Below are 144,179 nucleotides of genomic sequence, written 5' to 3' on the forward strand. Positions count from 1 at the left end.
CCCTAGATACATGCTCTCCTATTCATCCAATTAAACCTAGGTCAAGGAAGGTGAACATTCAACACACTTGTGACAAACTTGTCATTTCAATATTTTGCCAATTTTGTGAAAATGTAATCACACATTGTCCACATGTACTATCTAGACCTATTGGGAAAATCATGCATTATGGCGGAGGCATACCAGTCGCCAAAGCGACATTTCTAGTTCTAGTTTACGAAGTGTACCATTCATAACTTCTTCTTTTTTCATCTACAGTAACAGTGAACAATCAAATATGTGAGAAATTGATATTTTTGAATACATGTACTGTACTTTCAGAAAGGAGCAAAGTCTATTCTTAGTGATCAATAATGAAATTGCAACAGCTACTTTAAAAGGTCGTGCACAGCTAAGGTTTGTTTTGTTGCAGTGCTTTTCTATTTCTGATGACGATGAACACATGAAATGCACTACACACTATATTGCTAAGCTATGAAGGATAACAAAAAATGACAGCACACAAGAAGCTGTGCACATTGTTGGTCATCAATTGTGAATAGTGGGATGTGATTGCTTCCAATGTAACAGGATTTTTTTTTTTCAGTTAATTTTCATAAGTCCAATTAGATCACTTTTGCTTTTATAGTGACATGTTGCTAAATCATCACTGCAAATTGAAATGGACAGACTGGAGAAAACCAAGATATGAACATGCTTTGATATTCATGCTAGTGATGTAATGACATACACACAAAAAAAAAAAAACGAAAAAAGAAAAGAACAATATGACACTCTTTTTGTAATCTTTAATTTGTTTGGGTCTCTCATAATTTTCCCTTTGAATGGACTGTTATGTATTATCCTAGAACATGGTTATTTTCATTTTAATTCTTTTTTTTTCTACTTTTATAAGCATGCTGATTCATTAAAGCAAAATCGTGATTGAAACCTCATTCAAGGATTTGTGTCCCCTCATGTCAGTCATTTCCTTTTCACAAGGAATTAAAACAAACACAATACTGTATGATATTAATTTCTCAACCCTCTCAACAGTGTTGTGACTCCCAACAGACCGATCCAATTTCAAGTGCTGCTGTCAGCAGTCACTTTTAATATGCACATTGTGCATCTTATATGACATCTTATATGACATCATCTGACAAGATATACAGCTGTACAATTTACTGGTAGAAGCCCATGTGTGGAGAATGTTTAGCAGGAATCTCTCAACCAAAACATTGTTTGTACCTGGCTCATCGGAAACTGGCATATACCATAATCTTAATATCAAGTGGAGATTTCATTGTAGACTTATTCACGACAGGAATAAGTACAAAATCTACATTGAATAATGTCATAGCAATGCAGGAGTCCTGATGTTTTTAGTGTGTGTGTGTGTGTGTGTGTGTCGGGGAGGAGGGGGCTGTTGAGAGTTAATGGTTACTGTAGTCCTGCGACCCCCCCCCCCTTTCCCTCAATGCTATAATGCCCCCATGTTCTAAAGCAAGGGAAATTTGTGCTTCAGAAAAATGTATAAAGGTAACTTTCCTCTGGCTCATGCCGGCTAATCTCTGCACTTCACCAGTGATTATAATAACACATTATAAACAGATTAAACAATCCAAAATATTGCATAGAGCCTACAATCTACCATTAAAAGTTCTTGTGAAGGACTGAGGCACTTCTACACATTGATAATCACTTAAATTTCTACTTACAAAACACGTATAAAGAGATAACATCTTAAAGAAAAAAAAAGAACAGTAATCACTTCAATATACATCTATCTAATCATATCACAACCGATACATATACTATCACATAGCTTGAAAGACAACGGTGTACACAAATCTATTCATGGTCTTTGGAAGAGTATAGGGTAACAAAATGATTACTGTAAAAGTGGTTTCTTTTGCATACAGATACTTTCACAGTTTCCATTGGTGCCGACTTTTTCGTGTGTGTTTAAATTCGCGGTCAGCAAAATCTGTGTGTGTGTTGACCATCAATACCATCAATACCTGCGATGGGCGGAATTTTCGTGTGTGCGCAACAGCGTTGTAACAAGCGGCGAGTTCAAAACATTTCCTTGCGTGGTTAATTTAGCGCGACTTTTCAAAACATTTTCGCGTGATATTAAATTCACGGTTCAACCTCAAAATGCGAAAAGCACGAAAATAAAACCATCGCGAAAGAAACCACTTTTACAGTACCAGAACAACACCATATCTTTTAATGGAGAATTTTGATGGAACTTGATTTCTAATGGGTCACCATAAGAGTAGGTAGAAGTGAAAATCTTTCCCATCAAAAATCCATTTGGTCACACATTCGGATCATGTCACAGAGATCCCAATATGAACGTAACAGTTACTTGACTGTCCCCACAGTAAGTGTTTAATGTCACCCTGTCACTCACCATAAACTGTGAAGTTTTCTGAGATTTCCACTGTAGCATAAACATGATACTACCATTTTTTCATACTACATAATATGTCATATCTTATCTTACTGAAGAGCCTCTCATAATAATCTCACTATGAAGAAAGTCATAGATAATATATTTGAACCACTATCACATTAATAATACTCAATCCATCATACACAAATGTTACTATCATATTGCCATACTTGATAAACAGCTCTATAATTTACATGACCGTATGTTTAATAGACACAACATGTGAAACTACATTTACAATATGAAAATAATCCTTTAAACTCTATGCATAATATCTCTCTTGCCAAGAACCTTTTTTTTCCTTTTTCATTAAGATATACTGCATGGGCTGCATCAGCATGTGATGTAACTCCATGAAAATATGAAAATACTTAATATAAAAATAATTGCAGTTTTTGCCATCACTCGTTAGCCTGTTCCTTTAATGCCCACAAATGATATTCTTTTTGCCTGCTTACAAAGAACATACAAGGTCGCTAATGTGCTCGGAAGAACGCAGTAAAGCAGTGCATGTACCTTTTTTCACAGTCAACTGCATGTGACATCAAACCACAAATATCGATCGAAAATGATATTTGAATAGACTGTGACTGATGGGCTCGCAAACTCTTTTTGTTGTACACTATAAGGGCAATCAAACGGGGTCTGCGAAAGTCAAAATCTTGTGAGCTATAAGCCTTGATTGCTTCGTATGTCTTCACACGAGTTCTATAGCAAAAACAAGCACACTACTACATAGCAAAGAGGTAAATTATACAAAAACACATGCAAATTTTATAGAAAAAGAAAATTTGATAGAAAAAAACAAAGACATTGATAGAAGAAACTCTGATCTTTCAACCACTCATTTTTCTGGTAAGCGTAATTACACAAATAAACATGAACCTAGGCCACAAATACAGGCACTCTTGTCTACATTTTGGGAACCTGGTATACAAGGTTCTCGTAAGGAATGGGTTTTATTTCTGTCTGAAAAAATCTATCTTGGGAAGGTGCTGGTAATTAGGTGATCCATGTTATCTCAGATCACCTTTTCATATTGTCAGGATTTGTCCTTCTTTCTTTCTTTCTTTCTTTCGGTCTTTCTCTCCTTTTTATTTTCTCTCTGCCATTTTTGTTTTGCGTACAGCATATTTCGATTTTCATCTTTGAAGTTGAAGCTTCAATAATTTATTGCTTATGACTTCCAGATGATCTAGTTACAATTTTACACTGCTTATGGGTGACATCCATGATGTCACTTCACAAAATCATTTTATTATAATCTTCATTATTTAACATCATTTTTAAAATGAAACTTGGTACATGTAGATATATATTTCATAAGATAATCTATGAGTACAAGACATATATAATTGCCCTGAAGCACACTTACAGGCACATATGTGCATGTAATTTTTTTCATTTCTATTTTAATTTCTTCTTCAGTGAACATCTTAAGAATTACACGACCAATTGCCTCCAATCACGGATTGGATGGATCAACTACTTTGTCAGTCTTGGCAAATTTTCTAAATTCTAGTTTCATTTGAATTAACACTTTAACAATCCTCCTTCATCTGATCTAGAATTCACAAAGCATATGAATAATTTCCATTCCTATAGTATTAGTAATGTTTAACAATAGTCACATGGAAATATTCTCCATCAAATGCGTGTATATCTAATAGATGGTAGCGTTAAGAATCCCCTCCTCACAAAACATCTATTATTAGACGTCACTTGAAAGGAATATGGTCTGCTAAATACAAAATATAAGGGCAGCTGACAGATTAGAAGTCACTTGAAAGGAATATGGTCTGCTAAATACAAAATATAAGGGCAGCTGACAGATTAGAAGTCACTTGAAAGGAATATGGTCTGCTAAATACAAAATATAAGGGCAGCTGACATCAGGCAGTTGTTTGTTGTTGTTTGGGGGATTTTTTACATGACAATCCCCAGATAATCCCCAGCACAGTAGGCTTCAGGTAATATGTGGTCTGCTAATGTTGCAGGCTTCCAAATGATTCACTGCCCAACTGCAATCGATATGGAATCCGCATCTTCTGCAATATGTAATTTGATAATGACACAAGCTGCTACAGCAAAAGATTGTGGCAGTTCTGGCTGTACACTTAACTGCCAGACATTTGCCAGGCATATCAAGGACATGGGTTGTAAATGCAGGATTTAAGTATACCACCGGCTGTGTGTTAACTCGATTGTGACATGGCTTGGGGCAGACTTAACCCCTAACAGCACTGAGAACTCTGAACTATCTTGACTAGGGAAAGTGTGAAAAATTGCACTATTACAGGCATTTGATTGATAGCCTCTCAACAACGCTTTAAAGGGATTGTACAGTTTTGGTTGAGACCTAATTTCAGGTTTCTAACATTTTTTGGTGAGATAATAAGAAACCTCTTATGAAATATGAAAGAGCATGTAACTTTATGACGAATTCAATGTTTATTTGATGAAAATTGGTTTTGAAATGGCTGAGATATCCAAAAAAGAGCGATTCTAATAAAGTGTGGGACCCACACTTTATTACGATTGCTTTGTTTTACTTTGTTTTTGGATGTTTCAGTTATTCAAAACCTGATTTTCATCAAATAAACTTTGAATTCCTCTTAAAATGATATGCTCTGAACTATTTCATAAGTGTTTTCTTGGTATCTCTCAAAAAGTGAAAAGCCCAATTCTCATCTCCACCAATACTGTACCATCCAATTACCTTTTACATGCCATTGCAAATTATCTAGAGCAACATACATAACAGTGACAGCATCAGTCATTGCAACATTGGAAATATACTTCTGTTTTTGTTCCTGGTTCATTGCAACCTTGGTATATTAAAACAACTGATCACAGCTTGTGTCAAACCATTCAAAAGAGGTATTACACTGCACACAATTTTGTGACAATAAGTATTGCCACAACTTTCTATTCCTGCAACTGGTCTCCCTATTGCAGCCACTCACTAGTGCAGTCCCAGCGAGTTGCCGACCCCACTACTGCTGGGTGGCCACGAGACCCTCGGCGACATTGAAGAGGTTGATGGGGCTGTTGCCGTCGGTGAAGATGGTGGTCTCCATCCCAAGGCTTTGAAGGAGTTCCACCTGCCGAGAGAAAGGTTGTTCAGACTGTGCAAGTCACATTTTACTGCACGCGCCACTTAAAATGAAAGTTGGCTAAATATTGGTGAACTGGTAAAGATGAACCGACATTTAATGTTTAGAATTATATGCATTCCATTCTCACTTTCAAATATATGAATAATTTATTTTCACCCATTGACCAGCAAAGAAATTCAATGTCTATATCACTTTACAAACTCATTTTTATAGCTAATGTCTATATTTCATAGACTCATTAGACTCATGACAGCCTCAGTGAGAACAGAAAATGCATCATTTCAGCCAAAAGAATCTGATGAATTCGAAAATAACTGATATTTCGAGGCCTATTTCACACCCCTCCCCCAGAAAAGACCTTATTTAGATAGTTGCAAAATCCAAGATAGCAACTTCTGCAGCCAATTGTCCATATGCAACTTGTTGCCACAGTGGGAACATAGACAGTAGGTAGCATAATGCCTCCTCCCTTTTCATAAACTGGACCTAGAATATCAACTGAGGCAATCTCTGCAGGTGTCTGGACTCCAAGACTATCATGTATATGTAACTCATTTGATGAATCCTTGATACTGACTGGTTGAAATGGGGGGGGGGGGGGGGTGAATTCAACGATTGTCTTCAGCCCCATTGAACCCAAATTGCCCCTTAGTACTAAACTGTTCTCTTTTGGTTCATAGTGGCATGTACGTGCATGCACTGTAGTATGATGCGGCTTCATACAGCAAGAGGCAACCCTTGTCCAAAGCGATCGCAATGCAAACGTCAGATCTCTTCGGTATTCAAAATAGATGTGACCTACTCAATTTTTAATCAGGGCATTGTTAATATTACTGCTTTGGGGGATCTCAACTCATTGCTATGCAATGTCATTGCCATGAATGGCAAACATATCGTCAATGTGTCAAAAAGCAGACCATATCTGTATACCAGTTCCTACATTCTACCACATATTTCTTCCATTGAACATTACAGGTAGGAAACATTTCCCACAATGTTCACAAACTTGTGCGCTGCATATGAGCTAAAGGCCCATACCTGGAACTTGGGTCCACTACTGGCAATGTCCCTGATGATATTCTTGCCAAGTGCATTCACCATCTGGGAGAACTTGGACACCTGCAAGAGCGGAACAGTAATATTTCATTAATCACAAGATGAAACCACCGCAGAATCAAATTTGCAAAATGCAACAGACCTGTAAATTTTGATGTGACAAAATATCAATACATACAGTCAAATCTGTCTATAGCGGCCACCCAAGGGAGACAAAAAAGCGGCCGTTATAGACAGGTGGCCGCTATAGACAGGTTATCCAACTTTGCATGCACTGCCTACATGTACTTGTATCATCGTTGTATACATTTATTTAAGGCCTACTTATATTTGTGTGTGTGTGTGTGTGTGTGTGTGTGTGTGTGTTTACCTCGCTTCATGAGACAGAAGATCAGCTTTATTTCCTTCAGTTACTACCACGATGATGAACATATTCCGTACTATGGGCCTACTTACATGTACATGTATGTGTGTACATATGCACAAGTGTGTTTCATACATTGAACAATGCCGGTGTTTATAAAAGTGTTGCACGGTAGCATGTGTACAATCGTGAAGAAAGCTTAACACTAGTGCAGTATTATGACTAAATGAGTGATGAATGCAGTGGTGGTGATCACTGAACATATTGCCCAGGAATGACTGGCACGGCTAAAAAGCAGAAAAACAAGCTGAATTACTGGCTCTGCTACGGCTCTATCAGGTCTGTGGTAGGTTAAAATCCATCGCGGCAAACAAAATTTGTGGCTGCTGGCCGTGATTGACAGGTGACCACTGTACACAGGGTCTTTAACAGGGCTTTTCTCTCAGGGGGATTTTTCAGTGGCTGCTATAGACATGTGGCTGCTACAGGTGGCCACTAATTAAGGCAGGTTTACTGTAGAACTTTGTCATAAAGCTACTCCAGCATGTTTTCTGATCTTTCAGCCGAATACTCTAATAGTCAGGTTCCTTATGTAATTTTGACAGATGTTTTTGGAGGGAATAAAAGGGTTAGAGAAGGGTTATAGAAATATAAGAATAAAAGGATTATAGAACTGTCCATCCAAATGAAAGGGCCTACACTGAGCTGGGAGTAGAAGGGTCATAGAAACTGTCCTGCCAAATAAAAGGTTCTACACTGAGCTGGGAATAAAAGGATTATGGAAACTGTTCTGCCAAATGAAAGGGTCTACACTGAGCTGGGAGTAAAAGGGTTATAGAAACTGTCCCACCAAATGAAAGGGTCTACACTAAGCTGGGAATAAAAGGGTTATAGAAATTGTCCTGCCACATGAAAGGGACTACGCTGAGCTGGGAATAAAAGGGTTATAGGAACTGTCCTTCCATTGTTCTGCCATTGTTCCATAGAAATTGTTCTGCCAAATGAAAGGGACTACGCTGAGCTGGGAATAAAAAGGTTATAGTAACTGTCTTTCCAAATGAGAGGTCCTACACTGAGCTGGAAATAAAAGAATTATAGAAATTGTCCTGCCAAATGAAAGGTCCTACATGGAGCTGGGAATAAAGGGGTTATAGAAACTGTTTTGGCAAATGAAAGGGTCTACACAAAGCTGGGAATAAAAGGGTTATAGAAACTGTAATGCTAAATGAAAGGGTCTACACTTGCCAGGAATAAAAAGATTATTCAAATTGTCCTGCCAAATGAAAGGGTATACAAAGGAGCCGAGAATAAAAGGGTTATAGAAATTGTCCTTCCAAACGAGAGGTCCTACACTGAGCTGTGAATAAAAGGGTTATGGAAACTGTCCTTCCAAATGAAAGGGATTACACTTAGCTGGGAATGAGAGGGTTATACAAATTGTCCTGCCAAATGAATGGGTGTTCAAAGAAGCTGGGAATAAAAGGGTTTAGAAACTGTCCTGCCACATGAAAGGGACTACACTGAGCTGGGAATAAAAGGGTTACAGAAACTGTCCTGGAAAATGAAACAGTCTACACTACGCTGGGGATAAAAGGGCTATAGAAATTGTCCTGCCAAATGAAAGGTCCTACACTGAGCTGGGAATAAAAGGGTTATAGAAACTGTCCCGCAAAATGAAAGGGTCTACATCGGCCGTCAGATGGTAAAACAGTCTAACTCGAAAATTCGACTTTTTGAATTAAATTCACTTTCCGGGACATGAGAGGGTGCTCTTTCCAATGGTGCTATCGATAAAATACCATCATGTCTTGTTTTAGAGATAATTTCCGCTATCTTGGTACTTTTTTTGTATTTTTCCTTCAGATTTGATGGTAGCCTATTGTCGGTAATATCGTTTGGAGGTAAAACGAGCTATCTTTTACATAAACCATAAAACCTTCTTAACTTAGATTTTTTAAATCATCGCTGTCAGACGGTAAAATGGTGTATCTTCGAGTTAGACCATTTTACATAGTGTTTGTGGTCTATCTAGAAGATAGACCATTTTACCATCTTATGTGTAGCGGGAGTGTATACATGTGCTGTGGTTAAACAGTCTATTTGCACAAAAATCTCATTTATTGTATAATTAAAACCCCAAATAAGCACAAAATTCTACACTTATCAGTGTTTAATATGCTTCTTCTTGTCCCATGGCTAATAAAAATGCATTATACCCATCTCCTAAAAAAGCTCAAACCTCTAAACTTTAAAGTCATTTTTCTCAGAACAGCAATTTTCGAGATTTTACCATCTGACGGCCGCACTAAGCTGGGAATAAAAGGAAGAAATTGTCCTGCCACATGAAAGGGACTAAGCTGAGCTGGGAATAAAAGGGTTATAGAAATTGTCCTGCCAAATGAAAGGGTATACACAAAGCTGGGAATAAAAGGCTTATAGAAATTGTCCTGCCAAATGAAAGGGTCTACACAAAGCTGGGAATAAAAGGCTTATAGAAATTGTCTTGCCAAATGAAAGGGTGTACAATGAAGCTGGGAATAAAAGGGTTATAGAAACTGTCCTGCCAAATGAAAGGGTATACACAAAGCTGGGAATAAAAGGCCTATAGAAATTGTCCTGCCAAATGAAAGGGTCTACACAAAGCTGGGAATAAAAGGCTTATAGAAATTGTCTTGCCAAATGAAAGGGTGTACAATGAAGCTGGGAATAAAAGGATTATAGAAACTGTCCTGCCAAATTTAAGGGTCTACACTGAGCTGGGAATAAAAGGGTTATAGAAATTGTCCTGCCACATGAAGGGGTTTACACTGAGCTGGAAATAAAAGGGTTACTGTAAAACGAGGAATGTTTGCGTGCATCTCAATTTCACGAATTTCGTGAGACCTGAGATTTGCGGAATTAAAATGCACGCTAAATATCTTGTCTAAACTATTACACTTTGAAAGTTAGAGGCAACTAAGATTTCATGCAGAGAAAAATATCATGTTTTACAGTATAGAAACTGTCCTGCAAAAGTAAAGGATCTACACTGAGCTTGGAAAAAGAAGGGTTATAGAAACTGTCCTGTTCAATGAAAGGATGTACAAAGTAGCACAAAATAAAAGGTTACAGTAACTGTACTGCCAAATAACAAAAAGGGTGCAGAAAGTAGTTGGGAATAAAAGGGTTATAGAAACTGTCCTGCCAAATGAAAGGGTCTACAAAGTAGCTGGAAATAAAGGGTTATAGAAACTTTCCTGCCAAATGAAAGGGTGTAGAAATTAGCTGGGAATAAAAGGGTTATAGAAACTGTCTTGGCAAATGAAAGTGTTTTCACTGAGCTGGGAATGAAAGGGTTATATAGAAATTGCCCTGCCAAATGAAAGGGCTTACACTGAGCTGGGAATAAAAGGGTTATAGAAACTGTCCTGCCCAAACTAGAAGTATAACTACAGGTGATTAAAGGCACATAGACCCGGTGGTTGTGGGGGCGCTGTTGGTTGATACTGCCGATCACCGTTAGCATGAATACGAAGATTGCGGAAGTTGAGCGGTCATCAAGAGTAAAGCACGTAAGGGTTGCTAGGTAATGTTGCCTTTGTGGTCTTCTGCACGTCACGCAGTCTGTAGTGATGCCAGAGTGCGCGCTTCTTAGTATGACGTCACAGAAGAAATATGCTAAAGCTGCCATCATCAGCCAAATCATGAACCTGAACTGTGATCGGACCACTGACGACAGTGGATTGGACTTCTTTGGACTCGTGGGAATGGGTCACAGTATAAAGCGCTAAAGACGAGTCGATAGCATACTAGGTCTCTGTAGGAAACTTGTGCCATGCACCTACATACGCATTCGACTAAACCACCGGGTCTATGTGCCTTTAATAACCCTGCTCCCGCAATCCAGATTCCTATGAAAAAGAACAGAACTAGAGTTGATAAAAGTTTATGTGTATGTGTGTCTCTATGTATGTGTGTAGTGCCTTGTAAGTACCTTGTGAGTTTGACTGCTTTTCAATTGCTTAAGTAGTTCACTCCACAAGATTTTCAAGAAAATATGCGGTTATCATGGCAACACCATGTCAGGTATAAACACAAAGAGTGTCTTGCATAACTACACCTATAGATCATTATAGGCCCTACATATCAAGTTTGAAATAAATTGCTTAAACACTATGGCAGGGCTGCCAACACTGGAAACTAGTTGAGAGTGAGACTCCCATAGGTCAATGCTATAATTTAGGAGTCAAAATGATTGAGATTAATGCAAATGAAATAAAGTTTTAGAGTGAGAAAGGACCAAAATGCGTGAGTCTCATGCTCAATGCGTGAGAGTTGGCAGCCCTGCTATGGAAGTAGTTTGCTCCACAAGGTTTGGGGGAAATTGTGGTTGCCACGGTAACACTTTCTTTGAAAAACATAAAAAAACATGTCTTGCACATCTACACCTAAATGTCATTATCAGGGCCAAGAAATCCAATGGTACAAAATGGATAAGCTAAATTCAACAATAAACGCACATAACTGACATTTTCCATTTTCTTGATTGTTTACGAGTGATCAGACATTGCAATAAGTTAGTGTCTACGGCTGAAGGACCAACATTTTCCTCATGACAGAAATGGATTTAATCTTTCAGGCAACTAATCTCCTTTACAGAAGAAGATTTCCAATGACAAAGGAATCTGCATTAGATTCAACCATGAACTTGCCCTGACTGATATTTCCTGTTTCATCAGCTGTATTACCGGTAATCAGACATGAACGTTCCATTAAGTTGTGTATAGTGTCTAACAAGAGAACCAGCACGTTCCTCATGACAGGGATTGGTTTAATCTCTGAGGCAGCCAACTTTCTATATATCTCATTTGAATTATCATCATCGTCAGTTTCATGCTTCTTCTACATGCCCTCATCATTTTGGCACTCCCTGCCGCAACGGCAAAGAAAAAGAATGATTTTAAAACAATTCAACCATTGTCTGTTTCATTGACTGTTTTACAAGTGAACAGACTGAGACATTGAATTCCACTTTGATAGTTAATGTTCATTATGAACCAACATACTCTCAATGACAAAAATGGGTTTATTCTTTGAGGCAACAACTTTCTCAATCATCGTCATCCCTCAGTTTCATACATCTCTGCTTGCTCTGAGTGTCCTCATCATTCTGACACTCACTGCCACACCAGCAAAGAAATATAATGGTAACAAAAGATAAGCTAGATTCAACCATAAACTCATTTGAATTACATTTTCTGATTTATGAAATGTTTTGCAAGTGATAATAAGGAGAAAACATGCTCCTAATGATAAAAATAAGTTTAATCTTGGAGGAAACCTCCTGAAAAAAACAAAAACAAAAATGCTTACCCTGTGGATGAAGCATGATGACCTACATTGGTTGACAATTCATTAGTTTTAAATAATATCTCTGTAAATTTATATCACATATCTATTTCAAAATTAATAAGTGTTTACAAGAACTGCTATACGTAATGTCTCAACACACTTGTAACCAGGAGCCTTTGATTCTTTGGCCCTGAAAATGGTAGTTTAGCTATCAAAATAAAAGCTCTATGTCACTTAGAAGTTGAGATACAACTCTGTACATTAACAAAACATTATTTATGGTGGCCACTTTGAAAAATCCAAGATGGCAGCCGAAAATGTCACAGGGCAAACGGGAATATTGTTCATCTGATTTGTTATACTGTAACGTTTCCGAAAATGTATAGTTTTCATACTCTCCACAAAAATTCAACAAAAGTTAAAATTCAAACATAAGGACCCTGACTAATACAGTCATCCTATAATTATACGATCAGTGGCAGTTTAACATTTGCTGCGCTATGTTTGCTGATTGAGAGATGTCTAGATGAAGCTCATTATATTGAATAGCAACTACCGAATATCCATAATCACTATTGTGTCATTAAGGACTTCAGGCTGGACAGAGGCACATTGCTACACCTGATTGGGCATGCTAACTTTACAAGTAGGTCAAATCGATCAATAGATAGCTAACAGTACAATGAAATATTTACTGATTCCATTGCTCACACCTGTAGATAGCTTGCATTGTGATTGAATAGTGGTGTTCTATAGGGGATATTCGAGTACACAGTAGGCGTTTTCACATCAGCCCGATGTTTCGAAATAGTGCGTTATTTTCTGACTTCACGATCACGAAATAGTGCGCTATTTGATAATGTGAATACAAATTAGCGCGCTAATTTTATCGCTCTGATTGAGAAAATTTCTCGAGTCCAACTCGGGATATTTCCGAAATAGCGGGATAATTTGCAAACTAGCACGCTATTTGATAATGTGAAATCGCCTAAAGAAATTAGAGCGATGCATCCCATCATGCCTAGCATGTAAACAACAATGCCTGGCGTGGAAACAACGTGAACACAATGGCTGTGAGCAGAAGAAATGAACGATTCCTTCTCTTCACAAATTCGAAGAATCGTTTACCATTCCTCTCCTCACGGCGTCTTCTCTTTCTCATCATGATATGAAGCAGGGTTTCGTCAACTTCCATGACCGATGAATGAATACAATAAAACACAAAACTGAACAAATCTAGAGCAGGAAATCAGAAAGATCGGAACAACTAATAAACTAAACGTACGTGTAGTGTAATCAATCAATCGGTTGAGGCAACCCACACACAAAAATGGCGATCATGCGGGTAATTTTTTTGAAAGCGCGCGCTCTACTGGTATACCCGACACTATTTGCACATGCTCAGCTGTCGAATTAGCTCGAAAAAATTTTGGGCTAATTCTCTACCGGCTGATGTGAATAGGAAAGGAAATAGCGCGCTAATTTGCGATCACGAAAAATATCTCGAGCTCGGATTTTTATCAGGCCGATGTGAAAACGATTAGTCTAATTTTTTGTCCCAAGTGTGTCTGCAAAACTTGTGCTGCCTAGACCTGGACAATAACTTAGCGACTACGTCATGGTCACAGGATAATGTGGCACAAGGGGGGTTTACATTGTGACACACATTGAATTAAGCTAATTGCCTTGTCACACAAAGGGTTACCATGGTAACCGACTGATTTCTTAACAGCATTGGAGGCTCCCCTGACTGGTACCAGGACTTACGTCAATATCAGCCAGCTCCTTGGTGCGTGAGATCTCCATGTCACTCATCTCCCGTTGGTAGTCCAGCTCCGAGTTCCTCAGCATCTGAGTGGTGTCCAGGTCGCTGGAGGCTAGGATCTCCTCTGCCTGGGCCTTCAGCCTGGCCGCCTCGATGGCACTGAGGCCTTCAATCAGCAGCCGCTCTGCTTGGGCCTGCCGAGAAACAGTGGGAGAAATATCTCTATTTGTGAGAGCTCTTCTCATGTTCATGTGAAAAACACCATGATAACATCATGCATCATAAACACCAGCCCCACAACAGCTGGTTATGAAAAAAATTTATCCCTATTCACATTGAAAAGGAAAACTACAATAATTTGAGTCAATAAATGTCATAGAATCCGAAGTAGCCACCCAAGTGGAAGCGTGGAAAAAACTTTTACTGTATCTGGACATTACAGATTACAAGCCAGAGTGTAATAAACTCTTATGTGTATTCAATGGGAAACTCCACTGTATGTTTATTTAAACTGTGATAACTTGAGAAAAACCAAATAAGAAGGACAGTGAGAATCCCATAATAATCTAAAAAAAGATAACAAATTTTGAAAGTTAACACGATTAAAAAAAAAAAAAAATAGTAATTTTGATACTGGTTGCAATCCCACATACAAATTAGGTGATATCACAACCTAAAATGTCTCTGATTGGCTTGCCAATATATCATTATGAAACAAGTCTTTAAGGATAATGTAACATTCCAAGCATTGAATTCTTGGAGAGCTCAAATAATTAAGTAAGAAATATTCTTTTGCAAGGGAAATACATGGGCCATTCATTGGCTGAACATCTATTTTCTGACATCTTCAACTCTAGTTTTACAAAGAGATACATATATCCTCATTCTTTTTTTCTTTAAGTAATCTTGATCATGAACTGGACTTTGGTTTGTAAGCTTCAAAGGTAAGTATGGGTGAGTTTAATTGTCAGTTAGAAATAGAAAAGGTAGTACCAAGAAAGAAATGGCCTTTAAAAAATATATCTTGAGAGGGCGCTATTTACCTGAGCTTCTGCCTTGGCCTGACCGCAGGACTCAACGGCTGCCGTGCTGGCCTGCAGCTCATGAAGAAGGCAGCGAGCCTTCTCGTTCTCCTGCTCATTGATCAGCTTCTGTCTCTCCAACAGACCCCTGGCCTCCTGTTCCTTGCAGGCTGCGTCGTGGCCAGCAGTACGCTGGATGGACCTGGGTTGTACCGTTAGATGGGAATTGGAATAAATTACCATGAGAGAAAATGAGGAAGGCCCCATCACTTGCTGTCTTCAAATCTTTGTTGAAGACTTACCCTTTTTTCTGAAGCCTTTGATTAATTTGTTACTTATTTTTTGTGTGTCTAATCAGTAACAATGTTAGGAGATCTGTTACATCACAGCGCAGTAGAGTATATTCATATAGTAGCTGCACTATACAAATTTGTCTGATAACAATAATAAAAATGGGAAGCAAATTAGACAGGTAGGAATGGCCAGGGACCAGAATAATGCCCCAGTACTCCACTGCCATAAAGTAGCTATAGTACATTGTAGGGCAACTGACATTGAAGTTGGGTAAGCAATATTTGCTTCATTTTGTTGTTGTTGTTGTTATTGGTGGATATTGCTTTTTCTGTAAGGCTACAGTGGTGTCTGAGTACCCCCCCCCCCCCCCCAGTGCATCCAAGATTTTTTTTTTTTTTTTTTTTTTAGTTTTTTAGTTTTTTACATTTTTGACAGTGGTGATAAGACATACTAGGTCAGATTAAAGGGATTTTAGAGCATTGGCATATCATCAAAGCAAGATGCCCAACCACACAGAAAGATCTTTTCAACTGAGAAAAAAAAAAAGTATGGCAGACAGTTGAGCTCCTATTGTACATTGGAAAGCAACTCAGATTTGGGTGAGAGATATCAGTTCTAGTTTTTGACAATTGTATTTCTCTGCTGCCCTCATTTTGAGCAATGACACACCAAATTCATGTCAACCCATTGAGGACAGACTGATTATGCTAAAACGAGGCCGCATTGCCCATAGACACCTGCTCGTGTATACTCAGGACTCATCCTAAACGAGTTAATAAGTATGATGCTACTACCTCGGAATGTCATGCTTGAATCTCTATACAAACAGAGCAAGTACTCATATGAGTAAAAACAGAAACATCAAACGACAGAAACCCTCAAACACAAAAGTGTTCAGAACAAGAATTTTGTAAAAAAATGAATGCACTCATAATTCTAAAAAAAAAATCCAAATAATCATGGTTTGCCCAAGCTTTACGATAACTATTTGACCTCAATGAAACTTCTCTGTGGTGCTTCTCATCATAAACTGAATTTTGACCACTTTTCCAGCAGCTCCATGAATAATTGTCAGTTCTGGCCTCTAAAGGGTTTCTAAAGCAATGTGACACTTCCACTACACTAATATACAAATTAAAAGACATGAAAACTGAAGGGTCTTAGAATGGCAGAGTGACGAATAAAGGCTCTGCAAAATGGACAGGCTAATAAAAAAGCCATGAGTTTAAAGGTTATCTGAGATTAAAGGGCTGCAAAATTAGGAACTGAGAGTTCCTAGAATTAAGAATTTTAGAAGATGAGAATGAAGTGGTTAAAAACGAGACATTGTTAACTAGAAGTGTTCACAGAAACAAAATATGGCTTAACGATTAACAAAACATGCCAGAAAAAGCACCAGCAAATGGACTTACTGTGTCGCTATTTCGATGGCCATTTGAACAGACTTAAGAAGACTTGTTCTCATGGTGGAGTCCACAGGTTCAATGGCTTGGATGTCTACATTAGTGATCACCTGCACATAATTCAAATTACACGACCCTTGTTAAGAACATAAATACTGGTATAACGCATGCCTCGAGCAGATTGGTTCACCCTAACTTTTCAACTGAATAAACGAAAATTGATAGATGTCCCCACTGAAATGCATGCACACTAAATATATTGCCTGTTGCTATTTCTTAAGTGAATAAATATGTGACCCTGTACCACAAAACAAACAAAAAGTCGCCAGACATGGATTTTTAGTTAAAGACAGATTCTGAAAGAGCACTCTAAGCTTTAAAATGATGTATAGCTCAATTGAAATGGACTCTCCTAACCTATCTAAATATCGGAAAGCAAGCACACACTCTGGAAAAGTGTGAACCGAGAAAAGAGGCTCTAAATTACCGGGTCTAACTGTCTATTCAAGCGTTTAATCTTTACCAAGCCGTGTTAGCTGTTCGATGAATGGGACAACAACAAAAAAAAGAAACATGATGTAAACCACTGGAGCAACAACAATGAAGGGATTATCAGATTAAATTGAAATTGAGCATGCTCAATTAACACATTCTGTCCATGAATACTGCCAGCTTTCAATTAAAAGCAGTAACTTTATCCCTTCAAAAGTTATCGGACTTGAAAGTGAAGAGTGTGCAAGTGGCTATCAAGAAATGAAAAGGGGCCTCTAAGATATACCTGATCTCACTACTCTACAAAAAAGGGTTGTAGAAAATTTGCTGAAAATGCACTTTCGCATTCATTTTATGATCCCAAAGTTAAGAATAATGTAGAAGAAGGGTAGCTGTTTCAGAAAATATGATAAAATTAATATTGACTTGGTTGACCCGTTTCACCTTTTTTGAGTCCTCACGTAAAATCAAGGGGTGCAACTTTTTGTTCGTTTTGTGATGCACGGTCACATATGACGCATGTTATGCACCTGTTCAAATCAAAAGCAAGCCAGATATTTCTTTCTGCACCTGAAGTCTGTTGTACCCTTTCTCTTCCTTTCTTTCTTTCTTTCTTTCTTTCTTTCTTTCTTTCTTTCTTTCTTTCTTTCTTTCTTTCTTTATAAACAGCCCTTACATTCAAATCACTTAGGGGAATGGAATATATCAAAAAAGACATCAAGTAACTTGAAAGGAAACTGGCATGCTAGACTTTCACAATAGTCAGAGTTTTGATAACTAATATGAATAAAATGTGATAGTGTAATATGCCTATGTGTGTATGTATATGTATGTGAAGCTGACAAAATACAGAAATCATGTAGATATGTTCACATGAATTAAATATCTTTCTTAACTTTTGAAACAAGATACTTTTTGATCACCAAACACCACTGGGTAGACTTCAGGACAAGGTTTTTTACTCTGTTGGTTCACAAACAAACATCAACCACTGAACAAATTGTAGATACTGAAGTACCATAGCCATACTGTCTGAGTTTGGTCGTGTGCAAGGCAGGGGTCAAAGGTTACTCACCAGCTTGTTGGCATCAAATACAAGTTTATCCTTCAGTGTCCCATCCTTGTTGAAGCCAAAAACTCCCGCCTTCAGCAGTTGCATTGAGTTGCGGTGGAACTCGTCAAATTTCACTCGGGAGACAGCGCCTCGAACACGACTTCCTGTATGCAAAGGAGATTTTTAAAATTAGTGTGACAGCAGCCACATGTACATGCTGATTTCACAGTCTCTTTTTGCCTTCCAAACGTATGTAATCTTACCAAATTGATTGACCACTTTATTGTCCACTCTGAGAATTCTTTGTACAAAAATAAACATTGAATACATCACAGGTACACCACAGACATATCACAGAATACGAATAAAACTAACTCATAATAACATACAATAACATCAATAATACAAATGCATTTGATTCGACAGAATAAGATTTGGGGAAACTATGTACCAGGTAGTTGTTAAATATGTGAAAGATAACTCTTTTTCACTGAAATCAACAAATATCATTGCATTGCTTGCAGTATCACTGTTAAAAAAAATAAAAAAAAAATGGGGTCACATGATTTATCACTAGAAGCAGATTAGTTTTAAATGGGGTTGATCTTTATGGGAGCAAGGTAAGGTGTGATGGAAGACACAGTGTGAATAAAGATATGTGGTCCTCAAAAGACATTACCGATCTCTCTGCACGCAAATCCGATGAAATCTGGTACAGAGAAGATGGAACTCTCCTCCACTGGGTCTCCATGCTTGAACTAAAAGAAAGAGAGACCAATCAGTCAATCCATTCGTCAATCCATCAAATCTATCTATCTATCTATCTTTCTATCTATCTATCTATCTATTTATCCATCTATCTATCTATCTATCTATCTATCTATCTACAGTGTATCTGTCAGGAGAAACCCAACACCAATAAAGTTATATGTTCATGATTTATCTATTTTTTTCTCATTGTCATTATCATTATTATCAATTATCATATCATTTTTACTACTATTCTTACTTTTGTAATGCAGACATATCCTGCTGATACAGCACTCGTGATTAAATGCCAGCAATGCTGCATTCTTACTTCCTCACATTTGTATCATTGCTTCACAAAGTTTTGATCCTTTTTGTTTTCTTATTCTTTTTATGTGTGAGACATTTGTCTTTTGAATTTTGTTTCTGAAGCCCTAATTTTTTTTTCTTTTCTTTTTGGACATGGACTCTCCTACTAATGCATGTTCAATGATGATAATATTTTCTGTGGGAATTCTCTCCTTTTTTTTTTTTTAAGACTATATTATTTGAAAGACACAATCATGAAAAAATGCAAATGAATTTTCAGTCATAAATCATCTAACATGAAGTGCAATGTGGTAGTCAACAAGCAATTACCGCATGTCCTATTCCAAACTTGATATGCACACTGTATTCAGAGCAATGACCATATAATCATCCCCTTCCTGTGACGTCATGCTATAATAAGAAAGAAAATCAAATTCAATGAATGTCCACACTCGATTTAATCAAAGCAGCATAGCACAGCAGCATGGGTTGAAATTGACAGTAGTTGGAATTGACAAAACAAACAAAGGATGATAAAATCGACAAAAGTGTGGCAAAATCTAATCAATCTATTACCTTTGCTTAAAAAAGGGACAATCACATAACAGGATTAATTTTCTTTTCAAAGAAAAGGAAATAAATGTGAATTACTTCAAACAAACAAAGAGCTTGGCAAAAAGAAATCTGGTTCATTATCAGGATTTAGCACTGTGATTGGGATATTCAGCTGTGACAATTACAACCACCTCACTCACCTCAAAATGATTGTTGAAAGCAATCTTGATTTGTAGTCGAGCATGATCTGCCGTTTCCACCTGTCAAACAAGAGAAGTAGAAGAGAATTCAGGTAATCCCTAGTTGACTCCATACTGATTCTGACTGAGATAAAGGGATGGTACAGTATTGGTGGAGATGAGAAATGGGCTTTCAATTTTTTGCGAGATACCAAGAAAACACTTATGATATAGTACAGCACATACCATTTTAAGAGGAATTCAAAGTTTATTTGATGAAAATCAAATTTGGAATGACTGAAACATCCAAAAACAAAGCAAAACAAAGCGATCGTAATAAAGTGTGGGTTCCACATTTTATTAGAATCGCTCTTTTTTGGATATCTCAGCCATTCCAAAACCAATTTTCATCAAATAAACATTGAATTCCTCATAGAATTACATGCTCTTTCATATTTCATAAGAGGTTTCTCATTATCTCACAAAAAAATGTTAGAAACCTGAAATCAGGTCTCAACCAAAACTGTACGATCCCTTTAACACTTTGATTACATACTGATTACAAAACTCAAATGTTCTGGATGAACAAATCAAAATACAAATTACTTTACACTAGCTTTTTAATCGCTGCAAAACTTTAACTGTAAAAGTATACATGATAGCTATCAAAATAGATTTAGTAACTCTCTAACCAGCATTCACTGCATGTTATGACCCTCACAAAATGTCATTCACGAATCTACACAAGACGTCACTCAAAATGCTACATGTAGCACAGGTTCAAAAGTAATTATAGAATGGGTAGCGAGAATCCTGCGATCTCATTGGTCGAGAGCAATGTGTTGATTTTGTACTGGCCGCACGCTGAGTCACAGTGGTAAACATGTTATCGCGCACTTGTAGCAAGAGTATGCGCACTTGTAACAAAGGTTCGCACACTAAGCAAGCGTTCGCGCGCTCAGTACGAGATGCCTATTGGCTAAAACAATCAATCATCAGTTTTTACTGGATGCATGGTTCTGAAGAAAATCCATGCGTCCAGTAAAAACTGATGCATGGTTTTCGGGCTCTCGTCTATGGCAAGCCAAAAGGAAATGCATCCAGTAAATTTGTCATCAGGTAACACGATAGAAAAATGGGTTTTTGGCAAGAAAATTACCCATTCTATAACACAGATGACGCACATGTCTTTTCGTGCATCAGGCAGAATATAGTGTGCATGCGGTAACTACGGAATTTAGCCTAAACCCATTCGGCTTCGCCTTGCGGGTTAAGCATTCCATAGTTACCTTATGCACACAATTCCGACTGATGCAATCAGACCTGTGCGTCATTTGTATACTGACAGATGCCTAGCCAGTCTTGGAGCCAAACGGAGCAGCATTCTACTGAAGACACATCATGTCACTTTCAACAATTATGCTGCACTTTATATCACATATCCTTGGACTGACCTGGAATATGTCGGTGATGTAGTCCGGCCCCAGCATGAGGCAGATGGTCTTCAGGGCATTCTCCACCTTGGGTTTGCCAGCTGATTGAAGAAAGTAGGACAGAAAAAAGAATATTTCTGGGCACTTTTTGAGGAATGTTAGTTCTTGAAAAAAACACAGGAATATGCCATTAGTAAATTACAGAATGTGTGCTTATAAGAACAATCTACAATATGTACCACATACATTAAAACACTGGTTCCACATCTTTCACATTTCATTGTCACTAGCAGTTATCCATAGGGTTCCACAAGCAACATTCTGGTGATTTGGTGCTGTATACATTATATGACCATGCATCACAGCACCAACATAAAGTCGCACACCCTGATTTTATGTGAGGACTCAAAATATGCGAAACAGGTCAACCTAGTCAAACTCTGAGTTTTCACATTTTTTGAAAGAGCAATCCTTCTATACAATTCTTAAAGGAGACCTCAGGATGATTTTCACATTTTTTTTTTTTACATTTGAACAACTATAAATTATGCAACTGATTGACAAATTGCCCTACATCGACGTAAATAAGCACTGAATTGATCAGTGTTTTAGTAGTAGCCATGATAAAAAATCATGGGCGTACATACTCGAGCAGGATTCGAACCTATGACCTCCTGATCACCGGACAGGCGTCATCTCCACTAGACCACCGAGCTTTCGCCCGACAGCAAGTGTTGGTTCTAATCCTTATAGCATGCAGCGGGTACTGCTTTGTTATTCAAATTCATGAAATTCTTCCGTCGAGATGTTTTCTTTGCAACTGATTGACAAATTGCCCTACATCGACGTAAATTCAGTGTACTCCTGCTCGAGTATGTACGCCCATGATTTTTTTTTTCCAGGAAATATCGGTTTTCCAAAGGTGAGCTTTTTGACATTGTAGGTCTTGCTCTGGAAAGAACACTACGGTGAGTAGGTACCCGTACCTTTTACCGTATTGTAAAACAAGAAACAATCATGGTATAAAATTTTCGAGATGTTTTCTTTGCAACTGATTGACAAATTGCCCTACATCGACGTAAATTCAGTGTACTCCTGCTCGAGTATGTACGCCCATGATTTTTTTTATCATGGCTACTACTAAAACACTGATCAATTCAGTGCTTATTTACGTCGATGTAGGGCAATTTGTTAATCAGTTGCAAAGAAAACATCTCGACGGAAGAATTTCATGAATTTCAATAACTATAAATTAGTTATACTGAGGACAGAATTTCAGAATTTATGTTGATTGGGATGAAGAATAAGAATATTTTCGAAATTCATAACACCTTGTAATGAACAAGGATGGTGACATGACAGGGACCCCGTTTACAGTGCGAGGCTCGGCCGCGGCCGAGCCGCGGCCGAGCCCAGCCCCGCTTCAGTGTAAACGCGCAAAAGGCCAAATGCGAGGCCAAAATTGGCCTCGCATTTGGCCTCGCTCTGGAGGTGGTCTCGGCCGCGGCCGAGCCGCGGCCGAGCCCTGCCTCTTCTTGGTGTAAACGCAAACTGGGCCAAATGCACGGCCAATTGCGCGGCCAATTTTAGTCTGGCTTCCAAACCCTCTGCCTGTATCTTTCGCTATTCAGGATATTAACCCCCTCAACGTCGAAAACTAGTATAGTTTAAGGTGGTTTTGTCCTGCAAAGGATTTTTTTTTTTTCCTTCGGCAAAGGCCTTTGCCCGAACGGCGACTTCGTCGCCACGGAATTCATTTGGCAAAGGGTCTGAAAACCAGACAATACCAAATTGCGTTTGTTTACAAGCAGAGCGCCACTACGACAAAATATTGAAAGGTTTGAATCAAAAGCGCGGCCGAGCCCAGCAGTGTAAACGGACAAAATTGCGAGGCTCGGCCGCGCAATTGAGGCCGGACTCGGCCGCGGCCGAGCCGCGGCCGAGCCCGGCCCCGCACTGTAAACGGGGTCTTAGTCACCATAAGAATGCATGAGTTGGGGCTTAAGGAAGCAGAACAAAAGAAGAAGGCATGCATAGATTATACACAGGTGAACTCGCAAGCAAGCGGTATTGTAATGGAATTACACTGCTACATTTTTCTGAAATATATGACCCTCTATGTCATCATCCTTGTTCAGTGTAATTTGTTTAAGGTTTTTCAAAGTATTATTTCTCTGCTCAAGAACCACAATAAATTCCACAAATCTACACACGGAGCTGTTGATTTAAGTACTACATGATGTGAAATTATGAAAATCGTCTGGAATGCCCCTTTAAGTTTAGGATCATCTCAAGGTTCTCATTCCCTTGAGAACGGCGAGAACATGCTTGCCGAAACATCGGGATTGGGTAGGCCCCTTTCGGGGTCACACACATACCCTAGAAAGAATACATGGTGCACCGTTAAGCCTTCTATCACCCAGGGGCGGCCGCACAGAAACGTTGTTAGCGCTAACAGCGCACTAACAGCACTGATAGCGACGATTTGTCCGCACAGAAGCGTGCTGTTAGTCAAATTCACTATTAAACAGCGCTGTTAGCCTAACATTGCGAGGCCGCACAGAAGCTAACAACAGTGGTGCTGTTTTATCAACTCTCTAACAGCGCCAGGGGCACCGATAGTGACAATGTTAGTGAATAATTGCTTGCGTGCGCTGTAACTTCAGTTGTCTCCTTTTTTATACCATGTAGACATACTTCAAAATAGATCGACCTCGACCTAATTAAGAATGTGGTGGTTAGTGGGCGACTTAGATTTTGCTGATGACGACACGAGGAGACCATGTTACAATCCTTTTCAAAAAGAAAGTGAAAGTGACTTTTTCCAGGAAATATCGGTTTTCCAAAGGTGAGCTTTTTGACATTGTAGGTCTTGCTCTGGAAAGAACACTACGGTGAGTAGGTACCCGTACCTTTTACCGTATTGTAAAACAAGAAACAATCATGGTATAAAATTTTCGAGATGTTTTCTTTGCAACTGATTGACAAATTGCCCTACATCGACGTAAATTCAGTGTACTCCTGCTCGAGTATGTACGCCCATGATTTTTTTTATCATGGCTACTACTAAAACACTGATCAATTCAGTGCTTATTTACGTCGATGTAGGGCAATTTGTTAATCAGTTGCAAAGAAAACATCTCGACGGAAGAATTTCATGAATTTCAATAACTATAAATTAGTTATACTGAGGACAGAATTTCAGAATTTATGTTGATTGGGATGAAGAATAAGAATATTTTCGAAATTCATAACACCTTGTAATGAACAAGGATGATGACATGACAGGGTCACCATAAGAATGCATGAGTTGGGGCTTAAGGAAGCAGAACAAAAGAAGAAGGCATGCATAGATTATACACAGGTGAACTCGCAAGCAAGCGGTATTGTAATGGAATTACACTGCTACATTTTTCTGAAATATATGACCCTCTATGTCATCATCCTTGTTCAGTGTAATTTGTTTAAGGTTTTTCAAAGTATTATTTCTCTGCTCAAGAACCACAATAAATTCCACAAATCTACACACGGAGCTGTTGATTTAAGTACTACATGATGTGAAATTATGAAAATCGTCTGGAATGCCCCTTTAAGTTTAGGATCATCTCAAGGTTCTCATTCCCTTGAGAACGGCGAGAACATGCTTGCCGAAACATCGGGATTGGGTAGGCCCCTTTCGGGGTCACACACATACCCTAGAAAGAATACATGGTGCACCGTTAAGCCTTCTATCACCCAGGGGCGGCCGCACAGAAACGTTGTTAGCGCTAACAGCGCACTAACAGCACTGATAGCGATGATTTGGCCGCACAGAAGCGTGCTGTTAGTCAAATTCACTAACAGCCCTGTTAGCCTAACATCGCGAGGCCGCACAGAAGCTAACAACAGTGGTGCTGTTTTAACAATTCACTAACAGTGCCAGGGGCACCGATAGTGACAATGTTAGTGAATAATTGCTTGCGTGCACTGTAACTTCAGTTGTCTCCTTTTTTATACCATGTAGACATACTTCAAAATAGATCGACCTCGACCTAATTAAGAATGTGGTGGTTAGTGGGCGACTTAGATTTTGCTGATGACGACACGAGGAGACCATGTTACAATCCTTTTCAAAAAGAAAGTGAAAGTGACTTTTTCCAGGAAATATCGGTTTTCCAGGAAATATCGGTTTTCCAAAGGTGAGCTTTATGACATTGTAGGTCTTGCTCTGGAAAGAACACTACGGTGAGTAGGTACCCGTACCTTTTACCGTATTGTAAAACAAGAAACAATCACGGCATAAAATTTTCATAAATTGGAGCCAACAGCCATTTTCACAGCAGGATACTTTTGCGACTTGTAGCTAGCATTCAAAGCATTGTGTAGACAAAACCTTTCGTGTACAATTTACTTTCATAAATCTTGGCCCCTTGCAAAATTTGCAAAAGTTTTATGCACATAAAATTTCAAGTTTTACTGTAGTACGGTGCGCTCATATGCACCAATACCAGTTGTGGTCATTACACACCAAAGAATTCCACTCAAACGGACTCACCGCTGAGACTAAGGACATTGAAGTCTTCGTGAGGGCCAAGAATGACCATGTCAGGACCAAAGACCACACGGGCAGTCTTCTCTTGGTACTTGTACACCTGTCCACATTAGAAGTAAAAAACAAAACAAACAGTTTGCATTGGATGTTGGCCATTGTGATGATAGAAAGGAACACCATAATAATCATACCGTCTCCATGTATTTCTGGATTTGGTGTCTTTCTTTCTTTCTTTCTCTCTTTCTTTCTTTCTTTCTTTCTTTCTTTCTTTCTCTCTTTCTTTCTTTCTTTCTCTTTCTTTCTTTTTCTATTTTTTTTTCTTTCTTTCTTTCTTTTCCTTTCTTTCTTTCTTTCTTTCTTTCTTTCTCTCTTTCTTTTCCTTTCTTTCTTTCTTTCTTTCTTTCTCTCTTTCTTTTCCTTTCTTTCTTTCTTTCTTTCTTTCTTTCTTTCTTTCTTTCTTTCTTTCTTAGCTTTGAAGACGTGGAGAAATTCTTGTATTTGGCCTGCCACAAGGATATTCACACTGAAAAATCACCCCATAGAAAAACTGCACCATTTTTATAACATTGGCAGGGCTATTGCGCAAAAAAACCACCTGAAATTGCAAATCACAACACATTCATAGTGGCCAAAACTTGCAATATTTCTGCAGTGCGGACGACCTTGTGAGATTTTTGTTGCAGTACAAATAGAATACTCATTAACATCACAAGTCGGAATAGTAGATTGTCATCTCACCTGAACTGCTGTGTTATGGGGACATCTGTATCTCACCACTTTGGTCTTGTCCCGGGGCTGCGAAAAGTATCAAACATTGCATCATGATCAGAAACTAAGATAAGAAAAAAACAACAACTACGTATGCAAATCAGCCATAAGAAACATGCATAATAAGTACTGCTATTGGCTTGCAAATGGAAAGATTGTAAAAATTTGAAATATGCCAGGAAAACCACTCCCTCGTCTTATTTGAAGTCAGTTGGTACAGTTTTATGTGATAGGTCTTGCAGTTCATAATTTCTTGTCATAGCATTAGCACATTGACACTCCCGGTTTGCATGAATAACTTGCTGAATTTTCTTCAAAATCATGTTGCCTATTTCACCTGGATTGACATGATAAAGGTGTCACAAATTATTCCATGAGGTGCCACACAGGAACATAATCTTGTACTTGAATATTCAAGTTGATACCCCTCTGCCAGCCAAAAACAAACAAACAAACAAATAAACAAACAAATTTTTAGCACTGAGGGGTGTCATGGCACAAAGGAATGCACACTGAATGGACATCCAGTAAAAAAGAAAAAATGAAAAAAAAAAAACTATAAAAAAAAAAACCTGAAAAATATTGCTCACTTTTTTCTACTACCCACATTTATGAATGGACACCTAGTACAAAACTGAAGAATATTGTGACTGGATTTGGCAATTTGCCCAGGACAGAGGCAGCCTGGCTTCAACACCTACCAAGGAGTGGAGTGAGTGCAATCTAAGTTAGGGCTGGATTCCAGTGACTGGGGGTCGGTCATATTATGTGACCCTACATCTCAAACCCCCCAAAGTTGCCAGACATGGGTTTGTAGAGGGGAGATTTTGAAAGAGCAGACTCTAAGCTTTTAGATGACATAATACTCAACACAAATGGACCTTCCTTACCTATCTAAATACTGGAAAGAAAGTACAGTTAGTACACCCTCTGGAAAAGTGTTCACTGAGAAAGGAGGCTTTGAAGTTCAGGGTCTATTCAAGCACAAGGGTCTACCAACGTATTCAAATTCTCAGCCAATGGTGTTTTGTGCAATGAATTGGACAAAAAACAGGATATAACACTCCACAGCAAGCACAATGAAGGGATTATAAGACTAAGCTGATATTTTGCACAGTCACTCTGTTTGTGACTGATACCAACTTGAAATGCAGTTGCATCACTCTTCCAAAAGTTATCAGAGGTGAAAGTGAAGAGAGTGTTAAGTGTTTTTAAGAAATTAAAAGGGACCTATAAGACATGCCAAATCACACTATTCAAGAAAAAGATGTTCCAGAAACTGAGAAAATACAACGCTCCATTTATGTAACAATCTTATATTTAAAGGCTATGAAGGAGAATTGCTCTTTCAAAAAACATAAAAAACTAGGCATTTACTGGGACCATCAATTCTAACGACCTAACAAAGAGAAAATCTTGTTCATAGATTTGCAAAAGGACATTTCCATTAGGAAGTGTAAAAAGAGTCTGAAATGCTACAGCACTCGTGGCTTACCACATGACTGTCTCTGAGTGTGCTTTCCTTTAAGTGTTCTCATATCAAGAGATTACTTAAAATGCCATGGCAAACCCTTCAATCCATACTGTATGAGCTCCCCCCTGCCTACCTTGTTCCCTGCATACTCTGGGTCGATGGACTGCTCAAAGTAGGCCAGCTTCCTGATGTCACCTTCACCGCTTCCTCCTCCATTTCTGTCAAGCATGCAGAAAAGAAAGGGGGGGGGGGATTTCTAAAAAATTGAGTGGCATACGACTGATTAAAAGACGTGCTGGTAAAGGTTTAAAAAGGCCCTTCCATGAGACAAAACTAATATCCCTGGGTATTTACAAATCTGGAATACATCTAGTGGAAAGCATTAAAATGTATTACATTGGAGCTACAAGCACACCTGCTAAATATTTCAAAATATTTCAATGATTGACATGTTAACATCAAGACCAGCCCTGATCACACTCAAGAATCTTCTACTTCTTATATGGCACAGTTTGCCCGACTATTACTAGTCACGTGGGGAAAACCATGGGGGGGGGGGGGGGGGTAACATCATTCACCTCTTTTCTAGTGTTAGTATATGGGGTAGACAATTTTCCTTGGGTTTGCACACTGCTGTTTGCAAGGAAATGAAGTGGGGTCTGTGTGTGAGTTGAGACTCTCTCACACTCGAAACCACCATTTAATTTCCTGTCCAAGGGGCAGAATGTTTTTGCCTCTTACCAGAGGGAAGAGCATGATTACACACAACAACGCTCACCTAGACTTAATGGCCTGAATTGAAAAGGGTAGCCTATGGATTACCCCTCTGCAAATTTCATCGGTGCAGATGTGTGTGCATGATTTTACATGCCAACAGACATCCTTTAATGAACGCACTCGGACACACACATGTGATAAGTTCACCTATTTCGTGCTCGTTTTAGTCCATTGACTTAATCTAACTAAGCCATTGATTTGATTTAAACTAGCTTTGTGAATTTGGGTCAATAGGACTCCAATCCATGCCAACTGAGACTGCAAGGCAGACCACCTACTGACAAAGCCAGTGACATGACATTTGCTCCTACAAAAATTGCTCCAGTCTTACTTTCTCCAAGGTTCTTGGGTGAGGACAATGGTTGTGACAGGATGTTAGCTTTAACTTGATGTGAGGATTAGAATTAGGGTTAAGGTTATGTTAAATCGTGGGTAGAATTTATGTTTGGCTTTAATAGCGTACAGATATTTCATGAGAGCAATTGTCACAGGAGCAAATGTCATGAAACCAAGGAGCCATCTCACTGATCTGATAATGCACGATGGGATATTCATATCATCATCTTCATCATCATCATCAAATCCAAATGTGGTTTCATCAACAGTATTGTTGTTATCAAGGAAGAATGAGAGGGCAGTCCTATGAACATGGAGGATGAATTCAAAGCCTTCTTTCACATGTTTTATGCTGCAAGGCTTACCTGAGTATGGAAAGCACAAGAGGGTCCAATTCCTTTTCCCACAGCATCTCGTGCTCATTGAGAAGATAGGACCTCGGTCCCAGAATCATGTTCACCTACACATTAGAATAGATGCACACAAAAGTAGACCAATATTCAAACTTTGGGCTATGATATTAACCAACCTCTAGAACCTGTACCCTTTGATATTTTACCCCATTCTACCCCCAGAGTTTACTTGAGACTGAGCAGGCACTCAAATATAAAGGTCTAACTTTTCGACAATTTCTTTATTAAGAACACACCTGCTCATGGTTCATATGAATCATGGACAAATGTTATGTGAATCCAAGAATGGTAATCATGTCAAATACAAATCATAATTCTAGAAATGAGCAGCAGCACAAATTACATTTTAGTCATTTTCTATTACAGTGTTTGACAAAAAAGCAGACAAAAAAACAAATGCTGGAGCTCCATTTCCAAAGATGGCTGCAATAATGACACCAAAGTTGAATATGAGAACAAGGACCCATTCACATCTTAAAAATATGCAATTCTTCAAGAAAACAAATTGCATGTGCTATTTCATTCAAACTGGGTTATATGACCACATTACAAACACCTACAGCATACTTGCAAACAAAAATAAGTGAACACTGATTGACTCATAAGCCTTCACACAGCCTACTTACATCTCCGGTTTGAAGATTTCGGACATAGATTCCTTCATTCTCACCAAGGGGAATAGCTTTCCTGTAAATTAGGCATATAGAAAATCAAGCAAAAGAGATATTATATAACTGCATGATCAACATAATAAATCCTTTATTTCCATGAAATAATCTTACACAGATTACATAAATCAATAACGGGCATTAAAAAAAAAAATGATTAAACATATTCTGCTATGCCAAGAATAAAATGCAAACTGTCAAATATAAACTACTGTCAAATGAAATTACTAGAATAGCCAATGTGAAGAGTTTTACAATGATTATCATATCCCCCCACACTTCATCACAAATGGCACAATAAATATTCATGTTGACATTGGCTGTATTTTTAATGAATGTAAATAAGGGGACCTGCCTAACATAGCAACACAAATGCCACTGTGTATGGACAACAGCAGCCAACATATAAGAAAAACACTGAAATATTCATCGATAGAGTGGTATATTGCTGCAGTCCTTCTTTGAAGATGCAGCCCACAAAAATTTAGGGTACAACAAAGTATACGTGACCATGCATCACAAAACCAACAAAAAGTCACCAGACATGGATTTTTAATTAAGTGTAGATTCTGAAAGAGCAGACTCTAAGCTTAATAATTATGTATAACTCGATTCAAATGGACTCCCCTAACCTATCTAAATATTGGAAAGAAAGCATACACTCTGGAAAAGTGTGAACTGAGAAAAGAGGTTCTGAAGTACATGGTCTATTCAAGCGCTTAATCTCTACCAGGCAGTGCTAGAAGTGTGATGAATGGGACAAAAAACAGGATGTATAACACCCTAGCAACAACAAAGAAGGGATTATCAGATTAAGTTGAAAGCGAGCATGCTCTATCAACACACTCCATCAATGATTGCTTCCAACTTTCAAAGCAGTAGCATTATCCTTTCAAAAGTTATTAGAGTTGAAAGTGAAGGGAGAGGGTGCAAAGGATTTTCAAAAAATGAAAAGGGGCCTCTAAGACATACCTGATCACACTAGTCTGAAAAAAAAAAAGTTGTAGAAAAATTGCTGAAAACACACTTTCCCATTCATTTTATGATCCCAAACTTAGGTATAATAATAGAAGAATAACTCTTTCAGAAAATATGAAAAACTCAAGATTGACTTGGGTGACCCATTTCACCCTTTTTGAGTCCTCACGTAAAATAGAGCAGTGCAACTTTTTGTTGGTTTCGTGATGCACAGTCACATGATTATGTAACCCAGGGGCGGATCCAGGAATTCCGTAAAGAGGGGGCGTGTTTACAAAATTAAAGGGGGGCGCACGCACCCCTCCCCCCATTCTTTCTTTTTATTTCTTTTGTTTCAACAAAAAATAAAGGGGGGCGTGTGCCGGTTGCGGTCCTCCCTGGATCCGCCCCTGTAACCAGACATTGCGAGCATGATAATGATGCTGAATCTTGATTACCTGATTTCGGGATTTTACATTCCCCAAGACTTTCCAACTAACATAGAATAATTCACCTTTAAAAATTTTGGGGTGAAGATACTGAACTTTCAGTATATCATGAAATGTAAGCTCCTGCAAATGTTCAACAAAATGATCACATTTGCATTTTGTCTGCTTTATGTTAAATGGGTAATGTGATAATGTGTCATAAGAAGGAAAGGCATACCTGATAACCTGATAATCGCCCTGGTCAACTTCTTTAACTTGGACTGGAGGGATGTAGCTCTTTGGACCACGGATCATCCATCTGTCGCCAGGTTTACGCGTTTTGCCTCCTACATGAGACAACACAGTGACAGTTCTCATGGGCCTTTCCAATAGCACACTTGCATTTAAATATTTGTTGCATTCATTGGAAGCACCATGGTACTTGCAGTACAGCATACCTGCCAACATTTCAAGATGAAATATCTTACTCGTGGATTGCAAAAATCTTATTTTATATGCAAACTGAAGTTAAAAATCTTACTTTCAGTCAAATCTTCAGAAAATACACATGAAAGGTATATCTAAATATTTTTTTAAAAATCTGATTTCTCTGACAGAAAATCTGATTTTGCTATTTTTAACGTAAAAAATCTTACTGAATCTGATAAAATCTTACTAGTTGGCAAGTACAACGTATGGTACAGTTGCCCCCAATTATAAAGGGGGAGGAATCAGGAGTCAAGTTTTGGTTTTATTCATGTTTTAACAGGGCTTCAGCTAAAACAGTGGCTTATTGGCCCATTCAAATCACCCCACATGAAGCCCAGTATGTGAGCATTACACTAAAGCATTCACAGTTATTTCATCTATTAATATCCATGGCAACAAGTACACATGGGCTATGACACCAAAGAGGGGTGCCCCCCCCCCCCCATCCATACGTGACAGACTGCATATTTCCTTCTCAAAGGTGGTAATCACATTATGTACTTAATCCTGTCCTTGAAAGAGCACGATATTCAAAATATCAAATTGACTCAGAGAAGAAGAGGGTTTTGCTTTACTGACTAAAAAAAAAAAAAAAGAAGAAAGTACAGGAGCATTCTCCTCATACCGGGAAATGAGTTGTCGGTGAATATCTCCACTGCTTCTAGGACCAGAGCCTCATCCTCACCCAAGATGTACTGCTCCTTGATCCCTCCTTCAATGGATTCTCCTGCGGAACCATGAAACATTCAAGAGTGATAACAAAATTAGCTGCTTCATGAATGTAAACAAACTTATGGATCAAATTCTTGAGCTGAGGTTAAGAAGTGATTGAACTTACTCATTGCCAGCTCATTAAGGAGAGAATATCATGAATTTGAATACATAGTTAATAACTCAGCTTTATGATATGAGAACAAAATCTGACATTAATTAATGCATCCTACACGGTACCTATAAACTCCCCCTCCTAAACTGATCTAGTACTGAATCATTCATTTCATCTGTATCTAAGACCCCTATTACACATGAAAGGTGGTCTGAGGCCTGCTTTTTGTGGTCAGCCCAAGGCCAGCCTGAGGCCACTTTGTGGACCGTTTACACATGAGCTTCAAGGTCGGCTCAAGCGACGACGCTCCTCATGGACCCTGTTTACACATGGGCCGGCCTCATGTCGCCTTTCCCTACTCGGCCGTAAGAGCACCCTTTAAGTAAACAAATATTTCGCTCGGTGAATTTGGTTTCGATACTCTACCGCACTCCCGCCCCTGCGGAAGGTCATGTGACAATTCAACCGCAGCTCTGAAAGCCGGCCTCGGGCCCGGTACCGTTTACACATACAGCCAGGCCGGCCTCAGACCACCTCCAGAGGTCGCCTGAAGTGGAGCCTCACTTTTGTGTTGCCATTTCCACATACGAGAAAGCCGACCTGAGGCCGGCCTAAGGTCAGCTTTTTCGCATGTGTAACAGGGGCCTAAATTTCAATACTTGAAATCCTTTTGCATACATTTGTTGATACAAACACCAGCAAACATCAGGAGAGCTTTCATCACGTCAGAATGTATCCCTGATACAGAGGAATGCAAGGATAGAATATAAGTTTCATAGAAGTGCGTACAATACACTAAACTCTTTCTCTAGACACTGCACCAACATGGTTACCTTGAAGGGCTACATTCTACTGCAGCACTAGCAAACCTGAATGTGGTGTGGTGCAAGGTTTATAGCAAGGATTTGCATTTCAGGATGGACATGTTCAAAGGAAACCTTTACGCACATACCAGGATGCAGAAAGAAGCTGGTGTTGCCCACTCTTAGTTCCTTCTTGCCAAACTGGGGCTTGCCGTGGCGATCCACAGGGTTGTTGATGACACAGTACTGGCCCTTCTGCAGGATGGTCTGCTTGAGTGTACAGATCAACTCCTACATGACGAGAAAGGGAATGGAATGAGATGGGGTCAAGGATTACGCACATAGAGGGAAAGCTCTAATGGATGAGATGAAATCTTTTGATGGCAGGGTACGGGTAAGACATCAGTGAAGTGGGCATGGGGCACAGCAATAAAATATCACAATCAGAAAACCAACAAAAAGTCACCAGACATGGATTTTCAGTTAAGGGCAGATTCTGAAACAGCTGACTCTAAGCTTTAAAATGATGTATCACCTATCACCTATCACCTATCTAAATAATGGGAAGAAAGTACACACTGTGGAGAAGTGCTTTAATACTGAGAAGGGAGGCTTTGAAGTTCAGTGACAATTCAAGTGCTCACTCTAACCAAGCTGTGCCCTATGTGATGAATGGTGCAAAAGGCAGGATGTTACACTCTAAAGTAACCACAGTGAAGAGCTTATTGGATTACAGTAAGCTAACTGCAATTTTGCACTCTCTCTTTAAATAGCACATTCTATTCATGACTGATACTAACTGGTGAACTGAACTGAACCAACTTTCAAAACAGTACAAGTATTATCATCCTTTCAAAAGTTATCAGTGTGAAAGTGAAGTGTACTGTTTTGAAGAAATGAAAAGGGGCCTCCACGACACAGGTCCTACATTATCACAACATTCTACATAAAAGGGTTCTCTAGAAAAACTATACAAAAAACAAACAAACAACACAATATCACATTCATTTTATGATCCCCAACTTAAGAACAGGAGTGACAAAATGAATGGCAGCGAATGGAGAGCAGACAGGCATCACGATAATGCCATGTATATTCTCACACTCTAGTATACAGAAAACATGAATAGTAATCAGTGCATACAATAGAAACCAAAACGAAGTAAATTCTTTGACTGTCACATGATTTTCTCATTTTAATAATGATCTATTGATGTGAAAATCTAATATCAGAGTCTAAAGAAAAAGACAATTTTCAATGGACAGACATACCGTAAAGTTCCGTGTATAAGACACACTTTTTTTCGTCCGAAAATATGAAAAATCGGGAGTGCGTCTTATACACAGGTACAATCGAATCACAGAAAAAAATTCTGTCACGTATACCCAATTTTATAAGGTCTACTTGGGGCCATTTACGCCCATTGACGTCCGGAGGGTAAGCAATTATAAAAACTTACCGATAACGAACGATATCAATCTGGACACACAACAGCTGTAAAAATATGGGATGTATCTTTAAAACTTACATAGGCCTACTGATGTATCAATCTGGCCATAGACAACAGCTGTAAATGCGTGATGTATCATTAAAACCTACCAATGTATATCAGTCTAGCAACAGCCAACCTAGTACAGTTGAGCCTCTATTATCCGGCCTCCCTTTATCCGGATCTCTCTATTATCCGGACGCAATCTCGCCGTGATTTTTTTTAAATAATTACGGGAAGAAAGGGGGATTCCCAACTCCTTGAGAACTCCTACCCAAACACACATGAATTACATATTACAGTATTCATCGCATAATCGGGCATCTGATAATCGGGAACCTCGCTTAAATGACATACGCTACCCAGAAACATTTCCAATGCACGTTATTTTCACTGGATAATCGGGCGGGGACCTCTGATAAACGGGACAATTTTCCTTCAAGCGATCTTTGATTTTGTTGATATTTTACACAAAAAGTCTACCAAAATACCACAACAATATTTCAAAGATTCCCTGCTATCAGTTGTCGTTTACATCAAACTTACAAAGCAAGCTTCGGACTGGTGTGTTTTGACCTCCGTCCATCCAGTACACGTACATTTCAGCTCGCTGCCCGCCTTCGCTTTTCTGTACATGTGTATAATAATGGCGAGCTAGATCGCTACAACACATGTACAGTGCAGTGATTGCGGCAAATAAACAACCAAGCCGTGATGACTGAATGATTGGAGGACTTTTCATTGACGTTCCCACTAGTGGGTAATCATTTCCCATGGTTATGGATATGTATTTATACAGAACGCCGTACGTGTCCAAGAATTCTATGAATGTTCAAGAAAGTGCTAGCTTTTAATCCACATATTTTGTGTTCGAAGAGAGGTGACAGAAGAAGAACCCGGTTGCGATTACTCTACATCACTGCGAGAATGCAGGGAGAGCTAGAGGGTCGCGCCGAGGGGTAGCGTGGTTGTGTATTCATGTACATGTACAGTACGTCAGTATGCATGTATGTGTGTGTGTGTGTGTGTGTGTGTGTGCACTACATGTACATGTGGTATGCCGTTAGTGTATGGTGAGTGCTCATCGCGAAATCGGGCACCCCGCTTAAAGGGGCCGTGTTTGCTACTCCCAACATGTCCCGATTATGCGATGAATACTGTACTTCCAATATGATTAAAATACATTGCATCAAATTTCCTTCCAAATTGCTTACCTTCAGACATTTCAACATCCCGAAACATCCCCAAATGTAACAATGAAAAGGTTGCAGTATACACATTACTACATGTGGTACTACAATGGGCTACATCAGTACATGTGTATGTATATGTACATGTATAAAGCATTGAGTCTCCCGTATCCGGCCAAATCCCTTATCCGGACGAGCCCCGGTCCCGACTTGTCCGGATACGAGAGGTTCAACTGTAGCTGTAAATGGGCGATGTACAGGTATCATTACCAATACCGTAAAACTCAATGTACTAGTATCAATCTGGCCATAGACAACAGCTGTAAAATACCTGGTAGGACCCTACGTCACCATGATGTGAACGATATGTCAAGCATGCATGCATATAGCATTTGCTATGCTTCATGCACCGTACTAGCCTTTTGCAAAGGCAGAGGCTCTCGCAATGGACTCGCACACACACAGCGATCGAATCGGAGCGAGCTCGCCCGTCGCGCGCTGCATGTGCAAGTCCATTGCTCTCTGTGTGTGTGTGCTGAAATTACAGCGAGCTGCCTTTTTCAAAAGGCTAGCACTATACAAGAGACACATGTGTTATTGGTAATCCCTCCGGGCCAAACAACAGTGAGTGTAAGTACCGTATACAAGTTTCGCATATTGCGTCTTTCATTTTTTGGCCGAATACCGCGAAAAGAAAGTTTAAAAGGAAATGAAAAAATACAGCAAATACATGCTGCATTCTAGGGAAATTTTGAGCCGAAATAATATGTATGACACACACAATATTTGTGTGGAAATTTGCATTTTTTTTTTTCAATTCTAGGTCCGAAAGTAGGGGTGCATCTTATACATGGACTTTACGGTACTTGACAGCCCTTCAGGGCCAGAGACAAGAAAGTGATAGAAGGAAGGAAATCATTTCCTACCTCTCCAATCTCCATGATGTAGGCCTCTGAATCGAGGCCAGTAACCAGCCACTCGTCCCCAGCCACCCGCTGCTTCCCCAGGGCGTCAGTGCAGTTCTGCAGGGCCCGCAGGTGCAGTCCAGTATAGGGGGTCAGCTGGTAGGGCTCCACAACGCCATCAACCTGTGAAGCCAGATAAGCACATGTGCCCCATTCATATTCCATATTAAACATAAAACCTACCTGTAGTTCTCAGAAGGGCTCAAAATGCATCTTCCACCATTTTGAATTTGTTTGCAAGACATCAAAAGGGTCTAAAAACAGAATTTTTCAGGCTGACGCAATTTGCTAAGATTATAATTTGTTTTGGAGTATTTTAAGATTTAAAAAGTGTACAAAATTTAGAATGCAGTAAACAACTTTTATTCCTGGTAATGTCAGGGTAATGCGATGGTAAGAATTTGGCAAGAGTTACCGCAACAACGTCCGAGCAGTATTTTGCAGGGACCATTTTAACAGGCAGAGTAAAAACAAAAGTTACCTTGACGCTACCCAGACATTGTTGTAGTAACAAGGCTCAGCTAAAATGGGGCTTCAGGGATGCAAGAACAAGCTGAAGTGGTGAACTCCAAAGGACTGCAACCTCATGAGAAAGGTTGGGTTTTCTCTTCCTTGTTGGTTTGAACTTGTGAATGTTTTGTTGTTTTCCACGTTTGAAACAAGCCTAACTCTATGTGTACCAATTGGTATAGAAAACCCCATAGCACTGTGCACACTGTCTACCAAAAAGTTCATGGCACAGAAAGGGATGAGCCAAACAAACATCATGTGAAGAGAGGTTTGCACACTCACGTCCTCATACACCCCAGGCAGGTATGCCCCTTGTTCCTTCACAAGCCACTGCTCTCCTGCAACTCTCTGCCTGAGAATGACACAGAAAGCAGAAACACTCATATAAAGGTATTTTGTTTTTTCACTTCTTCAACACAGTGCATGTACGGTATCTACACATCAAAAATGCCATCTCTCTGATTGTTTTGTTTTTTCATTTGTTTGTTTTGGGGGTGTGGTTATTGTTTTCCCATGCAAAGGTATCAAAATCAGTAAAGGCAACATCATTTGACTGTAGCAAGTAAGGCTCACTGCTGTTCATGACTAAGATATTAGAATGAAATAAAATGTGAATTATTTGCCACATTTCATTTCCCCAAAAAACACAAACACTGTAAACAAAGCTGGCTATAAACAGATGAGCATAGAGTTTAGAATTTGGTTCTGAAGTTGAGTCATGGTCAAGTGTACAGGAGATTAACATGTTTGACCCTTTTAGTGTTCAAGTGCCAATTGGGACAGGCAACCCCATAGCATTCTACACACGGCCAAAAGACCCTGGCTTAGAACAGGTTAAGACACAACATGGTCAGTCAACATCACCACGGATATGCTATGTGAAAGCCAAAATTGTTTACATTAATGTGAAAACATTCTTTTGTATCAAATTTTTACAGCCGGTACTCAAGATGTACCAAGTGTCAAATATTTTTGAACCAAAAAACAACATTTCTTATTTTTCTGGCAAATGACAACTCTTCCCATTTTCTTGATCAGCTCTGATATTTGTGACTCTGTCCAGATAATGTGGTGATTGCCGGGGCAATATCTGCTCCTGTTCATTTCCACCAAACGTTTACTTGCAATAACTTAGTATTAAATTGAAGAAAAAAAAATACAACAAACAAACCAAGCTATGAACACAGATGAGAAACAATAGAAAAAGAATGCTTCTTCATGACTTACTTGCCATATTTGTCCATTAGGTCACGGAGGGCCGTCAGACGTAGCGCTGCCCCCTTTGTCAGCACTGAAGCATCAATTATGGCCACCATCATCTGTGAAAATTATGCAAGTTATATATAAACACCTCGTAGATTATTCCAGTCACTTGACATGACAGTTGGTCACTGAAAACAAAACATGTTTCCATATGATGTGTCACAAATTCATTTCTACCAAGTTGGAATTTAGCAATCAGATCCTCAGCAAGTCCTTACAACACAGAACCACCCCCATGTATCTATATGTTGGTGTTTATCATGATACCAAAATAATAACCATATATAAAATGTAACACATTAACACCAGTTTTGCTTTGAGGTTCAGCATTAAATAACATTCTCACAAGGCATGGTGTTCACCAACTGTAAAGCATGAAATTTTCGTAGCATGAAAATTTTAGTGAACTGGAGCTGATGGCCTTTTTTCACTGCATGAAATTTTCACAAATTCCCGCTGGCATTCAATGTACATAGCGTGGACAAGAACTATCGTGTGCATTCTAATTTTGCAAATCTTGGCTCTCACAAAATTTGTGAAATTCAAATGCATGTGAACATACATTGTAATCTGGTTTTACAGTATCCTGAATCCACCAAAAAACAAGTGATTCTTCACTACACATTACAAGTTCTTGCAAAGTTAGACATACTGTAGTTATGGGTAAACTTGGCCAAACGGGTAAACTCGGCCACTTGTAATGCGCATACTGGGGGCCGAGTTTACCCGCTAGGCCAAGTTTACCCATAACTATGGTACTTTGTACAGAAGAAACACAAACACCATGAAAGCTTTTACTCTACTTACTGATTATTTCTTGAAGTAAAGCATTTCTTTTTTCAATTTCCATGCAGTATTTGACAGCCTGATTCATGTTGTCTGCTTGGCTTAATCACATGCATGTGTCTGCGTATCCAGTCAAGTGTGTTGGTATGTCAGAAGAAGCCATACTGCAATATCTATCAAAATTTTCATGACTCAGGTGACATCCAAGGACTACAGTAACCTCAAAATCAATATCTGTTTTTAGGGGATAGATCTAAACAATCTTACAAACAATAAAACAATCTTTCAAAAGAGCATGTGTCCCTGCAGATGTTTGGAAAGAATGTACAAAAACATTGTACATTCAGGTCGTTAGGTGAGATATATTTGGAAAATAAAATTGCTACATTTTGCATATTCCTTTGTTTTAAGTTGAATAACATGTAAAGTATTGATTTGCTATTGGGGTGTGTACCACCTGGCAGAAAGATATTTACAGCATGCACCTGTTGCTTGGCATGCAAGTAGCTTTGAGAAATGTACCAGAAAAACATGTGATTGTTTTGAGCCAAGTTTACTATGAGAGTTTAAAAAACAAACAAACAAGAAAACAAAATACTCCCTCCTGATATTTACAAGGAGCACCTGTGATTGGTATGAGACAAGTTTGCATTTAAATGATATCATGAGTTTGACTACAAACAAGGCAAACACAAAGCGATGTCTTGCCTGATCACAGTTTGTGATTACAGTGTTTTTCGATGTAAGTTCCTTGATCTTTTGACCTTTGACCTTGTCTGAATTCATGCCACTATTGGAACTTGATCAGCATCTTTCATAGGTGATGTATCTACAGGGTGAGTTTTGTGGTTACAACTCAGGTATGTGGAAAGTTACTGAGAGCACACCACAATATCTGGTGCTTATCAGGGAAAGTTTTTTTTTACATTGCGACCTTTGTCCTTGTCCAACTTTACCCATATTCAAACTTGACCAGCATTTTGAGATTATGTACATGTGGTGTGAGTTTGGTGGTCATAGGTCAAAGCTGTGGAAAGTTATAAATAGTAAACCTAATTGTTGACAACACCAACAACCATAACGGTAATGATGGAAAAGTGAGTCTCATTTCCACTATGCAGGAGAGAGAGAGAGAGAGAGAGATCTGGGTGTCTCGCACTCACCGGAGTATCACAAGTTCACCTTCCATGCATTCTTGCAGACTTATTACCACAGAACATAGCAAACTTGGGGGGGGGGGGGGGGAGGTTGGAGGGTCGGGGTCGGGGGATGTTGTCCATTTGTATAATCGATCACACTGGTAAAAATATGTGCCAAGTACACTGCATTTAGAAAATTTGACAAAAAACAAAAACAGATCAAAATGTAGAAACTGGCATCCTGGATCTACCATAAATAACCTTGAAAGTAAATTCACTAACTGATATATTCACTCAGAGCATTTCTTTTTTCTTTTTATAGATTCTCGAATGTGCAGTTTTGGTGCCTTTTTTTTTTTTTTAGATATTGTCACCTTTGGAATTACACCTGCCAAGTTTGTTGACAATAACCATGCATTTTCGAGAAGAAGATAATGTGAAAATTAGGCCCCAATCTTGTCCTTCTCCCTTCACTGCCATGAACAGACTTAGGCTAAAACTTCGGTCACAAATCTACTCACGCATTGCAGTTACATAATGTACTGAACATATCACTTCTGATTCTAAAGAAGAAGACTCAGTAAGATTCCTTATTAACTTGAGGGCTTTGCCTTCCCCTTCCCCATGGGGCATTGTGCCCATGGGGCCCCCAAGTGGGGAATTGTGTCCATTTGTACAAACATACTTTCTACACTGTCAAGTATAGTGACAATCCGGAATGGGGGCATGGTGCCCATTTGAACAAATTGAGATCCTATCCCCTTTGGGATAATACCTGCTAAGTTTGGTGAAAACATGTCTCAGGATTTTCAAGAAGGTGAAAATGCAACAAGTTAACGTGCAACGCACAACAGACGCCAAACATTTGAGCCTTTGGCTAGGTTGAGCTAAGAAATGGCAAATGTAATGTTCCAAAACTTACCGCCTCTGGACATGGTTTGTAAGTTAGTGGTCCATTGTACTGCCACATGTCCCCAGCGATCCTGTTCACTCCGTCAGGCGATGTGTGGTCCATGACCGCCTTCAGACGAACAGCCTGGTTCGCTTTCACAACAGGCAATGGTCTCATTGCTGGTTGAAAGAAGATAAAATAGGAGTGTTTCAAGAAGTAGTATACACTTTAAACTGATATTCGGACTGCAGGGCTAGTCTAACATTGGGAATATACATTCTTCCACTGCTTTGTTGATACAACGTCATCTTCCATGATGTGAAACTGCCTGTAATATGTAGGAGGTTCCAACACAGAATTATGCAGTGCACTGATATGAACTTCAAAAAAAACACACAAAAAAAAACCCACTATTATTACACAAATACATATGACATTATATTTTCAAGACAGCTGGCTGCAAACCATATGACATATTACATTACACTTTTCAAGTTACAAATACAACAATATTTCGTCTAACCACTGTTTTGAGGTTTGCTCAATACCTGGGTTCTTTATATTCTACAGGTATTGCCACATTCTAGAATGGTCAGCATACTAAACAAGGAAAGAAAGAAAAAAGATTGGTACAAAATGAATAGTATATTCCATCCATTTTGAGGTAACTTGGGCATGATTCACTGTTATCAAATTCTGGACTTCTGAAGTATATTAAGTATTATAAAGTATGGCTCGTAACTTAGTCTTATTCTTACCAGAATTAAAACAAAACAAAACAAAACAAAAAACACACTCTGCAACTGTGATTCATCTGGTCAAATTCAATTCTAGTTGGTACACAGGAATGTAACAGTTAAAGTTGTAAAGCATGAACACAAAATAATTGGCAGCATCCCTCATTTCTTGTTATTCAATGTTGCCATCAAAAAAATTGTCGGAAATTATGGCAGTTTGCATGAGTGCATGTCTATTTCAAGCGTAGTGTTTGTTGCATTCACTTCCTGTATCTTAGGTCATCTAGTACATCCTTTTTTTCCAGACAGTTGACATGGAAACATTGAGATTGACAACACACAGCAGTCAACTTCAAGGCAGGGAAAGAGAGCCTAGTCTTCACTCCAGTCTCATCATACTGTTGTGCAAAAGAAACACAGCAGACATATGAATTACTATGATAAAGAACCCCCTGTCATTACTGCATGTTGTTTGATTTTGTTTTGTTTTGTTGTAGTTGTTGTTGGGTTTTTGTTTTGTTTTTGTTTTTGTTTTGTTTTTTTTTTTGGGGGGGGGGAGCGGCTGAAAGTCAGACTACTCAAGATAAGAAGAGGTCACTCACCTTTGAGATACTGCCTCTTACCAAACTCCCCTGATAAGTCCAATAGGCAGCACACAGAAGGATGGGGAAAGAAAGTATAATGGAATAAGATCATAAACAATGTGGTAATAGAATATGGGGTGGGGGTGGAGAAGTGTCAGAATAGAATAATTCATACACAGTATGTACTATGTCCATCAACTATCACTGGAAGAGAGATAGAATGAATACATCACAAATATGAAGAGATGTACGGGTAAGATTGGCAGTCTAATTACTTTGACATAAGTTTGACCCCTTCAATACAGCCAATGAAATATCTACTGATTAGACTAAGTTTGTTTGTTTTTTTTCTTTGCATATGATATTCACTCATTTATTTCATTTACATTGAATTAATGATATAGTCGTATGCACCAATATATACAAAACTACATCAAATGCTGCTCTTTGATAACTAAATGTACCCAGGACACAATAGATGGTGCCATGTAGCAGGCCTTTAATTTCTCCTTCAGAGCCACTATGCTAGACAGCATTCCCCAGGATGTCCATCATAGTGAAACAGGATATATCAATTATTTCACTATTGGAAAAAAAAGAGAAGATTTTCATGCACAAAAAAGAGAGGACTCTACAGGTATGATAACACACAGCAGTCAAAGCACAAATCCATGAGTCATTACCCTTAAAGGGGCATCGCAGACATTTTAAATAATTTACATCATGCAGTACATTAATTGATAGTGACATGTATAGATTTGTGGAATACATTGTGGCCTTTGGGGAGGTAAACTAATACAGTTTTACTCTGAAAAACCCAAAACACGATACACCGAACAAGGATGGCATAGGAGGCTTACATATTCCACAAATGTAGCGATTTAATCCATTACGACACCACTTGCGCAACCAGTTCACCTATTTAGAATTTATGCATGCTTTCATCTCTTGTTCTGCTTCCTTGAACAGACAATCATGCATCCTTACATGAAACTGCTATGTCATCACCATTGTTCATTTTGATTTCAGAATTTTGAAAACATTCTTATTCCTCATCCAATCATAAAAAATTCTAACACTCTGTACTCAGTCTAACCAATTTATATGTTCAAATGCAAAAAGTCTAAATGTGACCACGCTCACAAAACCAACAAAAAGTTGCACGCACTGGTTTTGTGAGAGGACTCAAAATAGGTGAGATGAGTCATCCTAGTCAATCTTAAGTTTTTTTTTTGAAATATCTTTTAAAAGAGCAATTCTTCGTTTATATTATTCTAAAGTTTGGGATCATAAATTGAACAGAAAATTAGGTTTTCAGCAGTTTTTGTATATCTCTTTCTTGTAGAATAGTGTGATTAGGTTCCTTTTCACTTTTTTTAAAAAACCCTTTACACACTCTTCACTTTCAAATCTTATACGATTTAAAAGGGTAATGCTTCCTTCATTTTTGCTATGCAGTTTTACATCCTTTTTTTTTTTTTTGTCCCATTCACTGCACAGAGCACCGCTCAGTAAGATTACATGTAAGTGCTTGAATAGAACCTATACTTCACAGCTTTTCTCAGTACACAGTTTTCCAGAAAGTGTGCTTTCTTTCCAACATTTACATAGGTTAGGAGAGTCCATTTGAATTGAGTAAAATACATCATTTTAAAACTTTAAGTCCTGTTCTTTAAGAATCTGCTCTTTGCTGAGAATCCATGTTTTTCCAATCCATTTTTGTTGGTTTTGTGATGCAGGGTCACAAATATCCACTGGAGGTCTCCTTTATAATACATGTATTAATCCAAAGTTAATCTCCCCAACTCACAGAATGGAGTTAATCATTCACTATCTGGGGTGAGGTGACATAAGAGCGACTCATCACTGAGTCAGTCCGACAGCAGTGGGTCCATAAACAACTCTATTACACAGCATCTATTTGATCATAGACTATCTCGAGGATCAGCTGCAGCAATAATGTTGGTGGAAGTTGTACATGTAGTGTATGTGGTACTTTTAATGATAACACTACTTTCATAATTTTCATTAATAATGATAATGATGATGATGATGATAATGATATTAATAATAATGATAATAATGATAATAATAATAATAATAATAATAATAATAATAATAATAATAACAATAATAATGATAATAATGATAATAATAATATCAATAATAATAATAATGATAATAATAATAATAATAATGTACACTTCTATGCGCAACAATACATCAAAAAGATGCTCATGCTGTTTTTAGGCTTTCAGGTAAAGAAAAGGAGGAAGAAGACGAAGAAAGAAGAATGTAACATCTTCCCCCTTTTTTTCTACAACATACTAAACAGATATGGTTTTAATAGATGCTTATTATTCCACTGAAGATGACTGGTGAACAGTGACAGGGATACATATCAAGATTAACATTATTTTTGATACCCTCCTTGGTGTTAATAGCTCCAAATATAGTGTTATTCTATTTATTAACATTATCAGCCCTTTTATCATTAGTAGTAGTTGTAGTAGTAGTAGTAGTATCTTTATAATCATTATCAATGCTAAACATATGAATAATAATGGTGAAAGTAATTGATCATTATATCATTATGATTATCTATTAATTAGCTATCTCAATTTCTTGTTAAGCTATTGAAAACATTTAATTCACAGGTAAATCTCGGTATTATTCTTTAAGAAATAATCCACTTGTCATTAGAAACTCATATACATTGTAGTCCTACAAATTTCCTCTGGAGTACAGGGCTTGGTACAGGTAGAGGGTAAAGAGAAAATGGAAGCGCCTTTACATAACAAAATCATCATACCATTTTCCGAGGCCATGAAAAGTGGAGCTCCTTCCAAGGTTTCCCCAGGGTACAGGGGAAACGGCTCCTAGAAATAGAAAAGATAGACCAAAATACATAGAGCAGTAAACTAGAAATGTCGCTATGGCGACTGATGCCTCCGCCATAATGCATGATTCTCCCAATAGGCTATGTGTGATCCATGACAGTTTCACATAACTGGCAAAATATTGAAAAGACATGTTTGTCAGAAATGTCTTGAACTGGGTTTGCTATAATTTTCTAAGAGTGCAGGTACACATATTTGGGGAATTTTGGGGAAGTTTATGCATTGAGTAATTTCCAAGGTATGAAGAAAGAGTGTGATGATGGTACAAAATAGATTTTTTTTGTGTGTGTGTGTGTGTGTTTTTTTTTTTTTTTTTTTTTTTTTGGGGGGGGGGGCATTGAAACCTTGTCTTTGACCCTTAACCTTTGACCTTCTGGCTGGAAATTTCCCAGAGAATCTCCATTAGGTAATGCATGTATTAAGTTTTGAAACTAATAATACAAGCATTGCATATACTAGTATATGAGGGAAATAGTAAAATTTTGAGGAGTTGACCTTGACCTTTGACCCCTGACTATTGACCCATGACCCCTAAATTCCCTAGATAATCCCTGCCAGACAGTACATGCATATGTACCAAATTCCACGAAGATACATTGAACCATTTGCAAGAAAAGTGATATTGCAACATTTTCACCTAACCTTTGACCTTTTGACCTTTGACCTTATGACATGAAACTCTCTCTGGAGAATCTTTGCGCAGTAGTACATGTCCACACCAAGTTTCAAGAAAATACCTTTGGGCATTGCATAGATATGGGGGAAATTGCAACATTTGTAGCATTTGACCTTGACCTTTTGACCTTTGACCTCTTGCCAATGTCACTAAAATCTACTCAACTAATTGTCCCATCATACATCATCCTCGGACCAAGTTTGGTGAAAGCTGCTTCATCCAGTTTTGAGTTATCACGTAAACAGATAAATTTTAGGATTTGACCTTGATCTTTGACCTTTGACCTCTGTCCGATTTCACTGAAAAACTAATCAAGTAATTGTCTCATCATACATCATCCTCCAACAAAGTTTGGTGAAATTTGCTCCATCCAGTCTTGAGTTATCGCGTAAACGGATACAATTTCATGATTTGACCTTGACCTTTGACCTTTGACCTTTGACCTTTAGCCGATTTCACCCAAAATCTAATCAAATAATTGCCTTATCATACTTCATACTTGGACCAAGTTTGGTAAAATTCCAGTAAATATTACTGAAGTTATCGCGTAAACGAAAGCGGACGGACGTACGGACGTACGTACAGACGTACGTACGGACGGACAGACAACCCGAAAACATAATGCCTCCAGCACCACTTCGTGGCGGAGGCATAAAAATAGAAAGGAAGAATACAAACACATACACATCATATGACTGATTTCACCTGAAGTATGACTCAAGTAACATAGATCTGTGAATAGCTTTTTATGACTTTTATCCATCAGCCATACCACCATCACTTTCATAGTCAAAGTTAAAAGTTGAAAGTTCAAAATTATTTTCATTTCAATCAAATCAATAGTCGCACACAGACACATATTGACTTTCAGCACACCTTATTTTGTTTAGTTCTGGCATTCTACTGAATGAATCATTTAACGATAACTGCCGCTCTACACAAGTTGCATAGTCCTTTGTCAACACCCACGTGTATGCATCATTATGTGGAAAATGATCTACTGTACATACATGTTGGGTATCACCAAGAAGAATCCCACCTTCTTTGCTTTATCAGAAGATCAACATGCAGACACACACACACACACATACGCAAACAAACAAAACATTAAAAAATACATTGCTTCTGAGGCATGATAAAATCTCACCTGATATGATAAAACCTCACATGATAAAGTCTCACCTGGTGGAATCGGATCTCCTTGTGGCCATACCTGAGCTCACAAACTTCTCCTTCCTTGTATTTTCTGGGGGGAACAAACATTCAGGTTTATCGTTATACACTGAACGGATTCACAAAAATATCAAAACTGATGGTACATAATGGTACATGTATTATGTACTGGTGAAAGTCCATAATATGAGGCTTAGGGAAACAGAGTGTGGTGAAACTATGTTTTGCAAAGATTGATTTGGCCCAACTCTGATATGTCTGGGAATCCCTGAAACAAATTGTGTACAGCTTTATACATTAGTACACACACAGCCAAAGAATCCCAATGAGAGCTGAACATTAATGATGAGCACGCGCTTCAGTACACATATTTGCCAATGTGCAATTATTTTTTTTCTTTTTATTGTACTGACATGAACCTTACAATGTAGATTTAGATTCAATTCATTTCCATCAACAAAAAGTAATACATAATCATACAAATAAAAGCATTTGTCAATTCATGTTATTGAGCAATTAAAAAAAAAGGAATACAAATTGAGAAATATAGTACATAATATACAGATAAATATGTATAGTGCACATCTACAGGGAAAACAATGCACACTTTGCAATAGTAACCAAGAATAAATAAAGTCAAGGGAAAGAATTCTACCAGTCCTGCAGTAGTTGTACTTTCGAATGTGCCCTGGTGGGCAGCAAATGAAAATCATTTTAATCAGGCCAAGTTTCCCAAAACAAGCTGGTAGTCTCCCATCCTCCAGTCCCTTTTTAAGAATAACAATAACTTTTTAAGAATAACAAAAACCAATGAACACTGGATTCCAAGTGCACTGGAATGTATGTAGCAGGGACAGGTGAAAAGAAATAGCATGTTTTACAATGTTTCATGAAACATTGGAGTCAACGCCAGTCTGATGAAGCCTACAGACTGTAGGCGAAAGCTCATGCAATGTAAATAGTTTTCTTTGGTTGTGTACAAACGAAATTTTGCCTTAATTAGTTTTATGAAACCATCTAAAAATTTGAAACATCAGTTGACAGACCAGGGCCCTGCTTCATACCTGTAAAGCCGTTCGTAAAGTTACGAACAACTTACGAGCGACTGGTCATCAGTGATGTGCTATACTTATCAGAATTTCAATAATTCAGCACAAAAACTGATCACCAGTCGCTCGTAAGTTGTAGATTATCAGCCTGGATCTGCTCTAACTTTAAGGATCTACAATCTATTCAGTAGCTGTCTCAGAAATCCCACCAATGAATGATTCTGGTAACAGGAAGGAAATAGCCACCACTCACCAGAGATGTGTTGTGACCATGAACACAGGATATACCAAGCATTTGTTTCTATTAGTTATCTCTCTCTCTCTCTCTCTCTCTCTTGACAGTAGTTGTGTAGTCACTTTCATTGTATATGTGCAAAACAGGCAGATGTAAACTACACAATGATATGATTATAAAAACCAGCAAAACCATTGTCAGAGGAAAAGTAAATTAATACACAATATGGATGACTGACAATTGTTTTTTCATTTATTAAAGTTCATTTTTACTTCCCATTTATGAGATGAAACCAGGTCTTTAATATGCCTACACTTGTATGTCACATTAAATTACTGACGTTTTTTTTTTCTTTTTTTTTTAAATAGAAACAAATCAGTGTTAGCTTAATAACCTCATACACATACACTGTGCTTACATCATAGTTGTACACATACATCTACAAACACTACTTGGGTACATGTACTGCTCACTGTATGTTGTATTGAGAGTAAATTTTGCTAATGAAGGAAACCTCTTTCTGTTTTGTTTTGAGGGGTTTTTTTGCCTTTTTTTTTTGTAGTAGAATTTATTATTAACATTAACAAGCTGCCAAAAGCTGCTCTTTTATATCATAATAGCCTGTGATATGTCATCAGAGATCTATATAGTTACCCCATATTTAGTAACCATTGAAAATCTATAAAATACACATTAAAAATTGTTGTTGTTTTTTACTGCAAAAGACAAAACAAAAATATTTCCTGATACCCTTTCATACAGTAAACTCAATAATGCAGATCATGCCCACATTATTTGTCATAAAAGCAGACTGGGGCCAGAGTAATGCACCATTTTGACACTGCAATCATCTGCATAAAATGAATAGGACTTTTGATAATGGAGTGTGAATGCAATTCCAAAATAACAAAATATGGTCATTTACAAGGTGTGGTCAAAAGGACACCCCCTCCCTCCCAATGCACCATTTATCAGAGGGGCGAGTGCAGTAACCATGGCATATTATCCATGGATCTTTTCCAGGCTTTTTCACAACAGTGTTCATAAAACACACACATACACTTCAGAGTTTGTAAACGCAATTCTTACAGGAAAATATTATTGCATTGCCCACATCACTCTCATGCAGATAATTACAATGAGTGATACATAAATTTGTGAAAGGGATATTAGTCTGGAAATTTAGCAGTGATTCTATTATGCTATCTCATTGATCAGCATTTCAAAAAGTAAACAATGTACAACTTGTTATCTGTGATGAAATATGAGTATATTGACATGCTATGAGAGGCTTTACTTGATGGGATCTGCAATGACACAGTATGAGCCAGGGGGAACCACAATGCAGGGTAAGGGGCCCACTATCTTCTTCTGGTGTGTCTGAAGCATCAGCCGCTTCGGGCCCATTACCAGGTGAGTGATGTTGGTGGTCTGTAGAACAAGGACAAACACAAAAGAGGGTATGACTCAACCTTCAAGTACACACAGTCAGAAGAAAATAATTATTGTTACATAGCAACAAGAAAAATACCACAGAAAAAAAAAAGTGGCTCTTGCGCTGCCACACACACTGTAACTACTTGTTGTACAAACATGTATTATTTCATACGATCGTTCAATGTGTGTTACTTTCTTGCTTCGCCATGCTTTCCAATTATATTCACATTTTGTAAAATATCTCAGTACAATGCTTGATACAGGTCTACAACTTGCAATGGCATTGGTAGCATCTGAACAGTTATCACAAGTCTTCTCCTTATACACACACCTTATCATCTATTTTAATCGTATATAATCAATTATCTCATCAATAGTTCTAGAACATTTGTAAAGTCTACTTTGTTGTATCTCAGGATCACAGACAGACAAACACTATCATTAATGGAAATACAGATATCTTCCCATTAACTTCTACATACATTTGTACAGTTTGTATTTATAAATCAGTAATACTATACAGTATTAAAATGCACTGTTTTCTTGTTTTTGTTTTCATTTCATAGTTAGCTGTAAAAAGAAAATAAAAAAAGACAGTGAAACTCCTGCATTTAGTAAATGGATTCTCCATCATTCAGAGTAATAAGAAGCTGCCATACCATTTCAAAATCTTATGGAGAACACAGAACAGCACTTGTGCAGCATTCAACAATACCAGAACAGATTCAGAGCTATGACAATTCATCAGCCTTGACTTATTTCAGCCGAACATGCTCTAGTCCACTTAACCTTAGAGTGATGAGTGAGTAGCAATTGTGCATTGACAGTATATGCCCCAAGCAATAGTCAGGCAATACACACACATTATTTACAGCCGAAGTATAAAGATCAGAAGATTATGACATTATGCCATATTTATGGGGAGAAGAGGCATGTAATAAAACTCTTTTCTGTAAACTGAGATAACCTGAAGTGTCCTTTGCGTGTTATCCTGCATCACAAAACCAACAAAAAGTCACCAGACATGGCGTTTTAGTTAAGGGCAGAGCAGACTCTAAGCTTTAAAATGATGTACAGTACATAACTCAATACAAATGGACTCTCCAAGCCTATCTACATGTAAATATTGGAAAGAAAGCACACTGTCAGGAAAAGTGTGAACTGAGAAAAGAAGCTCTGAAATATAGGGTCTATTCAAGAGCTTACTGGTAATCTTTAGCAAGCCATGCTACATTGTAGCTGTGCAATGAATAGGACAAAGACAGAAAGTACTAGAGCAACAACAACAAAGGGATTATCAGATTAAGCTCAAATTGAGCGTTCTACAGTGTATATTAACACATTCTGTCCATGATTAATGCTAACTCTCAAAGCAGTAGCATTATCTTTTAAAAAGTTATTAGAGTTGAAAGTGAAGAGTATATATATGTTTATCGCGCACTTGTAACAAAGGTTCGCGCACTAACTAAGGCACTAAGCAAGCATTCGCGCACTCAGTACGACACGCCCGGCATTGGCATGCCATTGGCTAAAACAACCATGTATCAGTTTTTCATTCCGTGCGTGGAAGGGGGTGGGGGAGGGGGGGGGGTTGGTGGAGACACCGCGAAATGGCGCTGCTCATGCCAAAAATACACATAGCGCGTCACAGAATCGGTCAATAGACCTTTTTTAGTCAGATACTGACGTAGTGAGTAGCAGCGACGAATCCAGTCAGAGGGGGGAGCACCGGGCGCGCGCCCCCTCCTTATTTCTTGTTAAGACAAAAGAAATAAAAAGAAAAATGAAATGAAATTCGGAAGTAGCGCCAGAAATACCGTTTGCGCCCCCCCCCCCCCCCCTTACATAATTCCTGGATCCGCCCCTGGATAGGACTCCAATTAGGAAGGAGAACAGTGACTGAATTGGTCGCAGAGCCAGAGCTACAGACCCAACACAGATGCCTAGGCGTAGGACTACAATGTAGAATTTGCACAGCCAATTCGTCAACAACGCAAACATGTCAATCGAAAGACTCGTGGCGTCATTTTCTTCGTTATTTGTGTGACTTGAGGTATAAAGCTGATAATGGCATAGGCATACACTTACAACATCAAGTATGTGGACGAACTGGGAAGGTCCAATTCCAATAAGATCGCTCATGATGAGATGTTCGTGTGGATTTCAGCTTGTATGTCAACAATGTCAATAATAACACTATAACACACCGACTACTACACTGTACTGTAACACTGGAATTCGACCCACCGGCGAAGCAACGAGTAGTACTTGTATAAACATAATACACAACCACACCATAGAACCAGACGTCAACTTCCTATGCCTAGGAACCTGACCCCGGGGGGGGGGGGGGGGGGGGGGGGAGGGTGTGTTTCACGAACTTAAAATTTAAAGGGAACCCAAACCCAAAGAGAAATGTGGATTGAGTGATTATTTGTTGTCTGTGTGCAAAACAACTCAAAAGTTGCGTGAACGGATTTGAAACTTACAGAAAAAGTTGAGAATGACACAAGAAACAAATGATTCAATTTTTAGTAGTGATCCGGGAATTTTTATGGTATCTTCAAGGATTTTCGATATTTTGGCAGGTAAGGAGTCAATGAACTTTGGAATTCAAGCTGCGCGTACTTGCCCTAGCGAAGGGTTTTTTTTTTTTTCTTTCTTTTTTTTTAATAAAAAGTTACCTGTGGTGACGGTACTCAAACATCCCAAGAAGTGAAAGCATTCGTGAAAATTGCTCTCTCGGCCAGTTTGGTAATGAATTTCATTATTCATTCGATGTCCACTTTTTCATAATCCTCGCAAACAAGCGCTTAAAAAATATTTCTGGAAACACCGAAACGTACATAAATAGATTTACTTTTTAATGACAGTAGGCCTATCACCAGAGAGACATTAACTAGTGAAGATAGCGAAATTCTGCAAAGAAATTGTTCAACATTATACAATTCAATTCATTTCAATTCAATTCAATTCAATTCATTCATTTTCATTCCTTTTTTTCCAACAAAACATAACACAGAATAAATCAGGAATTATATCGTAGGCATATACATTAAACTGTTTTAGGATAAATGATTTCGATAAGTTAGAGCCTAGGGCTATATCAAAACATTATCATAAATACAGTCCAATGATTTTCTTTTTTGTGTGTGTAAATATGATAATTGAAGATGATTTAGTTGGTAGCCCTATAGAATGATAATTGTATCATCTATGAGTTCGTGTTTTAGTGCTCACAGGCGGTGCCTGTAACGTTTCTGTACATATTATGTTTGTGTATGTTATCATATTTTGTATGATAATAATGTTGTTTTGGTACTCGCATAAATGGGGTGATTGATGCCATGAACTTCCAACTTTCAGCTTTTGCAAGGGCAAGGCGCTGCGCATCACACCTGGAAGTTGACGACGTAACAAAATGTTTTTTAATTGGGAAATCGGGCGATTTTCAGCATGCATACGTATGGATGGAAATCACTGATCTCTAGGGAAGAACAAGATCAGTGGTGAAAATGAGCTGTTTGGCGGACGTCTGCGCTCTCAACAAGAGCGCTTCTCTAGTTAAAGTATAGGCCCTTTGTGTGCAGGTTCGTCTGCGGGTTTCATCAAAACAGAAGGTGCAATTTTTGGGAAGTATAATCAACGCAGGCATGCTTGCCGGGGAGATATGATAATTTCGATAAATAGTCAGAAGTTTGTTGTGATTGGTGTGCCAAAATACATGGTTTCACTCTCATCCCAGAATATTCCTGTGAAAAGCTGCATTCAACAGGGATTACTTCTACAAAGATTAGGCCCATTTACTGATGTAGTGCATCTTGAACACATGAGTACAACGCATGGGCGTAAATCCCGGGGGGGATGGGGGGGGGGATATATCCCCCCCTGAAATGGAGGAGGGGGGGATGGCCTGTACAATCATCCCCCCCTGAATTTTGAGGAATAAATGGAGGAAGCAGAAATGTGATTGTAACAATTTTGACATAATTATTGCATGACGTTTGTACGCCGGCCTTCAGACAGGTAACATAGCTGAACAGTGTTCTATCTTGTAGGAAAATGTATATATAATTTTCTCAAGCGCTCGCTCGCTTCGCTCGCTCGCGAAGAAGGTAACATCGACATACAGTCACTGTAAGGTATGGCTCAGACGTTGACAACGTCAAATAGTATAGGCCTACATGTAAACATGCTATGACGCGAGTAACTGGGGACCATCTGCAAAATATGTATGAAAACAAACAAACAAACAAACAAACAAACAAACAAACAATAACAAAAACTATATCGTCATAATTGAACCCCCTCCATTTCCTGAATCATTCCTGAGAAACGACAGTGACTGATTACTCAGTCAGGACACGTCTATGGGCATTCCCAGGGAAGATCAGGGGCGTCAAATCTATCTCGGGGGGGGGGGGGGGGCAAAGAGCATTTGCCCCGCCCCTTTGGAAGTGTTTAGGCAGACAAATCATTTATCCCCCAAGCAATTCCCGAGATGAGGACAAATCTCGAACTTTCTTAATGGAAATTGTCCAAATATCCCCAGAACTATGCACCAGATCGTTGTATTGCAATCATAAGCATGCAAAAGCTCCGCTATACAGGATCCCTTTCAATAAACTTTGTACACTTTTGACATTGACGTATATATCCCTAATTCATCAAAGAGTGTGCAGCAGATCTTTCACTTAACAAAAGCACCCTCATATGCAGAGGCGCCAGTTGCTGCCAGTGATTGACAGCAGTTGCGCCCGGTGCACCCCCCTTAATTTCCAAAGCGAAAAATATAGCTACGAACGGTAGTTTTGGGACTGTAAAATGTGAAAATTTTGAAGCTCGCTCGCTTCGCTCGCTCGCATTTAATCATTATGCCATTCTCCTGATGTTGCTGCCAGTAATTGCCAGCAGTTTTCCCCCGGTGCGCTCCCCTTTATTTCCAAAGTGAAATAATACAGCCACAAACGGCAGTCTTTGGACTGTAAAATGTCAAAATTTTCAAGGTCGCTCGCTCCGCTCGCTCGCATTTAACCGCTATGCCATTCTCCTGATATTGCTGCCAGTGATTGCCAGCAGATGCGCCCGGTGCGGCTCCCCTTAATTTTCAAAGCGAAAAAGTATAGCTACAAACGGCAGTTTTTAGACTCTAAAATGTCAGAATTTTCAAGCTCGCTCGCATTTAATCGCTATGCCATTCTCCTGATGTTGCTGCCAGTGATTGACAGCAGTTGCGCCCGGTGTGGTCCCCCTTAATTTCCAAAGCGAAAAATATAACTACGAACAGTAGTTTTTTTACTGTAAAATGTGAAAATTTTGAAGCTCTCTCGCTTCGCTCGCTCGCATTTAATCATTATGCCATTCTCCTGATGTTGCTGCCAGTAATTGCCAGCAGTTTTCGCCCGGTGCGCCCCCTTTATTTCCCAAGCGAAAAAATACAGCCACAAAGGACAGTTTTTGGGACTGTAAAATATCAAAATTTTCAAGCTCACTCGCTTCGCTCGCTCGCATTTATTCGTTATTCTATTCTCCTGATGTTGCTGCCAGTAATTGCCGGCTGTTTTGCCCGGTGTGTCCCCCTTAATTTCCAAAGCGAAAAAATACAGCCACAAACGGCAATCTTTGGACTGTAAAATGTCAAAACTTTCAAGCTCGCTCGCTCCGCTCGCTCGCATTTGACCGCTATGCCATTCTCCTGATGTTGCTGCCAGTGATTGACAGCAGTTGCGCCCGGCGCGGCCCCCATAATTTCCAAAGCGAAAAAGTATAGCGACAAACGGCAGTTTTTAGACTGTAGAATGCCAAAATTTTCAAGCTCGCTCGCATTTAATCGCTATCAAATAGCGGCCATTCTCCTGATGATGCTGCCAGTGGTTGACAGCAGTTGCACCCGGTGTGCCCCCCTTAATTTCCAAAGCGAAAATATAGCTACAAACGGCAGTTTTTGGACTGTAAAATGTCAAAATGTTCAATACAAAAAGATTTATACCCCCCCCCCCCCCCGTTTGCTTCGCTCCCTCACAGTCATAACCGCTCCTCCTATAGGTCAAATCCTGTCTACGCCGGTAATAGGCCCCATTATTTAGTAGGCCTTCACAGTGATGTCGCACAGGCGGAGCAAGAGCTGAAATACCACGATTTAGTCTTTCAATAATATATTGTGAATATTTCATTTTCTTATTTTTCTTCTAAGAAAAGAAAATAAACTTTTCACCAGAAGTGTGCACCAGATCGCTGAATTTCAGGTCTGAAAATGCAAAATCTTCCTCGTGTGGGAGAGGGATACCCCCCTACACACCCTCCCCCCGTTCGGTCGCTCCGCTCCCTCTCACAGATATTTAAAAAACAAAAAAGTGTCTTCATACTTTTAAGGTCTGATTTTCCGCCGAAAGTCATCTGACAAGCACAAAAAAAAAGCAACAAGAACAAAAAGTCTTCATATTTTTGCTGCCACTTTCCTCCCACTTTATATTTCATGCAAAAGAGTGGAACATCCGGTCCCTGTAAAGTGTGTGAGTGTGTGTGTGTGGGGGGGGGGGGCACCAAGCTTCTTCCCCCCCCCCCCCCCCGGTCCGGTTATGGGCTTGTAATCGTGGTGATGGTGACCATCCCCCCCCCCCCCCCCACACACCTCAGTACGGATTTACGCCGTTGGTACAACGTATACCAGTCACTGCCAGTAGGAACGGATGCAGGTACATGAATTGACCAAATGCAGACACCATGCAGACGATGACAAATCAATAGCCGTGATCACACTGGCAAAAAAAAAAAAAAAAAAAAAAAAATCGTGAAGACAGTTTAAGATCGCGATCATAAAGATCTCGAAGTTTTGCCAGTTGACCGCCAAGTCGAAACTTCCCGCGAAACTTCCCAATCAAACTAAAAATACTTCCCGAGCCTTTGTCAATCTTCTCGATCTTTTGAGTTTCGAGTTTGAAAGTTTATCAAATATACCCATTCTTAGTATCGGAGTGCAGTAAAAGCATATTTCACACTAATTCAATAATATCAACAGAGTTACGAATTACTTTCCAAAACATACAATATAACCATGATAAAACAAAACAAGAGTAAAATTCGAATGATAAAAAAAGGAAAAATGTACAAAAATGCATACGAAATACAACATATTGAATACAAAAACAAAGGAAGGAAAATATGACGAGAGGAAGAGAGAGGAGACGTGGAGAGGAAAAGGAAAGAGTGAGAAAGACGCAAAAAAAAACAAGGTATTTAAACAAATTAACACTAATAATAACTGTATAAATAAAGCTTATAGTAACCGAGAGAAGAACGGAATTGATAATCTAAACATATTTCATTATTACAACAACAAAACTTGATTAGATAAGAAAGGACTGTCTTCTTTGCACAGTTGACTAGTTGATCCATCGTCACGGTACTTGGATATATCCATTAACATCTTTTAAGATATTTCTGTTGTTGTTCATAAAAGAGGCTGCACTGAAGATAATGAAATTCATCACTAATTTTATCCTCTATACAAAGGGTATAAAATCTGTCATTTCTATAGGAATTTGATTATATCTTTCAGAAATAATTGGCAATTTTTGATTAGCATAACGGAATTTGTGTACAATTTTTGCCTGCTAATCATTCAAGTATTTCTCAAAATGAAGCTCCTGCTTGAAAATTCAATATCGAAGTCAACAGCGGCATATGGAGCGCCAAGAAAGTTCGTAAATCCACTTTGAGCATGAGCGGAGAAAGGTCTTTTTGTGATAACAGGCATGCTTTTTCTCTTTTTTTTTTTTTTTTTGGTTTTGTTTTGTTTTGTCTTAATAGATCGGCTCTGCAATATATTCAGATTCTATGCATGTTTTGTTCAAAAAGGTTGCTCCTGCAACCACAAAGCATGCCGGAGGCTTGCCCAACCTAGTAACAGCTGAGCGGATTCCTGCCTATGGAGCTTAATGGGAGGGAACAGGTGAATGAAATATTTTGTTGCTAGGCTGTAGGAAAAGAAACATCCACAGATTGAAATAAATCAACTATTCACTGAGATTGATTATTCATGTAATCCTTATAACTGGTGATTGCCAGCTCTATAGCTCATCCACCTGACAGCAACAAAGAGTTCATAGAAGCTCTGCCCACACTTTGCAATGATAATAGATATTATAATTAATGCATTCGATGCACAGTAGTGAAATGGATGCTTCATATGCCCAGTCTACGCAAGTTCATTCTTTGTTTGTACATGAATTTCATAAATAGTTACGTCCTGGAGGCTTATAAGCACCGTGTCGCTTTGAAAAAGAGTGAAATGCCTAAACAACGGAGAACAGAAGACAGTAGGCCTAAACTTTTGCAAAAATGTGCACATGAACCACACGTTTTTTACGAACTGACTTTTAGACGCTGAGGTCATGAAGGCGATCTTTGGCCTTGCTGTTATGGCGACGGTGGTCTGTGTGGCCTGCGGAGCCTTGCCGCCGCTGGTTGCGGAGATCTCCGAGTCGCTGCTCGTACTGCAGGGATTCATGCATGTGGCTGTCGTCGAAACTTTCTCACCCCTATATCAGGCTTTTTCACTTCTTCATTCAGAGGTATGATCCGTGTATACATGGGTGCCTTCAGGTGGCCGTCCGAGCTTAAAAGAGATTTCTTCGTGATTTCTTTCTTTCTTTCAACTCTTTGTTGATGTTGCATATTTCAGAAAATTGTGCCATATATAATTATGATATAAAATTTATACCCATTGATTCACAATAATTTAACTTCAATTCTTAAAATGTTATGAGTGAAATCGAAAATCCAATTCCAAGCTTTAAAACCCTATTCTTATACCCTGCTAACTTTATTTGTTAAGATTTTGTTGTTAACAAGTTTCAAGTTTCAAGTTTATTTCATATTTCCATTTCTCAGTGATGGGGTTACAAAATGATTGACAATAAAACAAAAGTACAAAACATAATAATACAACCATATCTTATGTTTGAAGAAAAAAAAAGACAAACAAACATTACACACAAATATAAATGGTCATTTTCATCTGAGGATATCACAAATAAATGTCAGAAATATGATGGGGCCTACATAAAAGCAAAGATGCTTGTAAAAACTGTAGGTTCCCGAGTTTATAGGCGTGAAATTATACGGAGAACGGACATGTTTATCTCGACCAACTTAAATTGTACCAGTGCAAAATCAGTATTAAAAACGAACTATCGAACCACATGAATACTTTAGTATCGCTTAAACGAGACTGTACATATTTCGCCGTGTTTACACACACACACTCACACAAAAAGTGCTATAACGGTATCGTCAAATAACTTGGAGCTGCAGACAAAGACAAAAGACTGGGGGTATTAAAAAAAAAAATTTTGCTAAGAGCCGGGTAGTGTGTATCCACTAAGTAATAGCCGTTTTAGTTTGCGTTTGAAGGTGAATAAGGATAAGGAAGAAGTAATATCTTGAGGGAGGTCATTCCAGTATCTGGGTCCAGTAAACATAATTGTTTTCTTTGCAAAAATAGTGCGAGTACGGGGAAGGTGATAAGCGTGACTCTGACGAGTGGGGTAGCAATGAATAGAGCGATTTCTTTTGAACATGTGAATAAAAACGGATGGTAACTCATTAGTTGTTAGTTTATACATGAAAATTCCAAGATTATAATGAAATAGGTCTGGAATTTTCAGAATTCTGTTTTGACGAAAAAAACAGTTGGTATGAGCAAAATATCCGGCGTGGTTTATAATTCTTATTGCACGCTTTTGAATACGAAGAAGGGAATCTAATAGTAAATTGATTGCATTTCCCCACGCCAAAATTCCATAATTAAAGTGAGGAGATATTAAAGAAGAATATATACTCTGCAAAATATAAACAGGGAACAAATGTTTAAGCTTGTTTAAAATTCCAATATTTCTGGACAAAATTTTACTTACAAAATTAATATGAGTTTTCCAGGATAATTCTCGGTCAATCCAAAGCCCTAAAAACTTTGCGTTATTGACCTGCGTTAAACATATATCATTTATTTTGATCTCATGTGGGACAACATTCAAAGAATTACTGAATACCATATAATAAGTTTTTTCTATATTCAGGGATAATTTGTTGGCATAAATCCAGGATTGCACAGACCTAAGCTCAGTATTCATCATATCAATTAATGTATTAGGGTCTCGATGAGAACAAAACAAACTTGTGTCATCAGCAAAACAAATAAATGATAAAATTGGCGATGATTTTTGAAGGTCATTTATGTATAAAATAAATAAAAGTGGGCCCAAGAGGGAGCCCTGTGGGACTCCACATGAAATAAGTTTTAACTGCGAATCATAGCCGTTAATGTTAACAAATTGCTTTCTATCAGTTAAGTAACTCTTAAACCATTCGAGAGGTGGCCCGCGAATTCCATAATGATACAGTTTAGAAAATAAAAGTTCGTGATCTATCGTATCAAAAGCTTTAGAGAAATCAAGAAAAACTCCAATTGTATGCTCAAAATTATCTATAGCATGAGCTACCTTGTCTATAAAAGTGAGTAAAGCATGGGTTGTATTATAATGTTTTCTGAAACCAAACTGAGAATCTGATAAAATATTATGATTTGTGAGAAATTTCAATAATCGCGTGTAAACTAACCTTTCAAGGATTTTAGAGATCGAAGTCAATAGAGAAATTGGTCGGTAATTATTCACCAAATCTTTCTGTCCCTTCTTAAAGATAGGGACAACTTTTGCAACTTTCATTTTATTGGGGACTTTACCATTAACTAGAGATTGATTAAAAATGTATGTTAAAGGAGAAATGATTTGATTCAAAACATTTTTTAAAAGAAAATTTGTAATTCCATCATATCCTGAACTTTTTTTATCGTTTAGATTCTTGACGATATCAACAATTTCTTCTTCAACAATAGGTTCAAAAAATATTGATTGAGGATTCCTATTACCTAAATATCTATGATATTCAGTTGGGGATTTCGGGATTTTACTGGCAAGATGTAGACCAAGACTTGCGAAATAATTATTAAAAGATTCCGCCATGCTAACCGGATCGTTAATCTGCCGGCCGTCCGCCGAAATATATTTGGGAAGATCAGTATTGGTTTTGTATTTGAGTGTCTCGTTAATCACCTTCCACGTACTCTTCACATCGTGTTTATATTTAACAAACTGTCGCGAAAAATAATTCCGCTTAGCAACACGTATTAAGGATGTCAATATATTCCGATATCGAGTATATCTTGATTTATTTTGAGGGCATGGATCTTTGCGATATTTATGAAAAAGACTATTCTTGCGGTTAATGGACTTGAGTAGAGATTTTGTTACCCATGGTTGTCGAGGTACTTTTTTATAATTTGAATGGTGAGGTCTTTGAAGAGGAACACTAGATTCATAGTTAGTGGTCAAAATATTCATAAAATTTTCAAATGCTAAATCAGTATCGCTTTGAGAGTATACAGTGGACCAATCTTCTGAACTTAATTTCTCCCTAAGTTTATTAAGGTTAGATTCAGACATTACACGAATACCCGGATTGTGGGTGTGAGAAACATTAGCAGTCATAAAATTTGACACAAGGGCATAGATTGGAAAATGATCAGTAACGTCAGAAACTATTATGCCAGATGTGATGTCAGAAAATAAGTCATTTACAAAAATGTTATCAATAAGAGTAGATACATCATCGGTTATTCGAGTCGGTTTTCTTGTAAGGGGAATGAATGATTTCGACAACATAAGGTTCAGAAAATCTGCGCACATAAGATTATCGTTGTAATTAAAAAGATTGAGGTTAAAGTCACCCATGACAAAACATGTCTTACTATCAAAATAACTGCTTGAAATAAGGCCGCAAAATGACTCTAAAAATTCAGCAGGGTTTGAGCTGGGTGGTCGATAAATCTCCCCAATTATAATATTACCTTTATTTAAGGTTTTGACCTCAATAAATACACTCTCAAAAACTTCTGACATCACGCTATATTTTTCCAAAAAAACACAATCTAAATTCTGTGACACATAAAATCCGACTCCTCCTCCTTTCTTCCATGTTCTATTATTTGTTATGAGTCTAAAGCCGTCTATTGTAAGCAGCGAAGAGGGTGATGTCTCCTTTAACCAAGTTTCACTGAGCCCGATAATATTATATTCGGTTTTCAACGTGCTCACAAAAGAAAGAAATTGATCAAAGTTTTTATTTAAGCTTCTGATATTAAAATGTGAAATAAAAAGTTGAGTTACGTCATTATGAGTGAGTGAAAGAAGTTCATCCTCTGTGTGATAGTGAGTGAATACATTTTGGACTGCGGCATCGTTACAGTCGAAATCTAGTCTCAATTCAGAAGTCTGCATATTTAAGAAAGTGACGATGTCGGAATCTTCGCCCTCTTCGCTGTTTTCTGAAATTACTGGTGTCATATCAGCAGGTGACTGAGGATAAAGCATGCTAAAAGCAGCGGCGTTCGAGTTAACAGTGGTATTTGGATTCATCATTGTGCATGATACAGAATAGGTGAATATAAAGATAGGCTGTTAACAGAAAATAGGTGCTCAAAAATACATCTGCTGTTGGATTTTAAAGGAAAATAGGTGAAAGAACATTTACCCTGATAATAGACGGTTAAGGAATGTTCAGTTTCCGTACGCAAAACAAGACATGTCAAAAATTCAACGGTATCTGCGTGAGCATAATGCGTTAACAGGAACAACCTTTGTTGAATATAGTGGATGAATTTGTTTGTTTGTTTTTTCACATCATGTTATTACAGTGATATAACATTCTGTACAATCCACTTACAGTACGAACATTTCTCGGCCGAGGTTGAAGAGCACCAAGTACCAATTCAAAAAGTTGTGGTTCCCGAATGTGAGTATTCTGGCTTCTATATAGACCTATAACTGGAAACTAATCGCGTGGGATCAAACCTATAAAAAAATAACTTTAGAGGGATAGTATAGTTTTGGTTGAGATGGTGATTCAGATTTGAACTTTCTGCGAGATAATTAGGAACCACTTACAGTGTATAAAATGTTAAAGAGCATACAATTCTAAGAAGAATTTTATGAAAATCAGTTTTGAAATAGTTGACAAAGCAAAACAAAACAAAAACAAAACAAAACAAAGAGGTGCAAATAAAAGGTGGGTCCCACCTTTTATTAAGGACATTTTTGTTAAAGGATATCTCAGCCATTCCAAACCCGGTTTTCATCAATGAAATTTGAATTCTACTTAGAAGTTTACATACTCTGTAATATCTTAGTTTCAAATTATATCACATAAAGCTACAAGCGGAATCTCCATCTCAACCAAAACTATACCACCCCTTTTAACACTATCAGTGTGTATACATAAACCTTTATAGTGAAAAATTCCTAGAAAACTCACAAGACGACCCAGTAGCATAGATACATGTACTTTTACTTCATAACACACCAGTGTAGTGTGCATACTGAAACCAAGAAGGTTCAAATAAGACACTGTTGCAAGAGATGGAGTCATAATAAGCCTAATCCTTATTCCCTTAATCAGTCGGCGTGTGTTTGATGCTGCCACTCAACAGCTGCATTTTGAAGTAGAGACTATGTAGGCCCTACTATGTGCGTCAAACAGGATCCGCCTCACAAAATATGAAGACATCTGATTCATGTCTCATTACATAATGACCAGCCACTCTTTCAGGGAGAGACATGTATGTTTTCATGATTAACCCGACTTCGAAATTTACAAAGAGCTATACTTGAGGAGAATGCCATATATGAGTTTCATTTGGCGGAAGGTATCGAGGAAAAAAGGATAAAATTGGTTGGGGGGGGGGGTACTCTTTCAAACACATTCACAACATACTGTTCTCATTTACATTTGTGTACATAACTGTGGACGGGATCGATTTGTGTGTATGTATTTATTGTAAGGTAATGTTTTTATTTCATTTATTGAATAAACAAGCCAAATATAGGACTACTCGACATTACAAGGGAGTTCAAAACGAATCTTCAGATTGTTCAGAAAGATTGCGGCATAAACCGAAGGCACAACAGCAGAAGTGGAATTGTGTGTGTGTGTGTGTGTGCATTCCTAGAAATGTGACAGCGGCTGTTCGAATAATACTATGTAGCAAGTTACAACTCCAGTGCAGCTCTTGAACCGCTTTGCTTTCTGAGACCTGTAAAATAAGTGTAGTCAAATGTTTTGGGTGTCTTTTTTTTTCAATCCATTCTGCACATTTAAGATGATTCATTAATGAAAACACGTCCCCTCTTTCTATCATGTGATAATCAGAGTCGTGGTTGAGTTGTGATTTATTAACCCTAAAAGGGCCGGGGGCGGAATCCGCCCCCCCCCCCCCCCTCGACGTTTCGCGCTATAATTCTGTTACGCGAGAAGGTCTCGTCGCGAGGCTTCTTGACTTTGTTTGTTCAAGTCTCGCGCAACTTTTGAGACCAAATTTGCGACGTCCGCGCGTACTTTTGTGAAGCCACGCCTATTTTTGTAACGGAATGTCGCCCCAAAACGGGCACAATTTTGTGATTTTGTGTACATTTCCTATGGAAAACAGTGCTCTGTCGTGAAAGTCATAAAAACCTGATTATTTTTACAATTAATCACTTTCATTGATTAGTTTTGTGCTAATTATGGTAGAAAAGTGGTCAGTGACAATTTCCAATGAAAAAACAAAGAAAAAACAAAAGTTGAAAAACGAGGAAATACATAAGAAATTCTGAAAACAATAAAATACATAAGAATTGAAATGAATTTTGGAAGTTTTTGTGATGTACAATCGTTAAATATGCTGCAACAGATTTACAGACCAAAAATTAGACTCTCATTGCTTTTAATTAGGCTAAAATATGATCTTGAGCTTAATTTGCATAATTAATTAATTAAAATTAGAAATTGATTGTTTCAAAAAATCTTATGACACAATCTTGTAGATTATGACGCAGGTCTCACGCATGCAAAATTTCATCGCGATCGCGCCACCGATGGCCGAGATCTCGGGGGGGGGGGGGGGCGGAATCCATCCCCCCCCCCCCCCCGGCCTGAGCATAGCCAAAAAAGCCCGGCCCCTTTAGGGTTAAGTCGAGACACCTATTATGTAAGAATCTAGTAAGTAAAATAACTTACACAGCGCCATCTGCGATGTATAGTATATATATTCGAAATGCGTTATATTCTTTTGGGGGGAAAGGATGACTATTGCTTGAGTTACTCGTAGTTGAGCTAAATATATCCACTGTATTGGAAAATCAAATTCATTACGTCTAAATGTGTGTGAAGACTACGGTTTCGTCCACAAAGTCTGCACATGCACGCGCAACTGATGAGCACCATTTAGAACCTCCATTAAATCCAGTGGCGTCAAGCCATAGTGTCCCTATAGATTTCCGCATTGACACGCGAGGGGATTAACTCATTCAATACCATACCGGGATAAACTGATTATAAACCACGTTTGGTGTTGACATAATTCTATAGCTAAAATAATTTTGTGCTTTTCGTCAGTCGGACTCTACTGTAGACTGACCGCCGATATCACACTGGCTTTGGACATGAAACTTAACGTACACTAGAGTACACGTATATTATATGATTATTATTCTCACACTGTACAGTTGATGTGACAGACGTATTCACCTGCCAGCCGGACTACTCGACGGTCCTGGACTTTATGGCCTGGAATGGGTCCGAACTGGTAACTCATCGTCGAAATGCGACCCTCCTGGCACATTGTCTCGACTTCATTAGTCTTCTCCTTCACAACAACGTGGTGGATGATGGTGAGAAGTTCCTATCCAAAATAAATATAAAACATGCAACAGAATCTAAGGTTCATACATCGATTATATGCATGCATACACATACTGAAATGAAATATAAGACAGAGATGTACATAGATACATTTCTTTCATAATTTATAATGAGCGTACATGCGTTGTATTTGCGTCTACAGTAATGTTCGACCTGTTCACGTTTCTCTCTTTCAATCTCCCCCTCCTTTTTCTCGTGAGAGTCATTCTTTACATGCTCATAATAAGCTTTTCAGTAGGTTCCTCCCAATGAAATCAGACAAATCTATAGGATAGCATACTGAATTCACTATTTTGTACCACGCACTCTCATCATTTCTGCAGAGCCCTAACAACGCTAAGCCCAATCCTCGCCCGGCTAGAAATTGTCTATAAATTCGGAAGTTGAAACATGATCTCACGCTTATACGCAATTTAAGTATGTCAAAATTCAATTCAAAGGTTTTATTTTCACTTCTTTCAACAGAATGTACAAAAAATATAGATTCGACATGCGTTTGATAAGGAATGATACATAGATAGCAAAGAATAACATTTGTCAATAATCATTACAAAGTTAGGTATTTTTCATACAGACATACATTCTGCGAAAAAAAGTGGAGGTACCCACTCAAAAGACTATGCTTGTACAACGTGGGCACCTCACAGGAGGAAAAAAGAAAGTGAAAACTTAACTACATGTGTGCGGGATGAAAAAAAAAGTGGAAAAGGGAAAAGGGAAGAAGCAGAAATACAAGTAAAGAGACGAGACAACTAAAAACAAAAAGCCTAGATCAATCGATACATTCAAGATCAAACCAACAGAGACTATTAGCCATATTAGAAGTGTAGAGCGTTGAAAGCGACGAGAAAATGATATATACAATTGTATGGAATTGCTGATAGCAGAACATATTATCTGCTCTGTGAAGGCACGTGTAATAATGTACAAGTTTGCAGTAAGAAAAATGTCCTTGCAAAATACCTTCTGAATACTTATTATACTTTGTAGACTCTATATAGAACACTGACAACACTGAGAGGACGCGACTATTATCCACATAACCGTCGGTTACCGTGGCGTGTTCAACATGAAATTTAACCTGTTAGAAAGTGGCACTACCTTCCAAGTAGTAGAGGAAAGATTGAATTTGCATCGATTGACTTTTTGAATGGCAAACTATTGAAAGCTTCTATTCTGGATTACACGGGAGCAGAGTATACAATGCTCGTTTGATTGCAAAAGGGGTGTGGGAAGAGGTCTATATCTCTGATTTATATCGGATTGTTTCACGCCTTTAAACATCGAAAAAGTTGTCATCTTTTATGGTTCCCGCACTTCGACTCCTCTTCATGCAATTGTCATTTTCTTATTCCAGAAACCATGGATCTTGTCTCCTACAAGCTGAACCACTTCCTCTCATCGTATGGTAGCGTCCTTTCTCATTTCAAAGCAGCAGTCTGTTCGAGCGACACGGAGCTGTAAGAAGAGACAAATATTATGTTGCACCATTTTCATCTTCATAATTCGGGAGATCGAAATTAGCTCAAAATTTATGGTCGATGGAGACGTTGATGATTTTGTTGTGACCGCAACTTCTGACCATGATCTATATTGCGAGATCAGCTTTCTCTTGAAAAGCACCTAAAAAGCTTTGGTTCAGTCACTCTGAAAAAAAAAAGTCATTACTAAAACCAGTAATGATGGCAGATGATGTAAGCAAGTCGGCCTTGTGGGTGGAAAAAGATGTCCATACTAAACTAATGTCCTAACTTCTTTCCATACTATAAATTATACGGGGATGTAACCGTTTGCAGAAGCGATGTACCAACAGGAAATTACGTCATTATTTTGATCCATGGTAATAGAGCCAATCACAGTTAAGGAATTTTTATAGCGCCGTCTTTCAGTTGAATTTGTAAACGTTATATTAAATCTGGCAAGTCCATTGCACTATCAAAGATACTTTATCCATGATGCCGAAAACATGGCAAGAAACACATTTAGAGACGGTTAGTGAGTGTACACTTATTTGCAAATAATTTGAATTCTTAACACATACACTTTTACCGTCAAACTTCGTAAGCATAATTTTATTCTTTGTTCCATGCAAATTCGATAGTTAAATGTACAATAATTGTATAATTAGGAAACTCTTTATTCAAATTCATGAAAGCTCGGTGGTCTAGTGGAGATGACGCCTGTCCGGTTATCAGGAGGTCGTAGGTTCGAATCCTGCTCTAGTATGTACGCCCATGATTTTTTATCATGGCTACTACTAAAACACTGATCAATTCAGTGCTTATTTACGTCGATGTAGGGCAATTTGTCAATCAGTTGCAGGAAACTCTTTGTTCCTGTTGCATATTGGGCTTTGATATTCCAATGATTATAAAGTATCCAGAGGACATTAAGAGTATCAAATCGAACGTCTTGACTTATGTACCGGTATAGTTATTTTCTGTTTATGACTTTTAGTTTATATCCTATCGTTCTAGTTTTTTAAACACATACTGGACAATTCTTTTAAAGACAGAACTCGTCAAAATCATAATCATCGCGGAACATTTCGTTTCTGTCCTCAGCAAAACCATAATGGTGCTCTTTGCGTTTCGAAAGAAAAGGCAAATGTAGACTCAGATAAACAAAATGTACAGGAAGAAAATTATAAAGCGCTATTTCGTCGAAATGAAACGAAAGAGCGCCATCTGTTAGCGATTATCTTCTTCATCGTGCTTATAGAGATTCGTGCGCGTGGTCATAGTTACGTCCTGCGTTCCTATGTCTGAGTGGATGAAAGGATTCAAAGAGTTAATGCATGACTTCATATCACACACACACGCACACACACACACACACACACACACACACACACACACACACTTTTTTAATGATATTCTTTATTTGAATTTCATTCAATGTACTGATTTTCACAGTGAAATTAAAATGAACAAAAATTAGCAGTTGTATTCTTCTCACTTGTGTGCTGAATCAGATTCTCTCTCTTTTTTAAATATACATTTTTTTTTTTTTTGCAAATCATACCATGTATGCAAAAGTGATATGAAATTCTATATAAGTCTCAGAAAAAGCTATCTTGATGAACTTGATCAAAATAATCAATAAATCTACTTCACTACACAACCGCTCACTTGAGAACTCAACATTTCACAAAAATCTGCAGTATACTAAAACCTCATTACTAAATTCATCGAACGAAATTCATCATTTTTTTAAATCTATCAACCTACCCCATGTATACAAAACAAAATAATACTATGTGCGTATTTTCATACACACACGCATACATACAATACATAGAATTCTAGAATGAATTCAAAGTGTCTGATGGAAGTTAGTTTTGAAATTTGCATTGTGTCAGGGGAAAAAAGTTGAATATAATTTTGAATAATAAATCATTTATTTGTTTTAACTGTCAAATTCAATTTATACTGTGCTCATTTTGTTTGTTCAATTGACTTTGTATTTAATTTTTGTATGAAAAAGAAATTCAGAAATAAAATGAGAATCAGAATCAGAAATGGCTGAGATATCAAATAAGGTGAAACAAAGCGATCCTCAAAAAAGGTGGGTCCAACCTTTTATTAGAGTCCCTTTGTTTTGGATATCTCAGCCATATCATTGTACCAATTTTCATCAAATAAACTTTGAATCCCTTTCAGAATTGTATGCTCTTTCATATTCCATAATGAGGTTTCTCATCTGACAAAAAAAAGTTGGAAATCTGAAGCCTCATCTCAACCAAAACTATACTACCCCTTTAAGTATTTTCTAAATTATGTTGAGATCGAAATACGCTCAGTGTGCGTACACTATTTTTTTCACCGCTTGATACTCATTAGTTTTTCTCAAGCTCATTCCTTTTAACTTCCTTTTCCTCCTCCTCCTCCTCCTCTTCGTTTTTCTTGAACCTTCCCGTCTTCCATTGCCACAAATCTTACAATAACGAGCGTATGATTTTACTCAGACTCCCTCATCTTAAAAAGTGCAAGGATGTTATAGAAAATGTAAAAAAAAAGGCAACCTCTTCGGCAATACTTACGCCCAGGAATGATGGAAGACTTTTATGCCTCGCTTGTCAGAAGAAGTAAAACGAAGGGACGGGTGCACGTCAGATGGACGCAAGGACTAAAGCTTGCAAGAGAAGATTATTGCCTTGAAAGAAGGGGGCATATGCCTGTGATTCGGACTATACGAAACCTTAATTAGATCCAACTCGGAGAGTAGATGATGTAAGTCAATCGTTTTCCGCATCATCGCGCACTTGCGCTGGCTCAGAGAGAAGTACAATAACGACAGACGGAGGGAGACCGGTACGTTTGTGGAAGTGGGGGAGGGGGTGAAGGTTGGACAGGGGCCTGCTCACACTCGAGAGGGGTTTGTTTTTCCTCCTTAATGGTACTTAGAATTTTTAAATGTTTCGATGTCGGTTTCCATCTAAAATTACTAACCCGATTGGTTATTTTCAACATTACCACATTTCTCACTTGTAATTGGGATAAAAGTGCAAAAGCGTCTGACGACAAATTTGTTATTTTGGGATAGCGTTTGGACCATTAGAAAGTTATCTTAACCTTAGGAACTTTGACTAACCTCCTTAAGCACCTGTCAAGAGTGATGAGTTGGGATGGGTTTAATCAGCATCGTCACACAGATGAGAACATTAGCTGCGCTGTTTAATCAGACTGGCACAATTATCACGCCAACTCACCGATTAATTACCGAGAATCTGCAGTCAGCTGACGAGAAGAGGAACATCCGATACTACGTAAATATTCATCATGCTCTGATGCGTAATCTGATGCCATGTTGATTGTCGCGAACGATCTTGGCCATCGGTTGCTCTTTTTAAGGGGGATACCACCTAAACTCTTACAGGTCAAATGTTAACGATAACGTCAGTGATGATACTGATGGAAGCAATGATGATGATGATGATGATGATGATGATGATGAATGGTGGTGGTGGTGGTGATGATGATGATGACGATGATGATAATGATGATAATGAGAGATACTGATGATAATAGAGATGATAAAGAAGAGAATGGTGGTGATTGTGATGAAGAGAACGACGACAACGTAAATGGTAGGGATCAATATAATGTACGACTCCTGTTACGTTTGATTTCCATTTTGCAAAATGGCGGTCTTTTCAGGTGTTCATGGTAACGAAAGACTCTGGGTATTACGTTGACGACACTTTAACGTGCAGATGGTCGGTGGGGAAAGTGGTGTCTAAAAAGGGAGAGCAATGTAGTAGCAAGAAGGAAGCAGAACCATCAATGGTTATCGGGCTGAAGCCAGGTACTTACTAGTATAGGATGTGACGCCTGTCTCGCAATCAGGGGGTCGTTGGTTCGAGTCCAACCCGAGTAGGTATGCCCACGATTTTTATTGTGGCTACTACTGAAACACTGCACAATTGGTGCTTATTTACGTCGATTTGGATCAATTTGTCGATCAGTTGTAATAAAACCATATCGACGCAGAAATGATCAATTTGAATAGAGAGCTATGTAGATGGTGATGGCGACATTTATGAAGACGACGTGGTGATTATAGTGGCGCTGTGAACGATGACGATAATATCGAAAAAGAAGGGAGGTCGAGGAGCTGCTGTAAGAAATAGACACGAAAAGGAAGCGAGAAGAGGAAAAAAGATGAAAATAGAAATGTACGTGGAAACGGCTAAGAAAATGAACTTTTCAAAATATTGTGATACTTATGACGATCGATGATAAAAATAGTTTCGAAGAAAGAGAAAAACAAAAAGACAAACAACACAGGTCTAGTTCGAGTATTTAAAATGTCATCATGATCACAATACCATTGAATAGGGAAACCCTATGTCAAACCTGTGACATTGCCATGGCAACCGTAACTGTGGTAATGAACGATGTAGCAACAACAATGACATCGTGCTCATATATCTGCTAATGAGCGGATCTGGGGTGTGTCGACAACATTGGATGACGTTAGTACACTTCCATTCTTCTCCCTCAATATGCATTGAGAACGAGTTAACAAAAATACAAAGTGTATTATTTAATGCTTACATTCATTATCTGCGGTGATTGTAATCACCTCTCCCTCATCCACGGAAATTCGCGGTCTATTTTAATATTGCATTGGCTCATATGATTTGGAAGCAGTTCTGAATTACCAATATAACTCCTGCCTGTGTGGACTGCAGTTACGTGTCTATCTCTTTATCTCGTTAAAGGGATCGTATAGTTTTGGTTGAGACCTAATTTCAGGTTTCTAACATTTTTTGGTGAGATAATGAGAAACCTTTTATGAAATATGAAAGAGCATGTAATTCTATGAAGAATTCAACGTTTATTTGATGAAAATTGGTTTAGAAATGGTTGAGATATCCAAAAAAGAGTGATTCTACTAAAGTGTGGGACCCACACTTTATTACGATGGCTTTGTTTTACTTTGTTTTTGGATGTTTCAGTCATTCCAAACCCGATTTTCATCAAATAAACTTTGAATTCCTCCTAAAATGGTATGTTCTGTACTATATCATAAGTGGGTTTTTTTTTGTATCTCGCCAAAAGTTAAAAGCCCAATTCTCATCTCCACCAATACTGTACCATCCCTTTAAGCACACACTCGTACAACTCTGTCTCATAATTACACCAGTTGGAAAAACACTTTTGATTACTCCACTCCCCCCCCCCCCACAAATTCTGCTCGATTGTTGTCCTACCAGCAAACCAATGAATTTAAAGACTTGTTTACTGAAAGTAATAGAGGAGAGCGAAAAATCTTGTATATGACGTCATAAAGGATTTCGACTCAGCATAGGGGTGATAATAAGATAGAGCATTGCTTTGTCAAGTGGACGGCAGTCGAGTTATTCAGCAAAGCCCATGTTTGAGAGAAACCTTGTCAAACTTGATTAAGGGCGATTCGCTGCCGTGTAAGAAATCTTTGGGGATGTTTTTTGTATGTCTGTTTGTTTTCAATTCAGAAGTGCATATATCGTCGTGTCTGAGTGTATGAGCGTGTGTGTGTGCGTGTGTGTGTGTGTGCGTGTGTGTGTGTGTGTGTGTGTGTGTGTGTGTGCGTGTGTGCGTGTGTGTGTGTGAGTGTGTGTGCGTGTGTGGGTGCGTGTGTGTGTGTGTGCGTGTGTGCGTGTGTATTGTTTGGGGTACATTGCATATCTCTACGGAGAGCTAGGGAGCTGAAGAATTGCTGGAGTTTATGAGAGCGCAGGCTTTAGTGGGGGCATGAAGCTACAGCTTCATGGTAGGGGTGAAAATTGGGAGTTTCCACTGCACTCTCCTGCTCTGGTTTAGTTAGCGTCTGACGGATATTGCAGCGCCTTGGTGACGGCGGGATAAAAAGACAACCTTCACCCCTCCCCCAACTTGAAACAGAATCATGTACGTAATATCAACAACAATCTCAGCCTACGAACCAACCTTGAATTTCACTCTCCAGGATACAATCTTAAATCTCTCTCTCTCTTCGTGATGTACTCTGACGCATGACGGTATAAGTTTCGATAGCTGATTGGTCGTTAGTTTACATCTGTGCACGAATAAACGCCCTTCGAACGAAGTACTTCTACAGTTTCTTTGTATGCATGTCCGTATGAGAGAAGCAGTTTGTCGTGTGACAGCTTGGACAAAACGTATTTTCACTCCCAAAGAACCGAATAGTTATTTAAAGTTCGATAGAAGAAGTAAGGAATGAATCGCGCTCATTGACCAAAACCATGAACGAGTCATGGTGTAGAATTGAAGACTAAATTGATGTCCACATTCATCCTGGTGTAATAAAAAGAGTTCACCATATCAGTTACAAAGGCTTTAATATACGAGCTGGTATGTATTTTGGGAGATGACAACCACGCTGTGTTGGGATGTCCTTAAAGTCACATAAGATAGCACAGATTCAGTATTTCGCCGTGATGAATATTTACTTTGAAACAGAGACAATGGAAATAGTCGAGTCACAAAATTTTTCTTCAATCTACAAGCTGTTATAAAAGACTGGCAACATTAAACCAGAATTGTAACTGTGTTTGAATTTAATAGCTGGTAACAGTCGTTGTAGGGGAGTAAATTTGTTTTCGATGTCTTCGAAATTTGATTGGAAGAAATATGACAAAGCATTTGTTCGTAATCATAATTGTATGACGTGCAGTTGCTAGGCAACGCTATTGTGTTGATATACGTTGGATGTCCCGATGAATGGTTTCAAGTTCACGCATACCTTCTGATCGCTTGACCATATAAAGGAGGAGAAGAAACTAAGACGAGGATGGGAAAAAAAGGAAAAGAGGACTAAGAAGAAGAATAAATGAAGATAAAGAGGAGGATACCAAGAAAAAAAAAACCGGAGAGAGCCAGTTCCTATAATATTCAGATAAATTTCATGAAGCCGTTTTCAGATGAGTGAATATGTACAGAATAGAATTTACACACAATCTGTCCAAGTACTGGAGGAGGCATAGTAATAAAGGCGGCGTGCAGGAGTTACATCACAATGAAAAATCCTTGTTGCCATGGTTAACTTAGCACTATATTAATAATATTTTTCCTTCTAAGGCCGGCAGAGAAATGAACAAAAGGAGTACGGATTACGGATTACGTACTATAGCTATAGGCACAAATATGATTTGTCAATGTGCTTCCTATCTGAAACGCCTTACCTCTATTGCTAAATGACTTGACAGATGGTAGCGATTAAATGCCAATTGAATTGCCAGACTTCATGCTGAATGCATTTTTGCGAGGACGTCGACATAAATAGTACCAAGGATCCTGATAGAAATCACATAGAATAATGTGTGGGTAACATTAATAACAGAGTCACTATCTTTAATGTCTTACAATACCATTTCAAATCATGATCCGTCGTCGGCATGGTAAGCATAACGCTCTGAAGGGGAATTCCAGGCCAGTTGTCAGCTAGAGTTAGTCTAATAAGAAAGAATAAAACAACCACAACAGTGAAAATTTGATCAAATCGCATTAAAATTAGGGAAAGCTGTCATCACCTCACAATTTTCCACTGATCGTGTACAAAAACTGACACAAATCCAAATTTTCTGCTATTAAAACTGCAAAACATAATGAATTCCTGGCAGAATACCCCCAAAATAGTCATAAGTCATGCAGATATCAGATGCGTTTGATCAAAATACTGGAAATCTGTTGATTTTATGTACATGCTGTATGGCAAATTGTGAGGGGATGACATCATGAATTTACTATTTGCAAATTCATAGTCAACAATTGACTGTTCAAGAACTGTTTCGTGAAAATTAGAGAAATTTCATAATTTCATAACTTCCTTGATTTTTATCCGATTTTGATCAAACCTTCACTGTTGTGCTTGTAAAATTTTACCTTTTTTGACTAACTTTGCCCCGGAATTTCCCTGTGATGCTATCACCACTTTATGCTAATAGTTTCGAAGTGATCATTGCAATAAAGTGTTTCACCCATCGTGAAGAAAAAGGGGGGTACAATTGAAAAGTGGCTCATGATCTCTACAAAAATAGGCCTATTCCGTACATATTTAAAATAAAAGCGGGGTCATTAACAAATCAGGCACGAAAAATGCTATACTTCATCATCATACAACACTTAAACGAGTCTTTCTGCCTGATTGGTCGACTACTGTCATCACATGACATTCACCGAACATTACCACTGTATGCTTTCGCGATTGAGCATCTCTGACGTTCGGGAAACGCTTTTACTAACTTGCTGATCATGTTATCGTTGTGATGTAATCCATTTAAATGTAATGTAATTCATCTGTTTATTATGAAATGTGTCAAACATGCGTAATTCGATTGTTTTGTTGCGACGACTGTTTCGAATGAAGATCAAGATGGCTCGGTCACAGTAAGCTCATATTAAAGTATAGTTTGTTTGTTTTTCTTCTTCTTTTTCTTCTTCTTTTTTATCACATAAATTGGCAACCTTACATCATCATTCTGGTCTTATCTTCTATCCGTCCTCCGTTTCTTTTTCACAAACACTGATTACTCGGGGCTTACAGCCAAACAAGCTAGCGTTCATGTAGGTCCCGTCATACTTCTCTTTGATCAACCCCATTTCGATTTCGATTTTGACCAGTTATCATTACATGTAATTACTGTGTTATCACCATGTATATTGTTTGTTTTCTGTTGTTGTTGTTGTTGTTCATTTTCCATCTGTGAAGATGGCTGGATAGCCCATATTCAGCTACAATAAGCTGGTCTTCCATGGGGTCCAGTTGGATGTGGGGTGGGACCACTTCACCGGGTTAGACACCCTGCTCTTTGCGATGAATGAATGAAGCGGGATCTTTTACGTGCATGAGCTGTGACTCTCTCATACACGGGACCTCCATTTTATGTCCTATCCGAGGGACAGAGTGTTTTGCCTCTTGCTAGAGGGGACGGTATGTTTACACACAACATTGCTCAGTCCAGACTCGGGTTCGAACCCGGGCCGCGTGATCGTGAGGCAGACGCGCTACCGACTGAGCCAACTCACAATGTTCACAAGGTAAAAGAACTTGTCTGGTTTCTGTTGTAATGTTCATAAATGAGAAGTATGAAAATAAAATGAATTGAATTGAATTGAATTATCAAATTACATTACCATTAGTGACATGTGCCGTCGGGTAATCATGGATAGCGCACGGTGACATCACCAACCACGTGCAATACAGTGTATAGGAGTTCCTAATTGGCTCTTCATCAAACTTTGGGAGACTAGAGCCCTGCCACCCCCTTGCTAGCAGTTTCCCATTCCCTTCGAGCTGAGAAATGGATGTGGACATAATCTTGAATGGCTTGGACAACGGCCTTAAACATCAAAGATGTTTCATACAACAAATAATGAATAATAATAATGATAATAATAATAATAATAATAATAATAATAATAATAATAATAATAATAATAATAATGATAATAACAATAATACTAGTAATAATAATAATAATAATAACGATAATAATGATACTAATAGTAATAATAATGATAATAATGATAATAATAATGATGATGATGATGATAATAATAATAATAATAATAATAATAATAATAATAATAATAATAATAATAATAGAGAGACTCTTATAAAGCGCCTCATTTTACCTAAAAAGATACTAATGGTTTATACTCGTGTAATGGACCAAGATTTGGTATTCAGTGGAGGGTGAAACGCTCTATTCGTGTTGGCTTCCCTATACTTCTTTGAATACAGCTCTTAATTATTCATTCGTAAGAAATATCGTACCATCGCACTCCTGAACACGCACTTTGTATCATTACGTATCATAAAAATGGATGTCAAGACATTTTACAAAATATTTCAGTATCACAAGTCTTTTGACTTGGTATATAATGGGAATTTTTTATATGTTGAATACCCCAGCAGGTCTTTTTTTTTTTTCTCCCATTGTCACGGCTGATATTATTTTGAGGAGTGTTGGCAAACAATGTAGCGATTTGCGATGTGAATATTTTCAAAACTATTTGGGTGTGGCAACAGGACAACTAAGCGCTGTGCTTATTTCTCATCATATCTATTGTTGTGGTTATAGTCAGCCTTGCTGGTGGTGGTATAATAGTGCGAGTCCTGACGTGTTTCGCATGCAGTGTAAAACTTGATATTTGTTGGAATCATAACATCTTCTGATCGTTATTAAAATCAAGATATAGAATCTCTCAAATCAAAAGCGGTTTTCTGATTTTGCGTCATTTTCTAAATTCAAAGACTTCAATGAGGGATTCACTTCTTTTCATATACCATGTAAGCCTTATAGCGGATAATTTACTTTTAATATCAGAGTGCAAGCAGAAAGAATCAGCAGAAGTTAAAGAGGAAGAATTGGAAAATTTTCTCTTGTTTCTTTTCCCATTTTCACATTTATTTTTTTGTCATTTTCGGGAAATCCAATAGTCACGTTATGATGGGTGTAAAAAGACATAATAAAGCTGAACTTTAAACGAACCTGGCGTAGCAGAGGAATTGTCTGAGCTGATAGCATTATTGCAGTGAAGAGCTACAGACGAGGAGAAAGGGACCAATGGAGAGGGACAGTGGGAGGAATGCGATGGAAGATAAAGGGGAGAGAGAAAGAGAGGAATAGACAACGAAAGATTACAGGGATGAATGAGAGGAAGAAGGGAGAGGGGAAGATACCGGGGGGGGGGGGGGAGATGAGGGGAAGATGAAGAGGGATAGAGGGGGAGAAATAGAGAGCGAGAAAAGCTTATCCGAATCAAATAAACAGAAGACGCCTGGAGATATAGCGTTAGACATTTCACTGACAAGCTTTGCGACAGAAATTGCAACTGACTCGCATATTTACTCGAGCAGATTTGATTTCACAAATAACGCCTGTTTATTATCAGCGCCTCAAGAATGACGCAGAGTGCAGGCTCCTGAGATACTACAAGTTGACCTGATTCTTTTTCCTTTCTTTACTATTTTTTCTTCTTCACTTTGTAACGAGAAATGGAGGAAATAATGCAAGAAAATCTCTCTGAATAAACGTAAACGCGTTGAGAAGAGGAAGAGGGTAACTAAACATAATGGCGAAGGGAGGCCTTACCATTGTAATGCTGGAATAAATTGTCCGTGTGCATCTAGTATGTATAAATTTATGCACATCATCATTATTATAGATTATTATTCAGCAATGCCTTTACCATCTGAAATACTTTTTCTCCGAGTTACTCGAGTTGAGACAAAGATAAAACCAGAAATTAATCAAACGCTATCCTCTAGGATAAAGCAGGGTTCCCACTTAGCCGAGTTGTAATGGCGAATTATGGCGAGTTTAATCTAGCGAGTTACCGAAATGAGGCACTCGCAATAACTCGCGCTTAAAGCTCTTCATATAACTCAGAATAACCCCCGATAACTCGACACGGCTCGGTGTACCTCGGCACAGCTCTGCTTGAAGTCGCGAGCAAATCCTCAATTTTTGAAAACGTCCGGTTGTTCAACTGTGGTTCAACACGAGATTGAGATGTCTTCAAAACTGAATGGCCATTGAAAAGAAACCGTTCCAATGAGTTTTCAATGCTCGATCTTTGCATAGAACCAGCTGACACCACATTGTCGCTTTTTATGCCCGTCAAAGGGATAGTACAATAGTATTGGTGGGGATGAGGATTGAGCTTGTAACTTTTTGCAAGATACTAAGAAACCACTTATGAAATGTCACAGAACATACCATTTTCAGAGAAATTCTAATTCTATGATGAAAATCGGTTTTGAAATGGCTGAGACATCCAAAAACAAAGTAAAACAAAGATATACTGATAAAAGGTGGGTCCCACGCATTTTATTAGGTTCGCTTGTTTTGGATATCTCAGCCATTTCAAAACCAATATTTATCAAAGAAAGGTTGAAACTTATTGGAATTACATGCTCTTTCATATTTCAGATGAGATTTCTCATTATGTCACCAAAAAAGTCGAAAACCTGAAACCAGGTCTCAACCAAATCTATATAATCCCTTTAAACAAAATGCGATCTCAACAGGTAAAGTCGTTCTTAAAGGCCATGTATAGATGTTTGGAACTATGTTTAGTTGATAATGTATTTTCTTAAGGCAAATATCCCATGAAGACATTTTATGAAGCATCCTGCTAATAAGACTTCGTATATATAGGAACTGGTAATATCAAAATCAACAAATGTCAACACAAGCCGCAAGTCATTTATGTAAGAACGACCAGTTTAGACAAGTGATGTTGCACTTTTCTCGTAAAGTCAATAAAAGTAGAAAATAAAAGATCAGTACGCTACTATAGTGTCTCACACAATGGTAATTTCTCATGAGAGAACAAAATAAAAACCGTTAATGAAGCCAGCTACTATTCCAACTTGTGGTATATGCGTGCAGTGTTCATACAAACACAATACACACAAATACACATCACTCAGGGGGTTGATCATAGCTCAATGGCTTGATTAATGAACCAATATTCACAGGTATGAGAACTCTCCGCGACAGATTTACATTATGTAATTTTGCGAGTATTAATCAAACGATCCGAGATTTGGGCCAGTTTATAAGGGACAAAGTTTTTTCTTCATTAATCACATGCTATAAATCCTCCTGTAAATACATTGTTTGTGTTTAGAAAAAAAAAAGAGCTTCCTGAATAATTAAAACCCGTACTCACGAAACATTCTGTTTCTCCAATGAACCATGAAAACTGTACCAACGATCATTACTCTAAATCATATTGCAAGAATACTGTAGATGAGGTCATATAGGCAGACCCCACTCTACCCCCCCCCCCCCCACACACACACACATACACACCGTAATTTCCAAATCATCCCTTCTGGAGACTGCATTTGGGTAACAGGCTTTTAACGTCATGTGACATAAGCACGAACTACTGATGCGTTGAGATGGGAAGAGTGCTGGCATACAGTCGAGCGCCTTTTATTGCCATGAAGGATTTCAGAGGCATCTCCCAGTTGGTGCTGTAATCCGTCGTCTCGGAGATTCCGAGATGGAGTAATTCTAATACAATATTAATAGACATGTCACAATTAGTTTCCCTTAGTGGCGGATAAATGAAGGTAATATTGTTGTAGGTTTACAAGGTAAAACTTTATACAGATACCATTGATTGAATGATTTGCTCGGTCTACAACATGAGCCGTCAAATTGTACCCTATATTATTATTATTATTATAATCATTGACGCTTCAAAGAGTCACTGCGACGTATTTCGCTGATTTCGGAACCTAACTCCGAGTTGTTCTCATAAAGCATCAAGACTTTACAGTATCATTTTTGCAGTTCACGAAAAGCTGCTCTTATAAGTATTGTTTATATTTTGTTTGTTCATGTTATGTAATGCTGTGCCATTTGTGAAACATTTATGATTATCATGAAAAAGAATTAAATCAAATCAATTCCTTGTATTGATTTATGTTCGATTGCTTTGAGGACACAATATGCAAGTACTATTATTCAGTAGGGAATACACGCTTCTATCTAGCGCAAACCTCCTATTACGATGTCACCAATCAGCTTCCGGTGTCAAACTGCCACAATGTGATGTTGTGTCCATTATGTCCAGTTCACATCCTTTTAACTTACTACTATCCTACTTACTATTCTATGCTACTACTATTATAATACTAATGAAAATTGTAATGATAATAAGAATAATATTAGTATACACGTGCCAAGAAAACACTAGAACACTATGCATAAACTATTAGCTGTTTGATTTCAATGTGAGTGCACAAAGTCCACACACTCGCCTACAGACCAAAAGAGACGCCTGAGCTCACAAATGCATACATTTGTATACTCTCTCTCTCTCTCTCTCTCCCTCCCTCTCTCTCTCCATTTTCTATTTCTTTCTTTCACTTTCTCTTCCTTCGTCAGCTGTATATGTCAGTTATTTTCTATCCATTCCAAACTAGTATCCATCCATGTATTCTGTTATAATTACCTTTATATCTATTCTCCCTGTCTGTCAACCCATATATCAGTTTTGCTCTTTAACCCTTTCTGTGCCGGGGTGTACTATCATGGTGAGTGTGTACAATGCTTTGGAGTTTTCAGCGCCAATCAACATTCAAAGTACACAAAGGGTTAATTTGCCTACCTGTATCTCTCAACCTCTATTATTTTGAACACACGCACACACACACACACACACACACACACACACACACCCAACACATCCACACACACCACACACACATACACACCCACTCGCACAAATGCTACGTGTTATGTCTTGACGAAAACAAAGGAAACGAAAGACTTGATTGGTCATTAGGAGTGAGGAATATAAACAGAGAGAGAAAAATCGATACAATACGTCATTAGCGTTTGTTCACTTTCCTTGATTTGGTGAGCTGGCATCTTCGATGGCTTTGACTTTTCCCATTAATCGGACGTTGGGTTTGTATTCTGCTTTTAACATACGAGCTGATTTTTTTTTTTTTTTAATTCTCAAGGTCTCAAGGTCCAATGTCTCTCTAATGAGGTGACTTAGGTTGCTCGTATGTCGGAGCGAAATCACGCAAACGGCATTGGGGGAAGAGAGAAAGACAAGAGAGGTGGGGGAGAAGGGAGAGGGAGAGGGGGAGAAGAACAGACCGAGAGAGAGGGCACGTCAATAGTAAAAGGGCCACTTCGACGAACTGAAGACCAGGATTTTTAACAACACACTCCTCATTATAGCATACTCTGCAAAGCGCCACAGACGTCTTTATGTTGCTACCAGCGGCGGGGTGATTCAGTATAATCATTATGAATGTCTGATGTTATCTAGTAAGTTCTCTTTCAACAAGCTAGAATTTTTGGTTAGAGATCGAGGCTCAGAAGTTTAGTGGTCTTACAGCCTTGACGGCACGATGCAAATGCAGACCTTAACAATCATGCACCTTGTGATCTTTGGTTGAGTTATACAATTTAAAGACGGTACGGAAGTAGAGCCTATAATCATTTTGCTTAAATGGAAATTTTCTGAGTTTCTATTTCTTTTCCACTGTCTGACAAAAAAAAAAAAAGTGCTGTTGAAAGTTGTGCGTGAGCTGATGTCGTTGATGAGGCCGTCATCAAATTCAAGCTGACCGTCTTCTGCATTGTGTTTTCAATAATTCGATTGAATAATCAATGATTTTTTTTTCCAACTGATTGTGTGTGATTATAACTCACCTATACAATATCTTGTTATTGGTCCATTATATATTATTATATATAAGTTATTTCATTCATTTTATGTTGGAAATAATATGACTAGAATTTGAAATTTTTATGTTACGTTGTATATACTCTGTGAAAAAAGCAGAAATCAAAATCAAATGAAATCAAAAGCAAATGTTAAGCTGTTGTTGATGTTGTTGCTCAATCGTATTTATTGTCTCTCGCAAGGTATAATGACCTCCACTTCGGTCTTACCGTAGGAAGGATGCGATGGAATATTATTTTTTTTTTTCAAAACATACTCCTCCTCTTCCTTTTCCTTCTCCTCATCCTTCTCCGTATCCTCCTCCTCCTCCTCCTCTAACCCCCCCCCCCCTCCATATCTACTCCCATCATTTGACCTCCAGATATCTCCATATCCTGAGCATGCACACACTTAATGACAACAAATGTAATTGCCGAGCGCGTGGTGCACTCTACTCCAATTAAATGCCCGCCTTCGGACGATCTGTCTTTGCGGAACGCGGAGAACATGGCCCGAGATTCGGGCGCAATTAAACTGCCCCGGCCGCGCCGTGAGCTTAATGACTCGGCTCAAACAAGACGAAATTTAGAGCACATTTTGGGATGCTGTTATTTCCCTCTCCTTATCTCTCTCCCTCTCCCTCTCTTCCTCCTCACTCGCCCATTACTGACCATGGTGAATTACTGACCGTGCAGTCCGCAGTGTGCAATCACTATCCATCAAATCCACATTCCGTAACAAGTTCTCAAGACTTGTCACTGTTTTGTATACTGCAATATAGTAGTAATGTTATTGTTGTCACTATTGTACTATTGTTCTGTTGTACGACGATAACGCCTCCTACAGCTGACCTGTACTTGACGGAACAAGGAGGAGGAGGAGGAGGAGGAGGAGGAGGAGGAGGAGGAGATAGAGGAGATGGAGGAAGAGGGGAGAACATTCTCGTACACTTTAATCCTGTCAGGATTAAAATCTTAAAATGCCACTGTCGTTGCGAATACATAAACATAATATATTACCGAAGGTAAATGGCCTTATTAAAACCAATAACACACACTGTGAGTCATCTGTGAATATGTCAGGTGTAAGACCAAAGCTCTTTTAGACTCCAATTTGACTGCAAAATGAGAGTGACTCTGCGACCAGTTGGGATGGTAAAAATTACTCAAGAAATGAATGCGTATATTAATACGTGAGACTGTCATGACCTTTACAATCATGATTGTACCTTGGCATTTACACGTGTTTTGGACTTTGAATTGAAAACATACTAGTTGCTGTTTTGTGAGTGAAAGCTATTCTTCGACCAAATTTGAGAGTGGCTCTGAGACATCACATGACATAGGCCCTTCAACAACAACAACAGCAAAAGCAAACGGACAAAATACTAAAGAATTCAGCATTACAAAGTTACAAAAGAGAAAACCAAAACTCGGCGATAAGTAAATGATGATAATTCTGGATACCAAGCATCATTAAATGTACATCAGTATTTAATACTGATCATAACACACAGAGTAAAAACAAAAAGAAAAAAAATCATAGTTATCTCTTCTTTTTTTTTATTCAAAGTTCCCCTTCTGTAGGTAAAGCTGGGGCGAAAAGGGTCCCCGGGGTTAAGGGGAGAGGGTCGCCCCCCCCCCCCCCTCTGCCTTGTTTGTATGCATTAAATTCTCAACATCTCTCCTGAGTAGGAGAATGCGAGCTCTGTAATATCGAGTATTTGCCATAGCCTACAGCAGACTCCACAACCCTCCTAAGAGACCAGTGCACTTACAGTCTACGGTGCGTTCGCTTGTCTTACAAGCTGGAATAGAAGAACAAATAGGAGGAGACCCCCCGCCTCTGTTCACATTATACCCTAGATGAAAATTTCAATGCGCGGGTGAATGTAGTACCTATGCAGGCGGCCGACTAGTCGACCTGAGTTTGGGGGCTAACTTGCATCAGCAGGGGATACATTCGCGGTGGTGTTATAAATATCATTAGCCTCGCCACGTGGAGGGAGGGAGAGAGAGAGAAACAGGTAGAGAGAAGGAAGAAGAGTGAGAGAGAGGGAGGAAGAGGGAGAGAGAGAAGGAGAAAGAGGTGGATTCGCCGCATGTGGTGATTCGAACGACTCGGTCGGAAAGCTTTCTCGTAATCCAGCTGGTTAGGGAATTTCATCCCCGATTTCGACGCGCCGACTCCACGCCGCGCTGAGAACGAAATTTCCGTGCCTCCACAATAGAAAGTGGCTGATTTGTGACGGTGAGCAGTATTTGCCAATTGACACATTTTAAGTGCGGCGACTGAGTTTCGTTCATTCGAAGCGCTTTACCGCCACTACAAAAGTCGTCTACCACGCTTCAGAGCTGGCGGGTAACACCAGGAACGCTTCATACACTCATCAGGATATACTGGACTTTTAACTGGACTTACCTTTGATTTGAAACGCCTCGCGGACAGGATAGCGTTATCAGACTACATTGACTAAGCTCTCGGCTATACATTTCAAAACAAAAACAACAACGATAACTAATAACAGTCATTGCAGTGCTGACAATCCGCTTGAATCCGCCACGATATTTGGCAATCAACCAATTTATTGGCTAATCGCCAGAGCAGAAACATAAATCACTGGACACGGGCGAGACGATTATTGGCTGAGCAGCAAGATGGCGGCGGCCGGAATCCGTTCAGCGGGATCTTCAAATCACAGGCGCTGTAAGTGGAAGAAAACAACACACACAGGAATACATGCATACACACACTCACACACTCACACAGACACACACACACACACACACACACACACACACACACAAACAGACACACATTTACACACAAATATTCACATTAGCACGTTAAAAGGCATCTTGCCAATCAAAAACTGATAAAACGACGACAAAACTAAAGACATCTAATATCATTCGTTATTTGTTATTTGTGTGTGGTTTTTAGCTGTAGCCTTCTACGTTTTTTTTTTTTTTTGATGTAGTGCACTTTTTTGTGTGTGAGAAATTTTGCCTTTAAGGTTTTTGTCGTATGTTAAAGAGTCGATTATTTTGTTATTTTCTTTTTGACAGCAATGAACACAAGAAAATTTTGAAAGACACAGTTATTCCTGAGAGAACCGTGGGATGATATTTATAAGTCCTTAACACTTTATTATTTTTTTTAATGTCCTGTACTTCTCGTCTCTTGCAACATTACGCATCAACTCCTTTATACCTACCATGAGACAATTAAGTGGTATACATGTACTTCGTGACGTGAATGTTGTATTTGGAATTAACCTACATGTGCGGGGAAAGATGTCATGGTATTAACTTCCCCTTTTTTCTTTCACTTTTCCCTCTTCTTCCTTTTTTCTTTGATTCTAACTTGCTATAAATAATGTTGACTATCCACTCCTTGCATGCTGTGGAACAGGTTATTTGTTTCGTGATCTGAATGTTCCACAGGATTTAATCTGCCTGTGCAGCTTGTAGTCAGACACGTTCCAGTCATTGCTCCCCGCCTTTTTTTTTTTTTTTTTTTTTTGTATGGCTGGAGCTGAAGACAGGAATATAATAATAGTTCTGTATAGTACGTGTTAATCAGGTTGGTAGCTGTGACTTATAATCACAGGTCGCGGTGAAGTGTGTGTGTGTACTGGACTTCATGAATCTATTATAACGACCCGTAAAATGGGCTGCAATTGAGACCTAGCATAGACGTATAAAATAAGAATGTATGTGTGCTGTGTGTGTGTGTGTGTGGTACCTGCTGTCATGTTTGTCCAAAGAGTAGTGTGTGTCAATATGAACTTTCATCTCCAGTGTCTACACACATCGTCTACTTTATATGACACCATACGAGCTTTTTAGTATCCGCCTCCATGAATTGGTAATTTCCTGTATATTTCCACAACGCATCGACATGTATGATTATGTATATACATATATATATATATATATATATATATATATGTATATATTTTTTTTATTTATTTGTAGTTGTGTCGATGTATGTGAATAAAGACACAGAAAGAGAAAGAAAAGAAAAATTTGAGAAAAGACATCATATTTTTTAATCTTAAATCATCATACCAAATTGCAGCATATACTATGTGCGCGAAATATATGCACGATTTTAACTGGTAGCGAATGTCCAGTAACTTTGGAAAACAAATTATAGATGGTTTATATGACCAATGATATATACATATACATATACATATATACATATACATATATATATATATATATATTGTACCTTTGATTTAACTGTTAACAGAAAGGTAGACAAAATGATCTTTTATAACAGTGATGAATTAACATGACATATATATATATATATATATATATATATATATACAGTCAGACCATTATGTTATGTTACTCCCGCACGCACTGCGCACGGGGTCGCTTCGTGCGGCTGCGTGCAGGTTCGTGCGATCTCGCACGGGAGTGTATGGCTCCGTGCGCCCCTGTACGCGCCCGTGCGTAGTCGTGCACCTCCGTGCGGATCTGCACGCCCCCGTGCAGATCCGCACGCCTGCGTGCGGATCCATACTCCCTCGCACGCTGTCGCACGGACCCGTGCGGGTCGGGCGCACGGACCCGTGCGGCTTTTGGGTGCGATTTCGCACGGCCCCGTGCCGCCAGTGCTTGGTTCCCGCAGTGCTTACACGGTACGTGTGTATCAGGTGTATACCGCGTGCGAGTCCATGCGCCATTCCCCGGCCGACAGTTTCAGCGCAAGCGTGAAATGAGACGATTCCCGACAATACGAAAGGCTTGTTACTTGCGCCAAGGAGCTTCAAACCCTTGCTTGCTTATTGCCAGTCAGTCGGCAAGCCGAAAAACCCCGTCTAGAATATCTAAGTTCTCGCACGGGTGACCTCGAGTTGACCCCGCAGATCATGATCACTGAATTACAGTTTCACATGATTTTTTTTTTTTTAATTTGACAGGTTAAGGTTAAAACCTGAATGCAATATTGTTTAAATTTTCCAAGAGACATGAAAGGTCATCGACTTCGTGCATGGCTAATTCATTACCGATGTCCCGGAAATAATGGGTTCACATACTCGTCTAAAATTCCCCTAAGAGTCTTCTTTTTCATTGTAGGGCACTAACGAACGCATACCATGTAAAAGGAAAATTATTATCCAGCTATAAGATGATACCTAAGGTGTAACGTGATGATTAGATGGGTCAGCAGCGAGCGCCAGCTGAAATCATAAGGATATTATTCCTTTACTCGGCACGAAATCGCGAAAATATTGTACTGTCCCACATATAGAAATTGACGTGTTCCATGGAGGCCCTTTGTGTGTTATGAGCGACCCCAGCGTAACTGACATGGTCAATTATAAGCGTCTACTAGCTGTGATAATCTGTGTTTGTGTCTGTCGGTGGGCATTATGTACAAGTAGCCTATTGCCTCTTGCTTGGCCTCTCTCTCTCTCTCTCTCTCTCTTCTCTCTCTCTCTCTCTCAACAAGTCATGAATTCACTTTACCCATCATGCCTAATCGAACTACGACATGATTGAGGTAACCGCGCCTTTTTATTCTCATAGTCGAAATCAAACTAATTCTTTACATAATTAAAAAAAATCTTCATATAATTTCTCAAAATACTCAAAAGATGGCCTCAGTCAAAACTTTCTACAAAGATTGCATACGCCAATCTTTACGGCCTAAACAAGTTTTTTTAGAGAGCTATTAGTTCACCCTGTGACGATGACTTCGATTGCGTTTTGAACTTGTACCGAACTACTTTCAACACAACAGTATTACCTTTATAGTTCGATTGATGAACTAGTCTTTTGAATTGATAACCGACATTCGTAATCGTAAGCATACAGTAACAAAATACTGTCAATAACAGTTGGAAAATGCAAATGCTATAATAATAGCGCGAAATACACGAGTAACGATCATCTTCATACATTCTAATTCCCAAGTGATGTCGCTTCGAAAATGACACATGGTTTGACTACTGCTTCAAGCAAAGAAAAGTAAAAGGAATGGGATATACTTCTAATGATAATATCACGCCGTACAGGGCATTCCACTGTATTTGGTAATGTCGGTTACGTTTTTGTGCGCTTTACGTACGGAAAATAAAAGGCAGATTGATGCTATTAAATGCTAACACAACGCATTCAAATGATTTTTCGAAATAGACCGTGTACAATGTAATGTTTTAGTATTCGGTTTGAAACTTTAAATTTGCGAGTCCTTTATAAAGTCATATGGGTTATTACATTATCAATTCAAGCAAAAATTACAGTACTTTAAGGATTCGGATTTGCTCAGAAGATTAACAATGCTATCTTTGGCAATAGTTTGCAACAGAGACAATCCGCTTCAATAGATATACAATATAATTCTGTTTTCATAAATAGAAATGAAAACGTAAATAAGTCAACTTTATAACTTCAATGAGCTTTCTCACCAACTGAACTTGATTTGATCTGCCGTGCATGATATCGCTGTGTGTTCTATTAATTCTATGATATTTTTTAATTTGATATTGTTTAATTGGCACGCGTGTTTTCTTTTTTTTTATGCAGAATATTTCAGGTAAGTATAATTCATTGAAGCTAATAATGTTTGTACATATGACGTGTTCGTTGTTTTGTATTTTCATTTTTATAATATATCACGTGTCCATTATCTGATTATGACTACGAAAATATGACAACTGTTTAAATGCGGAGTATGTACTGGAACACTAGTGTCTCCCACCAGTATAGACAAACTATTTTCTAGTCGTCTATCCCCACTTGAAATGGAAATGAAATTACACACCAAAAAAAAAAAAAAAAAAAAAAAAAAAAAGAAGAAAGGAAACGAAGTTCAATTTTCAGTAGATTTCAACTGTTTTGTTTAGTGCCTGATACATATAATGGGCAAAATTCTTTAGCGCATAAGCAATCACACAACTTTTGAGAATAAATGTATGTCTTAATGATTGTATCTTATGGAAGAAAACTCGTCTCCTTGCCTGAATTTTAGCTTCTTCTTTTTCAAGCTTGCGGGAAAGAAATAGTTGAACATCAACCGCAATCATAAAGAGAAGCCACATCCTTAAAAACGAACACAGGAGTACTGAGACGCACTACGAAATGCTTCCTTTTGTTGGGGGGGGGGGGGTTATTGATTATTCTGAAGGTTCATAGATCACACAATTCATATGGTTCGCTATTAGCTTAGGTTCGTTAAGAAAAAAAATAATAAACAGATAAATGCGTTCCTTTTCCCGTGGTTCCTTTACCCGAAAGTAATCAAGCAATCACTTATTTCAGTATAAGATTTGTGAATACAAAACGATACGACGACGGCCTTTAAAGCATTAATTCCGAATATAATTGTAAATATGACTATCGGTCTATACTCAACTTCTCAAATGCAGAAAGATTGCAATTGTAAATGTGGTGTTCTGTAAAAAAATAAAAAATAAAAAAAAATAAAAATAGGTTTAAGCTACAAGTTAATGGTTCTTTATATGCTATGGTATCATAAAAGTGACCGAGAATAAGAAGCACTATAATTTTGAATTAATATGATACAATCATAATTATAAAAAAAAAAAAAACAACATGAAGCTGTTAGGCCTATACATCAACATTTGCTTCTGATACGTATAGTATAAATTATGTGCAGCTTTGGCAAGCGCGATAAAAGATAATGTGGACGCAACGCCTATAAGGGAAATGTGCCTAATATGGCGGGAATTCAGAATGTTACGGCTGTATACAGCTGCAGCAGAGCAGGCACGAAAGCAGTCGTTGATGCTCTGCAACATTACGACCATGTGCATTATTAGAGGGTTTTTAGTACACGCAAAGAACACGATCTGAAAAGACGACTATCGTTAATTAACTTCATTAACTTCCTCTATTGATGCTGTCTTTTGAATCCCCGCCTACAATGGGTTCTCAGGTTCTATTCACTCTAGTAGTCCATGGGCCAGGCCAGATATTGGTACCATCTGAGGTGGCAATACCTTTTTGGTGTCATTTTGTTTGTCGGGCATAGATATGCCTATCAAGCTATGATAGCATTTCCAAATGAGTAGCTTAGTCATAGTAAATTAATTTTAAACCAATTTGGTCTCGTTGTTATATCCCTCTACTTCTGAATTGAGACCAACCGCTATACAAAGAAGAGTACTGTCTTCTGTATGTTCACAGGTGTTCTGTTGTAAACGCGGTGCGCTTAGTCTTTATTCAAGGCAGCGAAGGGAATATCCAAAGCTTATAAAAGCTTATAAAACAGTGTATATCCCTTTATCTAAAAACAACAACAACAGTAAAGCAATTATTTATCATTTTCCGCTGAAAACGCTACGGTGAAAACGCTAATACCATGCCAATGTCGCTTTATTTCCATTCAAACAATGAAATATTATGCAAAAACAATGTACCGGTACACTACAATACATTATAATTGATAATGTTGTAAATGAACAGAGTGATTTTTGTTTATAATTGATGTATTTGTTGAGAGGGTGGTATAAAAACAGTATAGATAATCCCTTTTATTAGGAACTTTAGATATGATAACGGTACATTGTTCTAGATAAAGGCTAAGCGCATTGCACCGCGTGACAGCTGTGGACATCATAACCCTTTGGATATTCCCTTCGCTGCCTTGAATAAAGACTAAGCGCATCGCGTTTACAACAGAACACCTGTGGACATACAGAAGGCAGTGCTCTTCTTTGTATAGCGGTTAGTTTCGATTCAGAAGTATAGGGATATAAAAACGAAACCAAATTGGTTAAGAATTCATTTATTATGACTAAGCTACTCATTTGGAAATGCTATCATAGCTTGATAAGCGTATCTATGTCCGACAAACAAAATGACACCAAAAAGGTTTTGCCACCTCGAGTGGTACCAACAACCCATTTTTCGGGTCTTGGCCCATGGACTATAGGTATTGGTACTTGCTAAACGCATCTCCTTTAGTTTCCATTGACAACAATATGGGAGGAGAATGGAAGCGATCAAGGCCCTCGCTAAAAGACGCTTGTTGTAATACGCATTGCGTGCCTTTCTTTCTTTCTTTCTACTGTTTCCTATTGTTTGTGAGTTAAAAACTTGCGGCAACTAAGTCACCGCAGCCGACACACAACGCTTACCGACTCATTCATGCGGCGGCAGCGGCACGGACACAAATTAACGCACTTCAGTTTACATTCGGGCTGCCGTATTGGTTAGAATAGTTAATGATAGACCTGTCCTGCGATTGGGTCATTATCTTACACATCCAAGCTATGCCGTATACGGTAGTGCGTGCGATTGAGCGTAAACGCCGTCGCTAAGCAGGACTGTTGTATTGTTTCGCCTATAGTGAAAGAAACAGGTTGTTAGCTTGAACATAGCCCGAACTTTAAGAGCGATTTTCTCCGTTATTTAGAAAATGGACTGACATCATAAGCGTAGATAATATTCGTTTCTATGATCCATAAGGATGTCCAAATGAGTTGTATTACATATCAGTGTAAAGCTTAGTGTCTGTAGAATTCACATATAGGCATAACTACGATCTCATTTTTTGCGACTTTTGACTCATTCCGACGGAGCGCATCACGTGTGTGGCGCTCCGACAAAATGAGTCATAAGTCGCACGGCGAGTTTTCCCGTAATGAGCCGCAAATGAAGGGGAAGCAGTGCTCGGGTCGAATTTTTTTTTATACGGATTTTGATTCCTTGATGTTTTATCTGTTTGTACAGAAAATTTCAGCGTGTAAAAATGAGTACAAGTGTCCCAAATCACAGTTTTTCTGAGACAATTTTTTTGGTTACATTTTTTTCGAACGCTCGCCTTTGCGTTGCGTTTCGCACCTATTGTTCTTGCCCGATTGAGACTCCACCTCCGTTTCTAGGGTGTATGCTAATGAGGCATTGCTCTTGACCCCATTGAAGACAAAACAAAGCATGGTGCGCGCGGCGGTCAAGCGGTGAGGGCTTTAGAATTACGCAATAATAGTGAGCTGACCAAGGCTATCGATTGCATGACCAGCGAGTTTAGTTTGATACATGCCCTCCATTTCATGAAGTGGTGATTGATGTGACGCACAAAATGAAAAAAAAAAAAAAACCCAAGTTCGACTTTCAGTAGATTTCAACCGTTTTGTATAGTGCCTGATTCATGTAATGGACACAATTCTTTAGCACATAAGCAATCACACAACTTTCGGGAATAGATGTATGTCTTAATGATTGTATCTCATGGAAGAAAACTCGTCTCCTTGCCTGAATTTTAGCTTCTTCCTGTTCAAGCTTGCGTGAAAGAAATAGTTGAACATCAATCGCAATCATTAAGAGAGGCACATCCTTAAAAAATAAGCACAGGAGTACTGTTTTCTGTATGTTCCGTAGAGCTGTAAAATGCAGCTCTATGGTATGTTCACAGGTATTCTGTTGTAAACGCGGTGCGCTTAGTCTTTATTCTAGACGGCGAAGGGAATATCCAAAGCTTTTGATACAGTGTATATCCTTTTATCTAAAAACAACAACAACAACAACCAAAAAAAAAAAAAGATTCCTCTTGAATTTTACCGTATTTTGCAATTATCTATCATTTTCCAGCAAAAACGCTAGTGTGAAAACCCTAACACCACGCCGATGTCGCTTTATTTTCATCCAACAAAAAAGGATAATGCAAAAACAATGGACCGGTACACTACAATGCATTATAATGAATAATATTGTAAATAAACAGAGTGATTTTTGTTTAAAATTGATTTATTTGTTTAGAGGGTAGTATAAAAATAGTAAAGATAATCCCTTATATGAGGAACTTTAGATATGATAACGGTACATTGGTCCAGATAAAGACTAAGCGCACCGCGTGACAGCTGTGGACATCATAACCCTTTGGATATTCCCTTCGCTGCCTTGAATAAAGACTAAGCGCATCGCGTTTACAACAGAACACCTGTGGACGTACGGAAGACAGTGCTCTTCTTTTTATAGCGGTTAGTTTCGATTCAGAAGTATAGGGATATAAAAACGAGACCAAATCGGTTAAAAAAAAATCATTTTTTATGACTAAGCTACTCATTTGGAAATGCTATCATAGCTTCATAAGCATATCTCTGCCCGACAAACAAACTGACACCAAAAAGGTTTTGCCACCTCAGGTGGTACCAACAACCCATTTTTCGGGTCTTGGCCCATGGACTATAAATTGAAGTGTGTTCATGCTACATTTGAAGGGATAGCCAATAACGAAGGGAAAACAAACCTGAATGGCCATCTTCAGGAAGCTATTTTTTGTTGGCGATTATGAATTACTTAACTATGAAATTGAAATAAAAACATACAGAAAAACGACTGCAAAATCGTTGCATAATGGGCCATTATTTATAATCAAGTTTCCATTACTTTTCTTTTATGATACATTTCCTTCGATTAGTGCTCCTTTATTCTTTCCCATTACATTTCATCACTTTCCTTTCCAGCTATCCACTTCATTCCCGCCTACAAACGTATACAGATATTTTGCCCGTATATACAATCTCAAAAGATATTGCCATAACATAGATAGGCAAACCTGACCGGATGTAACATTACATTTCGATTGCTAAAGTGTGATCGGATTACCATCCATCAAAAAGAATTTAGAAGACCATCATATTTCTCTCCCCCCCACCCTCTTTGATCTCTCTCCCTCTCTTTCCAGTTATCCAATTCTTTGATTGAATAATATCATTAGTGAAGATCACTTCTCGATGATGCTTTGCCTGTATTATATATATATATATATATATATATATATATATATATATATATATATATATATATATATATATTTATATATTTATATATATATATATATATATATATATATATATATATATATATATACAACAATATCTAATATATGTACATTCATCAAACAACATCTAAAGACCAGCCTATTTTTCTCCCTCTCTCTTTCTCTCCCTTTCAATCTTTCTTCTCATCGCATAGATTCCAGTGTTTCGCCTGAAGACCGGAAGACCTCATAAATGTTCTATCAAATATACAAATTCCACAAAACAATAGTCTTTCCGGTTAGTGATGAGTTTTCATCATAATAATATTATAACAAATAACTTCTGTCTTATCACTATGTGAAATCTTATTTCATGTGATTCGTAATGAGCAATACTTCTTGGCAGTAGAGTTTTAAGTCAATTATAACATTGTACATACAATTGGCAGCATTTAACCCCTACTGTTGAATCACAAATGTGCTCGTTGATCTCTTTTATTTATCCCATGGAAACCCTAAGTCATATCTGTAGGCAGACATAGTGGATAATTCCAGAAAGCAAACTTCTTATACAAAAAAAAAAGAAGAAGAAACTTCTGTGTGGATGGCAGGTACCGCAATAGCATGGATTTTTTTCAGATTTAGTTATCATAAGTTGTCAAAGAAAGCAAGAAAGATGCAATGATTTATTTGAATATTGAAAATCCCATCAGGCTCTTGTCAACATTATGAATGGGATAATTGCTGAAACAAAACCGAGAAACTAACTCAAATGAAAGATTGGTCTGCGAAACTCAACTTCGATGTTGCTTGAAGTTGTTTTGTTTTTTTTTCCTTTCTCTCATACCTATGAATGACAGTCTGATTATGTCATTTACAGGTCGTTCAAATAATCTACTTGGCCAACAAACCAAATAGAGGATATTCTGTATAACATTCATGCAACGCAAGAGCCGATGGTTATTGCCTTTATGGGGTCCTATATATTCATCATGGTGAAACACAGCCTCACATATGCGAATGTTTTACGCAAGAATACTTTGAATAGACCAGGTGGCCAGAGTATCAGGTTACATTGTACCTCATTGAATAGACAGGATGTTGATATAAAGACATTCCTGGACGCGCTCGTAGAAAAGTCGGGGATTATGAGCATAATAGAGAAGTTCAAAGGCCGATTACAGACGGTCTCTTTTTTTCTGCACCGGTCCATAGAATGCATTTGCCTTCGTAGAAATAGTAAGGCGCTAATTCCTGTAAGAGGCTTAATTAAGGAGTTCGTTCAACCCACCCCGCAGAAAAGGTTTGACCAGACAAGGTGGTAGATGGGACCTCTATGAACATCCCCAGGTAGTATGTGGTTCCAAATTGTGGTGTCAGTAGAATTTTACTGGCCACTTTTCATCATGATTTGTTGGAACAAACGTAAAAGAGTCTGCACACGCCAAGACTATTACACGCACCACTAGCACTGCTACAGGCGCCAGTGCCAATGCTGCGTGTAGTAGTCTCAGCGCGCATATACTTTTTCTTCGATAAACAAGGGTTTTGCCTGCAAACTAACTTTTCACGCCAAGCTGGGTTCGGTGTATTGTAGTTTCTAGCCGTTTTTATTTCGTCTTTATTTCAAGAGTTCAAGCAAGCCGAGTGAGAGCGCATACCCGGTGATTGTGACGACCGAATCGCAATCACTGGGTGTGTGCTCTCATTCCACTTAGCGCAATATATACAGCGGGCTTCTGCATAATACACAAGCTGCAACTCAGAGAAATAAAGACGAAAAAACGGCTGGAAATTAAGACTAGGGTCGGTAAACGCTTGTCGCTATTTGGGGCACTGAAAACGACAAACTCACACAGTTTTTACATTTATTTCATGAAGAATTCATCAAAACTGCATAAAACTTTATATGTACATGTTGCTAGAGATGTCATCCATACAGTGGGATTCATTGTAAGTTATAATATTGTGCATGGTTACCATGGTAACCGGATGCCTAAAGGTGACTGGTAACCCCCAAATGCCTCCTGCTGCTGCAAACATTGTTTTTTTTTTTTGGTTTTTTTAAATCTTATAGATGCAATAAAAGAAACACACAATTTTTTATTGATTTTCGTTAAAAAAGTTTTCCCTGTTGCCATGGCAACAAGTATTATCCAATCAGAATTTAGTTGTCAGTAACTCAAAAACTAAAGCCCATAATTTCAAAAAGCTCAATAAGCATGTCCTTCTGCATAAAGTGTACGACATCAGGTATATGTGAAGAATATTTTGAAGCATTCTCAAGTTACAGCAAAATTTGTAAGCAAAGGCATAATAAACAGCCATTGAAAGAAAGATATCATTTTCAAATAGTAAAATGCATGAAAAAGTAGCATCCGTCGTACTTTCAACACAAATTTGACTTCAAAGCATAGGCAAATGTATATAGTTTTTAATAATGTATGGACACAAATTTCCCTTAAAAATAAGATGAATACAGAAAGCAAAGCCAATATTCTATAGTAGCTCTTTCGAGTATTTACAGAGCGATGGTTATTCAAAACAATCCTGGAAAAGAGCAGAGGAAAGCAATTGATTGTTTATGTTCTTAAAGGAAGTTTATTCAAGAATACCGATAAATTCCTTTCTAAAGAAGGAATATACACGTGCGATGGATTAGCCATCAAAGAATTAAGCGTACCTTTGTGTTCGTTAGCTATTGTAAAAAAAAAAAAATAATAATATATATATATATATATATATATATATATATATATATATATATAATGAAATGAAATATCATGATATGTAAATTTTATTCAAAGCGTGCAGTAATGAATTAATGCTGAGGAGAGAATGAGGGAAAATCTTGGGCGTCTTTTCCCTTTTTATCCAGACTAATTTTACAGTGTAGAGCTCATCTACAATGAATGATGTCCACGAAAGGCAAAAGAAACAAACCTGTCTAAATTCCAGATATTTTTGGGAGTTACCAATCACCTGTAGGCATCCGGTTACCATGGTAACCATGCACAATTTCATACCTTACAATGTATCCCATTGTATTGCTGACATCTCTAGCAACATGCACATATATAGTTTTAAGGAGTTTCGATGAATCCTTCATGAAATAAATGCAAAAACTGTGATAATTTTGTCATTTTCAGTGCCCCAATAGCAACAAGCGTTACCGACCCTAGTCTTAATTTCTAGCTGTTTTTATTTCGCCTTTATTTCTCTGTGTTACAGCCTGTGTATTGTGCAGAAGCCCGCTGTATTGCGCTAAGCCGAGTGAGGGTGCGTGCTCAATGATTGCCACAAAAATCGGTTCGGGCGTCACAATCGCTGGGTATGCACTCTCACTTGGCTTGCTTCAACTTGGAGAAATAAAGACGAAATAAAAACGTCTGGAAACTACACTACACCGACCCCAGCTTAGCGTGAAAAGTTAGTTTGCAGGCAAAAACCGATGTTTGTCGCGGAAAGAGTCTTTGTACGCTAAGACTATAACAGGCACCACTGGCATTGGCGCCTGTAGCAGTGCTAGTGGTACGTGTATTAGTCTTACTGTGCGCAGACGCTTCCTCAAAGAATATGGTCATGTCGCAACTAAAATGGCCTGTAAAATTTCGTTGATACCACAATTTGATATCACATACTACCTAGGGGTGTTCCAGAGGGTCCAACCGACCACCCCATGCAGTCAAACCTTTTCTGCGGGGTGGGTTGAACGAAGTCAGTTTTTCTGGGTCGCTGCGCCTGGACTATATACATTATGCTTATTGAATGAGATTAGTTCTTCATTTCTTTCTTGTCTTTTATCGGGGGATGACTGGTACTGTATAAACAATTAAACAAATATTGATTTACACTCATGACATAAGAGAAGAACAATTCAGCAAAATTAGCCGTCTGTTATGAGAGATTGAAGAATGCCAGGAGAAATGTTGTTTATTTCAACAAAGATATTGCCTTTTCCTTATTTTCTCAAGTGATGTAATAATTTTAGGCCTTCAAGCCTGTGTGGCTTGTGCTTGTCATACTTCTATGATCATGTCGGCTTCTTCTACAGCTGCTGGAGTATACGCGATGGCCAGCCTTTTTTCGTTGTTGCTAAATTGAATTAACTTCTGCGTCGAATTCGGGAATGGTCACCTGCGACCCTGTTTGAAAAGACGCTCTCTCACATGGAGACGAATTTGAATTGTCTACGGGCATTCTAATTTGAATACGGTTTTTTTTTTTTTTTTTTTTGAAGTGATAGGATATAGTGAGAGGAAACTGAGATTGAATTATGAACATATTCATGGCGCTATCTTTTTTTTCTTTTATTTTGTCGACGAGTTTGAATTACATAACTGTAAAATTAGAAAACAAACGTACACACACACACACACACACACACACACAGAAAAAAAAAATGACTATGAAATCTTCGCATGTTAAACCATTTTGAACACTCGAATATGCCATTTTCTCTTCCTTTGTAATACATTTGCCTCGATTCGTGCTCCTTCATTTTTATCTCATTGCATCACATTACTTTCCTTTCCAGCTATCCACTATGTCTTCTTTATTCTCATCATCTTCAATTAGTCGTCTAGATTGAATATCCTCATCGATGGTGGCGATCACTTATCCAAGATACTTTGCCCGTATTATTATGTATAATCTAATAAGATATCACCATAACACAGATTATAGGCAAACCTAGCCGTGTATAATATTTCATTTCGTTTGCAAAAGTGTGTTAAGATTACCATTCATCGAACAAAATTTAGAAGACCAGCCTATTTTATTTTTCTCTCTCTATCTCTCAATCTTTCTTCTTATCGCATAGACTCCGATGTTTCATATGCAGACCGGAAGAGCTTATAAAAAATGTTCCGTCAACTGACTTGAACATGTGTTTTATAAGATCATATAGTTGTAAGTGAATATATAATTATATATATATATATATATTCTCCACCCTTTCTCATGTCTCTCTCTCTCTCTCTCACACACACACACACGCAAACACACACACACACACACACACATAGACAAAACAATAATCTATCCCGTTTGCTGATGACTTTTATCATATATATCATATCACAGTGATATGATATATTACACAGTGATAATCACTGTGTAAGATTTAATCTCACTTGATGTGTAGTGAACAATATCTCATCCCGACATTAAGGTGTATATAGGGTTGGAAGTGAATCGTGATTGCACATAAACTTTGCAACATTAAACCCGACAGGAAACCTACAAATGCGCTCGTTGATCTCCTTTATTGATCCCATGGAAACCTAAGTCATAAGTCATATAATCATGGTCGAAATCTGGAGGCAGTCATGATAGATTAATTCAAAAAGAAAACGTCTCTATACAAAAAAAAAAAAAAAAAAAAAAAAAAATAGATAAATAAATAAATAAATCGTGGATTTCACAGGTTTAGTCATCATTAGTTGTCAAAGATTGCGAGAAAGGTGCAATGATTTAATTGAATATTGAACATCCCATCAGGCTTTTGTCAACATTATAAAAATTGTTGAAACAAAACCGAGAAACCAACTCAAATGGAAGATTAGTTCGCGAAACTCAAGTTCGATGTTGCTTGAAGTTGTTGTTTGTTTTTCTGTCATACTTATGAATGACAGCCTGCTTATAAGATCGTTAAAAGAATCTATATACTTGACCAACGAACCAAATGGAGGATCCCTGTATAGCATTCATACAACGCAAGAGCCGATATTGCTACTATGGGGTCCTATATATTCATCATGGTGAAACACAGCCCAACATAATTACGCGCGTGTATTACGCAAGAATACTTTGAATAGACCAGGTGGCCAGATTATCAGGTTACATTGTACCTCCATGAATAGTCAGAATGTTGATACAAAAACATCCCTGGACGCGCTCGTAGCCGCCATCTGAAAAGTCGGGGATTATGAGCATAATAGAGATGTTCAAAGGCCGATTACAGACAGCCAGTTTTTTTCTGCACCGGTCCATCGAATACATTATAATGAGGTGCTTCGTATGTATTATGTAACCTTTTTTACGGACCCCAATGATTTAATGGTTGTTGGGAATCGAATGTGCAAGTTCTCATGTGGTTGTTACCAACATTTATCATAGCATTTATACTTCGACAATGACATACGCTGCAATAAAGCGAGAAACAAGACATATGGCAGAAGTTTTTTGTTCTTTTCTATCTCTTTCTCTCATACGCTTAGCATTCACGGGAAATTGTATATAAAAATTACGATGTTTGATATTTTGATGCTTGCAGCATTTTCAAAGAAACCTTGGGATAACTAGACCGGTGGTGTAATGTAAAACATTTTCTTGAATAAAGAAACGATTCAATCAATATCAATATATATTTATGTATATGTATATATATATATATATATATATATATATATAAATGTATGTTTATATTTCTTAATCTATGTATATGTATATATATTTTGCCAAGATTACAAACCTATCGAGACGGAAACTGTTAATATACCGACCTATCCTGCAGCGACGATGTTTTTTTTTTTTTTTATCTCCTGCTTTGACAATGTGTAAGCTCTACATATATTTCAAGGCTTTGGGGGAATATCAGAAAGGACAAAGAATGTGTGTGTGTGTGTGTGTGTGTGTTTTTTTTTTTAAGAGAGGCAAAAATAGTAAAAATACTAATACACCATACTGATAATGTAACAATATGGAACATCTACAATGTACATTTATTATTACCTTTTGAGTGATCATCAACATCATCATCATCATCATAAACAAATGGTTCCCTTGATGTAATTATACAATAGCTTTTCTCTGTTGTTGTTAATTGTCATTATTACCATAATTATTTCTACACTGTTCAAGTTATCGAGTGATAAAGACACACATACAACCACACAATTTTTCTAATTTCTTTGCAAGGAGAGATACATGTACACACGGTGATGGTACTCCATATTCTTAGAAAGATTGCAAGTGATCTCTGCAATGTAGAAAATTGTCCATTTTGGACAGGCATGAGTGTTTACATGTAATACGCAGTTGCACAGACTTGTAAGGGCTTTCATTGAACATTGTACAGTGTGTACATCGTATCGTCTTCTCGCGATCGCTTGCAGGCACACAGGCATGGGCACGGATCCACAGACATGGACACGCAGGCGCACACATAGTCATGAGCACACACTTACAAAGGGGATATTATTATTTACAATGCATGCACGCACGGCCTCCTATGGATTCGCACGCAGGATACTTACTAGTCCACTGCCTAGACTGCCTTCGTATACCGCAAATGAGGGCGTATGAGAGAGTGAAAAAAAGATAAGAGTCCCGTGTCGGGACTAGCAGGATGCTAGATTCGCACGGACTCGCACGGTAGCGTGCCAGCACCACGCACGGTACCGTGCCAACACCTCGCACGGTAGCGTGCCAGATGGTCCGCACTCGACGGTGGCACGCAGCCGCACGGAGGCGCACTGACTGGCACGCAGCCGCACGGAGGCGCACGAGGTCGCACGGGGTCGCACGGGGGCGTACAGAAGCGCACGCACCCGCACGAGGCCGTATGAAATGGCACGGAGCCGCACGCACCCGTGCGAAACCGCACGCAGCCGCACGAAGCAGCCCCGTGCGCAGTGCGTGCGGGAGTAACATAACTTAATGGTCTGACTGTATATATATACTATATATTGTATATATATACATGTTTAAACGTATCTTAACCACAGGGATATTCCAGATAAGTACATAGCGTGTGTGAAATTGACAACAAAATGGTATTGCACTACAATCGCAGCTCCAACGATAAATCTGCACTTCTTCGAGATCTACCGAAGATAGCATGTTGGTGCAATTTATCTCTGGCGGGTCCATTACGGTTCCAAAATGTTTCCCCGGAGTGCGTTTCATTCCGTGGCAATGGTAAAGTGCGCTCTTTGTGATGTTAATAAGACCGTCATCTGCTGTCAGCATTTTCTATACTGCTGACGTCTGAAATCACGGCATATAACATTTCTTACAGCTGGGTATAGGTGGTGTTGCGTGCAACCTTTGTTTTCTTCGTGTTCTGGAAAAACTGTGATAGAAGATCTCCACGGTAACATGCAAAAACTCTTGACTCATGTGAATGTGAGAATGATGGTCACTTTCATTACAAAAGCATTGTCTTCGCAAGTTTATTACTCGATGGGCCCTTCATATTCACCATCTGAGCTTTGGCAAGTATTGAACGATAGAATGGAAAGTTTAAGTATTCGTATCTCGCGTAACCAGTGATAATAATGATGGGTGGACAGACAAAGATTTGATAAAAAGAATGTCATCTGATTCTTGTAAACTCATTTATTTACCCGATACCAGTTTTTAAAGTGAGGCAAATCTCTCTAAGGCTTTGCCATATACTGTAGATTCTGGCGATAACATCACATACCTGATAAGATCAGTTACAAGGGAGTAATGTTGATATATAGTTTATAATCATACTTCATCGCGCATGACCTCACGACTTTTTTTTTTTTTTTGGGGGGGGGGAATTTATAGGCAAATGATACTATATGGAAACCCACTTGTTTCTTACCAAAGATCCTCAGGATATTATGTACAATATCATATGCAATAATTGGCATTTATGGAACATTATGTACTATGCTAAAGTAGTCCATACACGTGGGCTTCATATACATGAAATTAAGTGAAGAAAAATACGTAGCAATTTGGTAGTTTGTCAAGAGCAACTCCACGGCACTACCACAATAAGAGTTAGTGAAGTTACCTTAATGACTACACGTCTGTTATTTTCGACATCATCCTTGCAATGGGGTGCGTGTGTGGGGGCGAACTTCAATGTACCGTTAATAATAGGAATCTTAACGCGCCGGTGAAAACATGTTTTTGTATGTTCTGTGTAATTGGTGTCCTTCATAACATGAATTCCATACGGATATACGGTTCTCTATATTATTTTGACGATATCCACCAACACGCAATGTCTTGTGAGCGACATTTTGCGGTCTATCACCTCTCCCCTTTTTTTGTTTTCTGTCTGTCTGTATGTATGTAATCCACATATCCTGTGTTTAGCACAGGTATCACAAAAGAAACCATAGATTAATACCAAGGGCATTACGTGTGTGAAGTCTGGGCTTGGCAAAGGTCATGCATTGTGCATGAACCATTTTTGTCGCTGCCTGAATGTACTCCCTGCGGATCATCTCCATGCACGCGGTATGCGTGCATACGTGCGCAGGCTGGTATATGCCATACGTGCGGTAGAATACCCTGCCCGATTCCGCGCGGGAAAATCGGATTGCTTTTGTATGTCTTGTATATCAGGTGCATGTTTATGTATCGTATGGATTTCGATTTGCCGTCGAGTGAAAATACGGATCATGTTTGTATTACCTGCAAAAGGCTTGATCTGAGGACGGAACCTGCAGCATGCACGGGTGGGGGGGGGGGGTGGGGGTGGTGGGGGGGGGGGGGCTTGGCAAGGCGAGTATGATATTATGTTGAGGTTACGGGTATACGTTTTAGGACATGGCTACGCCAAGTAAAACCACCGGCGGAGTAGAAATGCAGAAAGAATGTGTGATATCATTCATGTCTGCGAATTGGACATTTTGAACGGAGATGTTTCCACATTTCCTCAGATGTGAAATTATTGAAATTAATATTCTTCTTCCGAAATGAATAGAAGGGACCTCTCCTACAAATAGCAAAATTTACACAGAATACAAATGCAGAATGCAAACAAACCAAAAGTAAAGTTCAATTTTGCATTCGCAAACGAACGAATGAACTTTACAACTCAAACTCTTGTAACGAAAGTTTAAGTTACATCTATTACTAATTATCTAAGTGAATTTAGCCATAACAACATTTAGCCCTTCTATTTGCTTGCTGTCTCTTCATGGTCAGATATTTCTCTGTTTTTATCTAATACAGTTTCCTAGTCAAAACTTGGTTTTTGCCTTCTGAATGATGTATGATATTATGTTGATATAATAATAATGAAGTCACATATCAATAAAACAAACACATCGAATTAAAGCAATCGAATCTTCAATTATCATCATTCTGCAATGTCCTCCTATGCCAGCTTTTTTCAAGGGATGCGTTTGACTATAGTGGGCCAATAATTACCTATTTATGTTTTATCGAAATCTTTGCTATCATTCTCATTATCATTGTATTCTCGTTTGTATGTTGCATTCTTGAAAAAGTTGCAGGAATGAATTAAAATTCAGATTCATATCTAAATTTAAATGTCATTTATTTCATGGAAGCTGGAGATGGTGCTGGCCCACATTACACGCATACACACACACACACACACACACATCAAACACAAACACACAAATACTTTTTGTTTTTCAATAATCTTTATTTGATTTATATTATTTCACATTACAAAACATTCATCTTGAATGTATACACAACATATACCATGGCAATGTTTGATCAACTAAAAAACAAACAAACAAACAAACAAACAAACAAACAAAAAACCAAATGCACATCCGCCCACACATACACTCACACACACATTTACAAGCTGATGGGAGAGTATACTCCCCAAAATTACAAGGGGCATGTCCAATCATGTCTTAACTTTTCTGACCTATATAGCAACCATTAATATCATTAATGATAAACCAATTATAATATTATGGCCCACTTATATCTAATTTGATTTTGTTCCCCAAAGATTATCCACACACAAACACATCAGCACATAGGCCCTACCGACATACATGTGTAGGTCGCATAATTGAATAGTTTGAATTTAAAGGGGAAAAGAGTTTAAATTGCATTACATAATCGCCAACAACTGACAGACTGAGTCGTAATTCCCTTGTTGTTTTAATAGTTTTAACACGTCGTATTAGAATAAATTCCAACATGCACTCCCGCTCGCACCTTGTAGGCTGCCTATACTTTACATTTTACTTGCCTTTTCTTATTTGTGTATATTTTGCCTTTGTTACTCAAGGCCCATATATTTTGTTTCCCCGAGGCCGCTATCGAATTCAAGCAAATACTTTCGATCATTACTTCCCAGATATTAATGACACGATCGCATGGAAATGTTATTGATGTCACAATGGTATTTACGGTTTATAATATTGTATCGGTTTATAATTTCGTGTTCTATTGTATTACATGTATCGTACCTCGTATTCAGTTATGTATCAAATGTATGCCATGTTATATAGTAGAGTTATGTTTCGTATGAGTTTGTTTGTGTTCGAAAAATGCAGGAATAGAACAATAAACTAACCACCCAAAAAGCCATGAAGCCCATCAGAATACTATTAGAGCCTTTCCACACCATTTATTCAAGTTCAAATTCAGATTCAAATTTTATTATAGCAGCATCCACGTACAAGCATTTTAGATGTCTCCGATCCTCTGCTCAAAACTTACTCGTTGTACAATGTATCATCCGTGCAATGTGCAAAGTCTTACGGGGAAAGGGCTTTTTTCTTACAATCTGTTAAACTTGAACTTCTTTGTGTAATTATGTCAGATGCATAGGCAATTTTGACCTCTCATTTACGTATATGTAAAATAATGATTGCAGAGTAATAATTAATACTTGGTATTGTAATTTCTGTTGGTATATTTTGTATTATGTTTTAATTTGTTTGCAAAGCGCATTGAAATTCTTTTAAGTCTGAAATACGCTGTTAAAGAATTTGCTATTACTATTATTATTATTATTATTATTATTATTATTATTATTATTATTGTTATTATTATTATTACCATTATTATTATTATTATCGTCATCATCATCGTCATAACAAAACTCACAACAGAGCACAACAAAAATGAGCTACAGGAATGAATAGGCAGATGCAGAATGATGAGCTTATTCCATTGGTATTCGCCCGGACGAATCGAGTAAAATAGATTGCATTATGAATCCTACCATTGAAAGGTTTGAGAGGCAGGTGGACAGGAATTCTCTCGTTAATAGACATTTTGTGTAAGAAACATCCGAGAGTATTCCCAATAAACAGTAAGGCTGGCCCGTGAGCACGAATTCACCGCTATACCGCGGTACAGTGCATTGTTCCCTCCTCGGAAATCAATAATTATGTCAGCTGTCTCTATGTTATGACTGACTTTCCTTTTTCAGCAGAGCTGATTGTACAATACTCTTCTAGTAATGAGCAATAAATCAATATTTCATACGTTAGCAATGAAAGAGACTTTTTCTTCTTTCTACACATTGCAACCGTATTATGCAGGGCAATATTGACATTAACTATAAATACTCAGACGATATATATCGTGTGTTTATGCCTTTCTGTATCGGAGTTCTTTATGCATTGGTCTAAAAAAAAAATCAACACCACAGATTATATGAAATATGTAAAGCTCAAAATTTAAAGATTCGATACTTCAACATTGTATTTTTCGATGCCGTATACAAACATCAATTTCATGTGACTGGTACAGCATTAACATTTTGTTCCACCACCACGCACGCTTCCGTGGAAAGGGATATTTCATCATTCTGTTATCACTATTCTCGTGATAAGCGAGACATTTTGTATTGAAAAACTACAATAACGAAGAATCAAACGGTTATATAGTGATGAGCCAAAGGGAAGACAGAAGAGGAGAAATGCACGACGAAATCTTATACATGTTGTAGTTTGGTCTGCAATCCTGCAAAACTTCCCACTTTTTGGCCGCACACTCATACTAATCAAATGTACATGAAGTCTTATCTAATAACTTGCATGAAAAAAGTAAATGTTGAATTGTTGCTGCCGATAAGCGTTTGAGATGATGTGATGACAACTTCGACGTCGACAACGATGACGACGACGATGATGATGAAAGACATTAATACTATGTGATAAGCATGCTATGGGTAGAAAACGTTTGGACAGAGCCATGTCCGTCAATGGTTCCATGACATTTTCTCCTGCGTCAATTGCTCCCATGATCTATCTGCAAGCTAAGCCGAACATAAATTCTTCTCCCAAACATAACCCTAACCCTAATCCTAATCCTAATCCTAATCCTCACGTCAAACTTAAGCTAAAACTCTATCACAACCCTTACTCTAACCGTAAGTCCTCGGAAAAAGTATATGGGAGCAATGTCGCAGGAGCAAATGTCGTGTCATCCCGTCAATATCCGCTCTATCAGAATGATTATGCGTCAATTTCTAGCGCGGAAGACATAAACACAAGACAATGAGTGAAAACAAGGTGCATGGTTTTTCTTCAGACTAGCGTAAGAATGCCACCTTGTAAAGTCAAATCTCAAAAATTTTCTCACTATTGAAATCGCGTCACCTGAAAGACGCTGAGAGCCAAAAAAGTGCACATTTAGTGAAAAGTCAACTGTCGCTCTCGAAAGCTAGCAAGAAAACCAGGAAGAACAACCAGCCAGACCGAGCTTTGCAATTTACCGAATGACTCTGAGGCATATAATGAATGATTGATGAGCTGGAGCTATATTGAAGACAAATATCGAGGTCTTTTGCCTTTGGCCTGTAAATCATTGTTTGAGTGACGAGAGTTCATACCAGCTCTGTTATAACGCTCGGATTGGGAATGGGATGGGTATACAGCTAGGCAGATCGGGAAATGAGACTTTGAGGCTTAGTGGAATCATTGTTTGTTGCAGATCGTAGAACCAGGTAATCGTCCGCAAGTTCCCCGATGCAGATTACTCAGTACATTGTACTGCTATATAGGTGAATAAAGCGGAGAATGGGGGGGGGGGGGGGTGTATGTGTTGTTAGGGTACCGACCAGAAGTTAGTTTATTCATTACAGTAAACACACACACACACACACACACACACACACACACACACACACACACACACACACACACATAAACACACACAGAGACACACACACACGCGCGCGCGGTTTTAATCTCCAATTACAGGCCTTGTAATCCTTCTTTCCAGTCCTGTAACACATCAAAATATTCTTTACAACAGTATCGTTCTACCAGTGCACTATAAACCTTCACATAGTATTTACCTTTAGACAATAAACGGCGCCACTGGAAGACGCAAGTAACAAAGGAATAATTGTTAAAGCATTTTATGCAGATGATAATAGGGCACCTGTCTTTTTTTTTTCTTTTACTAAATCAGGGGTCCGCTCTGTTGATTTATAACACTTCCAAGCTGGTTGCTGCAGTAAAATTAAACTGGATGATTTATGAATGGATAATAGGCAAACTGCCCTTCAACAAGCCGCTTATGCAATGTGTATGTTTATAATCATATTTACATATCTGTGAGCAGGTATAAATATGTATGTGTGTTTCCTTTGCTAGTGAAAATTTTACTCTTATTCAAATTAATGTGCATTGTTTATGTGCATAGCACCGGGAGTAAGACAGAGATCACGAGACGAAGAGGATATGGGGGGGGGGGGGGGGGGGGAGGGGGAGGGGGTCGGTGTCTGAAAATAATAAGTAGACGTCAATCGAGCAAAGTCTTGTCTGCCTTGTATTATTGTTGCTGAATCATGACTCTGACCCTGAGAGGCGCCCGCCGAATACCTGCGCGATGTTGGCATCTCTCTGGGAGCCATCAGGTGACACTGCTCCCATGATCAGTGCGTATCTTAGGATAAGGATACAGTATAACTTGCCTGTAGTTCTATACACTGAAATTTCAGAGGACAGGGTGGACGTGGTTGCATGCGGTCTCGGCCGAAATTTGTCGTTGTTTTCCTCGCTGTCTTGTTGGATATGAAAGTTGTGGTATGTGTGGTAGTTGTCGTTAGGGTGGTGGTGGTATAATGAGTGTATAAGTAATATGGACGTGCTGCTTAAAGTGACGAGTGAGATATCGATCGCCGCGCAGACCGATTAATGATTGATTAAACTGTTAAAGGCTATATACATTTAGAGAAAAATGTCTCAAGGTTAATGAATTTCCGCTATCTCTTCCTGCTCTTTCGAGTATTCTATGCAAACATCAAACTCTCTTATACCATCAATACACAGGTGCAAGCCAAAAATTAGTTTTGAATGAAATTTATCTGAACGAAAGTAAAAAATAATTAACTCTACGCAAAAAGGCCGTTTGCAGTTGATGCATATCAACCGCTTGCATTCCGTTACTCGAGATCAAAGCTCAATCGAGCTTATCCGTGAAGTTATGCCTTTTGGTCGACAAAGAAGCGTCCTGTACAGCTTGTCGCACACACACTTTGTCAATTCTATAGATGGGATTCACACTTGTGTGAAGTATACTCACATACAGCATATGTGGCTGAATATGTTCGTTCATCGCTGTAATGGACTATGAGTATAATGACGAGTTTGACAATCATGACGATTGTATTGTTACTACTATCATTGTTTTATTGTTATCATTATTACTATTAGTATTCTTAATGTTATCATTATCATTATTATTATAATTACTTAATATTATCACCATGAGCGTTATTACGCGAAATATTCGACCAAGGAATTGGTATACTTCTTTGTAGGACGTAAGAGATTCTCGGTCACTTCTCGTCCAAAACACTCTACACGCTACACATCTCCTAAAGGAGAGTGCACTTCCCTCCCTATGTAACCTTGTATCCGACCCATTTCGTAGATTTTGTTTGAATAGTTGTGGGGGGGGGGGGTGGTATCTATACGTTTCCAGCATTGATAACCGTCTCGTGTGCATAGTCACATATAGCGGGATCATGTTGAACAGACTGGTAACGTGCAGTTGATGCCACTCTGAACATTCAAGAGTCCTTCCTTATGAGTGAGCGTGTGTGCGCGTGCGTGTGTATGATTATGAGTGTATTATGTGTGCGCGTGTCTTAAACCTCAAACATGTTAAAAGGGGTGGAGAAGATATGTTGAAGACAGAAAGGCAAGGGAGAGAGAGAGAGAGAGAGAGTAAAAGAAAGAGAGAAGGTCAGACGAGATCTTGAGGTATTACCTCAAAGTATAATCATCATCATCATTCTACGTCATTCCATGCTGACATGAGTGGCTGACAGAGCGAAACAAATGCCCTGGCTCAAGACCTTCATGTAACCGAAAATTGACAAAAACACATTATTAGCGAGAGAAAGGTGTGGGAGTTAAAGAAAGAGAGTAGGAGAGGTTTACACTGATTATATGTGTACACATAGCAGGAGCCAACATTTCGAAATATAAGTGAGTGTTTATAGCTTAAGAATTTCCCCGGTTATAGTCGTAAGACCTTTCATGCACTTTCTTCGTCAGTATTGTAACGTAAACGTGCACTGAATTGTTATATTCACCTGCCGGACAATACAGGGTGTGCAGAGGGATACAAGCTTATATTACCTTTAATTTCGTCAACTTGATAAGAATTTGCAAACGAAAATATCGACTCGAGCTTTAAACCAACCAAACCTCTCGAGGGTTGTAATGGAAAGTCGATTTTCTTCTCAAAGGTTACGCCAGCCTTCTGCACCCTGACGGCGTCCCATGTGAACTTACAATGCGCCGTCCGTCGAACAAGCTCAGTTTTGACAGACTGGAAGACCTTTCGGGATAATCATTATGAGTTCGTGTGGACAGCGAAATGTCGTATCCACAGGGCAGTTGGATGGAAGGAGGGGGGGGGGGGGGACTAGGAGTACTGTAAAGTCTAGAAAAAGGTACAATGTTTAATTACCGCGTGATGAAGGCTGAGATCAGCATAGTACCATCTAGACTGTATAGCAAAAAGGTCGTAAACGTCTTGATGTATACATGTATATCCCGTATGTTAAGATTATTAACAGCGAAATATGCCAACCTGCGCGGGAACACAACGAGTGCGTGTAATGTCTACAAGTTCACTGACGTTTCTCACAAGTGCAACAAAAGTGCAATGCTATGCACTCTATCTGCCTTCTAGTTGACTTTGACGGATAAAGTAAAAACAATCAACCTCCAGTTGAAACTCTACAGGAGATGTTTGAGAGATCTACTCATCCAAGATCCGAGATCAAAATTGAACCCTGAATAAAATTAATTATGAAAATTATTGGACTTTCACAAAGGAGTTAGGGGAGTCGCGCCGCATATACCCTTACACAATCTTCACAAAATTTCTGTTTTTGACATAAGAAAGGAATGATAATTGTGTATTTACCCCTAGCATCAACAAAGTATTGTGCTATGATGATCTGGCAACGAAGACATTCGGGTAACTGAGCAGACGTAGTTACTAGATGGTAAGATTATATCATTATAATACCAATTATGATTAGATATTTGTGTGCAATAAGTGGGATATGATATCATTAAGTGATCCCACTATATGCATGTATTGCAGCTGAGATATTTACTCTTTCAAGTAAAACCTAGATATACATAACGCTTTCATTCCATGTCCTGTTTAATGACTGACAGTTCAGTGTCTTTGACAATAACGGTCATATCGAACATAATTATATGTTACTTCATTTGAGAAACGACATGTAGTCCCACGACAGTAATGCCTACACATGTATATGCACGATATGACGAAAAATCTATAGTTTGGGGAAGTTGTAGGGCTAAACATCACTTTCAAGAAGTTTGTCATCTGTGACGTATACCAGAAGTGCAGTCCAGTGCAGTCGTGTCATATATTATTTTTGATGAAAACCGAGTTCTAAACGAGTATGGTATTAGGTCGATGAATGTTTATTTTCTCCAAGTTTTTTTTGTTTTTTGTTTTTTTGTTTTTGTTTTTTTTTGTTTTTTTTTAATGGAAGACACCGAACTGTTGAAATATTATATGTCAACAAATCGTCAGTGACGAAGGATTCCATATTGTTGTCTACGGCGTTCTGTCTGAAGTCACGATTTTGAATGTACTTTCCCAAGCACCGTCTGCCGGCATGACCGGCGTTGCGTATCCGGGTAATGAGTCTCGAATTTGAGGCACGTACCCGGATAGACAGCTACAGAAAGACACCTAAACATTAACTTGACGGACGAATACACAGTGGTGGTAGTTGGTAAAAAAAAAAAAAAATGTGAAAGGATATGATATGTTTTGTACAAGATATGCCCACATGCGCAACGATGCATTTACTCCGCACAAGAGTACAAATATTCGCACACACAGAATACATGCAACATACTAGCCTAGATTAAATGAAAAAGAAAATTTATACCAAGGTGATCACATACACTTCAATACAACTCTTTATAGGGCTCGTGAGAAGGAACGAGGAGGGCATGTCATGTAAATAGTACATTTGTACTGTTTTTTGTTTGTTTGTTTGTTTTTTACATACGACATGGTGTTCTAGACTACTCCAGGACAACCCGCTCGTTATTTTTATGCTCGAATTTGCTGCACCTTTACTTGTAATTTGCAGATACCCTCTCAGTTGATGATGAATGATTAAAAAAGAAAATAGTGGACTTTTACTGGCTCAAGATGCACCCGTTGTTTAAGACCGTTGAACTTACTCTACATTTTGATCCCCGGATCTCGGTTGAATGATCGGCCCTATAGTCCTGAAAATAATGTCAGCCACAACGATGAATGTAACTTACGTTTATTATAGTCATATAACGCAATACAGCCAATGCCGTCATAAACATGAAAACATGAAACAAACATGAAATTGCGTCTCTTGAATGAGGACCTTGCAAGATTTGTGATTTATCTGAAGCGTAAGATAAATTTTCTATTCGATATGTGCCCCTAAGGTATGATTGCATGATCGGATAGAAAAAAAAAAAAGAAACAAACGTCAATGTCTCGTTGATAAAACATCTGCTTTCTTACGTCTCCACCTATTATGTATTTTTTTTTCCAAATGTTTTTTTACGTCTTGCTTCAATTATGTTGTGACTGGAGGCGATTTGGAGACTGATAACAATAATAGCATTCGCATTCACATTCAGACATTCCTGATATTGATGATCCTTTATACCGAACGTAACGAAGTTCGCTTGCATTTCGCATCATGACTTGGCTAGACTTCGTCGAATGCTTTGCCAGGAAGATGACGCGATGTTCCCTGCGTTTTGAGGCATAACATACCGCTCTTTTGGGGATTGTATATGATTCCATCCCTGCAATTGATACATTTTGCTAAGGAGCTGGTATCAAGTCTAATCAGCCCTTATTCTTGAGGATATCTAGTAATAGATTCGGAGTTCTTTCCTTGTCATATGTGTGTGTGTGTGTGTGTGTGTGTGTGTGTGTGTGTGTGTGTGTGTGTGTGTGTGTGTGTGTGTGTTGTCATTGCATTCCCTTCCCTTTGCAATTTTTGCTCGATTATACCCCCTGATGAATTAAGCTAACGAGCTTGAATCGAGTCTAATAAGCCCTCATCCTGGGAGTGGATAGTTAGGAACAATTCTTTGTTTTTTAACCTTTCTGCATGTGAATTGAAAATCCTAAAAACTGATGAACTGGGGAGGGAGGGGGCGTTTTCTCCCTAACAGATGCATCTCATAGGATCCTGGTCGGATAGATTGCTGTAACTAATGCTATCCAGCAGAAGGAGATTGGAATGAGGAGAAAATTGGTGTTCTTAATGCCTACCCAGGAGAAGAGGGGTGACGACAAATGGTGAAATTGGTACGCTTAATGACTATCCAGAAGAAATGGGGGGGGGGGGGGGAGATGAAATAGGTGTATAGCTGATGTTACATGGCTGCATGGGAGAAGTAGCTGGGGTAAGATTTTTCAAGAATTGTGCAGGCCATTCTTTCATGTGAGAAATGTTTGCGAGAGAGGTAGAGGGAGGAAGAACACGTGCTGGAAATCTAGGTTTGTGTCGGGCTGAAGCAGAATTTGATGCGAGGGAAGAAGCAAACCGTCGCTCAAGATGGGAATGCGTATTTGCTGAGTAGTTAGATTCCTCAAAAGCACTACATGGGATCGAAGGCACCCGCTTTACTGCAAATACCAGACACGGACACGGCTGTGCCTTGCCGCCATATAGTGACAATGAGACTCGGCACCCTTAAGAAGTGATATCTTTTGAAAAAGGTCAACGAAACTGAGAAGAAAGCAGAGAGAGAGAGAGAGAGAGAGAGGGAAAGTGTGTGTGTGTGTGTGTGTGTGTGTGTGTGTGTGTGTGTGTGTGTGTGTGTGTGTGTGTGTATGTGTGTTTGTGATGTGTGGTAAAAGAGAGGGAGAAGGATGAAAAAAAATGAAGAAGAGTGAAAAGAAAGAAACAGAGTGCATATTGAATACAGAGTGATCGAGAGACAAAAAGAAGAGAAAGCGAGCGAGTAAATAAAAGAAGGGGGAAGAGAGAGAGAAAAATACCCAAAGAGGAAACACTCATGGATAGTATAGTCACTTCACGTGATGGCTAAAGTAGCAATCCAATACATTTGAGACGCACTTTTCTGTCCCCCAATCCCTGCCGTTCCCCGCACCTTGAAACAAGTCAGAAGCGTAGAGGGAAAACTACAACTCAACATCCTTGTTGAATGTATGATATCCGCAGTACGTACATGTGTCACCAATATTACGCTCTTAACCCATTTAAAAAGTTTTTGGAGCGATGGATTTCTTGAAACAGAATGTTTTGAATTTTCGTGCAGTGCTTTTTTTAAAACAAAATTAATGTTGGAAAAAAAAGTTGGTGCATTCATATCCTTATCTTTCGACACCTCATCTCGCTAAAAGTGACGAAGTCTATGTCCAGTGGTTTAAAATGGATATATGTAGATGTATAATATACATGAACGCATATAGGCCTATGTGAATGTATATTCTGTCTGTATGTGGATGCATATGTTAAGTAGTTATTGCCTAAAAATGTATATTCATTTATGTGAACAAGAATAATATATTTTGAAAGAATTCCGTTATTTATCGTTTATTATCGTACGAAAGACATTGACTGCACAAAACATTTTCTACAGATTTAGATTATGAAATGGAACAATACAATAGTTGGCGAGGGAGGAGTGGGGACATTCACAAAGAAAAGAAATCAAACGCTTCTGGCACACCTGTTTCGGCATGATTACTCATTGTGTACGTAACACACACTCTGTCAGGTGTACTCCGTACGATTGCATTAGTGGAATGGTTGATCCAGCGATCAGCAATGGCGGACGCGTCTTATACAACGATGAAAACCCGTGGAAGAAAGTTTCAATCTCGTAAATTGCCGCTTAAGGGGAATATCTCGATCTTATACTCCACGGCAATGCTTGTCTGGTTTTGTTCTGTTTTGCTTTCATCTTTCGGAGAAGAATACCTAGAACCGTATACTACTAAGGATGTACCATCATGACAGCGAAAATGTTACCATTCCAACACTCATTTTAAGTGTAACATCTACCAAATATTCATAAACTATATTACAGTTTAACCTTTGACTTGTCCGGGCTGTACGCCTTTTGTCATTCGAAATCTACAAGTAAAGCAAGTCAAATTTCTTGATTTATTCCTGTGGTGTATATCTATTTCGGTGCACTCTTTTCATATTTGTCCTCTCTTTTATGCTACGTATATGTCCCCCTCATATTCCTTTTAATTCCTCCCACCTATCTCCCATCTCTTTCTCCTACTGTTATTTTCTTCTTCGTTTTCTTCTTCTCTTCCTCTTTTCGTTCTTTTCCATTTCTTGTTATCCTTCATTCCCATGTGCCCAAGTATTCCTTGATTTCTTCTTCTTCTTCTTCTTCTTCTTCTTCTTCATGCTGACTGTAAGCACAGTCATCAATTGTTTTGACTTGTATGCACACATCATAACATGTATCAATGTGAAAAGCTTGCAAGCATGATGTAAACAAAGCATTCTTTTTGAAAAGCCATAACGTTTTCTTCTCTTTCGTCGTAGAGCTTATTGCTCCCAATATTACGCCGCGCAGTGTTTTGCGACGTTTATATATCACCCGCTGTCACCAGCATGTACGCCATAACCTGGCCAAATAAGAATATCTGAGTTAATCATGCATATACAATGTATACCCACTGAAAACAACAGCTAGTTCTCAATATCATGGTTACGAACTTTCTGCTAACAAGCTGACTGCAGCACCGTTGTAAAACCTCCTTTAGTTGTCATGACAATGTAATCATGCCGACTGCAAATGCAGTCATCAAATACTGTTATACTTCATTTGATATGTATCTAACACCTCGACCTTACCCCATGGAAATTGTGAACCACACGTGGTGTATCAAAATGCAAAAAAAAAAAAGAAAAAAAAAAGAATGAAAATGTCGAGGGCGAATGTACCCCCTCTTTTAAAATAATTTGTATGTAAACACTATATTCACTGTGTGAATAGTGTGCAAGAGTGATGTAAATAAAGTACCATTTTGAAAAGTCAAAAAAAAAAAGTCTTCTTCTTCTTCTTCTTCTTTATTAATTGCTTTATTGCTCTTTGTCCATCGCGTCCTTAACCTTTTTTCTCTTCGTCATCCGCTATTTTTTTCGTCTTGTCTGTTTCATCAACATTAATCTTTCTTTTCCTCGACTCTCCCATCTTCTGTCTTTCTCTTTCTCTCTTCTCGTATCTGTTTTGTTCTCGTCGATTCATTGTCTGCGTATAGACGCAAGGTGTTAGAGTCTAATCGGTTTAACGTTCGCGCAGATGGGCGTTGTGTTCGAGATAACATTTGACAGTGATATATCGCTTGCGTTCTAAAAACCGCCTATCACCCCCTTCGTATCGTCGCTGTGTGATCTTTGGATACATGATGCATTTCATGATCAATACTTGTACAAGATCGCGGTAGCGGCGTCACAGCCGGCTGATGGATGGAGCACACGCGGGGATGTGGGACGTGCGGCGGTTTTTTTTTTTTTCTTTCTTTCTTTCAAATACCGCCACACTGCGACGTAAGGAGTGCGTGACAGCATTAGGATAATAGGGAGTTTTCGATTGGGTGAACGAGAAGGACGTGCCGCCGAGCGCAACCGTACGTCAAGGCGTCACGTCTGTACGTTGACCCACTGCTAAAACACATTTCGATTTCGGGCGCCGGCGTCACGTCTCGTGGCGTGTGCAGGAGGCAACCAGGCCCTGTGCCTTGCGTGCATATAAGCGGAATTTGTGACTCGTTTCTGTACTTGTAATATTTATTTTGTCTTTGACTAGATGCGTATCCTGGGAGGAATTATGTGGATTTTAAAACATGATGCATGGTAAGACTACTAGGCAAATGCACTGCTGCACTAGCTAGGCCAAAAGCACCAAAATCTGTTTGCGCACAGCATTACGTGTAAATGCATGTGTGGGACTACGGTAGGCAGTTGCAAAGTGCGAAACAGTGAAAACGGGCAAATAAAGTAGGTACCAGAGGCTGTAGTTTGTATGACACCGCTGCTGCTGTGACGTATCAAGATCATAAGCTTTCATGTAATTAGAATATATTATATTCTCTCGAAAGAAAAAGGAAAACAGGTGAACTGAGCACGGATTTCCCGCGAGTCATCGTACTCATTCGCACGATACCCGAGAGGATTGTGACGTCATAGCAAGGGTGGGTTGAGCGCGGCGCAACCGATTTGGGTGGACGGTGATAACCGGGGTTAACGCGTTCGAAATTTGTGCGATGAGCCGAGGGTCGACACTCGCGCATGCGCAGTACGTAAAAACTACGTCATAACAGGGTGACGCCTGGCTCAACGTGCAAATCGAAAAGTCCCTAATGTCGAGCATGTTTAAACGCTTCCCCGAACAAGGTCATGATGACCAAGGTACTTCCTGTTTGCACTTCATAATGCCGGTTGCTAGGAAACACCACTTTCATTAGTGAATTTTACCATGAGAACGCATGTTAGAAGATTGTTTCGCTCTTCTTTCACTCTTTGTTTATCATGGTTCGCATCGCTACTGCAATATCCTTGTCTTTATTAATTTTGACTATGTACTGTAGATATATTTTGACCTTTTGGGTTTAGACCTAATATTCTTAATTATTTTTATGCTGCGAGCTTGAAGTTCATCTTGAATATCGTGGACATTGCACACAACATGATTACGTTGTACAAACGAGCAAGGAGTCATATCCACATCAGGTCTGTCCTTATCTAAAACATTCTCTTTATAGGAGCTAGAATAAAGCAATTCAAATTTCTTTGCAATTATGATGCTCGATGAATGTTTACAAATCCCATGGTTCGGTTTAATTCACTCCCAATTCACCATCATGACTGACATTGTAAAGTATAACCCTGGGCGGTGGAAAACATCTTCCAATACATTCATTAGAGTCTTTTCTTTCAGTTTGTTTTTTATTAATCCTGTCTAGATTTTTAAAGGACAAGTTCACCTTCATTAACATAAGGATTGAGAGAATGTAGCAATATTAGTGGAACACATCATTGAAAGTTTGAGGAAAATCGGACAATCCGTTCAAAAGTTATGAATTTTTGAAGATTTTGTGCAGTCACCGCTTCATGAGAAGACTACTGCAGTGTATGATGTCAAATGCGTACAACAATATAAGGAAAATATAAAGAGAATTTCGCAAAATTTAATCTTTTGAAAAAAGTACACATTCCCTTGACTCGTTACTGACGTATGTTATGGGTAATGTTATTCCCATTGCCTTTAGAAAGAGGCAAGTCAAGTGCTCTTTCATTATGCGAAAAAAGTGAAAATATGTTGAATTTTCTTTACATTTTCTTTATACTGTTGTACTCATATGACATCACGAGCCTTAGCAGTCTCCTCATCCAGCGGTTCCAACACAAAAGTTTTAAAAATTCATAACTTTTGCATCGATTGTCATTATTTTCCTCAAACTTTCACTGATGTGTTCTACTAATATTGCTGCATTCTCTCAATCCTTATTGTCCCCGCCGAACGAGTTCGAGCAGGGGACTATGAAACGGGCTCCGTACGTGTGTGTGTCCGTGTGTCCGTGTGTCCGTGTGTCCGTCTGTCCGTGCGTCCGTGTGTGATCAAAATGTTCAAAATGCTACTCCTTCGCCATTTCTAAACCGATTTTGATTCTGTTTGCTTTATATGATAGCACTACATGGGAGCTTTGAAACTTCTATACAGAATTTCAGTTGTGACCTTTGACCTTGACCTTTGACCTATATTGTACATTTTGCTTCAAAATGCTACTCCTTCGCCATTTCTAACCCGATTTTGATTCCGTTTGCTTTATATGATGGTACTAGGTGAGGGCTTCAAAACTTCTACACAGAATTTTGACCTTTGACTTCTTTGACCTTTGACCTTGATTTTTGACCTATATTGTACATTGCCTACAAAATGCTACTCCTTCGCCATTTCTAACCCGATTTCGATTCCGTTTGCTTTATGTGATGGCACTACATTTGTAGGTGAGGGCTTCAAAACTTCTACACAGAATTTTGACCTTTGACTTCTTTGACCTTTGACCTTGATTTTTTACCTATATTGTACATTTTGCTACAAAATGCTACTCCTTCGCCATTTGTAACCCGATTTCAATTCCGTTTGCTTTAAGTGATGGCACTAGGTGAGGGCTTCAAAACTTCTACACAGAATTTTGACCTTTGACTTCTTTGACCTCTGACCTTGATTTTTGACCTGTATTGTACATTTTGCTACCAAATGGTACTCCTTCGCCATTTCTAACCCGATTTCGATTCCGTTTGCTTTATGTGATGGCACTAGGTGAGGGCTTCAAAACTTCTACACAGAATTTTGACCTTTGACCTCTTTGACCTTTGACCTTGATTTTTTACCTATATTGTACATTGGCTACAAAATGCTACTCCTTCGCCATTTCTAACCCGACATCGATTCTGTTTGCTTTATGTGATTGCACTAGGTGAGGGCTTCAAAACTTCCACATAGAATTTTGACCTTTGACTTCTTTGACCTTTGACCTTGATCTTTTTACCTATATTGTACATTTTGCTACTAAATGCTACTTCCGGCGGGGACATATATTACGCACCGCGTAATTTCTACTTTTCCTTGTGTTAATGAAGGTGAACTTGTCCTTTGAATGTGATTACCCTACCAGACTCTCCAACCGAATTTCCACTGCTTCGCTTCCATTACTCGCCACTGGGGCTGATTATGTTGGAAGTGTCCATCTGAATGGAACGATACCCGGTTTATCTATTGCTGTCAACTCCGGTTACATGATGAAATAATCCTACCAGTAACATCATTTAAAACTTTAGCCTTGCTTTAAGAATATGTATCAAAATTGCCTGTTGCAATGAATGCAACAACGCGTTTCAGTAATTGACAAGGAACAATGTGTGGTCGTGATCGAGATGGTAATTTAAATTTTTTTTTAAGTTTTTTTTTTAAAGTTTATGTACTACACTGTTAATAATCTTCTGTGTATAAACACATCGAGATGTCATATTCTGTTGTTTGGTGATGTATGTTTACAATTCATTCTTAGTGCTTCATAGAAGAGCATTTTTGTTTTGTTGTGTTTTTTTTTTTTATTCCAGCATTTTGTTGTCCATGAATGCTTGTTTTCATAGCATAATTTCCTAAAGTCCTTAAATGCTAGATTATTACTAATTATTAAGTTGGCAAGACACATAAGGAAATAAAATTGTCTTTCCTTTCTCAATTTCACAATTTCTTTGCAAATTTCTTTCAGATTTTTTGCAGGTTATATGAATCTAACAAGTTTCAGCAATCTTATTGCCATTATCATATACGCTTGATTTGATTTGATTTGATTTGATTTATTTATTCTCCGTATGGCATCATTTACCATTCAAAATATACAAATATGATACTCATTATAGCTAGTTTCTACAATTTCAACAATTTTGATTACCCATACATCTGTGACATAATTACAGTACATGCTCGTACGTGAACAAGAGAGAAATAAATGCAGAGAACCGTCAAATAAGCAGAGTTTGACGTGGACGGGACCTTATCATACTTTCTATTATACATTATTGCATTACTAAACCATACATAATCCATCATATTTAATAAATTGAATGTAAATCAATTGCTAGAATGTAACAAGAATACAAAGGGTAGCAGCACATTTTGTGGAAGGATATCTTTTGCAAGAAGTGCGTCTGAATTATTTTGAGGACTATTTCTATTCCCTCCTCAATTCGCAGTCTAATTCAGGGCTTACAGAACAACAACAGCAAAAAACACCAAAACAAGTGTCAAAAGCCAACCTTGCAGACGTCACATGATCTACCAGATCAACATTATACCATAAACACATAAAAATAAATGCAGAACACATAGCTCACATTAAACAGTAGGCAATATATTCGTTTCCCTTTGATTTTGATGTACAATCATGTTGATGCATTACATCGTGGAAATAATTCAACTTCTACTCAGCATTATGATGGATGACGGCACTCTAGAAATACGTCACAGCAAAGCAAATCTATTTTACTTTGTAATGTTTAGTCTCTTCTCTCTATAGTGCTGTGAATGTCGGTAACCTCTGTACCCACTGCGCAAAGTAAATGTCAAGCGAGCCTTCCCACAAAGTATACACAAACATGAACACGAAGTGGACATTGGCTTTATAGTTCACAGAAAGATGTAACTAATACACGCAGGAGATATCATTTTTGGCATATACAGTAAGTTGTACAGTTTTGTCTTTGCTTGGCATTTCCTTGATTCTTTTCTTTCCGTTTCTTCCTAGTTACACTTTGCTTTTTTTCGGTTTTCCTGTATAGGCCTATTAGAAGAGCATAATGTTAATATTGCATGTTGCGCATGTTGTGTGGCTCGTCTTAGCCAAAGTATCTTCCCTATTGTTCATTATAGTAATTGTGGTCTCTGGTGATGTTCTAATGATCAACAGTAAACTAATCTTATATACCTATGTTTCCTATTTTCAATCTCTACCTATCGCACTGTTCTTATCTATTCATCTCTCAGAAACATGATATATTTTCTATATATTACAAAAAAAAAATGTTTAGCTGGTATCAAACCGGTTTTGCTTTTTGCGTAATGGTATATTGTGTTCACATTTTGCATTAACGAGCATGGCACATGAAAAGCAACGACTATAAAAGCAACAAATATACCAAATCAAGAAATCTTAATCTACGTGAAATACCTTCATGCTGTAGTCAGTGCTTTCAAATTACATTTTTCTTTTATTTTCATATTCAGCACTTTCTAACGTTATGTGATTGGCATCTAATTCTCAGGACGCATCGCCATCTGCGTGTTTAACGATTTGTTGGAAATCAAAAACCCGTCACATGAGGATTTATTGCCGCTCTAAGCCAAGCCTGTCTAAAATACCCCAGAATAAAAGAAGGGGAAAAATGCGTCAATTTATTGAGACCCATTTCTGCCCGTAACAGCCCGTGGGCAATTAGATTCCGCCATACATACGTCCTTGGATGTCGCATCATGACGAGGCGGGCACAGGCGGGCATATGGAGTATACAGGTCTCGTGCGGAAGGATCGCGGCCGCAATTGCATCTGACGTTTTCTGGATGTCACAACTTATCTCGGTCACGTGAATGCTTTCCCGTCTCTCTCTCTCTCTCTCTCTCTCTCTCTCTCTCTCTCTCTCTCTCTCTCTCTCTCTCTCAGACAGTCGAAATGATAGGGCCACCGTTGAGTTACATGCATGAGTAATGATCATGATAATATTAGTAGTAATAATTATAATGATGATGATGATGATGATGATGATGATGATGATGATGATGATGATAATGATAATAATGATAATGATAATAATAATAATAATAACAATCATAATCAGCGTATACGTACTTTCTTGTATGAAGCATATATATATATGTATGTTTGTACAAATATGAAGTTATTATAGATTTACAGCAATACTTGTTACAGTATTGGCATCATTAACAATTTGCAGGGTGTTTTTTTTTTTTTTGGACGCGGTTCTACAGCGAAAAAGAAATACATTGGTCATGAAGACAAATGTGCTATAAAATGAAATTGCTGTTTGTGTTAAACTGAATGACGGAAAGACACAAAACGTATAGGCATCGTTAAACTAATGACCATTCTTTTCGAATTTGATTGGCAAGAGTTGGAAATTGACCGGGGATTTTTTTTTTTATCCATTGCTGTTCCTCCGTGTGAGTGTGTATGTGCATGTGTGCGTGTGTGTGTCCGCGGGCGTGTGTTAGTCATGCATGTTTGCTGGCTTGGGTGATGAAAGTAAGGTATTTCATCAGCGAGGAGGCTGTTTCACAATCATATTTATGTTATATGAAACCACTTCGCAATTTTGCTTTATGACCTCCCTCGTGGAGACGCTTACATTGTTTTTTTTTTCCTTTTACTCTACCTTCCTTTCCTTTCATTCGTTGATATTGTCGAATATCTACTGTAACATTGTTTAGGCAACTGCGAAAAGTCACATTGACAGTATATTGTTTCTACAAAAGAAAGCTATACGTATATGTACCAATTCAGGTCATCGAGACCATTCAGATCCTTTGTTCGTAGAATTAAAAACACTAAAGGTAAATGATATCAATTTTTTGCAAAATTCACTTTTCATGTTTCGTTTGTATAACGGTCAGTTGCCATCTTCTTTCTTCTCATTATTTCAGTTAAACAAGGATATACATTCGTATCCCACAAGGCAATCTGATAAATTTCATCTACAAAATCCTAAAACTGTGATGGCTCTGAAATCTATCAGACACACTGGACCTGATATTTGGAACTCTCTTCCTTCAGAAATTCGAATTTTAAAGTCTATGTATTCTTTCAAGAAAGCTGTAAAGACAATGCTGCTCTCTGGATATCAGTGATCTTATAATGTCATTGCAATTGTATCGTATGTGAAATTCCCTTGTTGAATTATCGCCGTTCAGAATTTATTGCGTAATGTTATGTAACCGATCATGACCTGTAAGTGTTCACCTGTACCTCGGTGAGAAAATACTTTGCCATGCTTAACTATTCAGTGATCCAGGTGATCTAACTTTGTGTATTAGCGAAAGCAGACAGACCTCTCCTCTCTCCTTTCTCCTATCCTATCTCTATGCAAGTCATCCCTCCCCTTATTTTCCTATAATAATGTTATGTATTATGTACGAGGGCTGCATGCAAATCAAGCAATGCTTAAGCTGTAGCCCTTCTGCGTTTCTCATTGCATCACTGATTATGTTCTGTTGTACATTGTAAAGGCAATGAAGAAACTGTATTGCTGTACATTCTAAAGGTAATGAAGAAACTTACCTTGTTAGCAATTAATGTTTATGTATATCCATTTATATGTATGGTACCATCAATGTATATGATATATATGTATGTATCTGCATGAGCAATGATATAATGCAGGAACCAATAAATTCAAATTCAAATTCATATGGGCACCCCTACCGAAACATTTATTATTATAAGCTCCCTAGTGGAGACACGATTATCATTGTAATTATTGATAATTATCGTAACAATTAACATTGTTATTAGTTCCCACCTGGAAATATTCATTATAGTTCCCTCTTGGTGACATTATTAGCATGATACTGTACATGTAATAATGATATTTGTTTGAGCTGTTTACAATATCGTCTACATAATTTGATGTCGATTGTCCGGGGCAAAATGCTTTTTAATAGGGCGTCATTTTTGTCATAATCAACAACAAGATAAAAAAAAAGATAACAAAAAGATTTTCATTGAAAGGAAGACATCATTCAGAGGATTGACGGTTCAGGTGTGATTTTCTCCAATTTTGTCTCCCTGCATACAAACTAAATTTGTTAAGATCGCAACTGCTGATCTGTAAATTAACAAACTATCGGAAAAGGGAACCAGTGGGACTCGAACCTGTCATCTACTGCTTTCCGGGCAGCGACACTACCACCAGGCTGCCCCTGGTTGCCGGCAGTGACACGATGAACATGGAACAAATGCCCAAGGTCCGAAATTCTGACATTGTTATGTTATGTAGTCCAATGCGGACAAGGCATATAAAAAAATGAAAGGAAGATATTATTCAGAGGAGTGAAGGTTCAGGTGTGAGTTTCTTCAATTTTGTCTCCCTCTACTAGCAGTAGATGACAGGTTCGAGTTCTACTGGTTCCCTTTTCCCGACAGTTTGTTAATTTACTGATCAGCAGTTGCGATCTTAACAAATTTGATTTGTAGAGTGAGGCAAATTTGAAGAAAATCACACCTAAGATTTTTATTATTATCATCTTGACCAATCTATATACAAAATTATTAAAAATTCATTACCTCCCATTTTCACTGGCATGTTTGCAAAAAACTGCTCCTTCCAGAAAATACCAAGTCGTCACTCTAACGAATTTAATTTGCCTTTAACTAGAATTGTTTTCACACAATCTATAGTTACATTTGCTTGACTAAAATATGGGAATATTCTCTGTCATAGTATAAAAGAATCCCCAAGTTTAAATTCTTTTAAGATCAATTTGAAGGGAAATTTTTTGACTATCTACAAAAAATATCTGAATCTCATCACCAAATTTAACGTTTTATACGGTTATTTTTATCCATTCAGTTACTTTTTCTTTTTATTCTAGACAGAAACATATAAATATTTCACAGAAATAGAATACATGAATTACATCACAATACATAAAAAAGCTGACTTCAAAGAATATTATAAGTATACGGAAATGCTGGCCTTATAAACGTTTTATGTGTGAGCATTATGAAATCGTAAAGTTTTATTGATCCTTTAATAGCTGCAAAAGAACCGGAACATCAATTTTTAAAATCAAGCAGTTGCTCATTGGCTCCAACCATCCATTAATTTCTCGTCTTGCTAAAGTCCTTTGTACCTGTTTTTACCTTCACACTACGTAATTAGTCCCTCTCTCTCTAGCTTTCTCCCTTCTCTACTGCGTGACAGCGACTTAGTGTAGGGATTTGTACCAGGATGTTTGTTTAGGGTTCCTTAGGCTTCAATGTCCGAGTTTATTTCGTAATTCCGCTTTTTATATAGTATAAAATATAATATCAATCATGTGATATGTTGTATATTACGAGTGGGAGAATGCATCCTACAGGCATTGCTTTTTAGCATTCCTCCCCTTGTCCAGCACTTCCGTATATTTCAATATTTTGCAAACTTATGCATTGCTTTTATTATACATTGTTATGTCACTTATGCACGTAATTTCTGTAAGGTATTAATATCTTTCTGCCGGAAATGAAAAAATAAATGAATTAATTAAAAAAAGACAACAGAAAAGGTTAACCAAACCTTGCTCTGTTCGAATCGCAATAAATAGACATTATCATTGGTAAAGCAAAAACAAAACAAAACAAAACCAAAAAAAAAAAAACCGAGACTGAGCAAGCAGCTCTCAAACGCACGAGCCATAACAACACCATAGCAATTAAATGACTATCAATCAGTCTAAAAGGACAGACCTTCAAAATGCCACTGTAATAGCTCATTTTTGCACACGACCAAAGATAGATTGAAAATAGATGACATGTACATACACACCGGCAGATGTGTGTGTGTGTGTGTGTGTGTGTGTGTGTGTGTGTGTGTGTGTGTGTGTGTGTGTGTGTGTGTGTGTGTGTGTGTGTGTGTGTGTGTTTACGTGAGTTTGTATGTGTGTGTGCATGTGCCACAGTGTACGCGAAACGAGTGCGTGTGTACCTTGGGATAAAAAAGAGAAAGTTGAGCTGACTTTGGCGATGGTATTTTGAGTCGGTTTCCGGTAACGTATTCCATGGCGGTCACGTAAGTAGCACGAGTTGGTCGCCACTGTAAGGTCGAGGGAGTGGTGTAAGTGCAAAGTAGCTGGAAACGAAGGCAGACCTGATGTAATGCAGCCATCAGGCCGCTGCTTCTCTAAATTGAATTGTGATGCCCTCCGCTCACTCGTATGAAGCTGCCCAGCAGTAAGATGGAAAGCGAATCAGTTCAGCCCTTTCTTAATCTCGCCTCATACTCTCCTGGTACCACGTAGAGGTCTCCAAATCCTCCCAGTCCCATGCGCGGCGCCATTTATCATTCCGTTGGTCCGCCTCTGCTATCTCTCGTACTGGCGTTGCTTCCCTTCTAATCTGTTAAAAATCCAAGCCATGCTTCATCTGACTCTTGTACTCATTCATGATGTGATAGTCATTTATGAAAACTTGTTGTATTTTTGCATCTATTCATCTTTTCAATTATAAAAACTTATCCTTCAACATTGCCCTATACATATATAGACCTACACGATAATATTGCATTGCTGTATCTGAATAAACATGTTTGTGTACATGCAGGTAAACGGGTCCGTAATCTTTTATCTCTTTGGTCATTCAAAAGCTCTTTTATCATACGTCATATATCTTTTTATCATTTATTTATGCATTTTTTTTAATCGCCGCAAACATGACAATCTGTATTCTCTCCCCAGTGAAATGTTTTTGGTTCTCGTAGTATTCAAGGCCCGTCATTCCCATTGCAGTTGTTTATGGAGACAGCTCCGGAGATATAGTGAATGAAGCGAGAGAGTTTATATAACAAGTAGTAAGTGATTTTTATTCTATTTCCACTATTAATATATATATATATATATATATATATATATATATATATATATATATATATATATATATATATATATATATATATATATATGTATGTATATTGATGACAGAATTAGTAATTATTGATGATTATTAGCAAGATTAGATTGACAATGGCCATGTCGTCGTTCACTCAAGTATGTAGTTCAAAGCCGCAACTTGAGTCTCACGTCCGATACGAGAGGCACCTGTGCCCCCCGCCCCAAGCTCACCTGTAACTCCCATTAACCACTCGCGTCTACACTGCACAGGCTGTCTCACTTCACTGGCACTCGAAGGGTTTATCCTACTGCATTGCTTGTCAGTGTCATTGTCAAGGGCTATTGAAGCTGCTGGTACACAGGCATTTTGACCACATAAGATACATAGAGTAAATCCTTCGCGGAAGTCATGCTGTTGTCTGTGTTCACTTGATTAAAGGGATGTATAGTATCGGTTGAGGTGAGGATACGCGCTTTTAACTTTTTTTGCGAGATACTTAGAAACTATTGTATGAAATGTTAAAGAGTATACAGTTCTAAGAAGAATTCAAGGTTTATTTGATGAATATCTAGTTTGAAATGGCTGAGATATCAAAAAAAAATAAAGTAAAACAAAACCATCAAGGATTGCTTTGGTTTTTATATCTCAGCCATTTCAAGACCAATTTTCATCAAATGAACCTTGAATTCCTCTTAGAATTACATGCTCTTTCACATTTCATAACGGGCTTCTCTTTATCCCCAAAGAACCGTCATCAAAAAATGTTAGAAGCCTGAAGCCCCATCTCAACCAAAACGTATCATGTCTTTAAATCACTCTCTGGTGATCCAAGACCACACTGCATGCTTGAATCTGTTTACTGTGTGTGCGCTGTGTCATTGATTGAATAATTACCGCGTAGAATATCTTTAATCAATTCAAAATTTAAAAACATGGAGCGATGACAAGCGATGATTTCCGAATGATAAAGCACTTGGATCACCTTCACGCCACCGTGGTATTATCGCACGAGTGGTGTGTTAGCTTTAGCTAATCAACTTTTGTTATCATTCGTCACCTTCCGAGTTCTCATCCTCATCTGATGCACTGCCTATGATTATCTTAGTCAGTATTCCATTCCGAATTTTCCACTTCCTCGATTAGAATCTCGCAGGGATAGGGGAAGAAAAAAAAAGGAAAAAAATGTAGCATCGTGGCATAATGTCTGTCCTTCCCTCCATAAAGAAAACAGCCGGCTTTCATGGAAAAGCAGAGTCTATTGAAAATGGAATGATGTCCGACTGATAAGTGCATTTTAAACGAGTAGCAAGTATTTGGATGAATGAGAAAATGATATATATATATATATATATATGTGTGTGTGTGTGTGTGTGTGTGTGTGTGTGTGTGTGTGTGTGTGTGTGTGTGTGTGTGTATAAACATGTAAGGAGAGAGAGAGAGAGGGGGGGGGGGAGGATGGAGAGAAATAACAAGCCGCCGGTTCCAGTGCATGGTTGCTGTAAGATAAATGGTGATTATAGGGTTCTAATGATGATAGTTTATTACAATAAACATGATAATGAAAATTGTTATTATTGTTATCATTGTCAACATTATCATCATTATCATTTGATTAGTAGTAGCATACCCAGGTGACAAGCATGTCTATGCCTTGGGCGAATTAGAGATGGGTGAAAGGTCCCGCCTTGTTTTCCCCTCTTCCAAGAAAAAGCACTCACTAAGTGCCAACGTGGAGGCATGAGGGTTTGTGGTGTAATCGCCATAACGCATAGAGGTGAACAGAGGTTGAGATAAGGAGTGCATTTTAGACGAGACGTTTATCTCGCATCATCCAGAGAGATGGCTAAAAGCAAACTCTTCATCCATTTGCGTCCATATGGCAAATGGAAGGCTCACTTTATTCATTTCCGCTGCGCATTGCACGACGTCGTGTGGACTATATAGGCACATCTTCCATGTACGCTCATAGCGAACTTCACTGGTATCGGTGCGCAGGAGGTAGATGTAAATCATGATGATTTTGGCGCACATTTATTCCTGTGAGTGTCGTACTGTCCATGCACGCCTAACAGCGAATTATTATTCAATAAAACCAATTTAGCAAGTGTCAAGCAGGAAACAACGAAATTTTGTCGTTATTACAACAGTGATGAATTTTAGTGTCATTGTTTTAGCATTTTCTTGCTTCCTTGACTTGTTTTGTCGTGTTATTTTCGTGTTCTTATTTTTGTTATGGTGTGTTGCTATTGCGTGCGAAGCGGCTCTTGTTTAATTCATAATCTATGACCCTAAGTAGACAAACGCGTGCTTGACGGCACTGAGTTGAGCATGACTATAGCCCTATGATATTGTATGACATTGTATTACCATTGCATTGCACTGTTTTTTTGTCCTGTTTTAATAAGTGAAGAAAGTTAAATCAAATAAAATTGAAATCCTCTCGCAGGAGATGTTTAAAGCTGACGTATAGTAATGATGTCATTACTTTGTTGTCTGAAAAAGAAAGAGAACCAGAATATCTCATAGTTTATAATGATACTCATTGTTTTGTAACTCTATGAATGAATATCGTCTTTGTTTATGCTCACCATGTTCAAATCATTATTGCATGTGATATATATATGTATGTATATATATATATATATATATATATATATATATATATATATATACATATATATATATATAGCTAAATACACTTAATTCTACACGATTCCTTTGTCAAAAATACTGAAACAAATAGATATACGAAATAGCAAATGTATGCATGCAAATTACGAAATTGATATTATCTTAGCAAGTCTGAAATTTAAAACAAAACAAACAAGATTATACAACATCTTTTGTAAAATTATGTATGAGACAAAATGATATCATTATAAATGAGTATCTGATAAGACTGGGAGTTATACTTCATTGATCAGTTTCCGTTGCCATGGGAGACAAATGATATCGATAATGATGATGACAAACGCCATCAATGGACGAGTGATATCTGTATGCACATACTCGGATAGACTTAGAAACATGTTATGATCATAATTAATATCACTATGTGAAAGAAAGCTAATATTATGAAAGATGGAAGAGACAATACGGGACATACAGACTCACATAATTATGATAACAAACTTGTTGTACATTATTCTAACACAATGTGCCAGAAATGAACCGTAATGCCCGATGTCATTATGATTGTGTTCGAACGTCACGCTTTATTGCCCGCTTTAGCGTTGGCCAATCAAATAAAGTGCGCAAAGCCTGACTATATTTACTCGCTGCAAGGTTTCATGTAAAAAGGGTGAGAAAGAGGGAGAGAAAGAGAGAGTTAAGTAGATAGATGAGTAGATAGAAGGAAGAAAAAAAAAAGAGACAGTCTCTCGCCATTATTTCGTCGACAAATCAGATCTTATAGAGGATGAAATATACCCCAACTCTTCATCTTTGCTTTTTACTACCAAACTTGCGATAACCGTTATGTCCATTATCTTTTCAGCTGCAGGTTGAACTTATAGTGAAGCGCAGAAATCTTTTGCATTTCAAAACTCGACAATCTTTTCTTCTATTTTGTTTCTCTCTCTCTCTCTCTCTCTCTCTCTCTTTTTTTTTTTTGGGGGGGGGGTTGAGTAGATCTACAGTAGATGAGAAAGTCTGGTTAATATTAATAACCTGTCAATAAACCTCTCGAGTATATATAGAAGTGATAATTATAGTAACGTCGGGAAGAATAAAGTCTACAATGGTTTGAGCCTCATAGTATGTCTGAACACTACGGATGTGTTTGATTATTTGTGTGTGTGTGTTTGTGTTTGCGTGTGTGTGTGTGTGTGTGTGTGTGCGTGTGTGTGTGCGTGTGTGTGTGTGTATGCGAGTGTGCGTGTGCGTGTTTAGAGTTGTAAACTCGGAAAAATAATGACACGAAGTTCCCTGCCTTTTGAGGTATTACATTCCGTTCTTTTTCCGATTGCACTGTGATCACATTCCATGATTGGTATACATTGTATTTTGTTAGGAGCTGGTATCAAGTCTACAGCCGTAATCCTTGAGGATATCTATTCAGTAATAGATTTGGAGTCCTCTCCTTGTCATTTGTGTGCGTGCGTGTGTGTGTGTGTGTGTGTATGTTTATTTGTTTCCAATGCACATTTTTATGAGCGCAATAAGAGAGAGGAATGCCTCCCTCTTGCAGTCCCGTTTCATTTGAATGATTGATGGCGAATTTCTGTCCGATTACCCGACAACGGACAATTGGTTATTCCTCAGGCCCGACTCTTGTAAACGAGCATACAATTGATTTTGGTGCACGCAAATACTCATTTGGCGAATAACCTGTCGATACATAGATACCTCTCGCTGTAGCAGTCTACAGACAAGTCGCGTTTGTACGAGCAGAAAGTGTTGTGGATTAGTGATTACTAGTATGTAAATGTTGCAGCTGTAAATAGAGGATACACTAGCAATGGTCAACGCAGTCACATTCATCATGCGCAGTCACCGCCCCAATCATGACCGAGCGATATCGGTAGGCCTGTTATTGAACTAAGATCGTGATGTTAAAAAGCTGTAAGTGTTCTCCAAATATTGTAACGCAAAGCAACTGTCCCAGGTACCTTTTTTTTTTTTTTATTTGACCAAGTTTTCTCGCGGTCGTAACAATGATGGTAATCTTGACTTGTGTCAAGTCATCAATTTTGCCCGTAAGGGGTTCGATATGAAGTGTGAATAGCCACGTAATGGTCGTGAACCACTTTGTAAGCCGTTATTTCTTGATAACGTGCAGTCTAGTTGCCATGACAGCGAACACATACATCACAGATGCGAATGAAAAGTGAGAGGCTGTCATATCGAATGGTGTAAAATAAACGTGCTCAATGCATTTCTTTGCTTAACCCATTCATTCTCAAAAGGTGATCAAAAGGTGATCCCGTCTTCCAGCTTACGCCATATGGTATTTGGCATCAACCTGGCGTGTGTACTATTGTGTGTGTGAGGGTGTGTGCGTGTGTCAGTGTGTGTGTTTGCGTGTGTGTAGTTTTGCGCGCTTGCTTGGTTGTGTATGAGGGTGTGTATGTGTGTATGTGTATGTTTTTTTTTTTTTTTTTTTTTTTTTGCACAATTGATGTTTACTTTACAAAGGTGAAGTGAAATTCCTTCAAGCAGTTCCAGATCCAAGTTATTCCTGTCACTATAATTATGTCAGGCTATGTCAGAGTGTATATCAATATCAATGTTTGGGTGTGATTATCAATATTAGAATAGACTGCGTGCTTGAGTATAAAGGAATGTATAATTTGCGTAGCACAATGTACTGTGCATTCTTTCGTCTTGGAGTTGATGGATAGAATCAATCGGTACTCCAAAAACTGTTTTTCCAGCCCCTTGGTCTTTTGAACTTTGCGTAGGTGTCTAAACAACACGGTTCAAGAGCTGGGACACTTCGTCCCTGGTGTTTCGTTCGTCAGTTATGTTATGGAATTAGGATGGTCCCGACTTACTTCTTTTACCTTCGGCATGGGAGGGTATTTTATGTGGGCGTTTGTCTGCAGGTTTGTGTGTCTGTTAGCAGTATCACTCATGAAGAGATAAACGGATTTAAACTGAATTTTCGCATAGATCCGTTGTGATTAAAGGAACAGGTCATTGGTTTTTGGTGGTGCTCCAAAATATGATCCGGATCTAGGGTATTTCTGTATGAAGGATACGTGTAGCCCAATATTCTGTTGATCTACAAACTCCTGCACACACGCACACTCTCTTAATACCACCCCTCATTACTTCTCTCTCTCTCTCTCTCTCCTATATAGTTTGTTCCCTCACTCCCTCTCTTTCTTTTTGTCTTAAGCTGATTTTGTAAAGTACTTCGTCACATCTTTTGTTGTTGTCGTTGAATTGGCAGGGCTAATTGATGATTGTTTGTGCAGGACAAGAATTTGAACTCACACACGCGAGGCAGATCCATCTTGATTCAACAATACTTCAATGATTCGTCAATTTCTCTCTCTCTCTCTCTTTCTCTCTCTCTCTCTTCATCCATTCATCCAGTCATCTATCAAGGTATTTACCATTCTGTTTTATTTCAAATATAGAAGTATGCTTATACATGTAATAATTATGTACAGACAATTTGTATGTGTGTACGCACGTGTCCGTATTATATGTATTTTCTATCTTAGAAACGAATATTAAAAGCACACAATTATTACTTGATGAAAGCAGTAATGTTTTGCGTCGATGAACAAGACGACCAAATCATCACAACGAAGACCTTAAACAACATTTCGATTTTTGATGTATTTATTCTTATTTATTTCTTTTTTCTTTGGGGGGGGATCATTCAGGCGCTGACAAAAAAAAAAAAAAGACTCGTCTGGAACCATCGTCTGTAAAGACACAAGGCATAGCGCATCATAGCGTCAAACACGGTGTATAGAGCCTGCTGCCATTGCCATGGCAACGTGTTCTTTCTTGCTTTGAAACCTCGTTCCCTGCATGGATGCGGCCTTTCTTTCGGGTGCAGTAATGCAATGACAAAATTGCTCCGAGTTCAGAAAAAAGTCACAATATAAGATCTCTCATGACCGCTATATTGAAACACTATATTTAAGTGGTGATGCTGAGAATATAGAATACAGTACGAGCGAATCAAACTTCTCAGTATCATTGTACAGCTGTCAGACCGATATATCTCAATAACGAACATCTGTGTATTTTTTTCTCCTCTTTGAATGGGCTTTATTGAACAGGAAATTTCCCTAAAGTCAATGTTTAGTTACATGTCCAGTGAGAATATGAGAAAATACTTTTTCACAAAAATTATCTGATTATCTGATATTGATAAGACTGCACCTATTGAACCCCCATGGGCCTATACACAATCATATTGAGCTTTATAATACTGATAAAACTTACATTACGTGTGTACATAAGTTCATATAATAGATATATTCTATATCATCAAGTTTTATCTCCTCTCTTTTGTTATTCATGTTCCTTGGCAACGAAAGTACTAATCTTACTAATTTATGCATGAATAGAAATCACTACTATATTATAGTCAGAATTTGAAAGAAGCATGTAGAGCATGAAGTGACTGTATACGGCGTTTCAGCGCACGTCATGGAGAGAGACATGCACGAATTTTCTTTCTAGTGGTTAACATGCACTGAACGAATCAAGAACCACTGTTCTCAAAAAACATTGTTCCCCCCTGGCCAAATGTCAGTGGCCAAATGCATGCCGCTGCCTAGCAACCCCATGTTACGTAAGCAATGCTTTTTTAGTAATCTAATATTTGCCCGGAACTACCATCGGATATACATAAATTCATCTATGTACAGAGAGAGACGACTTATAGGATACAATGATGCCTATAAATGCAGGAGTTGTCGGTCTGTATTGTCGAACGTGGAATTGATGTCCTGATAGGAATATCACTGGTAATGAAAAATATAGATAAGGCTTGTGTTCCACCAGTAAGAAGTACGCAATAAAAGGAATCTTGCGACATAACATCGGAAAAAGATTGTTGCCTATGTACACGGCCCTCAATGTTCGAGTTGGGAAGTAATTTTTGGTTGAATTCAACCGTATGCTACAAAACGCGCTTGTAAGCTTGCAAAAGTTGATAACATTATCATCTAACGTAATTTACAATTATGAATAATCATCTATTTATCTATCTACCTCTCTATCTATTATGCAAATGTACGTATTATTAATATCATACACACACGTACGCATATATACATATACAACTGTATAATATATAATAGACCCTACAATAAACATAATATCATAAGTTTTTATTCTGTATGTTTGTAGTTAACTGTATTTCTGTATTCTTTATACATTTGTTCTTTCGTACATTTATACAATGTAATTTACACATAATGTGTGCGATTATATTTGTGTATGAATGATGTTTGTATGTGTGTATTTGCGTATGTCTATATTCAAATGCCTTATACTCATCATCATTGGTACTCAGTGAAAACTTAACACACCTTTGCCTCCATGCTCTTCACATCCCGCCCGCCCTCCGCCAGTTCAACACAGCCAGAGAAGCACAGCAAAATGCCAGTTTGTCATTCATTAATATGCAGTGTTTCCACAGAGAGAAGTGCTCCCAAATAAACTGGTGCGGCAGTCCAAACAAAGGGAAATCCCCGAAGTGATGACAAGGGTAAAAGGAGGGCGGATAAAAAGAACCCCATGCATCCTATCACTGATTGTTTTTGATTGACAATCTACCGCTGCGACTGCTGTTGATTGGTTGGTTGGTTGGTATTTATTTCCGTCAAAATAAAAACAAGCGTGCAAATACAACAAAATAATATTTTCACACGTGATAAATACGGCCGGATAGCCTCACTCAGCGAATAGCCATCAAAAACACGCTGTTTTACTAACAGGGGACCCGTAAGTGAATTAATTTGATTCATATAACATACAATGTATTACGGAAGAACAAAAGAAAGCAAACAAACTATCGAATTGATAGTAGATTCACACACACACACACACACACACACACACACGCGCACACGCACACACACACACACACACACACACACACATACATACACACAAGTCAATTATACGCTGTATACATTACTCCTACAAATCAATTACAAAATTGCTATAATGCTAACAATTTTCAATTCTATTGTTTGGGCATCTGCTATACATTTCCTAATCTACGTTATAGATGAAAAAAAAATATACTCTTTCATGAGTGCCTTATAAGCATTATAAGTGGTTGCCTCTTTTATGATCAGAGGAAGTGAATTAAAAGCCCTACTTTCCAAATGACATCATTCTCTTGCAATTACGACACCGTTTTCCTGCAATAATTACGTCTTGGTCTTGTTCAGTTCAGTTTTACAGACCTCACAAGCCAGTCTATTTCTTCGCTAGTTGTAGTTTGCAGTTTGTATTTCTACAACAGACCATTAATCGTGCGTTATGTATTCCTCATTTCCATGATCATTCACAGGGAGTATGAAATGGATAACAAAAACATTGTGTTGAAAATATACAATATACCTGCATAGTTACCTTATACCAGGATACCACCATGACCCAGTATTGGAATACATATAATGCATCATTGCAATTCTCCATCCAAGATTCACATCTCCACAACTAACCAAAGGTGTATAGCATGTTACATAAACAGAATATTTATTTTTGTCTTACAACTGAAATTACTTGTTATTGTTCAATACAAACATCGTAAGTCAAAAAGTTAGTTTGATAAACTATAATACAGGTTAGGGAGAAAACCCATGTGGTAAATAATGAAATACTAATAGAGTTTGATTTTTTTTTCATCAATGTAAAATTGAGTGCAAACAGTTGCTATACATATATCATAAATTAACGTCAGTGCTTTATGCCATATATAGTCGATAATTATAATGTTGCCAAGGTGAGAGTAAAACTGTGCGTCGAGATTTTGATTTGTTACTACAGTGTATTTCAATTTTGTCCAAGAAAGATGACGCATCGCTTTGAAAGTTGCTAGGACGGATGACTTCTTTCTCAGCTACTGCATTAATTTCAATCGGGCATTCTTTGATCAGTTCTTTTTTGTTTCCGCTGCGACGTGACACAAGTCAGATTGTAAAGCGATTTCAACACCCTCTGCACATAACGATGTGTGGAGCACATAATATGAGCCAGGTCTCATGTAATGCCAGCAGTGCCCATTAGGATTGGGAGACAACAAGTACACTTACAGGATTTGATCTGATCCAATTCCGCGTCTAGGGCACCATCGATCCGAGCCTCTCGTCACCCGAAGCGTTCGCCGAGAGACGAGGGGAGCCAAGCAAAACAAACAGGCATCCGTTTTAATAAACTTTGCGCGCGACCCGAGACGCGACAAGATTCGTTTCTTATAAGAGATCGCCCAAAATAAGCTTGTTCTGTCGTATAAGTAACAGAGTATATACGCCCGGATAAGTCTCAAACCGTTGTATGAAGGTCCTTTTTTCAACGTCATCAACAAACAAAGAAATGATGTATACCTGTATCACCTAAAAGGTACCAGACAACATAATCCTGGAATTCATTTTGATCTTTACCAATCTGTCCCCTCCAGTGTACAATTAAAAAATTGAAATACAGGATAACATCTATGTATATTTGAGCACCATGGCCCGAATTCACGAAGGTGGTACAAATGAAACCATGGTTTAAACCATGGACAAAAACCATGGAGCGCCAATTAATTTGTACCACCTTCGTGAATTCGGGCCTGTATGTATAAGGATATACATTACAGAAATAAAAATTCAAACCCTAGTTTTTTAGTGTTCATCATGGGACATGCGCAGAGAACTGCGTCATAACTCTTCTATTACGAATTTAAGTTTTTACACATCTCTCTCTCTCCGGGTACTCTCCCCCCTTTATATCTCTTTTTATCTCTGTATGTATGTCTGTATGTGTGTTTGTGTGGGTGTTATGTGTGTGTGTGTGTGTGTGTGTGTGTGTGCGTGTGTGTGTGTGTGTGTGTGTGTGTGTGTGTGTGCGCGTGTGTGTGTGTGTGTGTGTGTGTGTGTGTGTGTGTGTGTGTGTGTGTGTGTGTGTGTGTGTGTGTGTGTGTATCCAAGGAGCTTCAAACAAGTGTTTGAAGCTCCTTAGTGTGTGTGTGTGACGGCGTGCGCACATACTATGCCAACAAAATAAATCGACACAATTTATACCGGTAATGATAATGATTGTGTTTGTGATCACTCGCCGAGAGACACGTCACCAAATCATGAACAGTTTCCACTGTTAAAGTTTTTGAACCATGACAACTGTGTTCGATTGGCTTGTATACTACCATCACGAGTATGTCACGTGTTAACTCGGCGTCCTTTGAGGTCTCATGAATGTATAATTACTTCCGATGTAGATAAAGATAAAGTGTTATTTTAACGAAATGTTGTACTTCTCTCTTTGACATCTATGCAAAACCAACAACTTCGTTTACTGATAAATCCTTCTATTTTAGATGGGAAGGAGGGAAGGATGATGATGATGATGATGATGGCACGCTTATTACTCTCATTGTTATTATTACTCCTACTACTACCTCTGCTAATACTACTACTACTACTACTACTACTACTACTACTACTACTAACTACTACTACCACATGTACTACATTTCTAATGCTGTTATCATTATCATTGTCGTTACTGTTATTATCGTTACAATCATCAGCATTATTACTGAAACTTTCATCATTACTGGTGATAGCAGCATTGATTTTTTTTTTAAGCACTGTAAAAAGGTTTTAATTTCACCAGTTTTCGTTATAGATGAGCAACTGATGAGTACCAGTAGTTCTGCTGTTTTTGTCTTGTTTGCTTTGTTTTCTAATCACTAAGATACACAATTGGCATCAAGTTCGTGTGATGATGCTATCATAAATGTCATGTTTACGTCAAATTACTGCCGTCTACATTAGAAATTGACGTAAATGTTTTGCCTTGTAAGGAGTGAAAAAAATCTTCCTCAATAGAGGGCGACATACAATAAGATAATCGTCTGTTGGTTGCTTTACGATACATACTAGCCCAGTAGCAAAGAACAGATACAAAATGTGGAAAAGTTTAGACGTGTCCACAAGACCGCCCCGATATTGTGTCCTAGTTGTCCTGACTATCGTAAATGTCTAGAAGTGTATTAAAGTAAAATATCAGCAAAGACTACGTATCAAAAGGATATGCTGTTATTTTTTTCAGGTCTCAGAAACATAGTGTAAAATGAACATTATTATTGTTATGTTTTTCACTACTACGTAATTATCACTTTATTATTATTGTTGTTGCAACTGATAATGATGACGAGTTTCAAAACCTCTTATTCTTATTGTTGTCATTATTTTTTATTTTTTATGCAGCTTGATGACTTTTCAGCATTACGAGTTACGAAGGAAACGCTTTGACTTTTTCGGTGTTCTTTGTTAAACTATGATTGTGTTTCGTACTTTTATTGTGATTGCTGGATGATACACATGATAAAGTCATTGAGCTCTCCTAAGAAGAACATCAGTATCATAAAGGCATAGCTGATGCATGTAGGGGCTTATACAGTCCTTGGCTTTTTTTTTTCAACGAAATAAAAGAAAATACAAAATGATATTAACAGACACGATTATTTTACCAAAATCATCACGAAATGATATCAGTAGTGATTGTCATCATCGTCGTCATCATAATGAAGAAAATATAACTAAACTTTAGACATCAGCTAGTCTGTCCATTGCTTGCAAAGCTTTCGCATTATATTCGGTGATTCAGGTTCCATTGCAGAGAAAATTGATCCCGATGAAATGGCCAAACGATCTGCCGCCCCCTCGTGCCCACAGGGCGAGTGCAGTTGTAGAGGCCTGAACATAGACACGGAACTTCATATAGCATTGTTTCTTTATGTGTGTGTGTGTGTGGGGGGGGGGGGGGGGGGGCTAGAAAGGTAGCAGGACCTGAAATTTTTCAGTTGATGCAGTTTGTATGATTTTTTTTCTTCAGTCAGTAGCCAAAAACAACACAACACAACACAACACAAAACAAAACATGCAAACCAAAAGCATGAGATATCGTTAGGAACGAGGAGTAAACAATTGCTTTACACTGATTGCTGGAGATCGGTGAGGGCGTGCGATGAGATGGATAGTAAGTCCTATTATATGTAATAACATGTTCTGTACATAATGTGCATGTGAGTACCTTATGTCTGTATAGGACCTATGGACGTATAGTTTGTGTGCAGGGCCTAGGTCCTTTTATGTGATGATGAATGTGTGTATGCGACAATTCATGTGTCTGCCATTATATATGAGTGAGGGTGTGTGTATGTATAAACTATTTCTATGCTTTTCTTGAAATTGCCTCTCTTAGCAGCAGCGAACAATTTGATCAGCCTAATTTGGAACTCTCCTATATAGAGACGCCTAAATTAACCATTATTTGCTTTTGCGTAATATTAAAAAGGAAAATGTGAATGTATGATAATACATTATTATGCATACATGTTAATTGCTGTCTTTGCGGTGCTCATGCATGTGTTTGCGTGTGCAGATGTTGTGAATTTACGTGTATGGGTTCAAGCATCTTACTATGAATACAACATGAAAGACGATACGATCAATTACTGTTTTCTCATTTCCAGTAGATCCCCAAATCCCAAAGGCATGAAAAGATTAGTTACCCTCAAAATAGAGGTCTCGTGTTACCTTGAAAAAACCACACACACAACAAAACCGTGATGTCTCGTGAGCTAATTAACTGTCCAAAATGCGGTTGGTTTAGTGCTTCCTCCATGATTGGAAAAAACAAACACATTTGTCGACCAGTTTCTGTTCTCAAACCACCATGAACGCATCCATAAACAGGGGAAATGATGACCATTCATGACATTTGCTCCTGCGACAACATTGCTCCCGTGAAATATCTGCACGCTAAGCCAAACATAATTTCTACCCACAAACATAACCCAAACCCTATCCCTAATAATCACAGCAAACTAAACCTGAACCCTATCGTAACCATAATCCTAACCCTAACCCTTGGAGAAAATAAGACCAGAGCAATTGTCGCAGGAGCAAAATAATGTCGTGTCACCGAAATGTTTCGTGCAAAATTAGGAAGGAGGGGGGGGGGTGAGGGATATCATTCTATAAGTAATATGATAAGACATTTTAGGAAAAGTATCGCAGTGCAAAATTTTATGAACACCACATTGGAGGGCTCGCATTGACACTCATAACACTTTTTATAGTCGTGGTACATTCTTTTCACATAGTGATCAATCCTGTTATCACCGAAGGAGGGACTTGGCACTAAAATCTTGCGATAGTAATCCCATTCTGAGACAGGAGTACTGGAAGGGTTAAAGGAACTATGCAATGTAAATGCACGTCGACTTGTTTTGAGTCATGATACACTGATCATCACTTGTCTTATGTGGCCAACAGAATATCTAAGTATGTGTCATATATTTCATAATTTTTTTCTACTATTTTTTCTTCAGATTACTTTGATATTTCCATGTTACTAATATGAGAAACCAAAGACATTACATGGGGGAAATAATATGTAAAGTATGTTCAGTCTATTTGTAGGTACATTTCAATGTCTTTTGTTAATCTCACTCTCACTTTACAGATTGACAGATGATGTCACTAACAGAATCTTGGTTTGGAAGGTTTCTATGGGCGTATCCAAGTAATCGTAAAAAGAATATAAAGAATATAATGACACTTATCTGTACATACCTTTGGCCACATAAATGATGATCAGGGTATCATGAATAAGTACACGTCAACATGTAGGGTGTTGTGCTAGGGTTGTGCATGAACTTTGAATAAAATAACTGTATTACTGTATTGCAATGCCCCTTGATAATCTTAACTGCGCGTCGAGATAATGGTATACTTGTATAGCCGTTAATTGGCACTCGTCGTCGCCGTGCAATGATTCTTTCTGCAGACAATTTACTATAGCGTTATCGCTGTGTGTCTGTATAATATGTGTGTGTGTGTGTGTGTGTGTGTGTGTGTGTGTGTGTGTGTGTGTGTATGTGTGTGTGTGTGTGTGTGTAAAGAGAGAGAGAGAGAGAGAGAGAGAGAAGAGTGAGCAATAGAGAGAGCTGAGAGAGTTTGTGGCGTTTGTGCGTGTGCGTGCTATAACGTTGATTCTTGTAACAACTACTCGGCGACGCGCCCCATTAACCGATTTAAAATGCGCGAAGTTGATTATGATATCGCAGGTATCGATACCCCTTGGGACCGGTAATAACGATTATAATAATCAAGACGCTCCGCCCGGAGGTATATCATACCCTTGGCTCGTCTGACGCTCTGTCACCTGATTCGGTTATTTCAGAGCTCAGTAGTACCGCATGACTTGTTTGCAGGCCCCGGGCTAGACACCCGAGAGAATGTAAACCTGAGAAGAAGAAGAAGAAGAAGAAGAAGAAGAAGAAGAAGAAAAAAAGTGTAGATAGAAAGAGAGAAAGGAAAAAAAAGAAGAAGAAAGAAACAAGAAAAAAAAACTACAGAGAAAAGGGGCATTTTTATTTGCTCCTTCGTGAGATATTTAGGCAGGGTGAATAATGCATGGGCCAAATGTGGTGTTATCATGCGTGCGTCGTGCGGTTATGGTGCTCGTTCATTATGGATAGCGCGTCCTGCTGGGACGGAGTGGTGACGTTGGGATATTTCTTCCCAGAGCACCAGCGCGCGGACCCACGCCGTGTAGTGCTCAGCTTTGTCAGTGCTAGTAAACTAGCAACTGTATATTGTAGCATGATATGTAAATGTTTTATAACGAAACAGTGTCTCACTGTTGTTGTTATCATGCATTAGTTGTTATATTTTCAGATTAAAACCACCATCACTTGCCCATCTGGTCTTCGTCGCCATCTCGAGACTAAATAATGAGTATAATGATGATTTAGGCGATGGTAATGATGATGA

The 144,179-nt window shown here is 38.3% G+C and overlaps 2 protein-coding genes across 2 annotated transcripts; one reads left to right on the top strand and one right to left on the bottom strand.

Annotated features, from left to right (window-relative positions):
* Positions 1 to 5,390: 5,390 nt before the first annotated feature.
* On the bottom strand, positions 5,391 to 53,251 carry LOC140241660 (major vault protein-like). The gene is made up of 25 exons (XM_072321403.1): positions 53,150 to 53,251; positions 50,922 to 51,055; positions 48,350 to 48,413; positions 46,404 to 46,470; positions 42,301 to 42,449; positions 39,418 to 39,509; positions 38,473 to 38,542; positions 37,642 to 37,803; positions 34,186 to 34,327; positions 33,033 to 33,134; positions 32,157 to 32,265; positions 30,492 to 30,552; positions 29,818 to 29,912; positions 28,473 to 28,557; positions 26,836 to 26,892; positions 26,101 to 26,197; positions 21,588 to 21,667; positions 20,155 to 20,214; positions 19,023 to 19,101; positions 18,365 to 18,507; positions 16,807 to 16,907; positions 15,122 to 15,302; positions 14,081 to 14,272; positions 6,601 to 6,681; positions 5,391 to 5,547 (listed from the first exon to the last, which is right to left on the bottom strand). Exons 1-25 carry the CDS (start codon positions 53,201 to 53,203, stop codon positions 5,440 to 5,442), a joined length of 2,565 nt encoding a protein of 854 aa, XP_072177504.1. The 5' UTR covers positions 53,204 to 53,251; the 3' UTR covers positions 5,391 to 5,439.
* Positions 53,252 to 59,266: 6,015 nt separating this feature from the next.
* Positions 59,267 to 69,687, top strand: LOC140241678 (sperm-activating peptides-like). The gene is made up of 4 exons (XM_072321420.1): positions 59,267 to 59,634; positions 63,847 to 63,913; positions 66,661 to 66,825; positions 68,214 to 69,687. Exons 1-4 carry the CDS (start codon positions 59,455 to 59,457, stop codon positions 68,318 to 68,320), a joined length of 519 nt encoding a protein of 172 aa, XP_072177521.1. The 5' UTR covers positions 59,267 to 59,454; the 3' UTR covers positions 68,321 to 69,687.
* Positions 69,688 to 144,179: the final 74,492 nt, after the last annotated feature.

Source organism: Diadema setosum, chromosome 18 (assembly GCF_964275005.1).
Source record: "Diadema setosum chromosome 18, eeDiaSeto1, whole genome shotgun sequence".
Taxonomy (NCBI): Eukaryota; Metazoa; Echinodermata; class Echinoidea; order Diadematoida; family Diadematidae; genus Diadema; species Diadema setosum.

Coding starts and splice junctions, on each gene's coding strand:
- LOC140241660 (XM_072321403.1), bottom strand. CDS start 53,203: ATGAGCGATCTTATTGGAATTGGACCTTCCCAGTTCGTCCACATACTT. Junction 33,135..34,185: donor CAGCTTCTTTCTGCATCCTG/GTATGTGCGTAA, acceptor ATGGTTCCGCAG/GAGAATCCATTGAAGGAGGG. Junction 28,558..29,817: donor CTTGTGCTTTCCATACTCAG/GTAAGCCTTGCA, acceptor CATGCTTGACAG/AAATGGAGGAGGAAGCGGTG.
- LOC140241678 (XM_072321420.1), top strand. CDS start 59,455: ATGAAGGCGATCTTTGGCCTTGCTGTTATGGCGACGGTGGTCTGTGTG. Junction 63,914..66,660: donor AAAAGTTGTGGTTCCCGAAT/GTGAGTATTCTG, acceptor CACACTGTACAG/TTGATGTGACAGACGTATTC. Junction 66,826..68,213: donor CAACAACGTGGTGGATGATG/GTGAGAAGTTCC, acceptor TTCTTATTCCAG/AAACCATGGATCTTGTCTCC.